The sequence below is a fragment of the Alnus glutinosa genome, chromosome 4 (assembly GCF_958979055.1).
Source record: "Alnus glutinosa chromosome 4, dhAlnGlut1.1, whole genome shotgun sequence".
Lineage (NCBI taxonomy): Eukaryota > Viridiplantae > Streptophyta > Magnoliopsida > Fagales > Betulaceae > Alnus > Alnus glutinosa.
In genome coordinates this window covers 2,936,867-3,038,715 of record NC_084889.1, presented here as the reverse complement: position 1 = coordinate 3,038,715, position 101,849 = coordinate 2,936,867, and the positions used below count along the sequence as shown (strand labels likewise).

At 37.1% G+C, this 101,849-nt stretch overlaps 7 protein-coding genes, 1 long non-coding RNA gene and 1 pseudogene across 21 annotated transcripts; 4 read left to right on the top strand and 5 right to left on the bottom strand.

Moving 5' to 3' along the window:
- Positions 1 to 2,713: 2,713 nt before the first annotated feature.
- On the bottom strand, positions 2,714 to 3,169 carry LOC133865655 (uncharacterized mitochondrial protein AtMg00810-like). Its single transcript, XM_062302078.1, has one exon. It carries the CDS (start codon positions 3,167 to 3,169, stop codon positions 2,714 to 2,716), a length of 456 nt encoding a protein of 151 aa, XP_062158062.1.
- A 5,883-nt stretch (positions 3,170 to 9,052) lies between these two features.
- LOC133865653 (uncharacterized) lies at positions 9,053 to 14,184 on the bottom strand. The gene is made up of 6 exons (XM_062302075.1): positions 13,841 to 14,184; positions 13,644 to 13,745; positions 13,251 to 13,552; positions 12,817 to 12,940; positions 9,354 to 9,503; positions 9,053 to 9,169 (listed from the first exon to the last, which is right to left on the bottom strand). Exons 1-6 carry the CDS (start codon positions 14,177 to 14,179, stop codon positions 9,053 to 9,055), a joined length of 1,134 nt encoding a protein of 377 aa, XP_062158059.1. The 5' UTR covers positions 14,180 to 14,184.
- A 4,504-nt stretch (positions 14,185 to 18,688) lies between these two features.
- On the bottom strand, positions 18,689 to 26,689 carry LOC133867308 (uncharacterized). The gene is made up of 8 exons (XR_009900030.1): positions 26,305 to 26,689; positions 25,966 to 26,228; positions 25,800 to 25,874; positions 25,373 to 25,492; positions 25,149 to 25,220; positions 24,958 to 25,045; positions 24,623 to 24,885; positions 18,689 to 18,828 (listed from the first exon to the last, which is right to left on the bottom strand). It is a non-coding gene; the product is annotated as an uncharacterized LOC133867308 (long non-coding RNA).
- Positions 26,690 to 33,092: 6,403 nt separating this feature from the next.
- LOC133867489 (spermine synthase-like) lies at positions 33,093 to 41,346 on the bottom strand. 10 transcript variants are annotated; one of them, XM_062304279.1, is made up of 6 exons: positions 41,054 to 41,346; positions 40,451 to 40,547; positions 39,501 to 39,572; positions 33,953 to 34,599; positions 33,777 to 33,838; positions 33,093 to 33,614 (listed from the first exon to the last, which is right to left on the bottom strand). In XM_062304279.1, the coding sequence occupies exons 1-4, from the start codon at positions 41,102 to 41,104 to the stop codon at positions 34,355 to 34,357; spliced, it is 465 nt and encodes a 154-aa protein (XP_062160263.1). In that variant the 5' UTR covers positions 41,105 to 41,346; the 3' UTR covers positions 33,093 to 33,614; positions 33,777 to 33,838; positions 33,953 to 34,354. The 10 variants fall into 10 exon arrangements, 9 of the variants coding, with proteins under 9 accessions (XP_062160263.1, XP_062160267.1, XP_062160262.1 ...); XM_062304283.1 differs by having other exon boundaries at positions 33,093 to 33,472; XM_062304278.1 differs by having other exon boundaries at positions 33,777 to 33,823.
- A 3,439-nt stretch (positions 41,347 to 44,785) lies between these two features.
- LOC133866925 (uncharacterized) lies at positions 44,786 to 58,436 on the top strand. The gene is made up of 17 exons (XM_062303588.1): positions 44,786 to 44,831; positions 45,183 to 45,493; positions 45,905 to 46,251; positions 46,355 to 46,559; positions 46,935 to 47,114; positions 47,244 to 47,359; positions 47,445 to 47,522; positions 47,652 to 47,739; positions 48,000 to 48,223; positions 55,830 to 55,969; positions 56,116 to 56,315; positions 56,417 to 56,761; positions 56,861 to 56,962; positions 57,119 to 57,416; positions 57,586 to 57,734; positions 57,809 to 58,093; positions 58,183 to 58,436. The coding sequence occupies exons 3-17, from the start codon at positions 45,956 to 45,958 to the stop codon at positions 58,369 to 58,371; spliced, it is 2,895 nt and encodes a 964-aa protein (XP_062159572.1). The 5' UTR covers positions 44,786 to 44,831; positions 45,183 to 45,493; positions 45,905 to 45,955; the 3' UTR covers positions 58,372 to 58,436.
- A 778-nt stretch (positions 58,437 to 59,214) lies between these two features.
- Positions 59,215 to 68,265, bottom strand: LOC133866412 (uncharacterized). 4 transcript variants are annotated; one of them, XM_062302924.1, is made up of 10 exons: positions 67,373 to 68,264; positions 65,477 to 66,637; positions 64,112 to 65,266; positions 63,901 to 63,942; positions 63,231 to 63,307; positions 62,304 to 62,388; positions 62,126 to 62,209; positions 61,876 to 61,977; positions 61,694 to 61,792; positions 59,215 to 59,721 (listed from the first exon to the last, which is right to left on the bottom strand). In XM_062302924.1, exons 1-10 carry the CDS (start codon positions 68,102 to 68,104, stop codon positions 59,611 to 59,613), a joined length of 3,648 nt encoding a protein of 1,215 aa, XP_062158908.1. In that variant the 5' UTR covers positions 68,105 to 68,264; the 3' UTR covers positions 59,215 to 59,610. The 4 variants fall into 4 exon arrangements, with proteins under 4 accessions (XP_062158908.1, XP_062158910.1, XP_062158911.1 ...); XM_062302926.1 differs by having other exon boundaries at positions 65,477 to 66,594; positions 67,373 to 67,509; XM_062302927.1 differs by having other exon boundaries at positions 65,477 to 66,590; positions 67,373 to 67,489.
- Positions 68,266 to 73,295: 5,030 nt separating this feature from the next.
- On the top strand, positions 73,296 to 75,530 carry LOC133866910 (patatin-like protein 2). The gene is made up of 7 exons (XM_062303568.1): positions 73,296 to 73,451; positions 73,572 to 73,753; positions 73,897 to 74,086; positions 74,193 to 74,357; positions 74,450 to 74,752; positions 74,950 to 75,122; positions 75,217 to 75,530. Exons 2-7 carry the CDS (start codon positions 73,653 to 73,655, stop codon positions 75,353 to 75,355), a joined length of 1,071 nt encoding a protein of 356 aa, XP_062159552.1. The 5' UTR covers positions 73,296 to 73,451; positions 73,572 to 73,652; the 3' UTR covers positions 75,356 to 75,530.
- A 6,312-nt stretch (positions 75,531 to 81,842) lies between these two features.
- Positions 81,843 to 84,911, top strand: LOC133865407 (patatin-like protein 2). Of its 2 annotated transcripts, none has more exons than XM_062301810.1 (7): positions 81,843 to 82,091; positions 82,217 to 82,395; positions 82,539 to 82,728; positions 82,835 to 82,999; positions 83,105 to 83,407; positions 83,572 to 83,744; positions 83,839 to 84,911. In XM_062301810.1, the coding sequence occupies exons 1-7, from the start codon at positions 81,960 to 81,962 to the stop codon at positions 83,930 to 83,932; spliced, it is 1,236 nt and encodes a 411-aa protein (XP_062157794.1). In that variant the 5' UTR covers positions 81,843 to 81,959; the 3' UTR covers positions 83,933 to 84,911. The 2 variants fall into 2 exon arrangements, with proteins under 2 accessions (XP_062157794.1, XP_062157793.1); XM_062301809.1 differs by having other exon boundaries at positions 82,214 to 82,395.
- Positions 84,912 to 88,842: 3,931 nt separating this feature from the next.
- LOC133865649 (patatin-like protein 2) lies at positions 88,843 to 90,426 on the top strand (annotated as a pseudogene).
- The last annotated feature ends 11,423 nt before the right edge of the window (positions 90,427 to 101,849 follow it).

Here is a 101,849-nt window from a genome sequence, read left to right as displayed (position 1 = left end):
AATAAAAAGATAGCTAACCAGATGTGAATGCCCTAAAGTAGTGCCATGCAACTGCACTACAAGTCGTTCTTTATCAAGTAGTGCTGCACATCATTTGGAAAGAAAAGTTATAAAAGCATTCATAGTAAACTCATCAAAATAACTTTTTAGCTTAATCAATTCACTAATTATAAAATGTCGTTTCAGTTTATAAAGAAATTTCTAGTAAAAATCTGTAGCATCCTTAGCAGTTAGCATGACTCTTGATTAAAAAGAGACCTCCACATTTGCATGCGAGAGGTCTGGCCTTCTTTTTTCCAAGTTTATGATCACTATAAACTCACCACACCAAAGCAATGAAAGAAGAGTTGATTTATCTTCACTTTCCTTTTTCTTTCTTTTGGAGTACATACAACTGGAGAAAGAGGGAGGAACTTATAATACGGATGATGTACAAAAAAAAATTAAAAAAAAATTGAAGAATTAAAAAATTAAAAATTCTGTTGTGCAGAACGAATTGGATAACGATCGAGTCCACCATGTCCACAGCCATTATCTCGATAGGTTAGTATTCTGACATACACAGGCTGCCAGACTTGGCCGATGAATTAATGCACTTGCAACTATCAAAATTTGTCTTCTGCAGCTTCTATATTTATGTTTAACCACCAGAGTCAATGCCAGCTCCAGAAGTTCCTATTGAGTACTTAAACAAATTTGATGTACAGAACTCAGAGCAAAATCATCTCTTCATTTATATCGGGCTCTCATCTTCTGCAAAAATTCTAATGTTTCTTTATATGAAGGATCAGTGCGGCTGATCGGTTTGCATGAGTTTATATGATCTGTTGACTCCAAGACCTGATTTGAAATATATATAAATATATATAAGAGAAGGGATGAAGAAGAGGGAGATTAATAAGCAGCAAGCTTTACCTAGAAGCTAGATAGCACACATTTGAATTTTGTGATTCTTTAAAACAGCAAGGGTTTGAAGCCAAGTACCTAAAACTAAATGAGACGCGGGGTATATACATTAGGAGAAAATAGAAGGCCCTAGCATCTGTCCAAATGTGATGTCATTCCCTATATGCTAGAAACTTGGAATTAACACACACAGGTTACCATCTGCTGCTAAATATATATAACAGTTTCTCCAACATTATTGATCAATACTTAATAAAACACCAGAACCAAGATATAGTCATGTTTGAGAAGAAATATGTAAAAAGATAGGATTCTAACGCTTTGGGGAATCTAATCTAAAGAACATGCAAGAATACCCTATCAAAAAAAATCTGCAATTTTCTAATGCTTTTTTTCTTCGTTAAGCAGTCATATGACGATTGAGAGCTACTGTAATCACAAAGGATATTCCTATACAGGATGCAGGCCAGAGAAAAAACGATGAGTGGTAAGTACCAACAAACATGTACAGCATGCCACGAACATAAACTTTCGAGTGTTATTAGAAGCAATAATTGGAATTGGCTTCCTGCAAGATCTGATGCGTTAGTAAAGATTCAAAGCAGCCTTCATATCGTTCAGTTTGGAGACCGAGACATTCCTTTATGGGTAACTTCTAATTCTAATGGTAACTCAAGTAGAGGGACTTGGGAGGAACCTAGACATAAGCTTCCAATTGTAGAATGGTGGAGCTTGGTATGGTTTTCTTTAGCTATTCCAAGACACTCCTTTATTCTATGGTTGGCCATAAAAATAGCCTTTCTACTGTAGATAGAGTTCGTCTATCCGGCTCACTCTCATCCCACTATCGTCCGACTTTGGTGCCCACGTGGCACTTCCTTTGAAAAAAAAAAATCAGTTCAACTTCTAAAACACACAGTCCTAACTCCCCTCCACTTTTCCCACTTTTTTTCTCCAAAATTTTCAAAATCTCTCTCTTCCAAAATCCTCCGCCCAACCCCTACCGCCAAAGCCGCCCGGAGAGCAGCCGCCCATCGCCGACCAAGAGACCTCTCTGAAAAGGATTAAAGGAACTCTGCTTGGTTGCTTACCAAAGTCAGAGATTTTGTTCTTATTTATAATCCTCAAGAGTTACACTGTTAAGCTCAATGAGCTGAATACAAACAAAAGTCTAAAACTAAGTGTCAAGAATAAATAAAATCAGACCATGATCCTATGCAGATTACATAACAGAAAACTATGTTGATTAAATGTAAGAGGCAGAGAGATCAATGCAGAAAACAAGGATCCTTGAATCTTGGAAATGCAGGTGGCAGTAGCCTCTAGTCGTAGCTGTTGTTTGCCTTGGAAAATGATTGTGATTTGGCATGTCACAAGGTTGTCTCAGAACTAGTAGTAGCAGACCACACAATGACTAGCCGTTACTCAACTTTTCTCTCTTGCTGTAATCTTCCTCCCCTGTATTGCAGTAATCTTCTTCCTCTGCATGACCTTCCTTAACACCCCCCCTCAAACTGAGGGGAGGTACAACCCTTAGTTTGTCCCGAAGGTAACAAAACCGATCAGCAGTATGTCCTTTAGTAAAAATGTCTGCAACTTGTTCAATGGTAGACAAATAGCGCAGTTGAATGTCTCGGTTAGTTACCTTTTCTCGGATGAAGTAAATATCAACCTCAATGTGTTTCGTTCGAGCATGAAATACTGGATTGGACGCCAAGGCCAATGCTCCTGAGTTGTCACACCAGATAGTAGGAGGGCATGGCAAGGCAATGTGGAGTTCTTTCATTAGCATTCGAAGCCAGAACAGTTAGGAAGCTGTGAGTGAGAGGGACCTATACTCAGCTTCTGTACTGGATCTTGAGACTATGTGTTGTTTCTTGGCAGACCATGAGATTAAATTAGGACCTAGAAAGACTCCATACCCTGTGGTTGATCTTCTATCATCTGGATTTCCTGCCCAGTCAGCATCACAATAGGCATTGAGATGAATTGGCCCTTTGCAATAGTGTAGACCAGATGTGAGAGTTCCCTTGAGGTAGCGCAGGACTCTTTTAGCTGCTGTAAAGTGGACATAAGTAGGAACATGCATATGTTGGCACAGTTGGTTAACTGAATAGGCAATATCTGGTCTAGTGAGTGTGACATACTGAAGGGCACCTACAATGGTTCTATACTCAGTTGGATCCGGAAGAACTTCACCATCATACTTTGACATTTTGGATCCAGCAGTACAAGGGGCTCGATAAGGTTTTGATTCTGCCATGTGGGTACGATTGAGGAGGTCAATAATATATTTGGTTTGCCTAAGATGTTATCCATTGGTGTCTCGAATGGCTTGAATGCCCAAGAAGTACCCAAGAGGCCCAAGATCCTTCATGGCAAAGTCTACTTTCAACTTGGCAATCAAAACATTCATAGTCTCTTCATGATTTCCAGTTAGTATAATGTCATCAACATATACTAACAGAAAAATATGGACAGAATCATCATGATACAAGAAAAGAGAGGAATCAACTTGTGATCCATTGAAGCCAAGATTGAGCAAAGCCTGTGACAACCGTGTAAACCATGCCCTTGGTACCTGCTTTAGTCCATAGATAGACTTGTGTAGCCTGCAAACATAGTGAGGAAATGAAGGATGAATGAAGCCTTGAAGTTGTTCCATGTAGACCTCCTCATCAAGCACCCCATGGAGGAATGCATTTGACACATCCAGCTGCTTAATTTGCCAATCAAATTGAACTGCAAGGGCCAGAAGTAGCCGAATAGTTGCTGTTTTGACAACAGGACTAAAAGTCTCATAAAAGTCCACACCACCCAATTGATCATATCCCTTTGCAACTAATCTAGCCTTGTACCTGTCCACACTCCCATCCGGTTTTTGCTTGATCTTGTATACCCATTTGTTCCTTACTACATTATGGTGAGAGGGTCGTGGACAAAGTGTCCAAGTTTGGTTGGAGATGAGAGCTTTATATTCATGATGCATTGCTTCAATCCATTCCGGTTTTGAAGAAGCTTGTTTAAAGGTAGATGGTTCTTGGGGTAATGTCTTGATGTGGAGGGCTGAAAGAGGATACTTGATGGTATGAAAAAGTTTGAAACCAGGAAATTCCTTTGGTTTCAAGTTGCCGGTTTGAGATCTGGTGATGATTCTGTTGTTAGGTGAAGGTGCTTGTTGAGTAGATGACACTTGGGGGCTTGATTGGGTAGGAGTGATGCTTGTGTCTATTGGATCAGTGGAGTCATAAGATTCAGTGGATGTAGCAATTTGCTGAGATGGTAAATCAAATGGGTGAATTTCTGGATTCTGTTGTGGTGAGTGATTATTTTCAACATTTTCAGGACCAGAAGTGGAGAGGGAGTGCTGTGTTGTAGAGTCAGTGATGGTTGGTCTTGGGATAGGAGCAAAGTTGCTGGGTTGAGGGTTAGGCAAGAGGACCAAAGGATCATTGGTAGCTGTTGTCACCTTGCAGGAACCTTGTGAGATGGACTTGTTTTTGGCTGGAAATTGTGTTTCATCAAAGATAACACTTCGAGAGAGTATAACCTTGTGAGTTGAGGGATCAAAGCATCTATATCCTTTTTGATTTCCACCATATCCAATAAAGATGCATGGCTTGCTACGAAATGAGAGTTTGTGACTGGCATAAGGTCGAAGAAGAGGATAGCATAGGCACCTAAAAGCTCTTAGGAGAGTGTAATCAGGATCTTTCTTCATCAACTTGGAAAATGGTGATTCTTGTTGTAAAACAGGTGTGGGGAGTCGATTAATAAGATATGTAGCTGTGAGAAAGGATTCTACCCAGAATTTGGAAGAGAGACCCGATTGTGCAAGGAGTGTGAGACCAACTTCTAAAATGTGCCTATGCTTCCTCTCAGCTATGCCATTTTGCTGAGAGGTATGTGGACATGTTAGCCTATGAAAGATTCCATTTTGAGATAGATATTGCTTAAATTGGATTGAGGTATACTCTCCACCATTGTTTGATTGGAATTGTTTGGTGCCAAACTGATTTTCAACAAGTAACTTAAACTTGACAAAACATTGATAAACTTCAGATTTATTTAGAATAGGATAAAGCCAGGTGAACCGGCTGTAGTCATCAACAAAGATTACATAATACTTGCATCCACTTAGAGATGGAATAGGTGAAGTCCACACATCTGAATGGACAAGTTCTAGTGGAACAAAAGTGCATCTTGTTGACTCAACAAAAGGAAGTTGCTTGGATTTACCAAGCTGACAAGACTCACACACCCTAGTCTTGTCTAAGGAACCAGACAAAAGAAGCTTTTGGTTCTTCAAAAGATGTTGGATAGTTGAGAGAGAAGGATGCCCTAGCCTTTGGTGCCAAACCAAGTCATTGGTTTTAACTCCAATATAGGCAGCAAATCCCTTCAAGTTATTTAGATGCTTTGGATGCAAGGGAATAGGATAGAGTCCATTTACACTAGGTCCCTAGAGCAGCACCTGTCCCGTTAAGTTATCCTTCACAATGAAATGAGAACCAGTTAAAGCAAACCAGCAACTGTTATCTATGCAGAATTTGTTAATGGAAAGGAGGTTAGCTGAGGCGTCAGGACAATGTAAGATATCTTTGAGAAAGAGGTGAGGATGTTTAGGAAAATGAGAGTGAACTACAGAAGATCCAAGATTTTTGATTTGCAAACCTGCTCCATTACCCACTCCTACCATGTCTGCTCCTTCAAATGGTCTAGGCTCATGTAAGTTGGCTGCATCGGCTGTTATGTGAACATTGGCTCCTGAATCGGCCAGCCACGTTTGAGCTCCAAAATCTTCATTCAAATGAGCAACCATGGCTGCTAGATCACTAGGTGGATGTCTTCCTTGGAAAGAATAATCCATTCGGTGGTAACAGTCAAGTGCTGTATGATTATTCTTTCCACATATCTGGCAGACAAGTCGTGTGTTAACCTGAGGTGGATTCACACCTTGGTTGGCTGGTGGTTGGTCAACATCTTGGTTCATTAGTGGAAATCGTTGGTTTTGGGCAGTGTGGTGTCTGGTGGGAATGATAGCATTGTTTCGATGAGGGAAAGTCTGATGAGTTAAGTTGTTTCTTGGTGCAAAAGGTGGATAGGCTGTGTTGTTTCTTGGTGGAAACCGAGAGTTGGGTCTTGGAGGATAGCGAGGTCTTCTAAAGGCAGCAGAGGTTTGATTAAGTAGATTTGACTGACCTGTTTTGTTGGCTTGAAAAGCAAAGTTTCCAGTTTCTGCAGATTGTTGTTGTTGATTTTCCATCAGCATCTCATGATTGAGTAGTTCTGACTGAAAGTCAGCAAAACTCATTTCCTGGTTTTGTGTGGCAAATGAGTGAACAGTCACAAAGGTATTGAAGGAAGGATTAAGACCTCCTATCACATAAGAGATGAGGTCATCGTCCTCTATAGCCTTTCCTGCAGCCGACAGTTGATCAGCCAACTGTTTGGCCAAGTTGAGAAATTCAGTACATGTTTTGCTACCTTGCTGCAGAGTTTGTAGCTGCCTTTTGAGGTGAGAGATCCGAGACTTAGTTTGAGAGGCATACTTGGACGCAAGAGTTGTCCATGCTTGAAAAGAATAGTTGACTCCATACATTGAGGACACAATTGATGGAGCAAGTGAGCTGATTATCCAGCTTAGAAGGAGTTGATCCTTTCTCTGCCATGTAGCATAGGCAAGATTTGGAGTTTGGTTGTTACCATCACTATTGATGTACTGTGGTGGACAGCAATCAGTGCCATCCACAAGTCCTTGGAGGTCATTTCCTCTAAGGATAGGCTGGAATTGTGACACCCAAGCTAGGTAGTTGGGGCCTTCCAGTTTGAAGAGCTGAGAGAGATTAGGCAGGATGGAGAAGGTCGGTGGATTTTCAACTGGTGGTGTGGTAGTGTTGGTGGTACGGGTTGAGGAGTTGGAATTGGAAGTGCTGGAGGTTGCCATGGAATGAGCGTTTGCTTAGGATGGCTCTGATACCATGAAAAGGATTAAAGGAACTTTGCTTGGTTGCTTACCAAAGTCAGAGATTTTGTTTTTATTTATAATCCTCAAGAGTTACACTGTTAAGCTCAATGAGTTGAATACAAACAAAAGTCTAAAACTAAGTGTCAAGAATAAATAAAATCAGACCATGATCCTATGCAGATTACATAACAGAAAACTATGTTGATTAAATGTAAGAGGCAGAGAGATCAATGCAGAAAACAAGGATCCTTGAATCCTGGAAATGCAGGTGGCAGTAGCCTCTAGTCGTAGCTGTTGTTTGCCTTGGAAAATGATTGTGATTTGGCATGTCACAAGGTTGTCTCAGAACTAGTAGTAGCAGACCACACAATGACTAGCCGTTACTCAACTTTTCTCTCTTGCTGTAATCTTCCTCCCCTGTATTGCAGTAATCTTCTTCCTCTGCATGACCTTCCTTAACACACTCTCTCTCTCTCTCTCTCTCTCTCTCTCTCTCTCTCTCTCGCCGGGTCTCTCTCTTCATGGCCGGATCTCTCTCTCTCTCCATCGCCAGATCTCTCTCTCCATAGCCAGATCTCTCTCTCCATCGCCTGATCTCTCTCTCCATAGCCGAACTACTGTTTGGCACTTCAAACCCAGACGCAAACGGGTGACGCAAAACCCAGGTGGGCTTTTTCCCGCCTTCAGCTTGTGGGTTTGTTTTTTCATGGTAAATGATTTGGGTATTAAGTTTTTAGCTGAACCCATAACACATTTGATCTGGTTTTGTTCTTGATCGGGTTCATTGAAAATGTATATGGTGCTCGCAGTGTGCATGAACACACAGGGTACAAACGCACTGGTTTCATGCTAGCTTGCACTGGATTCTAATTGGTTCCACAAAGCATGGGTCATTTTCTGTTATTTAGCAGCTGCTACCTGTGAAATTCTTGGCTACTCGTAAGAGCCTAGTTTATGAATTTTAGCATTCTTTGCTGCATTACAAGGAAACAAAAGGCGAATAGATTCTACTTGCACTTTTTGGTGGGTCTGAACATGATGGTTAGCTTTGGTATCGATTAATGTTTCCCTTTTTCAGTGCTTTGTTCGGCTTTGCTTAGGAAATGGTTGAGATATCATTTTAGATCTTAAGCATTTAAGCATCTAAACTTATCACTAACGTTTCTTGTTAATGGAATGAACACCTTTAGAATCTTGATTGCTAACTCTCTTTTTGCTTCCAGAGTCACCCTTTTATTGTGTTAGTTATCTTACATTATATACTATGTTTTTGTGTTCTTTTATGACAATAAGCACTCATAAGTACTGTGGTTTTGATTTTTTTGGTGCGTAGGAATACGGTGATAATGTTGAAATAGTATGGTTCATGTCACGTGTCAAAATTTTAGCATTGGGGCTTCAGCTTATATATATATAGACATAGAAAAATATTAAGAGTACCAAATCTTTTATTAAAATGATGTATTTCTCATATATATATATGTATAGTCTTATACGTATACAAACTACATATAGTCTTAATTCTGGTGGGTGGATACCATATCCACTATCCTACAACGGAATATGAGTAGGCCACCTCCACTTACCCATATATATAAAATTAGTTTTGTCTTTTAAAAAGTTGCTTTAGAATTTAATCCCAAAACGACCCTATTTGATGGTTTGAAATGTTACTAAAATACTAAATTGACATTGTGTGTCCGCTATCCAGCTATGAACATTATTTCAACGCAATTGAAATCAATCTATTTGGATTTTTTTTTTCTAGAGGATATAATTCAATTCAAGTCAATTGTATTTTGGTAGTTTTTTTTTTAATTTATTTTTTTTTTCAATTTACTTTTATTTCCCAATGTTAAAAATTCAATTTGTATTTTCATATTATAATTTACAAGTGCATTTAATTAGTTTCAATTTTACAAGCGTATTTAGTTCAAAAATTGGAAGCCCATCCAAAAAGCTTATAAAAAATAAAAAAAGGCTAAAAAAAAAAAGGAACCCAAAATGCAAAGAGGATGTCACGTGCAGTTAGTACAAAAAAACAATATGCATGCCCGTGTGTAGCTATGAAAGAATATTGCAACTAAAATTGCCCTCCGCAAATTGGGGATAGGGAATAAGGGTATTATCTGTCCATATAATGCATTTTACACCCCTTTGCTTGGAAAAAACTCTGTCCTAATATGGAGTGGCTGCCCTCCATTTGCTCGGAAACTTTCTCTCGTGGCTCAACTTGTTCTCTTCTGGTTGCTCTTTCTGATCACATTCAGGATCCAGTGTCCACTCTTCTGGGATCTACGTTTCAACATGGGGCAGCAATTACACACATGACATGGAAATTTTAGTTCAACCTTCTCAGTTCAGAAATGCTAAAACAGTTGCTTCATTTAATTTCCAACCGTTAGCAGGAAATGGTAGCAGTATTTTGCTGGTGCTGCTATCAGATTCAGGCCTATCTTTAATCTTTTTGTCCAATAACGAATTGGTCAATAATCCTGACAGTGTCTAAAGGTTCCTGATACGGCGTGGCTACCCTCCATTTGCTTGGAAACTTTCTCTCGTGGCTCAACTTGTTCTCTTCTGGTTGCTCTTCCTCACATTCAGGATCCCGTGTCCACTCATCTGGGATCTACGTGTCCACATGGGGCAGCAATTACACACATGGAAATTTTAGTTCAACAGTCTCAGTTCATAAATACTAAAACAGTTGCTTCACTTAACTCCAATGGTAAGCAGAAAACAATAGAAATGTTATTTATCTTAATTTTTGACACGATTCATAAATTTAATAGAAATTTAACATGCATGGGTTTAGGTCCATCTGGATTGGCCCAAATTAACTCGTTTAATAAATGGGTCAATCCCCACATCAACTCACTTAAACGCCGGCTTAGATATAGGTGATCCACATAACCCATATTAAACTATATAGTTTAATTTTCTTCTTGCAAGATGTGGGGGGGAGCCAGAGTACCCATGAGGAGGACGTTGCGATGTTGGGTACCGATCAGTTGGCCCCCGGTAGCCCCCAGGATATGGATTCAGATGATGATCAGCAGCCTCCACCAGCCGAAGGGGTTGGCGAGGAGGTTGCAGGCGATCCAGCGACCCAGCACATAGGGATTGAGCAGATTCGGTTGATGGGTAAGTACATATTTAGACATCCTTAAAACTCATATTATGTTACCAAAATTTTTTTTTTTTGTTTGGAAAAAAATAACTATTTGATTACAATTTGTTTATATATATATGTTTTTTAGTGTGAACCAATTAAATGTTGAATATTTTTTTCATTAGGGTACAACCCAAACGGAACCATATATTATGAGGTGATTAAAGACCCAGAGAGAAACTGGGTGCTCCCGAGGGGGAAGAAGGTTGTATTGCAGTACAATGCTGCTATACAACCTGTAGGACGAGCCTGCAATCGTTTTCGGCGGGCTGAGGGCAAGCTGATCAGGAGTGGGTCCTACATACACATGCGGGACGAATGGGCGAGGGTAAATAAGCAGATTAAGCAGGCAATGTGGGACGCGCTAATGGTATGTTTATGAATATAATTTAATTATTTATTTGAATTAAACTTGAGATTAATGTTTTTCTTGAAGTTTTTAAACCTATAATGCTTTGATTGAATGTGCAGGAGGAGTTCTATCTACCTGTATCAGTAGACGCGCGCAGGGCACAACAGGAGGCGTGGAATGATATTGGCCGAAAGCACCGCTCGTGGAAGTCGAGGTTCAAAACCAAACTATGTATTGGAGACGGTGACACGCCCGAGAGTATCCGTGCGAGAATGCCGGACAATTTTTTTGCAAAGTATGACGCAGCAGATGTAGAGTTCCTGCTGAGAGACTGGTGCACTGAGCATAAAATGGTATGTAGGCCAAAAAAATGTTGTGGTTTTTTAATAACAGTTCATTTAATTTTAGTTTTAATTTAAGTGTGTCAATGCTTACATTTTTATTTTCATGTTCAATGCGTAGGCAACCTCTGAACGGATGAAGAGGCTGCGGGAGCAGAATGACCTTCCCCATTGTACGGGATCTAAAAGTTATGCCAGATTTAATCACGAGGAGGTATGAAAAAATATATGTTTATGTTTTTAATATTTGTTGCTAATTGTTTTTCTTTTTCTTTATACTATTTTTATCGCTATCTGTTTGTTATATATGTCACCTGCATGACGACAGACATGTACATCTGGCACGCCCCCCACTCGCGCCGTGTCATTCGTGAAAACCCACACAAGGAAGGACGGCACTTACGTGAACGAACGTACAGGGTCCTATGCGTATGCTACTGATTTAATTTACTAATATTTTTAAATTATGTGTGATATGTCATTATTCAATATATGAGTTTTTCATGTTGACAACGTACAGGAGAGGATGACGCAGAGTTTATCTAGTGATCCAGCCGCCACGCAAAGCGTCTCCGCAGACACGGTGCGTTGGGCACCGAACGACACTTACGAACATGTGGTTGGGAGGCCTGAGTATGCAGGGAAGGTTTGGCAGGTTGGGCCGAACGTCACACCTGTTCGGGGGACATGTTTCTCATATAGGCCTCGGTCACAGGGGGGACCATCTCAGGGCACGTCTCGGGATTGGGCCGAACACGCTCGGAAGATGGAAGAGATCCAAGCGGAGCTACAGGCTGAGCGAGTGAGGAATGACCGGTTGGAGCAGCGCGTGCAACAGTTCGACGCCATGGAGCAGCGCATGCGACAGTTTGAGGTCTTCATGTCCTCCATGGGAGTATCAGCACCATGTCTTGATACTCAGTCTTCACCTGCACACGTAGGTAGTACGTCGTCTGTTAGTAGTGCATCTGCATGTATGATTTATATTGTGTATAGGACAAAATTAATTTCAATTTGTTTTCATTACCCCTTTAATTTTGCAAGTAATATTATATACTTTAATTGTCTATATTATTTGCAGGTAATTCGACAACGGTTGGTACGTTGTCGCCTGTTGGACGACAGCTGAGCTAGCACTCCACTGTCGCTACACCTTCGCTCGCTACACCATTCATTGCCCAGCAATCGCCGATTGGCGAGAACACGCCTGGGACGGTACCTCGTGATTCGCAGGGACGCCCTTCAGATTTGTAGATATTTTGTGTAATTATTTTTTGTTCGTAAATATTTGCTTGTTAACGAATACGTTATGTGCTATTTTTGGGTAAAATAAATATTGCGTTATTTGTGGTCGGAAATTATAAAACTTGAAAAAAAAAAAAAATTAATTAACCCAAATAAATTTTAAAAAACAATAACAAAATTAAATTTTAAAAAAAAAAAATTCAAATTGAGTTTTTTATTTAAATAAATTTTTTTTTTAATTATTTAATTGTATTTTTAATTAATTTTATTTAACTAAAAAATTCGATTTGGATTTTTAAAAAAAAAAAAATCTATTTGACACGTGTATTGATATACACGTGTCAAACCTTTTTGACATGTGTATTGGAATACACGTGTCAAATTTGACACGTGTATTCCAATACACGTGTCAAATTGTGCAATTAATGACTTGCACATTTGACACGCGTCTCACGCGTGTCAAAATGAACGTGTCAAACTGTTTGACACGTGTACGACACTGTACACGTGTCAAACTGCACGTGACAAATTACACTGATTTTTGTAGTGTTGTTTCTCATCAACCAAACAGAACCAAAAAATAGAAGAAGACACAAGCATAATATATGATGGCACCCCATCGAGAGATAGACTCCATCCCATTCTTGCAAATTAATGTTGCTCCTCGTCACAGCCATGAGCTGAAAGTGAATTTCATATCAATGCATGTACGTACCTCAGTAAATAATAATAATAATAATAATAACAACATTCAACAAGAGGAGGATCTATAAGAAAGAAGCATATATATATATATATATATATATATATATATATATATATATATTCTTACCTCTGGCACATTAAATGCAGATAAAGCCCAAATGTCCATTCTTCTACCAGAGCTCGAGTGCCATTTGAAATTGGAAAGTATCTGCTTTCTACTGATTGGCACCGCCGATACAATGAGTGATAGCCTGATTGAACAAAAAATAATCTAGGTTGATTTTTCTGGATTAAAATATTTGAAAATGCTACCGTACGTTCCAACTACAACGGTTGATTATCAACACGTACATGTAATAATAAATTAAAATGAGAGTGAATTGTGGAAGTCATAATTTAAAATATCATGCTAAATTACAATTTATTTCAAAAGTTTAGATTGGTAAAAATAAATAAATTTATTCATTTAATTTTTATTCTAATGTCAGCTTCCCAACCATACGAAACAAGAAAATATTCTTAATTAGTTTGATTGTCACAGATGGGATAGAATAGGAAAACCCACCTGAAGTTGCCAATAATTCATCGCGGACAAAAGCCTCGACACCAAGTTCCAACACCAGCATAAGAATGAGAGCTGCGGTCAGGTGCGCAAAAACATGGAGAATTCCGACCACTATCCGTGTCCTCCATGAAACTTTGGAGGGAACAAATGCAATAGCCATAGTAAGCAGTAGCAGAGCACCTCCCAGAGACACATAAGAGTGCTCCAGCATGTATATAAAAGCATTCCACACTGTCCCACAGAAACTCCTCCAGAAATTCGAACTTGAATCCACTTGGAAGATGTGGCCGAGCTCACACTAGCGAAAATTATGGGAAAGATAATCAACTGATCAATAGGCCCGGCCATTTAAGTTGTTTCAATTCAAGAGAGAAAGAGGAGCAATTCACCTGTGGGAACATAGAAACTTCCAATATGAAGTATATAATGCCACCAACATTATCAAACTGCCAATTCTCCTTTCGGAAGTTCCAAATATTTCTTAACGCAAGCTGCATGCACTAAATCATAAAACAAAATGTTATAACCAAATTAAAAGGCAAAAGAAAATATAGCCGGGAGAGTGGAAAAGGGGAAGGAAAATTACCCTGCTTGAAGTTTGAATAGAAGGGTATTCGGCTTTGCATTCATATGAAACTCCATGAGATTGACTAAAATGACGAAAGACATGGGTGGGATGGACATACGCTCCGCCACAACCATTGACAAGTAGATGTTGTGCATAAACCGGCTTTCTGTCAGGCTGATCAGAAGAAACAGAACCATCCGATTGATCAGCAATTGAGTGGCGCATGTAGTGATGAATGTCCCCGGCAATTTGAAGCTTGCACCTTTCTTTCAAAATGTAACATATCAGGTCTGACACATTATTTTTAGAATCACCATTTTCATACCAATTAAGAAGCCAATCCGGTTGGTGCGTCATAACGATCACACCAGTCTTTCTTTCCAATTAACCTGCTCAAATCAACTAGCTAGTTAAAATCATTCAACAAAAAGAACTATGAATTAAATGGCCACAAAAAAAATGTATTGCACCCGGTGTAATACCTTTGGCCGGGTTCAAATCTATGTTTGTTTAATGGGTTTTGGGGAGTGTTTGTCCACATTTAAAAAAAACAGGAAAGAAGTTTTCTACATAGTACAACTGCTTATTTTGACAAACCCAAACAAATGTAGAGCCTTACTAGTAAAAGAAATTAAAAAAATAAATTGGAAAAAGAGAGTGGCCATGTGACCACACCCTCAGGAGATCGAGGGGTGGTAGCTAGAGTGGCTAACCCGACCAACACCAAGGTGCATGGTTCTGCAGATACCCTAATAATTTTTTAAAATTTTAAACAATAAGTTAGCTCTTACCTATCTCTATAAAAGTTAAGCGCATCTCTCTCTCTCTCTCTTTTTTTTTTTTTTAAAAAAAATAATCACTCAATAAGAAAAGAATACAGATTTAAAAATGTTTCGTATTTTGAGTTTTTTGTTAATATATTTGTTTTGAGAATAGAAAACATAAAAACAAAGACAAAGACATTGGCAAAATGAAATTTATAGTTTTAATTAGTGATATGATTTTCTTAAATAAAACAAATATATATGGTATAGAAAAAAAAATTAATTTTATCAACTAATTTTTTAAATTAAATATGGTAACATGTTTAAATATATATTATTTTCTTGTTGAATTTGTAATCTAAAAACAGAAATAAGAAAAAAAAAAAAAAAAAAAAAAAAAAAGAAGCAAAACGGGCCCAAAAGTACTGCCCAAGACTGATTGGGCCTAATCATATGATCAACTTCAATAATTAATTTTTTTTTTTTTTTTTTTTTGCGCTATCATCAACTCATGCATAGACAAATGCATATCCACAACCAATATTGTGACGTCCCACATCGCCTGGGAATGAGGATGTGCTTATATGTATAAATGCACAATTTATGACACAACGTGTTTTAAAGCCGTGATGACCATGAACCTATCAGAACTCCGCAGTTAAGCGTGTTTCTGCAAGAGCAATCCCAGAATGGGTGACCTTCTGGGAAGTCTGGTTTGGAGAGCCAAAAGCAGACAATATTGTGTCATTGGGGGTGGGTCGTTACAAATGGTATCAAAGCCATTGCCAAGCTTGAGATGGTGGGAGCGTGCACAAGCCCAATGAGAGACGCCAGCGGGGACGCTGGGTCCAAAGAGGGGGTGATTGTGACGTTCCACATTGCCTGGGAATAAGGATGTGCTTATATGTATAAATGCATCATTTATTACACAACGCGTTTTAAAGCCGTGATGGTCATGAACCTATCAGAACTTCGCAGTTAAGCGTGCTTCTGCAAGAGTAATCCCAGGATGAGTGACCTCCTGGGAAGTTTGGTTTGGGGAGCCAAAAACAGACAATATTGTGTTATTGGGGTTGGGTCGTTACAAATATCATCCACTCATATATAACATATTCTCACCAAGGCATATCGAAACAATGAAAAAGAAAAGTAAGAAAAATACCCTTTTTCTTGCTAGTTTTGAGAAGAATTCAAATTGGTAGACATCGATATCACAAAGGAGAGCAAGATCAAGACCAAATACCCACCATCGTTTAGGCAGTTTCAAAGCGAAATAACTCTTTTTCTGAGGCAAAAACCATGAGTAATTCTACCCGGCGCTCCAGCGTCCCTCAAGTGTCCCTCAACCTCTGACGTGGCATAGTCCACGTCAAGCCTTTTTAAAAAAAAAAAAAAAAAAATTAAACCCCGCGCGTATACGAAACTTCATTTCAATTTCTCTCAAAATATTTTTGCCCCCAAAAAGCTTTCCTTCTTTTCCTCCTTCCTCCCTCCCTCCACCCCACCGACAGCCACCCACCTACTGAGCACCGTCGACCACCAGTTACCACCGCCACCGAACCCCAGTTCGTCCATTTCCGGCCTCCATCCACCGTCAAGCTCCGACGACCCAACGTATAGCCCCAACGACCCATCGACCATTCTGCCACGACGAGCCCAGCCGAGCCACCACCACCGCCGACGAGCCAAGCCGAATCACCACCACTGCAGAGGACTCCGACGACCCATCCACCGTAAGGTCTTCTCTGTTTTGTTTCGATTTTCCTTTCGATTTTCTCTTCTTCATACAGATCTGGTTTTTGAGTTTTTGGATTTGGTTTTTTGAGTTGCTTGATCCGCCACCCACAAGCACCGTCGACCACCGCCAGTAGCGATGTCCATCTCTATCTCCAGCTACTAGCACCGTTTTCCACTGTAAGGTTTTCTCCATCTCCTTCCATTATTTCCCCCGTTTGGCTTTTGGATTTGTGGTTGTTTTACATGTTTGTTTGTGTAGCTGATGTGTTTGATGATTTGCTTGTATTTTTTGCTTTTGGGTTTTTGGTTTTCTTCTATTGATGGTGGTTTCGAGTTGTTGGTTTTGTTTATTTTGGAGTACATATTTGTTGTTGGGAGATGTTATGGGAGTACATACTTGTTGTTGTTGTTGCCAAACAGTTTTCCTGTTAATCCCTCTCCTCTTCTTTGCTGATGTTGATTTTTCATGGGATCTAACTTGTTTGAATCTATGTTACTCGATCTGTCTCTAAATATATTTTTCTGATTATAAGGGGGCAACATTTGGAAGAGTTGTAGTTTTTGTAATATTTATTCCCTGAACTTCTTGAATGGGAATTTATGTTTCATTTCTCTCCTTTAAACTAAACTAATCTTTATATTACAGTTTTTGTTCAGCCTACTTGCTACTTATTGCTATATGATGATCAGCCTACGTGGATATTTCTCTTGTGGGATCTATTTCTCTTTATTTGTTGATAAGTCAACTAGACTAAAGTAAGGATGAGGTGTTGTTGATTCTCCTGCTCTTTGCATTTGAATTTATGGTGTGTACTAGTGTGTTTCTAAATGCAGTTATTTGGGAGATGGTTTTGCGTTTGATTTGTTATATATGCTGAGGTGCAGTTGACACATTTTTTATTTGTTTGTTTCTTTCTTTCTTTAATGTAATCAAAAGGCTTGAGTGTAAAACTACTAGTTTTTTTCAGAATAACCTTTTTGAATTGGCTTGTATTGGAATTTTGAAGCTTTTTTCTGTGTACCAAGTAGTCTTGGGTTTCATCATAGTTTCAATAGACTTTGAAAATTTTAAGCCTTGGTATGGTAGGTGACGCTATTGTTTAGGAATTTGTTGTAATTTGAGTATATGTAAGATTTATATACATAATTTGTTGTGGGTACTGTTGGATGTGCTTTTAAATGCATGCATGAAATAAATAAGACTGATTTTGTATAAAACAAATAAATAACAGCACACACTATGACACTTTTATTTAAGGAATTCCCACATGCAAAGAGAAAATATACACAGGTAAGGTGCTCCTGATTTGGTGGCTAACAATATGTCTTGGATTAAGTTAAATACATATTTGGATGGAATGAAACTGCTAGCAGTGTTTAAAGTTTAACAAAAAGAATGTGAAAGAGTTTCATTTTTGTGGGGTCTTCATGTTTTTTTGGGATTTGATGTCTATGTTTGCCACATTTTTTCAGCAACCAAGAGAGCTTAAGGTTGTGATGTTATGACAATTTTAAGTATAAGGAGAAGACCGGAGGAAATTGAAGTTATGGCATTGTAACATATTGTCATTTGTGGAATTCTATAGATTTAGAATTGTATCATTACAAGTTGAAAATGGATATAAACGAATGTATGTTTAATTCAGATTTTACTGTTTTGTGGAATTTTTTTTGATGTAATTTTGCTCCTAAAGTGGTCTGTATTGAGGTTCTGCAGAATGGTTTGTAAATTTTCACGTAACATCTCTTTGAAAGTTTTATTTGAGGCTATTCAAATATTCAATTGCAAGGACTTTTATTTTTTTCTACATGTTCAGGAGTTTTTGTTATTTCATTGACTTGTATTAGAGGTTTTTGGGAATGAGTTATATTAGAGGTTTTTTCTTTGATTTTGTGATGAGAGAGGTTGTTTTCAAGGTTATCCAAAACAATATATGTCACATGGTACCAGGTGGAACTCATTCTTCTATACATTCGACACGTTATGATTAAGTAATACATCTTTCCCTTTAATAAAAGTTAGGTCTTAAGTTTAACCCACAATGACAGAGAATATACATCTCTTAAGGACCAAAATAAAAGTAGTCAAAACCAAAACAACTTGTTTCTCCATTTTCAACCAAAACCAACCTGATTGGTTTCCTTTTTTTTCGTGACCAAAATGAAGGTATTATGTTTTCAATTTTTATTTTTTTTCAGCAGCTCATAACTTCAATCCAATATAGAGATGTAGGTTGTGTTTAACTACCAATCATAAAAGGTAAATAATAAAAAAAAAAAAAGACTAAGTCAAATCCTGTACAAAAAATATAAAAATTACAATGATCATTTTTATACATTAGACAATTTTAGATAATCAAATCCTGTACAAAAAAGCTTAACAAAAAAGTCTGGATGAAATTTCGTAAAAGCACAATGAAGTTTCGTCATTGGCAATACTTTCTCCTAAGTACGTGTTGTAGGATGGATCACTCATCTTCATTTAGTAGCAGCAAATAGGATAATCTGTACCAAAATAAATAAATAAATAACAGGTGAGTATCTCAACCAACGATGATGTTTCTATTAACGGGTAAAGTAAATGCTCCAAAAACTTTTAGCTTACCTGAAAGCATAAATAACCCAATTAGTGATTACTAATAGCCAAATCTGCCTCTCCCAAACCAAGTATTGGAACAACCAAAACAAGCAAAAATTGATATTTTATTAATAGAATGTCTACTTTTTTTCATATATGCGAGAATCAATTGCACAATTTTCATAAATTTCAAGCAAGTCTTCCTTTTCACATTGCTTCTAGTAAAATTATCATATAAACTTATAAACTTCCTCACCATATAAACTTATAATCAAATCAAGCAGACACAAATGGCATAACCAAAGAGTATTTAAAAATTGATGAGACACAGAACTTCACCTCATGACTAAGATCGAGAGAAAAGCATAACTTAAATGTATGCCCTACAATAGTCAAGTACTATATACAAAATTTTGTATTTCTGTACATGTGGCAAATAAATCAAACAGCCAAATAAGCTAAAAGCCTAAAACCAGCAAACTACGCTCGAAAATTCACAATTCGAAAGCCATACAGATTCTCTTAAACTCACTCACCAAAAACAAATCTTTGATTATGTTAAAAGAAAAAAAAAAATTGTACGTTACCAGAAGTGGCTGCTAACAATCAGCAAAGAATCATGGATTAAGAATCCTCGTAAGAAGAAAAAAAAAAAACAGTAAGTTAAAGACTTGCGGGGCTTCAAGTGAAATCATCGAAACAAAAAAAAAAAAAAAAAAAAAAAAAAAAAAAAAAAAAATTGAATGAAGTTCCCAAACAAGAGAACAACCCATCAACAACAACAAATACATTCCCAAATCAAGAAAAAACAACTCAACAAATACAATAGAAGCACAAATCCTACAACGAGGAAACCAACTCAAACAACCCACCGAAAGATCAAACAACTACATCCTCCAAAGCTTTGAAAGCTTAAACGAGATGGGAGAACATTTGGAGATGGAGAAAACCTTACAGTGGAAAACGGTGCTTGTAGCCGGAGATGGAGATGGACGTCGCTAGTGGCGGTGGTAGACGGTGCTTGTGGGTGGCGGATCAAGCAACTCAAAAAACCAAATCCAAAAACTCAAAAACCAGATCTATATGAAGAAAAGAAAATCGAAAGGAAAATTGAAACAAAACAGAGAAGACCTTACGGTGGATGGGTTGTCGAAGCCCTCTGCGGTGGTGGTGATTCGGCTTGGCTCGTCGGCGATGGTGGTGGCTCGACTGGGCTCGTCATGGCGGAATGGTCGATGGGTCATTAGAGCTATACGTTGGGTCATCGGAGCTTGACGGTGGATGGAAGCCAGAAATGGACGAACCGGGGTTCGATGGCGGTGGTAGCTGGTGGTCGACGGTGCTTAGCAGGTGGGTGGGTGGCTGTCGGTGGGGTGGAGGGAGGGAGGGAGAAGGGAAAGAAGGAAAGCTTTTTGGGGGCAAAAATATTTTGAAAGAAACTGAAAATGTAGTTTTGTATAAACGCAGGGTCTAATTTTATTTTATTTTATTTTTTTAAAAAAAGGGCCTGACGTGGACTATGCCACGTCAGATGGAGAGGGACGCTAGAGCGCGGGGTGAATTACTCATAAACCACCCACCCAACCAGCTCCTATAACATATATTCCTCATAAAGGTATGAAGTGGAGTAGGTTGTACAATGTTGTTGAAGTGGAAATTTTACCTAGATATTGTTCTGATCATAGCCCTTTAATAATTACTTTTGATCCTGCTAGTTGTGAGCCATGGAAGAAGAGCAAGAGATTTCATTTTGAAGCTGGTTGGATGAAACATGTGGAGCATAAAAAGATGGTGAGGAAAGCTTGGAGGATTAAAAATCCCACGGTTGATAAATGGGCTGTTCTCAAAGCAAAATTGGACAGTTGCCGAAACCTTTTCAAAAGATGGGCTAGAATTTCTGACAACAAGGAAAAGCTGAATATAAAGAAGGTGGAGGAAGATTTACATAAGGTGCAAAAGGAAGGGGATCCGGAGAATACTGAAAAGGAGAAGGCTTTGAAGGAAAATCTGGATTTGCTGCTGGAGGTAGAAGATTTAAAATGGAGACAGAGAACTAGAGAAAATTGGTTGAAGTATGGTGACAGAAACACTAAGTATTTTCATGCATGTGCCTCTCAAAGGAAATGCAGAAGTTCACTTAAAGATATAGTGGATATGGAAGGAAGGAAGTGGTCTTCCCAAAAGGGGATTGAAAGGGCTTTTGAAAGATTTTTTCAGTGGTTATATAGGGCTGAAAGTAATGTGGAGATTGACCCTTGTATTAATTCCATTTCTCCAAAAGTCTCTGCTGAAATGAATCAACAGTTGTGGCCCCTGTTACTTTGGAAGAAATTCAACTAGCCGTTAACCAAATGGATCCCCTTAAAGCCCCTGGACCGGATGGATTCCCTGCTTGCTTTTTTCAGCAAAACTGTGAGATTTTACACCAAGAGGTATGCGATGCTATTAAGTATTTTTTTGAATCTTGTAGACTGGATGCTTCAATAAATGCTACAGTTATTGCTCTTATTCCTAAAACCAAGAATCCTATATCGGTTACTGATTTTAGACCCATTAGCCTTTGTAATGTGGTGTATAAGATTCTATCTAAAGTTCTTGCTAATAGGCTAAAGGTTATTTTGCCATGTATTATTTCTGAATCTCAAAGTGCATTCATATCTGGTCGGCTTATTACTGACAACATTATTGTTGCCTATGAGACTATGCATACTATGCAAACGAGGCTGTGGGGTAAAACTGGGTATATGGGTATAAAGCTTGATATGAGCAAAGCTTATGATAGGATTGAGTGGCCGTTTTTAGAGGCTGTTATGTCTAAGTTGGGTTTTGCCCCTTTGTGGATTAAAATGATCATGGCTTGTGTAAAATATGTTTCTTACTCTATTGCTGTGAATGGTAATGTGGTGGGAAATATTTTCCCTTCAAGGGGACTTAGACAGGGAGATCCAATCTCCCCTTATTTGTTTATTTTATGTGCTGAAGTGTTTAGCTCCCTTCTATACAATGCTCAGATGAGAGGTTTAATTTCTGGTGTACCAACCTCTAAGAAGGGTCCTTCAATCTCTCACTTATTTTTTGCTGATGATAGTCTAGTTTTTTGTAAGGCGAATAGGGTGGAATGGAGAAGGATTCTGAATATTATTGAGACTTATGAGAGAGGCTCGGGCCAGAAAATTAATGTGAATAAGACAGCTGTCTTCTTTAGTCGTAATACTTGTTTTGCAAGAAGGAAGGAGATTATAGATCTCTCTGGTCATGTGGAGGCTAATAGATATGATTCATATTTGGGACTTCCAACTTTAGTGGGTAATAACAGGATCCATGCGTTTAAAAATATTAAAGAGAAGGTTCTTCGAAAACTAAACAATTGGAAGTCTAGGTTATTATCTTTGGCTGGTAAAGAAGTCCTTTTAAAGGTTGTTGTGCAAGCCATACCAACCTATTCTATGAGTGTCTTCCTCCTCCCTGTCAGCTTGTGTAGAGATTTAAATCAACTAATGCAATCCTTTTGGTGGGGACACTTGAGTAAAGACTCAAAGATCCATTGGATGAGTTGGTCTAAAATGGGTAGGGCCAAATTTGCTGGAGGGCTGGGTTTTAGGGATTTATTAATGTTTAATAAAGCCCTCTTGGCAAAGCAGTGTTGGAGATTGATTCAGCACCCTCAATCCCTGATTTCTCAGATTCTCAAAGCTAAATATTTCTCAAATTCTTCTTTTTTAGATTCTGAGATTGGGAAAAGGCCCTCTTTTATTTGGCGAAGCTTCATGGCAGCAAAAGACCTTCTGTCCCATGGTATTATTTGGAGAATAGGTGATGGGACTTCTATTAAAGTTTGGGGAGACAATTGATTGCCTAACATTGGATCCTTGAGTTTCCATTCTGATTTGAGTCTGCCTTGTGATGCAAAGGTGTCTGATTTTATTGATGTTTCTGTAAAGGGCTGGAACTGTGCTTTAATTGATAAGTCTTTTTCTGCATATGTTGCAAGTATTATTAAAAACATTCATTTATGCCCTGCATTGCCTCCGGATAAAATCATCTGGAATGGTACTCTAAATGGTGTTTTTCTATTAAAAGAGCATATCATTTGGGCTTGGATTTACTGAGACGGAAGAATGGGGAGTGCTCATCCAGTTCTAGCAGTCGTGATTTCTGGAAAAAAATTTGGGCTGTTAAAGCTCCTAATGCTTCAAAATTTTTTCTTTGGAGAGCTTGTCATAATGTGTTACCTACTAAACAGAACCTGTTTAGGAAGGGAGTAGTCGATAATGAACGCTGTCCTTGTTGTCAAATAGATGTGGAGTCTGTGATACATGCTTTATGGAACTGTCCGGGTGCTCAAGATGTGTGGGGATGTGTTCCTATCCTTTTTCAAAAAAGCCCTTCTACTTTTTCGGACTTGACAAAACTTGTTTCTTATTTATTTACTAGACTGAATGATGATTTGATGAGTCTAACTGTGATTGTTTTTCATAGAATCTAGCTGCAAAGGAACAAGGCGATTTTTGAGGAGCAGTTTTCTTCTCCCATGAAAGTGTTTGTTGAAGCTTCTCAATTTTTTCAAGACTTTAAAATGTATAATTTGAGGGAGCCTTTGTTAAAGGTTCCCAATGGTGAAGGGTCTAATATATGTAAGTTCTGGAAACCTCCACATGTTGGCTTTATGAAAGTTAATTGGGATGCATCTTTGAATTTAAATTCTGGCATGGTTGGAATGGGTTGTGTGATTAGAAATGAGGAAGGGGTTGTTATTGGTGCAAAATGCAGTGCTTGTAAGGCTTTTGTGGATCCTTTATGTGCTGAAGCTATGGCAGCCCTGTGTGCTATGGAATTTTGTTGTGATATGGGTTTTGTAAACATTGAAAGTGAGGGTGATTCTCTACAAGTCATCAAAGGCTTATGTAGACCAAATTTCTCCCTTGACAGAATTAGGCATTTTGTAGATGCTATTAAACAGAAAATTTCTTGTTTTTCTGTCTGTAAGTGGAGTCATTGTTGTAGAGAAGCAAATGAAGTGGTCCATCTCTTAGCTAGAAAGGCTTCCTCACATTGTTTATCTCATGTTTGGGTTGAGGATTTGTCTTTATTTATTTCTTTTTCTTCTTTTAGAGACCCTTTGGCCTCTAGACTGTAATGGTCATCTTGTTTTAATGAGAAGCTGTTTCTTCGTTCAACAAAAAAAAAATATATATCCATTAATTAAACAAACAAACAAAAGATGTTAAAAAATATATAAAATAATTACTAATGCTATATAGAATATTGAAGAAGCAAGATTTTATTGCATATTTTTGAAAGACATCATAAAATCTTTTAGGAAAAAATACACGTATCAGACTAACACTCAATTTACAATGTACGTCACCCTCAAATTACTATCAATTGCAATAATGTACCCATTTTGTCTTGTTAAAAGGCAACCATTCTTTTTTTTTCTTTCTTTCTTTCTTTTTTTCATTCATTTGGAGCACATTGAGAAATTTTGGTAGTTTAGAGGGGACATTGAGGTAATTCATAGTTCGGTGGAATATTGTAAATTAGGTGTTAGTTTGAGAGATGTATGTTTTGTTTTTCCAATTAATCTTTTATTAGAATTGTCAATTTAGACGATATCCCATCCAACGAGGAATATTAAATCTCCAAGTAATTGGAAGCAGTTAAATGTAGGATTTTCATAAAAAAAAAAAAAAAAAAAAAACATAAGGATTGTCAACTTACGCAATATCGCCTCCAATGAGTAGTAAGTTTCCACGCGGTAAGTCAAGCTCTGAATTACTAGTACTAGTGCAACGAATGGAAGGCTGAGCAAGTAGGCGTGCGACAGTATAGGTTGAGTTCCCACCATCACCAGTATCAGCCATGAAATCAAACCATAGTTCTTCCTCTTTACTAAAAGCATCATATACAGAATCTCCTTGTTGAACTCCATCTTGAGCCTTCTTTTTATCTGTTGGCACACCTTGAACCTGATTCATTGCTGCCTGAAGATGGACACAATAACCTAATGGTATCATGAATATGTATAATAGGCGCAAGTATATATATATATATACCTGCAATATACGCATGTCAAAGCGACCTAGGAAGACATTTACTGATACCAGGAGGTCAAAAACAGTCTTGTATAGGTCAGCTGATGTTCTGCAACACATAGCCATCAACAGAGAGCATATATAAACCCTAAAAATCTTCTCCCAAAAAAGAAAGAAAGAAAGAAAAAATGGAAACATATATCTGTACGTACCCTGATTACCAGGGAACCATATCTAAAAAGTCAGGCTTCATTTGCTTATTCTTCGTAGATTCTTCCCCTGACCTGGCCAAAAGAGCATAAGAGAACTCTCAGTCCAGCTCGATCATAATATTCCAAGCAAGAGATCTTTAAATCCTAACAATTTATGTTTCAAAAATAAAAGTATAAAAATCATGCACATCATAAAGTCAAGCTACAAAATATATAATACTCACGTTGATAACCTCGATCTTCGCTACATAATTGACCATGTAAATGCCTATAACAACAGACCATAACAAGAAGGCATGAAAGATTTCATCCGGTGAACCCGCAGGAAGCCAACTGATTGTTAACTGAGAAAAAAAAAAAAAAAAGGAATTATACGTATATATGATAAGAATATGGGTAAAAATAGCCGCCATTGTATCCAAACTATTCATATAGGAAGAAACATGCCCCCTGGCCTGTCGAAATTATATTTCCTAATTAAGGGCTAGACCACAATTAATACAAAATCATTCAGAACTTCATAGAGTCACATCGGCAGAGAATATTCGGGAAATGTAAGAATTACGGCCTTGTGGCAGCTAAATTTGCATATATACCACATACGTACGTCATTTTGTTATTTTTATACGTGTTCAAAGGTTGTTGACATACCTGCTTAAAGCTTCTTTTTGCAAGTGGCCTCTCTCTACAATGACGCAGAAAAACGCAGCTGGCTACACTTACAACCTTCAAAGTATGAAAAGGTACTATTCAAAGTTTACATATTAAAAAGGGAATAGATATACAACATGATATATATATATATATATTGAGATACCAATTGCCTCTCCAGGACTTGCGGCAGAAAGTTTAAGAATGATCCATATACGCTTGAGAATGGTCCATTTGTCTGGCCACTTTTGAATCTCACTTGAAAAAATGTAGCGAAGGCCTTCAAAAATTGAGTGGAAGACAAGAAGAAACAGAACAGAAGCGGCAAAGGTTGTCAACAAAAAAGACGGATTCATTCTCATCGAAACTCCCACTGACCGAGAACTAGGAAGATGATATGCAGTTGCTGCTGAAAGCCACGATGCATACCTGAAAAAGAACTCCCAAAAATTACTCATACCCATTGTTTTCAACTAGCTATCGTAAGATTGAAAGTAAGATTTACCACTCATTGAAGTGTATATAGCTGGTCTTCCCTATCAATGGCTGGGAAAAGAATCGGACCCAAGGCTGTAAAAAGACATAGAAGAATCCCAACAAACAGGCATGCATAGACCACCATATGATGCTGTTGTCGTCGTTAAGAGTACGCCGAATGTCGAACAAGGTAATAAAGACGACACACAGGAGTGGAACGAGTGCGGCATGGCGTGATTTGGTCAGAATCCTGAACCACACACGAATTGTTCTAATCCTCTCGGTCGTGGCGGTTCTCAATGCATCTAGGAAACCACCAGTCCTAATTACCGCCTCCTCCATTTTGAGGGCTTCAAGTATATTCTTGTTAGAGCTGGGTCGCCTTACTTATCGTGATCTTCCAAATTCTGTGAAAAGAGTACTGCTAATTAATTAAGTAAATTTCTATGAAAGTACTCCAAAATATTGATAAAATTCTGTAAGTTTCACTTCTAGGGGATGGGGTAATTAATTTTGAGGGAGGAAACAATAATTGTTGGGGATAAATTCCATTCAACCCGATCCAAGGAGGAGATAGACATTTAGCAACTACTTCAGGGAAACCAGGTATCAGTTATCTCAGTAAATTGGGATAGGACTCTAATTAGCCCAAGTATAGTTTGATCAGTAGTCCTATCTCTGATAGAATTGGGGTAGGACTTATGGTCCAATCAGATAAGAAGAATTATCAGATCAAAAGTCTAAGAAGATATCAGATTAGAAGTCTAATAAAATATCAGAGTCCAATTAGAACTCTGACATCAATTCTAGATCTCGATTAGAACTCTGACAGCAGTTCTAGATCGATAAGGAGCAGGAATTCTAATCCAGCTTTGACTCCACCTCTTTGCCTATAAATAGGCCCATATTCCAGGTATAAACGAAGACTCAATTTCATGCATAGAACATTATTTTCTCACAGAAGCTAATTTAGGCATCGGAGCGTGCAGATTCACACCATACCGGGAACTGTACCAACAATAATCATAGTTAATAATGTACAAGACGACATCAATTTAATGATATGGAATACATAAGTATGTGGTGCATGTACCCAGAATAATCCTCGTAATATACCCCAGTTCCCTCTTCCCCAGCTTGTATTACTCAGAAAAGAAAAAAAAAATGACTTTATGCGATAAACGTTACTGTTTATAACAGCAAGTTTAGTCAAAATAATACGCAAATTAATAATTAAAATAATAAATAAACAAATAAATATTTCAAGTGGAGAAGAAGAATTAGTTGAAAATTTGTTATAAATTCTGGTTGAAAATAGAAATTAAATGATTAAACGTGGATGATTATGTGCATAGTATTCCAAGGAAACACGGACAAGAAATTAACTGCTTTATACGTGTTCTACAATTAAAAAGGCCTAGACAAATGGAAGCAGACGGAAGAACGACACGCAGAAGCAGAAACTCATGCAGGAAACGGCAAATCAAAAAACAATCAACCGGACACCAATTATAATTAAGGAACACGCGCGTACAATCTCAAAAATTAAGAAAGAAGTCGTGAGATAGAAGGAAGGAGAGGCACCTGCGAGTTCCGTACGTAGCTAGCTTTGCAAAGAAAGAATTGAAGAGCAATGGTTCGGAGAAGCTAGCTAGATATATAAAGAAGCTAGACAGCAATATCTACCATCTCTCTAGATCTCTACCATCGATCGATCCTTGTAACCTTTGACTTTGGTGGAGTTCTGGAGCCAACACCAACCACCATGCAACGAGGAAGGTTGGTAACAATGGCATAATATTTCTAATAGAACGACCCGGCCAGCTCGAGTCTTGGGGATTCCTCAGTTAAAGGAGAGAGAGAGAGAGAGATAGAGTTTGTGTCTGAGACTAGACTTAGTCGTAGATCGAAGATAAGAATGCCATGGACGAAGATTGGTCCAAGTATGAGTAATGATTCACTACCACCTTTTAATACAACTTTTCACCACTTTGCTTATGTGGCAATGTGGTCCCCCACCTTATTTTATTTTTAAAACCTAAAAAGTAGTAGGGGACCACCTTGCCACATAAGCAAGGTGGTGAAAAGTTGTGTTAAAAGGTGGTAGTGAATCATTACTCGTCTAAGTATATATACAGAATTGATCTAGCTAGTTAATGTCTAACGACACTCAACGCGGCTCTGCTGTTCTTGTCAACGACCACTACTTTAGTTTAAAATTTCATTTCAAGTGCGAGAAATAAAAATAAGATTTGAATGGGTCCGCCATGAAATACAAAAGAGAAAAATGTAAAAACATTTTCAAATTATACGTATTTTCCTACGATTGATTTTATATATATATATATGAGTAATTAATGTTATATAGCACAGTAATTCATGTATGTTCCTATATATATAAAACTAATTAATATAAGAGTTGGTTCAAACTCTCGTATTAACATTGTGAGATAATTATAAAATGAAAATATAGAATATAACATTAATTACTCTAACATTACTCCTATATATAAGACCTTGACGACTTGTGTCTAGGTTAACTACTTATTTTGCCATTCGACCACTGATCGTTCGGCTACAAAATGTTTTTGATGCATTAATTTAGATAAGAATGTAGTTACTATAATTCTATTTAACAAGATTGGCGTGACACTTTCAACTAACTATGAAATTAATCATTATTAAACAATAGTAATAAAAATCAAATGGTTAATTAATAGTGTCATTGGAGCAAGAATATAAATATGTAATGTGGTGGGGGTGGCTTTTGGTAGTTTGTTAAAATTTTGTGAAGTGTTTTGAATTTTGAGTTTCGAAATATAGTTTTAAAAAATAAGATAAAATGCCGGTGATCCAGCAGCCCTAAAGGTGGCCATCACCATCGGCAGTGAGAGCACAACCTTTTTTTTTTTTTTTTTTAAAAAAAAAAAAAAAAAAAAAAAAAAAAGTTTAATTTTTTTTAATTGTACTTTGTATTTTATTTTTTTAGACGTATTTTCGATTTTGAGAAGAGTTTTGAATTTTGTTTTGAAAAGTATGCTAATAGTAGGAGCCATATTTAAAAATTAGTTAGAATAACTAATATTTGAGTAGAATTTTCAAGGTTTGAAAAGTACAAAAAGGTTGCTTAGGAAATATTGCAACTTTTTTAAGAAAAATGGTAGAGTGGGCTCTACCCTCATGTGAGGGGGGAGTGCACTTGTTGTGTACTGATAGTGTAACAATCGCTCCCTTTAAATTGAAGGGGCTTGTTATTTGCACTTCAAGTACACAACAGAGGTACAACACCTCTTCACATAGGAGTGGGTCCCAGTGTGTGGGGTCCACCCCATGTGAAGAGGTATTGTACCCCTGTTGTGGACCTGAAGTGGAAACAACATTTTCCTAAATTGAAAAGACATTACAAATTTATGTTTAAGCGTAAAACATTTTATAAATTTTATTTTCTATATTAAACCGCGTAGTGTCGTTGTCCGTTAGAACCAAACACTACTCTTTTGTTTTTAATTTTTTTTTATCTTACTCTCTCTTGTGTTGATGACGTACCGATTTGATAGTTTTGTATCATCCTATTATAGGCAGGAAGATGTTCTCATCGTCAGCAGTATGACGTGAAGCTCCCAAATTAATAAATAATTCCTAATGAGGTTAATAGATATTGGGGAATGGGTCATTGAAAACAATTCTGTGCGACGTAAACTAGAATCCTGGCCTACAAAGTTTTTCTAAGCGGGTTAGCTCATGGGGCCACCGGCCACGTCATAAAAACAACTAAGTTAGAGTCGGTTAGGAGAATAATTACAAGGCTGGGAACATCAACTTGGTCTGACATCGATCTTCATGTGGCTAGAATTTTAAGGATATGTTTGGTTCAAACGGACGACACATGAGTCACATGACACTACGTACTGGAAGCCGTATAGTGCCAAGTATTAACAGGATAAATCAGACATGCAAAAGATCCTCAAATCAAGGCACAAAATCTTCCATCATATCAGCTCTCTCTCTCTCACGGCAGCTTCTCACATTTTTTTTTTTTTTTAAAAGTACATCAGAAACTATTACAATTAAAACATAAAACAACAAAAACAAGAGGACTTGGACAACCCAAATTAAAATATAAGAATGAAAGTACGCGGGGACAATGCTTCCGAAGATGCGGGCTCATTGGCTTGAGGCACTGATGCCACAAAGCCGGGGTCACCAGTAAAGGTGATATCACAAGTGTATTGAATCACAAGGACCCAAACACAATTACAGAGGTAAACCGGAGGGGAGGGATACAACAAATAAGCCCAAAACAACAAAAAAATAAAAACACAAACAGTAACAGCAGAAGTCCGGTAGGAGGAGGAGCAGTGGGAGCCAGCAGCCGTGACGGCGCGTGAGGTACACGCGCCGTCGAGGGGAGACCTCTCAGCAACAGGAAACGCCGGTTTCGTCCGGAACCACCGATGGCCGAAGTGGTGGGAGGCTGTGGGAGCAAACAGGGTGGTCACGCGCCGGCCAGAGCGAAAAACGCTCTGGAGCGTGCAAGCCACGCGCTGGGGAGGAGGCGGCGGTGGAAGAACTGGAGACCATCAGTGGAAGCCGGGGACGCCGGAGAACCCGTTGGTGAGGAGCGTGTCGTGTAAAAATCGAAGGAGGAGAGTAGATCTAGATTCATAAATTTCGATCCTAAAACCGTTCCAAAATTTACAAAGAACACGGTGAGGGGCGGAGGGAAAAACCAGAGACAGATGCTGGGTGGTGACAAACCAGAAAGCATAGAAAAACCTGAAAGGATAGAGGAGTAGATGAAGATTTCGCCTTATCTCCAATGGCTTAAAACATCGAAAAGGATAGAAGGATAGATGGAGTTTATGCCTTATCTCCAGTGGCTTAAAACACCTTAAAAAAGGAAGACGGATGACGGAAGGTGAGAAGGGTGGATGGGTGAGCGGGAGAGAAGCACAAAGCTTCCCTCCCATGGAGACTTTCACAGAGGACACCAGAGGATTCTAGAGAGAAGGCAGAGCGTACTCCATTTATTTCTGCAGAATCTTAACTTGTTTTACTCTTCAATATCTCCTGATTTTTAGCATATTTCATTCCATGTTTTATGGGATATTGTTCCCTTTACATCTCTATATTATAGCTCTTGTAACTGAAGAATGTATTGAGAATCAATAAAGATGTAGCTCTTGAGTTTATCTGCGTTCTTCTCTATTTTCTGTCTTTCCTTTGTTTTCTAACACCTAGGTCGGTCTGAATGCACGTACACATGAGTCACATGACACAACTAATCCAGATACAAGTCATCGAGTTTTGGTAAGAAATTAATAACAAGATACATGCGAAATGATTTTTGTTTTTTTCATATTAAAATTAGTTTCTTTCACGCCCCACTCCTCTCGCACAGTCAATGATCAGATGCCCAAAAAGACAGAATATTCGTTCATGCAGTTTGATAGTGCTTTTTAAAGGGTATAATGTGTTTTGTTCGAAAAAAAAAGTTTTGATAAAATATAAAAGTAAAAATAATTTTGAGTGTTTTGTGTTTTGAAATATTTGTAAATAATTTTGTTTTTTTTTTTTTGAAAAAAGAAAAAGAGAAAAAATATTTTATCAAATGAAGTCTATTATATTATTCTAACTCCTCCGGACAAAGAAATAAAAGAATATGGAAAAGCCAAAAATAGACAAAAGAAAAAAGAAGATAACTGCTAGAAGCCATATAGTGTCGAGCTAGGTCTGAAATTATGAATGCACGCGAAACTCCTCTCCTAAAGCCTTTAATATGAATTATAGTCCATATCACCTTTGTGTATTTCTTTTATATTTTTAAAATTGATATGGTTCTTAAAATTACTATTAAATTTATGATAAACCACTGTTAAATTTTAATCCAATGGTGATTTTAAGAGCCACATTAATTTTAAGAGGCAAAAGAAAGACACAAGGGTAATGTGTAACATTACTCCTTTAATACTACTTGATTTTGAGTAACTAAGAGCATTCTTAATAGTTTAGGCATATTTTTATGTAAAATGGTTAATCAAAACCCATTTTTTTCTAGTTTAACTAAGCATTTTTCAAGACCTCATTTCATTCACTTATCTATACTTTTTTCTATTTTATTAAAATAATCTATTTGAAACGTGAGAAAAAGAGGCAATGTGAAACATTAATTAGAAATCATGGTGAAAGGCAAGTGAGAAATAGACAAAACCATTGAGAAAAAGAAAAAAAAAAAAAAAAAAAAAAAAAAAAAAAAAAAAAAAAAAGGCGATGTGAAACGTGGGAAATCACGGTGAAAGACAAAGTGAGAAAGAGACAAAAACCCATTGAGAGAAATATTAAAAAAAAACAAAAGAAGCGAAAAAAATAAAAATAAAATAGATATCTATTCGGCTACAGCTCAAATCACATTTGACATTACACTGTAGATGAATGCTTTTTGCATTTAAATTTGAGAAACGATAAAATTACAACCATTGCACGACTATTTTACAATTTCAAGACCTATTGGATGGAATCTACATGTAAAACTCACATGCATAAATGATAAATCCCACCCATATATCTTAGTTGTAGAATAATTGTACAATATAAGTTATGCATCATTAACTTTCTTTTATATTTAGATAATCCAATGGTGTCGTAAAAGTGGTGATCGAGTGGTCGCAGCACTATAGACTTGATGGGATAAGCCAACACCAAACTCTGACGCTTTCTTCTTTTAATACTAGTTGGATGGCACGTGCAATGCACGTGCTTGGTTCTTGTTGTTATGTATCACTATAATTGTTAACATATATATGTAATATTGTAGAATTTTAAACAAATAAAGTAAAACTATAAAATTTAGAAAATATGATATACTAAAAGAAAACAAGAGTTAATTTAGATAGCACGCATATGTTGTTTCTTCAAATCAAAGGTATTGAAAATCTCTGGCAGAGGGGTGCAATGATCGATAACTGACATTGGGGTGCAAGGAGTTTCACATGGCAACAACTCTTACCATACATTTAATAGACACTCAAGAATTAAAAAATTACTCACAGCCCTTACTTGATAGCACCTTTAATTTCATCATAAGTAGCTGCCTTCTCCAGCCTCAGAGTAAGGTCAACCACAGACATCGACAGTAGGAACACGGAAAGCCATTCCAGTCAATTTCCCATTCAGAGCGGCATCACTTCACCAACAGCCTTCACATAAAAAATTTGGAATTAGTGCTTTAGTTATCACAACCCGGATGACAAATCTTCGAAGCTGCAGAAATAAAAATTGAATGTTGTTCGGCAGTCAAAGGTACAAATTTGGAATCTTCAATTAACTCACCAGGGACTCCTGTTAGATGAAGATAATTATGGAGAAACAAAGCAGTTATAGAAGCATCAATAAGATAAGATTGAAACTTTTAAGTAAATAAATCACAACCATTCTTTAAGTAAATAGAAATTCTTTAGAGCTAGGAATTCTTATTTTTTGATGGAAATTCTTTAATGCTACCTTGTTAGAGAAATTCTTTAATGCCATGCTCACCCTTATTACAGAACCTGCATAGCAAAAAGCTTCATGCCAATATAAAACCCAAGGAAGAAAATATAAATCTCAACTTGAATCAACTACCCTACACTCTTATGGCTATAGCAGGAGATAAATTAAGGAGTTTTAGTGAGAAGCACCTTGGCATTTAGAAATTATTATGAAGCTTTGTCACTAACAAAAGTGCTGGGCAGTAATAAGATAATTTCATCAGAAGATTGAGAAATTGAGAATGCAGAGTTCTTATTAACCTCCATCATCGCAGCAGAGAATTGGAGAAATCAGAGAGATTATCTCCAGCTGATTTTGTAGGAGAAGGCAAAAAGCTAGCAGGAAGGACCTGCACTACACTGCTCTCATGGCCGGGAAACAAATAAAGGAACATAATATCAGATAATGAGAAGAATCCAAATTATATACAACTCAAATAAAGTCGTGTTATGATTGCTATCGTGACTAGCCTCTCTTTATATGACTATCAAGTTCCACAAATTTTCTGCCACTATGTCAAATGTCTCTAAAATATCAAATCAAAGCTGATTCTAAGGAACTAATAAAGGGTCAACACATACGCAGATGCCAAGCATTAGTTCACTCCAAAACAAAAACATTCTACCATAAAAAAATTTAGAACCCTTGAATGTTTCACGGCAAACAGAGATCATATCTTGAATAAGATGTATATGGAGCCACATGCTTTCTGCCATGTTACAAAGAACACCACCAGGCCTTAATGCTCTAGCTGCTGTCTCAAAAAAAGGCTTCTCCACAAGCTCCTGTGCAGGACCTATATCAAAAAAAGGAACCCCATGGTGAGGTTTTGGTTAATAATATCAAACCTGATAAGCAACAGATTTTCAAAAATTAAAAAAGAACTACAGAAAACAAAAGGAAATCAAAGCTTTCAGTATTTCCTAAACAATCTGACTGCATATTTCAGATTTCAGGCAAACCATGTCTTTTTTTAAAGAAATTTCATGGAACAAATAAATAAATGCTTATACATCCACCTTAGAAACTAATCGGCAGTAGCACTCCATTCTGAATGTGGAATGAATCATAACTGTAATAGAATGCAAGTGGTTGAATTTGTTTTTGTTGCCTTACTTAATCAAGCTGAGGCTAGTGGTATTTATAATGGAATTGCATAACAGAATATACATCATAATCTATTTGAATATGCTTCATATCTGAACTGAATGATCGAGTTGTTGTTACTGAATGATGTTGTTACTGAATAAATTTGAATTTGAATCCTGAGACTTATCCCTAATACGCCCCCTCAAGCTCAAATGGGGTGAAACAACTCTGAGCTTGTCTCTTAGGATTGAAAATAGTGAGGAAGATAATGGTTTGGTGAAGACGTCTACAACTTGGTCTTTGGTGGAGAGGAAATGAATGTTAAGAGACTTGGAGGCAACCATTTCTCGTACAAAATGAAAGTCAATGGCAATATGCTTTGTGCGAGCATGGAAAACTGGATTGGAAGAGAGGTAAATGGCACCAATTGTCACACCACAGAACTGGAGGCACACGGACAAGAACGTGTAATTCAATTAATAATGATTGTAGCCAAGTGAGTTCGGCAGCAATGTTTGCCAATGCTTTGTACTCAGCTTCGGTGCTAGATCTCGCAACTGTTGCTTGTTTCTTGCAGCTCCATGAAATAAGATTTTTGCCCAAGAAGACACAATAACCTCCAGTAGAACGCCGGTCATCTCTTGAACCTACCCAATCTGCATCTGAGAAAGCTTGCGGTAAACATGAAGATGAGTTCTGAATATGAAGCCCAAAATTTATTGTATGTTTAATAATATCTCAAAAGACATTTAGCAGCCTGCCAGTGTGATAACAGAGGTTTTTGCAAAAACTGAGATAGGCGATTGACAGTGAATGCAATGTCCGGTCGTGTGAGCTGTAAATATTGAAAGGCACCAATGGTACTTCGGTAAAGTGTAGGATCATCAAAAATCTCACCATCATCGGCTGAGAGATGGACAGAAGTCCCCATGGGAGTGCTAACTGGCTTTGCATCTGTCATTTTGGTGCGTTTAAGTATGTCAAGAATATACCTATGCTGAGAAAGTATGATGCCATCTGATTGTTTCGACACTTCCATACCCAAGAAAAAATTCAAATCACCTAATTGCTTAACTGCAAATTCAGATTCCATCCGGTTGAGTAATTCTGTAATAGCTGCAGGCTTGGAGCATGTGATTATAATATCATTCACATATATGAGAACATAAGTTGTGACAACTGCAGAATGATAAATGAATAAACTGGAATCTGATTGAGAGGCTGTGAACCCAAAATCTAATAACTGTGAACTCAACCGAGAGAACCATGCACGTGGGGTTTGTTTCAAGCCATATAGAGCCTTCTGTAGGCGGCAGACATGGTTTGGAAATTGTGGATGAGTGTAACCGGTGGGTTGAGACATATAGACCTCTTCAGATAAATTTCCATATAAAAAAGCATTTTGAATGTCTATTTGTTTAATAGACCAGCCAGATGAGATTGCAATGGAAAGAACCAAATGTACCGTGGTGAGTTTTATGACCGGGCTATAGATCTCTGAGTAATCAATGCCTGCTTGTTGGTGAAACCCTTTTGCAACCAAACATGCTTTGTAACGATCGATTGAACCATCAGCCTTCCTCTTGATACGGTAGACCCATTTGCAACCAACCAAATTTTTGGCTTTAGATGCTGGAACAAAACTCCATGTATTGTTCTTGAGTAGTGCATCAAACTCGGAGTTCATGGCTTGTCTCCAATTCGGGTCAGTATTAGCCTGTGAAAAACATGTGGGTTCTGTGACAGTGAGATCATCTGTGGTAATCAAAGCATGAGGATGAGTATGGGAACCATCATTGAACACTTTGGGCTTGAAGATGTTATTTTTAGCTCTTGTAACCATAGGATGAGAGTTAAGAGAGGGGTTAGGAGCGGAAGTTGTAGATGAGGACAACACAGGAACTGATGAAGAAGAAGATTCTGGTGGGGATGAAATATGTGGTGGAGACACAAGTGACGTGTTTGTGTTTGGTGAGGTGGGAGGAAGAGTTAAATGGACTGGAGATATGTTGAAGGGTGATAGATTGGGTGGAGTTGTAATATGGGCTGGTATAGGTGTGGGAAAAGAGTAGATGGGCTGAGTATGATTTGGGCCATTGGAAGAGATATGAGAATTTGGATGAGAAGGAGATTTAAATGGAAAGTTGTTTTCATCAAAAACAACGTCCCTGGAGATATAGAGACGTCCAATTTGAATATTAAAGCCTTTGTGTCGAAGACTATAACCAAGAAACACACATTGGACGGAACGGGGTTGGAGTTTATGAGAATTATATGGACGTAAATTTGGCCAACAGGCGCAACCAAAAATACGTAGAAGAGAATAATCTGGAGATGATTTGAAAAGAATTTCATAGGGAGAAGAATTGTTTAAAATAAGAGTTGGAAGACTATTTATGAGAGAGAGCGAAATTCGCCGCCCCAATCAGATTGAAGAATTTTGATTTCAATAGAGAAAAGTCGCTCAACATGTTTTTGAAATTGAAGAAATATTTGACACACATCACTTTTACAGGACATAGGAAATAACCATGTACACCTGCTATAAGCATCTAAAAAATAAAGATAATATTTATTTCCAGTTGAAGAGGTTACAGGAGAAGGTCCCCAAACATCAGTGTATATCAACTCTAACGGATGATTAACACGTGTTGAAGACAAGGAAAAAGGAAGTTGCTTGCTTTTGGACATGTGGCAAGCCGAGCAACTTACATTATTTTTAAGAGGAAAAACTGGTAAACCAAACTTGGAAATAACTTGAGAATAGACACGCAAAGCTGGATGTCCAAGCCATGAGTGCCATTGATGGAGAGAGGTACGTTCCCCAATCAAGGCAGCACGAGAGAGGAAGAAGACGGCACTGGAAGGCATGATAGATGACGGGGAGGACAGGAGGAGCGATGGCAACCAGAGGAGGACGGACGGAGGAAGCTTGTACAACCCGTTTTCATTCAGCCCATGAAGAAGAACCTTCCCCGAGCCTTGTTCCTTAACAAGAAAAAACCATGGATGAAATTCAAGGTAAGTGTTAGTTTCAAGAGTAAATTGGTGATCGGAGAGCAAATTTTTGGTGATCGAGGGCACATGTAAAACGTTTTTCAAAAGAAAGGAAGCAGTAGGGGATGAAAGTCGGGTGGACCCAATGTGTTCAATTTGTAATCCCTTACCATTACCCATGCGAATTTGATCAAATCCAGAGTAAGCATCTGCACTGATGGTCAGATTTTCAAGATCCGGTGTCAAGTGGTGGGTAGCACCAGAGTCCGGATAACAAGCAGTATCGGGCGAAGCATGCTGGGAGGCATAGTATGCCTGAGGTGGTCCGGTACTTGGAGAATCACGCCGGTAGGCGTTGTCAAAGCGATGATAGCAGTCGAGGGCGTCGTGGCCAGGCTTTTGGCAGACTTGACAAATCGATTTTGGAACGTGAGAGGCGTTGGAGAAGCCTCGTGCACGCCCCCTGCCACAAAAATATCTTCCATATGAGGTGTTTGATGAATTTCCTCTTCCAGATGAAGAGTAGGAGAAACGACCACCACATCCTCCACGGGTAGAGCCACGCTTAGCAAAATTGGCGCTCCCATTAGTGAGATCAACAGTAGGTTGATTCTGCTCCAGTCACTGCTCATGGGTAAGTAGGTGAGCATATAGTTCCTCAATGGATAGAGGGTCCACACGTGTAGTCACGGAGGTGACAAAAGACTCATAGTCACTGCCAAGGCCGCTGAGTAGGAAAGAGGAGGCTTCGACTGGAGACAAGGGCTAGTCAATGGCGGCAAGCGTGTCCACAAGAGTAGTAAACTTGTGAAAATAGTCAGCAATGGAAAAGTTACCTTTCTTCAAGGTAACAAGCTGAATATGAAGTTGCACAACTCGAGCTCAGGCTTGCGAGAGGAACATGAGCTCAAGAGTGGCCCAGACTTCACGAGAGGTTAGGCAGTGCATCACGTGAGTGATTATGTGTTCATCAATTGAGGAAATAAGGGCTCCAAGGATGAGTTGATCCTGTAGATGCCAATGGAGATAGGCTGGATTGGAAACAATAATGGAGTTCACGGTGATTGTCTGTGGTGGGGGAGGAATGGAACCATCGACATAGCCAAAAACACTGACTCCCTTCAAATGAGGAAGGATTTCAGCACGCCAGACACGATAGTTGTCTTGTTTTAATTTGTGTTGAAAGGTATTTTGAAGGCTGTGAAGAGTAGGTGTTTGTGAAGGTGGTATGGTGGGTGGGTTGGATGAAGAGATAGGGGGAACGGTTGAGGAGATAGGTAGGCTGGATGAAGAGGATGAAGAAGCTATAGACGTTAGTCACAATGGCTCTAATACCATGTAATAGAATGCAAGTGGTTGAATTTGTTTTTGTTGCCTTACTTAATCAAGCTGAGGCTAGTTGTATTTATAATGGAATTGCAAAATAGAATATACATCATAACAGAATACATTTGAATTTCAACTCTTAAACTTATCCTAGATAAGTATCTATTTGAATATGCTTCATATCTGAACTGAATCATCTAGTTGTTGTTACTGAATGAATTTGAATTTGAATTTGAATCCTGAGACTTATCCCTAATAATAACAAATAAAAAAACTACAACATACCCACAGGATCTGATGAATCGACAATGATAGCGTCATACTTCCCTTTGGGTGCATGTCCAAGAAAATCGGCAGCTGTCAAAAATAAAACGTATGATTAACCACAGGCACACAGCCTTACACCCAGGCCGATTCAACAGAAACCAAAAAAGGGAAAAAAGCAATCACACTATTTTGAACATACCATCACCAATATTAAGGTGAATGCGAGGACCCTCAAAGCCAACAGCTAACTCAGGAAAAAACTTTTTAGAGACCTAAAATAAAAGAAACCAAGCCAATCAGTTCTTTAAAAAAAAAAAAATATATATATATATATATATATATATATATATATATATATATATATATATATATATATATATATATATATGGGCATCACGTAATACTCTCAAACTTGTTTGACCATTATTTTCAAACTTACAAATACATACGTATTTTATAGACCCATTTCATCAATAAATAAAACAAAGAATATGCACAAAAAATAAAAAAAGCCACAAGTGAGCTGAAATCTACAGAAAACTTAATCTAATTAAGAGCAGTGACTTCAAAACCATGATTTTCAAATGAAATTACAGTTTTGGGGGACAGAATTGAACAAAGAGGAAGATGAGCAATCATCTACTGGTAGGCGAATTCATCTTTCACCGTCAGTTGAACAATGCCATCCAGTACAAGCACTTTCCCTTATAGGTGGTTACAATGATTGGTTAGTGAAGATGTTTGGCTTGCATAGGTTCTTCTCGGAGTATAGAAGGAACAATTCTACTCATATTTGAAAACCCATTTGAAGTGGATTCAAAAATTTCAATCCAACAAAAAAATCATCAAAAATAAATGTAATCAAGCATTCCAACACTCAATAGACAATTATTACGATAATCCTCATAACAACAACAATAGCCACGTCAACCATTCAGAAAAACTAACACAAATCACAGCCAAAATACCTCTGGATCCAACTATCAAGGACGCGTTGTTGTTCCAAACCGGAGCACCGGAGTTGGTAGTCCAGAAGGGTGAATTGTAAGCACTTGAGGGACGGTACTGCACTCATAAAAAAACCACACAAACATCATATTCAGCAATAGCTCTTAGCTACCAAAAACATTACTATCCAACAAAATCACTACCCGAAACGATAAAACGAACTAATTTTTTTTTTTTTTCAGAAAAAAACGACCAAAATTCAAGCTCAGAAGAATTACAAAATTTGGAATTCAAAGCTATCAAACGACGATGGAATAGGATTCGAAATCGAACCCAAGATGGAGTACCTTGTAGGGATCCATGGCGCTAGGCGAAAGAGAAATACAGAGAGAGAGATAGAGAGGACGTTCGGTTTGACAGAAATTGCCGTGGAAATCAGAGCGACATGTTTAGAAATTTCTGAGCAAAAGCAAAAACCAAGATGAGTGTAGAAATTTCTGTAAAATATTAAAAAACTACCAAATCATACGAAACTCCAAATACACGAACAAAAAAATCAACCGAAAAAAAAAAACCTACAACCAAAGAAAACAAGAAGAAACCAGACAAAAATAAAGTCTTACAGGGAGGATTAAGCTGGAGCCCCTGTGAGCGCAAAGAAACCAAGAAACCATGTAAGATGTTCTTGGCGTCTATGAGCGTAAAGAACGTTTCTTGGAGAAATGGGTCGAATACGAAGGAAGGCAAAAATCCAGCTCTCTGGCTCTACATACGATTGGATATGAAAGGCCTGAGCAAAGATTTTCATCTCCATCCCTTGGCCGGCGCGATTCGTGGATTAATTTGGTAGACAAATCGTCCTTCGGTAAAAAATTAAGAGAAATTTAAAAAAATTTCGGCCCGTATGAAAACACTTTCTCCCCCCACCCCCCTCCCTTTACTTTTACTTTTTTTTTTTTTTTTGTTTTTTTTACCAAAAGAGTAAACTTTTATATCACATTAACATTTTTTTATTACTTTTTAAATAAAAAACTCATTACAATATATATATATATTTTTTTATTTTTTCATATAAATTATTTCAACTTTATATCACATCAATTTTATTTTTTAATCATTAAAAAAAAATACCATAAGGGAAGGGGATGGAAAATTGATATTCAAACGAAGCCTTCAACATCTGTCGACGAAGAAGAAAGAAGAAGTCGCTGGAAGTAGAAGAAAGAAGGGTGGAATGTCTTCAAAACCAAGAAAATATTTGATTTGTATGAAAACTAATAAAGGCAAAATGGTAAACACGCTCGAAGTGAAAATACCAAAATATTCCTTAAAAACACTCAACTCTTTGAAAACTCAAATAGCAAATCGATAATTTTAATTGAAAGACCAAAATATCCAACCAATTTTTAGCCAATTTTTAGGGTAGACAAGGGCAAAATAGTAATGTGGAAATCAAAGGAAATACGAAAAGACAAAATTATCCCTATCTGAAATAGTAATTTTTAAAATCCAACAAAATGTTGAAAGACAAAATACCAGAAAGTTGAAGGACAAAAGAGTAATTTCAAAGGGTGTAAGAAAAATTTACTGTTCACACGTTCAAATAAATTGGTAATGTGCAGAGGCCTTCACCGCTTATTAAAAGGTTGCTACACTTACACCCAACTTCCCACACTTTTAACGTGGCATGTCATGTTATAATTATTTTTTATTTTTCCGTTTTCCACCCCTGTTTTCCGTGAACCCGGCACGAACACGACTCGAAAATACAGGGTTTGGGTTTTGGGTAATCGGGTTTGGGTCATAATCGGGTTGACCCGATTATAACCCTTAAATTATTATTAAAACAAAAAAAAAACCTAGCCCAATAGCCACACGACCTGCACCCACATCCCTTTTCTTTTCAACCTTCCATTTCTTTCACCGTTTCATTTCACGCAGCCATGCCTCCTGACTTCGAAGTCACCTCTATACACGAGTCATGGTCTTCGACCGTCAATCTTCCAGACCCATCCTCTAGGTTGATCGTCTTCTGACTCTTCTCTACTGTCGGACCTTCCAACTAGGTCGAACCTATGCAAAGGAGTGGACTTGCTGATGATTTGAGCTCTGCCAATACTAGATCGACTGCGCGATTTGTCTCAGGCTCTCAGCGAGTTCGAGGAGAAAGAGGCGGTGACTCGGCGACAGTGTTTGCGCAGAATCAACGTGAGCAGATGTAGAGGAAGGCCATGAGGAAAAGCGCAACGAGGACGATGAGCAGTGCTGTAATCACTGAGCGCTGGGCTGGTAGTGGGCTCAGCCACGGGGCCACGCTTCTTGCCTCCTTCAGTTCTTATTCTTCACGGGTTACCCGGGTCGTGTTCGAGTTTAATAACTCAACCCGATTAATAATCGGGTCGGGTTTGTGTTGAACTCGATTGTGTAGTCGGGTCAGTCGGGTTGACATGAACCCAACCCGTGAACCCGAATTGCCAAGCCTAAGTGCCAAATCCCGACCAATCGACCAGGATCCGGTTGTTCTGGCCGGGGAAGGGCCAGATCCAGGCCAGAACGGCTGGATCCCGGCTGGTTACGTTCCTGGGCAGCCGGCCAGGGAAGGTTCAGATCCCGGGCAACTGGCATGGATCTAGCCGTTATGGCCGGGGAACGAATAGTTCCTAGCCAGTCTGCCAAGATTCGACCGTTCTGGCCGAGGAAATGACGATCGGCTCTCCAAATCTCGAGATGCAGTCGTCGGCTGTTCAGATCCCTTCGTCCGGAGCTTCATTCGTCGGCCGGAAAGAGAGAAGAATAAGAACCAGAGAGAGAGAGAGAGCGTTGGTTGAAAAAAAAAAAAAATCTGAGGTGGAAATGCCAGGTCAGGGTGTAAAAAGTGGGTGCGGGACTTTTGGTGTAAGTATAGCATTTTCATATTATACATCTCTAAAGTAAATATACCAACAAGCTGATGGGCAAAAGAGTAATTTCACGGGTGTGTAAGAAAAATGTACTCTTCACACGTTCAAATAAATTGGTACTGCATGGAGGCCTTCATCGCTTATTATATATCTCTATAAAGTAAAGATAAATATATTAGAGAGCTGAAGGGTTAAAAAAGAGTAATTTCTCGAGGTGTAAGAAAAGCTTACTGTTCACACGTTCAAATAAATTGGTACTGTGCGGAGGCTTTCACCGCTTATTATATATCTCTAAAGTAAATATACCCGAAAGTTGAAGGGCAAAAGAGTAATTTCAGTGGGGCTAGCACCACTATTTTTTTTTTTTTTTTAAAGAAATTTTTTTAATTTTTTTAAAAAGCATTTTGTATTTTATTTTTTTAGACATATTTTTGGTTTTGAGAAGAGTTTTGAATTTTGTTTTGAAAAATGTCTTAAGGTGTAAGCCATATTTAAAAATTCGTTAGAATAACTAATATTTGAGTAGAATTTTCAAGGTTTGAAAAGTCAAAAAAAGGTTGCTTAGGGAATATTGTAACTTTTTAAAATTGAAAGGACATTACAAATTTATGTTTCAGCGAAAAACATTTTATAAATTTTATTTTCTATATTAAACCGCGTAGTGTAGTTGTCCATTTGAACCAAACACTCTTCTTTTCCCTTCAAAAAAAAAAAAAAAAAAAAAAAAAAACACTTTTCTTTTGTTTTTTAATTTTTTTATCTTACTCTCGCTTGTGCTGATGACGTACAATTTGTTAGTTTTGTATCATCCTATTAGCCAGGAAGACGTGAACCTCCCAAATTAATAAATAATTCCTAATGAGGTCATTGAAAACAATTCTGTGCGCGTAAGGGCCCGTTTACTAATTCTCCCTCCTTCCCTTCCTTCTCCTTACTTTTACCTTCCTCGAAAAACATTAAATTCAAAATATATATTTTTTTTACTTTTTATATCATATCAATAATTTTTTATTATTATTTAAATAAAAAAATTTATTACAATACAAATTTTTTCTACTTTTTCATATAAATTCTTTCTATTTTATATTACATCAATCACTTTTTATTTTCACACAACAAAAAAATTCTCACAAAAAAAAATAGGAAGGTAGGTAAAAGAGATTACTAAACGGCGCCAAAACAAATAATAATAAAAGAAACGAAAAACCCATTGACAAAAACCCGTTCGGCTACAGCTCAAATAACATGTGACATTACACCGTAGCTGAATGCTTTTCGCATTTAGATTTAGATAATCCGATGGTGTCGTAAAAGTGGTGATCGGGTGGTCGCAGCACTACTGGCTTGACGAGACAAGTCAACACTAAAGTCCGACGCTTTCTTCTTTTAATATATATATATATATATATATATATATATATATATATCCAGGCAATTGCCTTTCAATTTTTTCCTTGCCGACTAAGCTAGGTACGTACGGATCGAGCTCGCAGCCTCGCAGGTGCCTTTCTTTCCTATCCTTCATCTCACGAATTTCTTTCTTCATTTTTTGAGATTGTGCTCCTTATAATTGGTGTCCGGTTGATTGTTTTTTGATTTGCCAATGCTTTCAAATTTGTACCGTTTCCTGCATGATATTTCTGCTACTGTTCTTCCGTTTGATTCCATTTGTCTGGGCCTTTTCAATTGTGGAACATGTATAAAGTTTCTTTTCCGTGTTCCTTGGAATATGCAAATAATCATCCTTGTTTAATCTGTTGACATGGGGCATTGCGCGCGTCAAGTTGTCCGCGTTTGGACCTCCTCTTTTTTTTTTTTTACAACTTACTGGATGGGTTCCGATTGCATACAGAGCGCTCTAAGCTTGTGAGCTTTGCTGAAGGATATTATCTGATGTGGTCGAGTACATCAAAAGGAAAGTAGGACCTCAAGGCTCGATTCTCGCTGGCTGTGATCCAGTGTTTCGGAGGTGCAGGTGGAATCGCGGGCTGGGATCCGGTGTGACGCACAGAAGCGTGGTTACGACGGTCCGGTAGACCGGCAGTGTCCGATCCTGAATCCGGGGTTTCCTTCTTCAGACGGCTGGTGAAGCCGGCGAGTGTTTGCTGGCGGAGGCGCGTGAAAGACACCTGCAGTCAGTAGAGGCGGCGCGTGTAGGCACAAGTCGGTTAAGTTCTTTAGTTGCATATTTACTTTCATCTGTATAATTGCTTAAGTTCTCTCTCTCTCTCTCTCGCTCTCTCATGAACTTGTTTTTGGGTCTTTGAGAGTTGAGACCGTTGATTTCATTTATATATGCGAGCCTTTTTACATTTTTTTTTTTTTTTTTTTTTCTGGGGCATGTGATCCATTTTACATTAATATTAGGAGTTTAGGACATGTATGCATGTTCCTTTCTTGTTGAATAATTTCTCACCAACTTTAATTAGTACTTGGAAAATTCTTCCTTTTTAAAATTTTTATTTTTATGTATTTAAATATTTTTGGTTTCGTCTAAAGTTATGTTTGGGAGTACTTGTTTTATAGCAATACTTTTCACATAATTCGGAAGCTTGCCTGTATGCTGAATTTCAGGTGATCAAGTAACACGAACTATCTAGTGCAAGACTAGGAGCAAGCAATTTAATGGAGGCCCTCAAGAAGATGAAGAGGGTTGGAGCTGGTTTGCTAAGAGCATTGAAAAGCGACACATATCCTTACCAACCTGAGCTTTCACGTCATGCCGTAGTCGTTGCACTGCTTAGTTGCGTCTTTTTTATCTGCTTCGACATCAGGCATACTCTTACCGATGACAACAGCATTGTAATGTGGTCTGTGCACATTTGTTTGTTTGGATCCTTCTTCATCTTTTTACAGCCTTGGGTTCAATTCTTTTCCCAGCCATTGATAGGGAAACCGAGCTATTCAAATTTCAATAAGTGGTAAATTTTACTCGATCTCAATCTTATGATGATTGTGTTTAATTTACTGCATATATATGTATGTGTGTGAATCATTGTAATTTTTAGAAATTGAGTTTTGTAGGTACGTATCCTGGCTTTTAGTAGCAGCTGTCGATCAGTCGATGGGAGTGTATATGAGAATGAATTTGTCTCTATTTTTGACAACTTTTGCCTCTTCAATTCTCTGTCTTCTTCTCTTCCACACTATTTTTGATGGCCTTCGCTACTTTTTTTCACGTGAGGCTCGAAAGTGGCCAGATTTGTGGACCATTCTCCAACTCTCTGTTGTAAGTCCTGAAGACGCTTTTGGTATCATATCATATATAGTAATCTAAGAACCACCTTATTATCCTACAACTATTTTACAACTATTTTACCTGCATGTAGTAATCTCAAACAATTCTTAAATTTTTAATGAGAACTGATTCAAAAATTGGCTGGCTGGGATTGCCATGAGATAGTTTTGGAATAAAAATATAGTTTTTAGCATTACTCTTTTATCGGCCACTGTTAAAAACAAAAAAAAAAAAAAAATGAAAAATTGGTTGTATTAACACATCAACAAAGTGAGATAAAAATTTGGTGTATAGCATTACTCATTTCGTATTGTTGCAAGGTTTTTCCTTTATAATGTAAACTCCGATAATGTTCATGCTTTGAAGGTTGTCGGTATAGCCTGTTGTGTATTTCTGAGTCAGTGTAGAGAGACACCGCTTGAGCCAAGAAATTTGAAAGACCAAGTCTGCTCATCTTGGCTTGGTCCGGTTGAGCCTGCGAGTACCTATTATTATCCACTTTTTTACATGTGGGATAATTACGGGCGAACATTGGTTATATATGAGGTTCGTACAGCTAATAACTATTATTAATTTTAAGTAATGCTATTTCGTAAATTTTTTATACGTACAGAATGTGGGTCTGGCCCTCCACAAGCTGATTAGTTTTTTTTCTTTTCCCTCTTCTATGATCAGTTATTTAGCAGTGGGTCGGCTACGGGTTCATCGGAAGGAATCTATCTCGTTTACTCGTCATGGACGACACTTGTAGGACTTTACATTGCCAATTATATAGCGGAGAGGTCATTTGAGTAAGTAGTACGTTTTGTAGCCTAATTTCATATGAATTATGACCTCAAGCTGATCAGTGTTCTCTAAGCTCTTTAATTTGCTCAGGTCAGGCGGCGAAGAATACGAGAAGAAGGAAAAGCATAAGAAGCCTGATTTCTTAGATATGGTTCCCTGGTATTCAGGGTATAGTACATCTCCTCCATCTCATCTTTTCTTATTATTTCTTTGCTCCTCACCAAAAAAGTTCTTTCTCTTTTTGGAGGGTGGCCGGATTTGTTATATATAATTAGATTTTCAAGTTGATATATGCAGAACATCAGTTGATCTGTATAAGACTGTTTTCGACCTCCAGGTATCAGTAAATATCTTCCTAGGTCGCTTTGACATGCGTATATTGCAGGTATCACAAACTAATTCAGTTGTATTTTAATTTCCAATTAAGTATATATATATATATATGTTTATTTTCTTTTATGATCTAGGCCAGGTGATACAATAACTCTCTTCAATTCTTATATCCTGTAATGCCAATTAATGAGCTAGCTAGCTCCTTCCTTCTAGTTTTTGTAGGGAAAAGAAAAACTAACTGGTTTTGCGCGCATCATAATATTGTTTTGATATCTTTTTATATATCTTTCCCTTTCTCCCATCTTCGATCAGGCAGCAATGAATCAGTTTCAAGATGGAGCCCAACAAGGAGATTTTTTATACGAACAATTTAGTAAAGAGGAAGAACTATGGTTTGATTTCATTGCTGATACTGGTGATGGTGGGAACTCAACCTATACTGTCGCACGCCTACTTGCTCAGCCTTCCATTCGTTGCACTAATTCAGAGCTTCGCTTACCACGTGGAAAGTTACTGCTCATTGGAGGGGATCTTGCGTAAGTTGAATATTCTTATTCATATTTTGACACTTTGAAATTTTAACTAATTCATATTTTGACTTTGTTCAAAAGGACACATGTTAATTAATTGATTTTTATGAAATTTATGTTCATTCTAAGCTTACCTTGAGACTTGCTGGGGATATGCGTAAATTGGTAGTGCTTGCTATTAGAGCATTAATACCCATATTCTGAAAGACTAATTAGTTTACTAACTAGTCACATTTCTATCTCTTTTTCACTCTTTTTCTCTTTTATTACTAAAAAACAAAATATGACTTAGGGAAGTGTAACGACCCACCCCCAATGACACAATATTGTCCGCTTTTGGCTCCCACAAACCAAACTTTTCAGGAGGTCACTCATCCTAATACTACTCTCGCAGAAGCACGTTTAACTGCAGAGTTTTGATAGGTTCATGGCCATTATGGCTTTAAAAACGCGTTGTGTCAAGAATGATACGTTTATACATATAAACACATCCCATTCGTAGGAAATGTGGGACGTCACAGGAAGAGTGGATGAATTCTTCTTCATTTTCTTATATATCAAAACGCCTTACAAAGCCCATATGTATAGGCATACAAAAAAAAAAACAAACAAACGTCCAAAGCCTTTTCTTCTCCCTCTTTATTACAATAAACACCAATAACTCCTCTAAGTTATGATAAAGTCCATTGATTCTTACTCTTCCACAAAAAGTACCTTAAGGGAAGATGTTTGCTCAAGGCTTATAAAGACCACAACCCAAGCATACTTTGACAATGTGGGACTCTTAACACGCCTTCTCACGTGTGGCACTATTGTCTAAACACGTGTACAACAGGAGGGAAGACCCAATATTGTCCAAGGCCTTGAAGCTCTGATACCATGGTAAAGTCCACTGAGCTTTACTCTTTCACAAAAGACATCTTAAGGGAAGAGGTTTGCTCAAGGCTTATAAAGCCCACAACCCAAGCATACATTGGCAATTTGGGACTATTAAAATTTAAGAGACCAAAAGACATCAATTTAAGAAACCAAATGCCATCATTTATTAAAAGAATTTTTAACTTCTCTATTAAATAACATTCTTACGTTTTGGATTTGTTGAACTTCCAACACGCCCCCTCAAATCAAAACTGTCCTCATGCCAAGGCTAAGTGTCAATGTGTTTTCTTCATATAAACAGTATGCTCATATGGACATTTGGTGAAGCCATTTTGATGAAGGTAACTATCGATGCGTGCATTCCAAGCTCTTGGTGCCTGCTTTAAGCCATATAACGTCTTTTTAAGGCAGTACACCTTGCTTTCTTTTCCTTCCATTATGAAGCCTTCCGGTTGTTGTACGTATACTTCTTCTTCAAGGATGCCATCGAGAAAAGCTGACTTGACATCAAGTTGGTATATCTTCCAATTTTGATGAGTGGCAAGTGCGATCCATAGTCTCACTGTGTCAAGTCTCGCAATTTGTGCAAAGACCTCTTCATAGTCGATGTTGTACTTTTGTTTGTAGCTTTTAGCTACTAGACTTGTCTTGTATTGAGAAATTTCACCTTCTACAGTGCGTTTGATTTTGTATACCTACTTGACACCAATAACATTTTGGTTTGGTGGGATTGTTGTCAACTCCTAAGTGACATTCTTTTGAATAGCATGTATCTCATCTTCCATTGCCGATCGCCAACAATCTTCTTCTACGGCTTCTTGGAATGTGAGAGGCCCATGATCAGCATATAGGCAGAAAATATTAGTCTCTTCATCTTCTGTCTACTCATAGATTTTTTCGAGACTTCTCATCTTAATTGCACTTTGATTTGTGGAGGATCTGCTGCTGCTATCTTCCATAGAAGGTGTTGTAACGACCCACCCCTAATGATACAATATTGTTCGCTTTTGACTCCCCAAACTAGACTTTCAAGGAGGTCACCCATCTTGGTACTACTATAGCAGAAGCACGCTTAACTGTGGAGTTCTAATAGGTTCATGGCCATTACGACTTTAAAACGTGTTGTGTTAAGAAGGATGCATTTATACATATAAGCACATCTCATTCCCAGGCGATGTAGGACGTCACAATCACCCCCTCTTGGGACTCAGCGTCCCTACTGGCGACCCTCATGGGATCACCAAATTCTTGGCGTCCCAGCAAGTGCTGCTGGGGACCCTCATAGGCTTGTGCATGCTCCCCCCATCTCAGACTGGGCATTGGTTCTGATACCATTTGTAACGACCCACCCTTAATGACATAATATTGTCCGCTTTTGATCCCCCAAATCAAACTTCCCAGGAGGTCAACCATTCTGGTACTACTATTGTAGAAGCACTCTTAATTGCGGAGTTCTGATAGGTTCATGACCAATTACGGCTTTAAAATGGGTTGTGTTAAGAATAATGCATTTATACATATACGCACATCCCATTCCCAGGCGATGTGAGACGTCACAGGTGTAGAGTCCCTATGTGCTGGGGATGGTGTAGTAGGCTGAGAAGATGGTGGGGTACTTTGTGGAGCTTTTGTTGAGAGCACATCGGGCTCCTTTAACACTTGTTCTTTGGCCTTGTCTTCACTGCTCCAGCTCCACACGCTTTCTTCATCAAATATAACGTCTCTACTAACCACTAATTTGTTTGTTAGCGGGTTGTAGAGCTTGTATGCATTCGACTCTTCGCTATATCCGAGGAAAATACATTTTTCACCACGATCATCAAACTTCTTCCTCTTGGATTTGGGAACTTGAGAATATGCAACACACCCAATAATTCTTAGGTGTGTTGCACGGGTTCACGTGATGGGTTCGGGTCAACCTGTTAAAGGTCAACCTTGATACCACCCATTTAACTAAAAGGGTCAGACCCGTCGACCATAATACGACCCACTTAAATAACGGGCTGTGTCGGGTTGACACAACTCGACCCGACCTGTTTGAACTATTATATAATAAAGTCTATAAAAATAAAATAAAAATAAAAACACAAATTTAACAAAAAAAAAAAAATCATATTGTTTGAATAATCATATTATTTCACTGCTGAAATATGAAATATTGAATTGTTTTATTGTTAACTTGTTTTGGTTCAACTTCAAGTTTGAAAACTTGAAAGAAAAAAAAAAACTCCGCTAATTTTTTTTTCAATCTTTGCCTTTTTTTGTTCAAGTTTTAACTCAACAAAAGAAAATACTTGTTTTGTCTTTTGTGAGATTTTTTTTTTTTAAAAAAAAAAAAATTTAGTCTTTACTTTTTAGACAGTGAGAGAAAGAGAGAGATAACATGATTGTTTAAGTTTATTTTTTAATGTTGAAAAAAATGATTAAGTTTACGGGTCAAACGGGTTGGCCCACAGGTCAAACGAGTTGACCCGATAATGACCCGTTTATTAAACGGGTCTAACGAGTCAACCCTATTATGGTCCGAACCTTTTTAAGCATAATTCTAACACTTTAACTTAGTGTCAGGTTCATGTCGGGTTCACGGGTCGTGTCAAAAATTGACAGCCCTACTTGTAACCGCTCCACGCCTCTTGAGGTGTCATATTCTTAACACTTTTGGTAGGACATCGATTAAGTAGATAAGTTGAGCATGCCACAACTTCTAGCCAAAAAAAGTTTAGCAGTCCTTTCTCCTTGAGCATAGTTCTGGTCATATTAAGAATGATACGATTCTATCTTTTGGCAATCCCGTTTTGTTGTGGTGTGTAAGTAGCAGTAAACTGATGCTTTATTCCTTGTTCCCTGCAATACTTATCGAATTCTTTTAAGGTATATTCACCACCTCGGTCAAAGCGGAGAGTTACAAGCTTGTGACCACTCTGATTTTCAACAAGAGCTTTAAAGTTCTTGAATACAATAAAGGCAGCTGGCTTTTCTTTAAGAAAATAAACTCAAATTTTTTTGCTAAAGTCATCAATAAAGGTAATAAAGTATCTATTATCTCCCAAGTACATGGGCTCTATTGGTCCACATATGTCAGTATGAATCAACTGTAATAGTGACGGTGCTCTCCAAGATTTGCCGCTGGGAAAAGGAAGTCGTGTCTGCTTGCCAATTATACATCCTTCATAAACATTGCTCAATGGCTTAATTATTGGTAACCCATGTACCATGCCTGATGAAGATAGTAGATTTAGGCCGCTGAAATGTACGTAGATGGCCAAAACGAAAATGCCACTTCCATGACTCACTTTCCTTGAATTCATAGAAGCACTTCTCGGTCTTTATATTAAGATATAACGGGAACATGCGATTATTGGTCATTGGAACATTAGCCACAATCCTTCCACACGCATCTCTCAGAGTGAGAGAGTAGTCCTTCATATGTATGTTATTCCCCTTCTCGAGTAGCTGCTCAATGCTGAGAATGTTGCTTTTCATGTTAGGCACATAATAAACATCCAGAATATACTCGTTCTCACCATTCTTTTGATAGATTTTTATCTTCCCTTTGCCTTCAACTGGGAAATTGGAGGAGTCTCCCAAGTTCACATTTCTGTGAACTTTCTCTATGAGTTCTACGTACAGATCTCTCCTCCCACATATATGATTGCTTGCGCCAAAATCGAGGTACCAAGCCTCATATTGTGAATTTGAATCATCATGAGCAAGAAGTAGGGTAGACTCACCACAAAAATCATTTGTTGCTTCTACAACATTGGCTTGTTCATCGTCTTTGTGCCAACAATCCGAGACATAATGTCCAAAAACTTCTTGCAGTTGTAGCATTGGATATTCTTGGTGTTTCCATGTCCATGTGTGGATCTTTCTCGTCCTCGTTTGCCTCCTCGTCCCCGACCTCTGAAGCTTTGAATCTCCTGTTGACTTTGGCTAGGTCTTTGGTAAGTACCACATCTCTGGCCTCTACCACGACCACGATTGGAGCTGAATCTTCTTTGGTCATTTAGAGTTAGTTTTGACTCTAGTGCGTGTTCCATTACAGTAGAATTAACATTCTTCTACATCCTTTGCTCATGTACTTGTAGTGAACTCAACAACTCCTCAATTGCAAGCTTCTCAAAGTCCTTAGACTCTTCGATAGCTACAACTACATACTCAAATTTAGAGGAAATGGATCAAAGTACATTTTCAACGACTCAGGTGTCATCGAGCTTGTCATTGTTTCTTTTCAAACCATTCACGATTACCAACAATTGTGAAAAATAATCAGACATCAATTCTCCATCCTTCATGTGAAGAGCCTCAAACTTGCCTCGTAATGTTTGGAGACGGACATGTCTCACCTGTTCGTCTCCTTTGAAGATGGAAGCTAGAATCTCCCATGCTTGTTTCCTTGTTGTTGCTTTAGCAACTTTCTCGAAGGTAGACTCGTCCAACCCTTGATAGAGTAAAAACAAGGCATTTTTATAATTATTCATCTGTTCCTTAAAAGCATTCTTCTCATCTAATGTGTATTCAGCTTCTTCCTCCTCAGTGGGTTTCGTAAATCCGTCGGTTATGAGTTCCCACAGATCTTGAAATCCAAACAGGGCTCTCATTTGGATAGACCACGACCCATAGTTATCTTTTGATAATCTAGGGATTTGTTGCTGGACATTGTTGGATCCCACAAAAAAAAAATGGAACTTGGCTCTGATACCAATTTGAAAGACAAACTAGTTTACTAACTAGTCACATTTCTATCTCTTTTTCACTCTTTTTCTCTTTTATTACTAAAAGACAAAATAGGATTTAGGGAAGAGTGGAGGTATTCTTCTTCACTTTCTTATATATCAAAACACCTTACAAAGCCCATATTTATAGGCATATAAAAACACAAGCGTCCAAAGCCTTTTCTTCTCCCTCTTTATTACAATAAACACCAATAACTCTTCTAAGTTAAGATTTCAGTTTAAGAAACCAAAAGACATCGGTTAAGAAACCAAAGGCCATTATGTATTAAGAGAACTTTTAATTTCTCTATTAAATAACCTTCTTATGTTTTAGATTTGTTGAGCTTCCAACATATTCCACTGTCTAAATCTCTCACACATAATGAAATTCAGTCTGCTATTTCCTGTGAGCGAAATCACAATGGAAACAAATATATTTATACTGTATGAGCCATCTTAGCCACAAAATACAGAATATAGATTCTTTGATGTACTTTGTCTAATTAATTATTTGTGAGTTTTGAATATATGCTACTAGAAATTGTTCCTCTTCAAACAGTTTCGTAAGACTTCTAGTTTGAGCTAAATTTCACATACTCATGTCCAATATCTCATAATAAGGACAATCATTCCTTAGGAGACAATTATCATTACAAGATAACCGAATTGTCAGCAACATTCACTTACTTAAGATGATACATTTCAAGGATTGTTGATAGTGTTCAAAGAACCCATTGTTATAATAAGATGTTAACAATACGACTATCTATTTTGTGTATTTTTAAAGATTTTTGTTTTAAGTTGCATTAAAATGTATGAGCTGCAATATAAATTAAGTTAAACTTTTAAAATTTTTGTTTGCTAGCTATAAATTTCTCATTGTGTGTAGCGTTACTACATACTAATTAATATCAATATATATGGTCAGATGCTATTTTTGTACGTAAAATATGTTTACTTTGTAAAATTTTGCTTCTATTAATCATATATATATATATATAAAAGTCAAGTTCCAACTTTGAGTTAGGTTAGAATTATGATACGTGGAGTGAACCCATATTTTTAAAACATTGAACAGGTCATTTAAGTAGAAAACCGGTCATTTACGAAAAACTGAACCGATGAATTTTAAAAGTTGAACCGGTTTTGTCATTATTTTAATAAATTTATTGTATTTTAACAAAAAGATAATGAGTGTAAATCTTCATATGAGACCAAAATAAAGACTTTTTCGCATTACAATATTAAGTGTCATAATATCATTAAGTGGTGAGAATTTTTAAAAAAAATTAAAAATTAAAAACTTTTCCATATCTCATATATATATATATATTAGAGCCGAGTTCTAATTTAGAGTTGGCCTACAATTGTGATACGTGGCATGAACCCATCATTATTTATTTATTTATTTTTTCGTTCATTTGTTTTTTTAAATGTTCATAATTATATAGGATTGAAATATAATAAGTATCAGACTGACAATATAAAAATTCCCACTAATTTTCTATTTTATGCTTTGATAATCAAAATCATGGTTTTCTTCTTATTATTTTTATTCATACTTATTTTCATTCTAAATTAGACCTATGGGAACAAAGATTTTAACATGTTTTAATTTAGAGAAATGTTTCTTGCACACACTTTGTACACAAAGTCCTACATCTTACACACTGAAAAAAATAAAATTAAAGAACGTAATAGGTATCACACTAACAATATCAGAGATTCCTACTATTAATGCTTTGATAATCAGAATCCAACCTTTTCTCTTGCTACTTTTTTCTCTTTACACTTCTTTTCATTTTAAACTACACATTTGAGAATATTTTGAATGTTTTAATTTATATGGATTAAAACTAAAATTATGGTTCTTTTGATAGTAAAATTTTATGTGATTTATATATTCATGTAATGCTCTATGTACAATGAAGATGTTTTTTTAAGTTTTAAAATTAAATTATAATCAATAATTCTGTGCATTGTGCGGATTATGAGCTAGTTATATATAACTTTTATAGGTATCCTAATCCGTCGGAGTTCACATATGAGAGGCGCCTCTTTCGTCCTTTCGAGGATGCCCTTCAGCCACCCATTGACAAGGATGCGGCGGCCGTGCCTGGTGATGGACCTCAGTGTTTTATTATTCCCGGAAACCATGGTACGTACGTAATTGGTCTTAGTTTTTGCTTGACCCTCTTCTGAAGTTGGTTCTTAATTTTCACCCACAACAAGAGATCGAGGGGTTCTTGGGAACTGACTAATTATTTATATAATTGATATATTTAATTTCTTTTGGCGTGACAGATTGGATTGATGGGCTTCGTACCTTTATGGGGAATATATGCCATAAGAGGTGGCTGGGGGGGTGGTTTATGCCTCAGAAGAAGAGTTATTTTGCTTTGCAGCTTCCTAAAGGATGGTGGGTATTTGGTCTTGATCTTGCACTGGATGCCGATATCGACAGGGATCAATTCCATTTCTTTTCAAAACTAGCCAGGGACACGGTATTTAAATTTAATTTAATTGAATTTTATCTTCTAGCCTTTTTGGAACTTTAATTCCGGGTCGTTGATGATGACTTTAATTGGGTAATTAATTAATAAAGGTTGGAGGGAAAGAGAGTGTGATCATCATGACACACCAACCGGATTGGCTTGTTGAGTGGTACGAAAATGGTGGTTCGAGGAATAATAATTTGGTGTCAGAGCTGATATGTGGTATTTTGAAAGGAAGGTGTAGGCTTCGAATTGCTGGGGACATACATCACTATATGCGCCACAGCTCGGACCAGCTTCCAGATTCCCAGTCGGTTTATGCGCAACATCTAATTGTAAATGGTTGTGGTGGAGCATTTGCGCATCCCACCCATGTCTTTCGTGATTTTACTCAATTTCATGGAGTCTCCTACAAGCGTGAATCCGCTTATCCTTCTTTCGAGATATCAAGAAAGGTACGCGCGTACGTATATACGCATACGTACGTACTTCTGCAAGCTGACGTACATTTTCTCTTTTTCCGCTTGGTGATCATATTGATTTCGATCGTGCAGCTTGCCCTACGAAATATTTCCAATTTCCGAAGGGAGAATTGGCAATTTGATATTATTGGTGGCATCATATATTTTATATTAGTCTTTTCTATGTTCCCACAGGTAAATTTAAATATATATATATATATATATATATATATATATATATATATATATATATATATATATATATATATATATATATATATATATTTTTATATTATGAACTTAAACAGGCGTGTAAAGTTTAATTTTGTTTGTTTGTTTGTCCATCTTTAGTGTAAGCTTGATGACATCTTTCAAGTCGATTCACTTTCGGGTTTCTTGTGGAGTTTCTGTGGCACACTCTGGAATGCTGTCATATACATGCTGGAGCGCTCTTATGTGTCTCTAGGAGGTGCTATACTACTGCAGATTATAGCAATTGCATTTGTTCCCTCCAAAGTATCATGGAGGACACGTGTAATCACCGGAATTCTCCATTTTTGTGCGCACCTGGCCGTAGCTCTAGTTCTTATGCTGGCTTTGGAACTGGGTGTTGAGGCGTTTGTCCGGCATAGACTACTAGCAACTTCAGGCAAGTTTTTCTTTTCTCTCATATATTCGTTACATTCAAACAACGTTTTCAGTTTTCATCACACTTTAATTATATAAGGTAAAATCGATCGATTTATATAAGGATCTCTTACTTGAGTGACAGGAGAGAGAAAAAAAATCTCAAACATATAATATGTTTTCTTGATCAGGCTATCACTCTTTATATTGGTGGTACCAATCGGTATTTCCTCAGCACTTTCCAGTTCCATCTCGCATTCTATCTCCTATAAAAAAATGGACATTTGGCCTTTATCCGGCAGGTATCAAGTATCTCATGTCTGCATTTGATGTGCCAGAGGTAAGAAACGCGAAACGCTCTCCTTGTTCCAGAAAATATTTATTGATGCTTATACTTATGAAATTTACTGTCAGCTCATGGCTGTGGCGCGAAGCAATATTTGCGCGAATGGGATGGAATCCATGTCTCGATGGGGTGCCATACTTTATTACGCTTCTGTCTTCCTTTATTTCTGGGTCTTGTCAACCCCCGCAGTTTCCTTTGTGTTTGGGAGCTACTTGTACGTCTGCATCAACTGGTTTAACTTGCACTACGATGAGGCCTTCTCCTCTCTTAGGATTGCCGATTACAAGGCATTAACGCGATTCCATATCAAACCCAATGGTGATCTTCAAGTTTTCACCCTAGCCGTTGATAAGGTAAGAAATATAGCGTGTAGTTTAGATCGGTTGGTTCAAATGGGCTGTTCCAACGTAGTCTTGAATGAAACTGTACGTTTGACATGCAGGTCCCGAAGCAATGGAAGGTGGATACCAAATGGCAAAAGGAGCAAAAAGATAAACCTGAGGTATTGAGTCACCGTAGAGAGGCCCCCAGCAAATGGACTGCAGCTGCTGCACAGCAGGACCCACTCCATACTGTTAGGATTATTGACCAATTTGTTGTAAAACGTAATAGGAAAATGAAATCTGATTAACCTGTATGTATTAACAAACAGAAATATGATTTTCGAACAAGTATTAGCTCATTCATTCGCTGATCTATGCTGCTCAAATTTTAACATTACTGTTCTTCTCACCATTGAGAAAGAAGGGAAAAAGAAAACCCATCTTCTGCTTTTGGAGTTTCTATTAATTTGCTAGCTATCTGCAGCCTTAAGAAAGACGATCAAGTGCGCTATTATTATTATTATTATAATAGTAGTAGTAGTATATTCTATAATCCAACACGTCAGATTATCTATTCTCTCTATACCATTTAAATATACTCTCTTTACTCTTAATGCTGTGCTCATAAAAAACGAGTGTTCACAGCCACCGCTTGAACTACCGCATAAACCCAAGAAACACGTGCTCGTTGTCGTCCGGCCGTGCTTCCCCACCACCTTAGGATATTTCTCTAGCCTAGATCGTCCAGGTAAGGATGCATAAATCGGAGTGGTTAATTTCGGAGGGGTTGCATTCAGAATTTTAGATAGAATAAAAAGATAGCTAGCCAGATGTGAATGCCCTAAAGTAGTGCTATGCATTGTCAACCGTACTGCGAGTCATTCTTTATCAAGTAGTGCTGCACATCATTTGGAAAGAAAAGTTATAAAAGCATTCCTGGTAGCTTCATCAAAATAGTATTTTAGCTTAATCATTTCACTAATTATAGAATGTCATATCAGTTTATAAGGAAATTTCTAGTAAAAAACTGTAGCATTCTTAGCAGTTAGCATGACTCTTGATTAAAAAGAGACTTCCACATTTGCATGCGAGAGAGGTCTGGCCTTCTTTTTTCCAAGTTTATGATCACTATAAACTCACCACACCAAAGCAATGAAAGAAGAGTTGATTTATCTTCACTTTCCTTTTTCTTTCTTTTGGAGTACATACAACTGGAGAAAGAGGGAGGAACTTATAATACGGATGATGTACAAAAAAAAAATTTTAAAAAAATTGAAGAATTAAAAAATTAAAATTTCTGTTGTGCAGAACGAATTGGATAACGATCGAGTCCACCATGTCCACAGCCATTATCTCGATAGGTTATTATTCTGACATACACAGGCTGCCAGACTTGGCCGATGAATTAATGCACTTGCAACTATCAAAATTTGTCTTCTGCAGCTTCTATATTTATGTTTAACCACCAGAGTCAATGCCAGCTCCAGAAGTTCCTATTGAGTACTTACACAAATTTGATGTACAGAACTCAGAGCAAAATCATCTCTTCATTTATATCGGGCTCTCATCTTCTGCAAAAATTCTAATGTTTCTTTATATGAAGGATCAGTGCGGCTGATCGGTTTGCATGAGTTTATATGATCTGTTGACTCCAAAACCTGATTTGAAATATATATAAATATATATAAGAGAAGGGATGAAGAAGAGGGAGAATATTTGAAGCCAAGTACCTAAAACTAAATGAGACGCGGGGTATATCCATTACGAGAAAATAGAAGGCCCTAGCATCTGTCCAAATGTGATTTCATTCCCTATATGCTAGAAACTTGGAATTAACACACAGGTCACCATCTGCTGCTAAATATAACAGTTTCTCCAACATTATTGATCAATACTTAATAAACACCAGAACCAAGATATAGTCATGTTTGAGAAGAAATATGTAAGAAGATAGGATTCTAAAGCTTTGGGGAATCTAATCTAAAGAACATGCAAGAATATCCTATTAAAAAAAAATCTGCAATTTTCTAATGCTTTTTTTCTTCGTTAAGCGGTCATATTACGATGGATAGCTACTGTAAGCACAAAGGATATATCCTAGACAGGATGCAGGCCAGAGAAAAAACAATGAGTGGTAAGTACTGACAAACATGTACAGCATGCCACGAACATAAACTTTCGAGTGTTATTAGAAGCAATAATTGGAATTGGCTTCCTGCAAGATCTGATGCCTTAGTAAAGATTCAAAGCAGCCTTCATATGGTTCAGTTGGGAGACCGAGACATTCCTTTATGGGTAACTTCTAATTCTAATAGTTACTCAAGTAAAGGGACTTGGGAGGAACTTAGAGATAAGCTTCCAATTGTAGAATGGTGGAGCTTGGTATGGTTTTCTTTAGCTATTCCAAAACACTCCTTTATTCTATGGTTGGCCATAGAAAATAGCCTTTCTACTGGAGATATATTACAGAAATGGGGAGCAAAAGGGGAAGTTAAATGTATGTTTTGTAGAGGTTGCATTGAATACCGTGACCATCTATTTTTTGGTTGTGGATTTAGCAAGAAAAAAGAATATGGAATGCAACCAGGATACCATTTCTACTAAGTGGGAAGAAATCATTGAAAAGGGAGTGAATGAGTGGAAGGAAAAGAGTATTAAAGCAGTGATTTGTAGACTAGCATGGGGCTCGGCAGTATACCACTTGTGGATGCAAAGAAATTATGTAAATTTTGGGAACCATTTAATCTCTGAGGAGAAAATAATTCAAATGGTTTGTTGGGAGGTAGAACTAGAATTATGCAGAAGGATAATTTCATGAGCAGTGGTGAGAATCTGGTTCTATGTGCTAATTGGGATATCCCCACTCATGTCCTAATTTAATACTGGTTGGCTGCTAGTTGCTGGTTAGGCTGCTAGAAATAGTCCTGTGTCTCTGGTTGGCTGCAATCATTGGCTTTTGCTTGCTGGTTTCTGGTTTATGCTGCATATGTTGGTTGCTGCTTACCCGGCATTCTGATCCTGGCTCTATTTTCTGAGTTGAAATGGTTTTGTTGCTGATCTGGGCTGCTGGAAACAGAGGTTTCTGGATTTTGTTGTAGAGGGGTGGCTGCTGTTGGTTTTCCTGGTACAGGGGACTGATGCTGATAGAAGAGGGAGTTCCCTCGGTACAGAGAAGTTTCTCTGTATTGTGGTTCTTTGTTTGTATAGTTTCTGGCTTAGTTTGTTGTATAGATTTATTGGTTGGAGTAGCTTTCTGTATAGTGGCTACTGGTTGTGCTGTGGTAGTTTGTGAGTTGTAATTGTTTCGGTTGTTGTAAGGATCAGCTGGTCTTGGTGTTCTAGCAGGATTTCTGCTAGAGTGTTTTGTACTTACTGTTTGGTGTTAATAGAAATTCATTCATTAAAAAAAAAAAAGAAGCATGCCACAAACACTAATGGAGGACTTGTATCCAAAAAACACTCCCACGAGAAACATGAAGCGTATGGGGATGTTAAACAGCCAACACTAAACATGTGCAAAGAAACTGAAAACTCATGTCCACCGACTTTTGAAAACTTACAATAATTTGAGTGAAAGACCCCCCATTTTCTTTGTTTTAAGTGAGATATATTTATCAAAGTCATACTTACAACAAGTTCACCAAACCCAGGATACGCTGATTCAATTGGTACTACTTCCATTCGGAAAGCCCATCCTCCATAACCTTCAACAATTGGAGTTACCTTGGTCTGCAAAACAGTAGCTAACTCTTAAACTCAGAGAGAGAGAGACTGAGGAAGAGATACGCTATTTTAACTGAACTGTGGACTACCTCACAGAAACTGAGAACATCAAGCACCCCTTTCTTATGAAGGTGTCGAAGAAAGTCATTAAGCTCTACTAGTACTGGAGACCCACTTCTTAGCTCCCCTATCTAAGAAACAACATGAACCAAATGCTATTAACATCAATTCTTGCATTAAAAAAATAAAAAAAAAATAAAAAAACTAAGATATAAAAGTAGAAAACACCCATCAAGTGTTAAAAAAAAACAGCTTTGTTTATAAAGACCATATACTAACAGTTGGGGCAGGGCGAAACACGAGGCCCATTCGCCAAGGCATATCTGCTAGTTTGCTGCCAAAATGTGGGCAGCTATAGAACACCTGAAACCATGGGAAAACACAAGCATCATAAAGAAATAATCATTGAAGGGTGATAGAAGCATCAGCAATGTGAAAATTATTGATTGACGCATACAACTCCAATGGTGTTGTTCACAAGGTTATCAATATTTTCTGCTTTAGCTTTATAAAGCATCTGCTTGACAACCAAGCCTCCCATGCTGCAGACAAGAGAAAGTCAATCTATTAAAAATAGATAATATGCACACAAACACACACACCAAATATAGACTCATGCTGTGAACAAACAGAAGCAAAATTTAAATTCATATTCACTCTAGAAGGCATATAACTTTTACCAATCACAGGATTAGTTCATTTTTTTAATTCTTCACCAATTAACTGACAAACTTATTTTTTCAAAACAAAAACAATAAGGCGGTCCAAAATGACAAACACTTGGGATGATTTACATTTATTAACTAAACCAGACCCACTAACATAAAGTTCCTATTGTTCGGGACAGAAATCATTAATAAACTTGAGGATGAAGGTTGAATGACAGGTTGAATGACTATGCCTATGTGAAGGCAAGATCATTTTTTGAAAAACTTCCCAAAAATATGTCATGTTACTTACTACATCAAAAAAAAAGAAAGAAAGAAAAGAAAAAGAAAGAGAGACTTTCTGAGAAGCCCCTCTTTTGTGCCCCTGTGCGAGTAACTTCTAAAATGAGTATATAAATGTAGGAAGGTTGGCAATGTTAGTTCCTGCAGTACCATTTTCTTTTGTTGGAAAGGGGGACGGTACCAAAAACTTTATGCCAGACACACGTTACATACATCCTCACATCACTTAAAGGCTTGTTAATAAGTTGACGGTGCAACAGCTCAAGGGAAAAGAAAAGTCCGATGCATCCAAATGATCATATCAAATACCAATGACTTGTTTAAAAAAAAAAAAAAAAAAAACCCAAGACCATACAATAAGACCAAGCAAAAACATGAATGCACGCATGTTGGCATGAACACACACAATCTCTTTTCTAATACAACTATAAAACCTGTGAGTCACAAACACCACAGGTCGATTCCCAATGCCTGCAGCAACAAGCTTCTCCAATAGCATGGAGCTCACTTCCTGCAATTCCAGCGGAAGCAGGTTAAAACAATCATCAGTGGAAAGTAAATGATATATAAGCCAACCAAAAATGAGCAAAGAAACTGTGAGAACTGCAGATTCCATTGTTGTTCATATGAAGGGAAATCTGAATATCATTTTCACTGAATAGTAGTATCACCTAGGATTGGTCTAGATGGACTAAGATGAGATTCTTTAAATATATAAGTAATTTAATTATGAAAGCATTAACCTCCATAATGACCCCAATGACTAGCTCAATCGGTTGGGGACCACGCTTCATGAAGTGGAGATCACTAGTTCTAATTTCTCCTTCCCCCTCCCCTTGGGGTGAAAAAAACTAACTTATCATCAGTTAATAACAAGTTAACAACGTAAGAAAACTGCCAATGTTAGGTCAAGTCGGCCTTCAAAATGCAAAATAGTATGATGAGCTAAAACTCTCAATGTGAAGTTTCCATGCCCCAAAACTCTTAAGTATAAATAAAATTCGCAATTTATTGATGATATGGATTCCTAGTAACAAACATAACAGGCTTAACCATTCAAATGAGATAAAGATGCTTCTTGAGTGTCAACCAAAATGTACAAACCTGAAGAGGCAGGCTAGCTCCAGACCATTGTGTAAGATTCGTCTGCATAAATATGCAATAGTGGGTTAGATGCTGAAGAAAAAAACCTGGAGATCACCTTCATAAACCTACTATACTCACCAAGGGATTAAGGGGACAAATTTTGAAGAGGTGACTGGTAACGAAATCCAGTAAAATAATCTCTTAAATTATTGTCAGACTCAAAACAAACCTTGTACTTGAGAGTGAACATGCGAGCTTGAGGGAAGTCAGATGAAAGCCATTCACCTGGCCAAAATGTTCCTTGCTTCCCTGCTTCCTGATCAATCTTCTCTACCAGGCCAGACTTAGTTGAGGATTTGTCCTCAGCCATACGCCAAGACTTATAAGGCCCGCCACGGAGGCCATGGAGAAAAACAACATCTAGCAGAGGCGATTCTGGTTGTGAGCCAATGTAAGACACATCAACAGAACTAGAAAAGTTACCATCATTTGCGGTTGTGTTTACAGGTGTAACCTCACAGGCAACAGTATTAGCCTCAGCCAAGGAAGATTTATCAATTCGAGAAGTGTTCTCATCTACTTTTTCAGGACACTTCCAGTGAGGCAGTTCAGGATTGATTAAAAATACCAAGTCATCATATCGGGGACAAATGTTATTTCTGTTTGCAATTCTAGTGTCAGGAGGAGTTCCAATCAAAGAGTCTCTATCAATTTGGTGATTGCAAAATATATGTAAAAGTGTTGCTCTAGCATAACTTTTTATCTTAGGATCACTGCAACCAGGAATCTTTCCATTTGCACAATCCTCAAGCCATTTACACCAAGTTTCATCTGCCACAATAACCTTCTGGACTTTCGGAAGAAGCGAAAGGATACTTAATAGGCGAGCAGCATGCCTGCGAATGTGAGCTGTTGGTGGAACACGAACACTAGATGAATCATTTGTATCAGAAGTAGCTGATTCCCCAGTACCACTTGCAACCTGCTCCTGTGCCTCGAATGTTCTAGATGCATCATAGGCTTCACTTGCAGCAAGTTTCTCATAATCATCACACAACAGAAAACGTCTCAGCAAGCATAGAACCCCAAAACCAGTTATTTTGTCCTGAGATATAGAATCTTCCACACAAATTTCAGTCAGTGCTTTGATCCCTTTAAGGGTTGCCAATGCAGAATCAGCTGCATCGAACTTAACAAGGCTATCTTTTTTAAGATTTTTAAGTGGTCCTGTAAAATTTTCCAGAGAAAGTAGATCTGCCAGAGGGAATGTATCTACAGAACCAGTGGCTGATCCCAGCTGCTTTCCTGCTAGATTAACAACGGCACCAGCTAATTGATTAGCGATTTGTCCAGCAGAAAGAATATTCGACTGATCAATTTGGGTCTGCAAAAGTTAGTAAACTTCATAAATAGTAACAGAGAAAGCGCTGAGAAAAATTAACCCATAAAAAAGAAAAAGAAAAGAAAAAGAAAAAGAAAAAAATCTAATGAAGGGTACAAAAAATTAGAACCAAGGCAGTATAACCCAACAAATTTTCTCCATTCAACATCAGTTTGATGTTAAATAGCAATGAGACAAAGGAAATCTCCAAACCTTCACTTTGTCACTTTTTGGCTGAGCGCTTCCTTTAACTAATGATGTCTTGGTGGAACCCAGGATTTCAGTAATCATAATAGCTAACCAACCTTGAGAAATTGGTACAGTAGATGGTCCATAATCTTCAAGAATGCAAGAGAGGATCTTTATGGCAGATGATTTTACAGTGTCAGAAGAATTTTTTCCGAAAACCCAAGGAAGCAATATACCAGACCACTTTTGACTCTCTTCAAGAGATAAATGCGTGTCCCCAGTACAAAGCAATTCTAGTGTCTTTGCCAATGCGTCTTGCACATGCTTATGCTTTGTCATTCGTTTAGCGGTGTCCCTCATTAGATGAAGACCCTTCTCCATCACTATCTTTTTGGCCTCACGGCTTCTCTCTACAGAAACCAAAAAAGCAGATAAAGCCACCTGGGCTAAAGGAATGTCCTCATGTTTACTTGCCTGAGAAACAGTAGAAAGAAGACTATAACTCCAATTAGAAACAGAATCATTTAAGGGCAGATTACGATCCTCTAACAGCAACCGAGCCACCAAACTGCCATGCCATTTCACAGATCTCTCTGGTGCCACTAAAGCAGTCATAACAGCATGGCCATCTTGATCCAGTTCTTGAATATGAGACCTATTCACCTCTGATGCCATTGCCCAATTTGCTAATGCCCATGCAGCAAAAGGTACAGCAACATGTTCACAATGCAAATCATCCCAGAGACCAGGAACGACAGCAGAAGACAAATTGGCTTGCACTAGCAAACTATCATGCTTATTTTGTAAGACAAGAGCTTTAGGAGTGAGCCTAGCTGATTCTACATGACTAGCATCACAATTCCCCAACTTCATAAGCCCACTAGTCCCAGAAAGCCCCAAAACAGTAGTACCTCCAAGAATTTTAATTCCAATTCCTTTCATTCCTCTCCCACCATCTTCATCATCTTCATTTCTATTTGGCTCATCCAAATGCATTCCACCTTCTTCAACAACTTGAATGGCCGCGGCAATATCTCCAGTTTCAGCATTCCCTGGTAGGGAGGGCTTCAAGGGTACCTTGTCTAAACTATCACAACTGGAGGTGACAATATCCATAATGGCAGCCACGAGCATGCTCCTACCTTTCAAAGAATCAGAAACATCGAATGAACTACGTCTTGATTGCTGCTCCCAAAAAAATTCAACATATCAATTGGAAGAGAAGAACTAAAAGCATTAAGATAACTATCATAGTAATAATCACTAGTGCACAATCAAACCAAACGAATCAATGATTAGAACGGTGATTAAGTAATGCCATATACAGGCAGTAGTTAACATCAATGTAATATATATTATGGATATAATCCATCATAAAGGGGGATTCTCACATTTCTTCTATGGGCTCTCCATGCAATCCAACTACAAAGCCCCCTTTTTATCATCTAATTAAATAGACAAACCCCAGGTCTTACTTTTACATCTAAGCCAATGTAAGATATTTGAAACTAAAATTTTTGGTGGCCGCAAGTTACCAGCAAATCTGTATTGCATGGCTTTTTTCTAACATGGAAGCATTCTCTAGGCAGTCTCACAAAATTAGGACAATAAGACAATGCTTATCAGTATCAGCATCACTCTTTACTTCTGGGTTTCTGCTACCAGATTGTCACATTTCTATCAAGAGATTGTAATGCTTACTCTTCAAGACAGCGAAGAGAAGCATGACAATGCACATCGATTTCAGATACAATTCCAAGAATGCAATTACAACTCACTTCAAACTTCACTCCTGACTCCCGTGATGGATTCAACTAACACACACCAAGAAGAAAGGCATTGGATTCTCCAATTGTCCAACACTAGCCCAACTCTACTTTGCAAGAATTACATACGTTAAATATACTTTGCAAAACTCACCTTCTTCGAGCGCTGAGGGTGACACGAGAAAATGAACCTAAGCAGATTCGGAACAGCGCGAGGCCTCCCGAGCACGGCCGCGGATACGTTAGGATCGGCGATCAAGTACGCCAGCGCCCTCGCCGATTCCGCCTGGGTCCCGCACCCGTCCCGGGGGACCGCCACCGACTCCAGCAGCCAGTCCACAACGGCGCCTCCGCCGGCACCGACAATGGCCGCCCTTCGGCTTGCATTCGCTGCGGAAATGTCGGCAAGCAGCGCCGCGACCCTGAGCTCGAATCCCGAGCGCACCTCGTGGTTGGCTGACGACAGCACCGACGTCAGCGACTGCCAGAGCACCGAGGCGGCCACGCCGGTCTGCTTGGCATGGTGGAAAATCTTCCTCAGCGAGTCGCCGGATTTCTGGACCGCGTGCTCAATGCCACTGTACAACGGATTGGAGGACCTGTGATCGGATCGATGGTCGTGATCGTCGGAGGCGAGGAGGGCGTAGGAGGCGATAAGAGCAGAGACTAGCGTCACCGAGAGGGCAGCGACGGAGCCACGAGAGAACGAAGCGGTGGGGCGCAGAGACGGAGGGTTCGCGTGGCGGTGGTGGAGAATCGGTGGCGGTGAGACTTGTTGGAGAATTTCAAGGTTTTTTGGGGCTTCGGTGGGGTTTTGGGTCGAGGCAAAGCGTCGAGGAAGAGCGCAGCGGAGAGGGCGTCTGGTTTTGAAGCAGAACCGAAGCATAGCTTCGTTTTCTCTCTTAGATTTCTCGGTGCCTCTTGCCTCTTGCCTCTTGGTGTTGTGAAATGTCTTATGTCTGGGTATGGCGGGAGGAAAATTCGCGATTCGTACGGGAAATTAAGGACGACGATAGATGGTAAGTAAGGTCTGCATAAGGTGATAGATGGTCAGTAAGGTCTACATAATAGAATTTTCTCCGAGAAGATGCGGACCTTTTTTTTTTTTTTTTTTGAAGTACATGTTATATATTATTTTTTGCCTCATCTTCCAACCATTTCTTTTGCAAATTCGTAGGTGAAAGATAGGTTTAAAATGATTTCTATAATTTTTTTTTAAAAAAAATTACGGATTGCTTGATGCTGTTTTGATCTACCTATAAAATAAGAGATTATTATATTTAGTGGCATTGAATAATGATAATTTGTTTGAAATGAATAATTCCGTTATTAACTTGAGTTAATAAAAGTTGAAATTGCAACATTATATATAAGAATGAGATGTAGTACATGCATATCTATTGTATATTTTTTGTACATCACCTTTTTAAATTAATCATTAGATCTGTAGGACCCACATGTAGATCATTGTAGGTCTTATAAATTTAATGATTAATTTAAAAAAGTGATATATAAAAAATATATAGAAAATGTGCAAAAATTATTTCTCTGTACGATTATCGTTTAACTTGTGCTACGTGGGGAGTTTTTTTGTCTTAAATTCTTCATAAAAAAATTTAAGTTACCAATGCCGCATCCTTGGAAAACATATAAAATTATATTTTAAAATACATTACAAATAAAAAAAAAAAATCTAAAAACAATTATACAATCAAATTATAAAATATAAAATTAGATTTAACCAAGAAAAATATGTTCCTACCTCTATGAGTTGATTTGCAGTCTCCAATTTTTTTCATCTCATATCTGTGTACAAAAACTATACATTAAAAATACAATCGCGTATAATTTAAAAAAAAAAAAAAAAAAAAAAAAAAGAAGAAGAAAAAAAGAGAAAGACAATTTTGACTTGAAGAGCCTTTGCCGAGATCTCGTCCCAAGGGATTTTTGCCCAATCTCTCGGCTGCTCATTTTTGACAAATCTTAAGGTGTAAATAACTTAAAAGATTTTTCTCACGGCAAAATCATAAACTCCAGAAACTAAAATGCAAAAAGAAAATCAAAATATACGATGTTGCAACAAAAGAAAATTGAACTTTAGCACCTACCTATTGGAAGCGCGATGAAGATACAATCCTCTATTTGTCAAGACGTTTGAGCATTTCGTTTTATTTAACAAGACATTTTCTTTGACAACGTGAGTTTTCTTCTTCTTTTTTTTCTTTTTCTTTTTTGGGTTAAATAAAAATTGATGGGTTTTGGCCTTTCGGGTGGCTAGTTTGGGGGTGGCTCAAGGGCTAAAACCTATCAAAAAAAATTTGAGGGTTTGCCTATGGGGTGGCCGAACCAACCACCCCCGTGAGCCATTGGGTGGTTCAGTCACCCCCAAGGGCCAAAACCCATAAAAAAAAAATAAAAAATTGAGAGTTTGCCTATTCGGCCAAGGGGGAGCCCCTTGGCCAAAATGGGGGTGGCCGGCCACCCCTATGGTGGCCCCACCCCTCTTCTTCTTCTTTTTCAATTTGTTTTTAAAATTTTATAAATTTTTAAAGATTTATAATTTTTATACAGTGTCACGTGTCAACCACTGACAGGCGGTTAAAATATGGACGAAAAATGTAATAGAGGTACCATACAAGTTTTTACTCCTAACTCAAGTACCACTTATGAAACAAATGAAAACTCATGTACTAAATTTTAAAAAGCTTAAAACTCATATACCAATAATGTATTTAACCTTCTTTTTCTTTTTCATTTTTTTTCTCTTTTTTTTTGGCTCTCTCTTTAGGTACGACACATCACGATTTTAAATACTTTATTGGAATACTGTTTTACGCAAACTTTTGATCTTCATATGATAAGGTTTTCTCATATGATCCTAATTTCTATCATATATAATTTAATCAAAGTTCAGTATTACTTTATAAATAGTATAAAACTTATTATCTCGTCAGTTTAGATCAAGTGTTAAAACTCATCAAAGTGAGTTGATTTCCAATCGATACATTTAATATATCCAATCAACTCACACCAGAGCGTTCCATGACCAATCAAATGACAGCAAAAAAATTAACATCAATCTGGTGCTTACAGATATATGCATTGGAACTTCAGCTGCCCCATCATATTCCCCAGACCATTATTTTGATACCAAAGACTCCGCTTGAAGAGTGAGAAAATTCAATCTTATTGATGGTGGTGTAGCTGCATGCTAATAATCCGGTAAACGGGTTTGAATTGAGCCTTTGACCATTTCAGTTTTCATCTTTTTAGATTGAGCCTTTGACCATCTCATATGAAAATTAATTAGTGTTCAATAAAAAAAGTTAAAGTCTTATATAGCATTTGAAATTGCACACCGCGTGCAAGGCATGTTCTAGAAACCGTCCACGTAATCAGTAGATCGAGCGACATTGTTGCACCTCAACAAAACCATTTAAAGTTTTTTGGTTAATAACTATCCTTAGTTGTTTTGATGTAGTTTGAGTTGAGTGTGGTTGTTCCAGCTTGGTCTTAGCCTGCCATTAAAAATTGTAAACAGATGTTGCTAAATGTTCCTATCAAGAAAATCCTTAAGTGTTAAACACTCAACACGAACTAATGTTCATGCATGCTGCAGCTCTGGCGTTATTCTCTACTTGGTTCCTATATATATTCAATCAAAACTATTAAGAATGAGAGCCATATATGCATAATGCATTTGCAAATGCTACAGATCCACTGTATCGATAATTTAACATGATCTAAAGACCAAATCCATATATAAGACCATGCAATAGAATGATTATTAGTTTTTTTAAACATTTTCTTGATGCAGCATATTGAAATTTCTATCATGTTGAAATTTATGCAGGTGATCGAAATTGAATGTTACACCAATTTGTTGAATTCTTGATTTCTAACGAGTACTCGTTACTTTGAACATAGAAATTAAATGATAGAATTAATCTCCTTTGCAAGTTATCCTTCCTCAATTGACTTTTCAATGTTATCTCCGTACGTCTTTCAGCTACATGAGGTGCTGTATTTTTCGAATCACAATTAACGAGTTAATTTAATTGTTGAATGAAAATTTAATTCACTTGGGGTTGTTCTTGAATGTGGCATACATTTCAGCCTGCAGAGGAAATAAAAACGTTGAGAATAACATTAAATGAAACATTAGGCACACCTAATTAGATAGGTAGGGATTAATTAGCAGCAGGGGTTAGGCCTAATTCCTCATTTTGGCCTCCATGGTTTTAACTACTGGCGTTCTTTAATTGTCTTTTTCATTGAACCTAAAGAAACAATCTTAAAAGGCGCGACCTGCGTTTCTTTTATTTTCTTTCTTTTGTGATTTTTCCCTTCTCTAACGTCTTAAAATATTTAGACAGTTTTCTTCTCTTTGCTTTTTTAAGTTATTGTTTCATGGGATTCTAAGTCCATGGATTATGAGCGAAAACACTAAAACAAGTCATCAAAAGACATCCAAAATGCTAAACGAGGCTCCATACAATCTAAAATACGTCCTAAAAAACTGTGCAAAACACTAAAAATGGCTCAAAAAACTCATCACTTAATAAGCGGTTAGCGGTTACAACATGTCATTCAATAATAACATAACCGTCATTTAGCGATTAATTGTTGCAGTAATTTAAAATTAATAACCGACCAAGACCACAATTGCGGTTAAAAAGAAATACCCGCAATCGTAATTGCTTACATACTCCAACCAACAAAAACGTCAATCAACTAGAAAAAACCAACCGCGCAACTAGACCGGCGGACAAAAAAAAATACAACATCAAAACCTGATGTAGCACATGAAGGTCCCTAGAAGTTTCTAGAAGATCCCTAATAAATAGTTTTTATTTATTTGATTTCCTTTTAAAATAAGGTTTACTTTTACTACTAGGATAAGGTTTACTATTGTTATTAGAATAAGGTTTACTATTACTATTAGGATTAGGATTACTTTCTCTACAAGTATTTCTCTCCTATAAATAGGCTTGCTTGTTATGTAAAAACTCAATCAATTGAATTGTTATAAAATCAGAGAATTCTCTCTCAAATACTCTGCGGAGTTTTATCTTTCTTTTAGCCTGCGGGCTTGTTTTATCTTTTGGGGTAGAAGACGAAGACGCTTCTCCTTGCAGAATCGAAGACGCTGTTATTTGATTAGTTACCTTAGTCTTCCGCTACATCAAAACCCTCCTAGGACCACAAAAATGAGAAAATTCTTAAATTGAATTTTCTCAGATAAAGGCAAAGTCGTTATATTATATTCTTCCTGGAATTTTCCATAAAAAAACAAATTAAATGTGTACTGTAGCACGTGAGATTCTTATGTGTTAGGTAAATGAATTTGAGAAACAAAATATGATTTTGATTCTATTTTTTTTTTAAGATAAATTATATTTTATTCAAATTTTTTAAAAACAAATCATATTTTATTCAACTTTTTATAAACAAATTATATTTTATTCAACTTTTTTAAAAATGTTAAACCTTAAAATTTTCAAACAAAATAAAAATTCAATTCTTATTTCAAAAATTTAACACCCAACCACTAAAAAAAATTGAATAAAATATAATTTATTTAGAAAAATTTGAATAAAAATGATTTGCTTTTAAAAAATTTAAATAAAATATAATTTATTTTTTTAAAAAATAGAATCAAAATCATATATTTTGTTTCCAAAATCCATTTGCCAAACACACAGGGTTGTCTTTTATCAAATTAAGACGATAAATGCAAAGCCAACATTTCACGTGGGCCACGTGGCAGATTGATTTGCAGAGACATACCTATCGACGTACGTACGTACGTACGTGAATAACTTCTACATTGACTTTGCCTAGTTGCCTAGCTATGGGACAATAATTAATAGAGGCCTAGTGAAAAATTCAAGAAAACACAAAAATTGGGTCAAAATTGAATTATTGACTTTCTTTAATTTCCAGGTTTGATCCAACATTCCAACATGCATGCTTACAGCTTATATATACTTCTCTCAACGGGAACATCAGATCACAAACTAATTCATTTTTAAGTTTCTCTCTAAGGCTCGTAAAACCTATCCCCTCCTACTCAATACTCATCTGCGTCCGATTCCTTAATGGAAGCAACAAACGTCCCCCTCCAGCCCCCAACTTATGGAAACTTCATCACCGTTCTGAGCATTGACGGCGGTGGAATAAGAGGGCTTATCCCAGGAACTATCCTACGCTTCTTAGAATCTGAGCTTCAGGTATATCACGTTTGATATGCATGTGCACGTAAGCACGTTTTGTAAAAAGAAATTCAACATCTTTCAAGTACTTAATTAATTACTCTAGATTGATTGTACGTTTATGCATGCATGGTACAGAAGCTGGATGGTGAAGATGCAAGAATCGCAGATTATTTTGATGTTATTGCATGAACAAGCACAGGAGGTCTTATAACTGCTATGCTAACTGCCCCAAATGAAAAGAATCGACCCCTTTTTACCGCTAAGGATATCAAGGACTTCTACCTAAACCATAGTCCTAATATCTTCCCGCAAAAAAGGTAAACTAAAAGTTCCGGCCACTAGATCAGAACTTCATTAATATGACTGAAACTTTCTTATTTGATCATTAGGTACGTACCATATTATGTTTTTTTTACAGTTATTAGGATGTTAATTAATTAACAATTTTGCCAAATTGCAGTTTTCCATTATTTTCTCACTTTACAAAGATTGTCAAAGCTCTTTCCGGACCAAAGTATGATGGGAAGTATCTACATAACATTATTAGGGAAAAACTAGGAAGTTTAAGATTGCACCAGGCGTTGACTAATGTTGTAATCCCAACATTTGACATCAAGCGACTCCAGCCAACCATCTTTTCTAGCTATGAGGTTGAATATTTGATTTTCTATCCCACTTTAATTATGAAGGGATTGCAAATGATGGAGCTGAATTGTAGTGAGAATCACTCTGATTTACTTAATTTTCATGCACCAGGTAAAGAAAAACCCGAGCATAGATGCCTTACTTTCAGACATATGCATCGCAACCTCAGCTGCTCCAACTTATCTTCCAACTTATTACTTCAAAACCAAAGACACCGAAGGGAAAGTACTTAGAGAATTTCACCTTATAGATGGCGGGGTTGCTGCTAATAATCCGGTACATATATATAGATGTACCTTATAATAACAATGACAAATTCGTTAAAACTTCTTCTTTTTATCTTACTACAAATGTGTGCGCCTTTCCAGGCCTTACTTGCCATGGGTGAAGTGTCGAAGGAAATTATTAGTGGAAATCCTGACTTCTTTCCAATAAAACCAACGGATTATGGACGGTTGTTGGTAATATCCCTAGGAGCTGGGTCATCCAAAATTGAAGAAAAATACGATGCACATAATGCAGCTAAGTGGGGCATACTGGGATGGTTAACTAAGAATGGTTCCACCCCAATATTTGATGTATTTTCTGAAGCAAGTGGAGATATGGTCGATGTCCACCTCTCTGTTGTTTTTCAAGCCCTTCATAGTGAGAAATACTATCTGCGGATTCAGGTATTTGCATGTCACACTGCACACATATATTCACAACGAATAGGAATAATTAATACAAAGGAAAGTCAAAGTTTTTGTTTATCATATATATATATATATATATATATATATATATATATATATATATATATATATATACATGTTTTTTGGCCGTCTGATCTTTAATATTGACATGTTTGAATCAAAATAATGCACAGGACGATTCATTAAGCGGGGTATTATCTTCTATGGATGTAGCCACAACAAAGAATTTGGATAATCTTGTAAAAATTGGCGAAACACTGCTAAAGAAACTAGTCTCTAGGATAAATTTGGAGACAGGCATATTTGAGGTTGCTAACAATGAAACTAATGAAGAGGCTCTCAAAAGGTATCAAACTATTAAATTCTAAAATTCTTTTTCACAAAGTTTCATTTTGATTATCAAATTAATATATATAATGAAAATAATTATGTTCTTTCAGGTTTGCAAAACTACTTTCCCAAGAGAGGCATCTTCGCCATGCTAACTTCCCCGGTGGACATGCTAGGGGCGGAGGCATGCACATGCACCTTGAGGGTGGGGGTCCATTCCCCCCCCCCAAAAAAAAAATAAATAAATAATAATTCAAAACCCTTCACAAGCACAAATACAAATGAAGATAACGTTACGTTTTATTTTTTTATTTTTTTTATTTTTTTTATCTTTTACGTGAACTACTGTTGTGTGGTCGAGGTGGGACGCAGAAAAGTCTACCTCCTGACTCATTCATTATTCTTTTCAATTTGTTTGAATAAATTCCGGATAAGATATATATATATATATATATAGAACAATTACACGGATGTAATTAAACCTTTTCTTTTTCATGTTGTGTAATTCAACATTAATGGGAGCTACAATTGTACGTACTTGACGAGCTGGGCTATGAAGTTTTTGACTACATTAATGGTTTTTTTTCGACATTAATTATCAAATGGAAATGTCATGTGACTGAGAAAAATTCCTTGACTATATTAGTGTCTGTCGTTTGACACGTCACTAAATATTTTATTAACATGTCACTTTTAAAAATGTCACTAATTAGTGACGAAATAAAAGGTTGATTACCGTGGATACGTCACTAATTGTTAATTTTTTTTTTTTAGTCAATATGAAAAAACAATGAAAATACTAGGGAGAGCAAATATTCAAGCGTTTGGATGTTATTGATTTAAAGTTATCATTATCGAGCAAAGTTTCATATCTATATATGTATAAGTTTTAATTTTATTATTATTATTTTTTTTTAAAAAAAAAAAAAAAAAAAGAGGTTTCATATCTATGTGCTTTAATTTTGGCAACTTTAAGTTAGACAAAACGATTTAATTTTGAATTTTCTTGGCCATGCATGTACATCGAACTTTCACAACTTTTCTAATTTTCTTTTTAATTTCTTGATTTTATAATTTTTTTCTCGTGACGTTTCCTAATTAATCAAATAAACGCAATACTTACGGGATTATGTAGGTTACGGATTTCGCCAACTATTTCTCATGACTATATTTTTATATTTTTAATTAAGAAAATAACTTCTATACAGACTTTCTTTATGCCCTCTAATAAAATAAGCGTAAAACATAAAAACTGAAAAAGATGAAAACCTCATATCATTTCTCTTCTACAACAATTATCTTCTAAAGTACTCTAAAATCCTCCGATCCATTCCCCAATTCTAAATCCGTACCACATAAATCAAGGCAACCATAATACGTGGATAATTAAAAGCTTTCGCAATTGTTGATATAGTTTCTAATTTGGTGTCGTATCACCTTTTAATTCGTTCTCTCCAACACTTACAAGACAATAAAATTAACATACACTAGAGGTTGTCAAGTGTGCCGACGGAGTCTCACTCCGATGCCTAAGTCAAATTTAATAGACAAATATTTGAGAATATGAAAGCGCGTTAATATCAGAGAGATCAAAGAGTTTTAATGCCTGGAGTAGTGGCCTATTTATAGGCATGTAGTTCTGATACCTTTAGGAATATTCTACTCATAATTCAATTAGGATTCTAATCCCAGATCCAGTGCATCAATAGAATGATTATTAGTTTTTTTAAACATTTTTTTAAACATTTAATTCTCTTGTTCTTGAATGTTGCATTCATTGTGTGTAGCCAGAAGAGGAAATAAAAATGTTGAGAATAACATTAAATGAAACATTAGGCACACATAATTAGATAGCTAGGGATCGATTAATTAGCAGCAGGGGTTAGGCCTAATTTCTCATTTTGGCTCCATGGTTTTAACTACTCGCGTTCTTTAATTGTCTTTTTCATTGAACCCAAAGAAACAATCTAAAAAGGCGCCACCTACGTTTCTTCTATTTTCTTTCTTTTTGTGATTTTTCTCTTCTCTAACGTCTTAAAATATTTAGACAGATGTCTTATCTTTGCCTTTTAAGTTAATGTTTCATGGGATTCTAAGTCCATGGAATATTATGAGCGAAAACACTAAAACAAGTCATCAAAAGACATCCAAATGCCAAACGAGGCCCAAAACAATTTAAAATACGTCTTAAAAAACTGTGCAAAACACTAAAAATTCTCAAAAAAACACATCACTTAATAAACGATCAGCAGTTACAACATGTCATTCAATAATAACAAAACCAACATTTAACGGTTAACGGTTGCAGTAATTTAAAATTAATAATTGACCAAGACTACAGTTGCGGTTAAAAAAAAAATACCTGCAATCGTAATCGCTTACATACTCCAACCAGCAAAAACATCGATCAACTAGAAAAAACCAACCGCGCAACTAGACCGGCAGACAAAAAAAATTCAACATCAAAACCCTCCTAGGACCATAAAAATGAGAAAAATTCTTAAATTGAATTTTCTCAGATAAAGGCAAAGTCGTTATATTATATTCTTCCTGGAATTTCCCATAGAAGTTGGATGGTGAAGATGCAAGAATCGCATATTATTTTGACGTTATTGCAGGAACAATCACAGGAGGTCTTGTAACTGCTATGCTAACTGCCCCCAAATGAGAAGAATCGACCCCTTTTTGCCGCTAAGGATATCAAAGACTTCTACCTAAACCACAGTCCTAGAATCTTCCCGCAAAAAAAGTAAACTAAAAGTTCCAGCCACTAGATTAGAACTTCATTAATATGATTGAAGCTTTCTTATTTGATCATTACGTACGTACCAATGTACCATATTATGTTTTTTTTACGGTTATTAGGATGTTAATTAATTAACAATTTTGCCAAATTGCAGTTTTCCATTATTTTCTCATGTTACAAAGATTGTCAGAGCTCTTTCCGGACCAAAGTATAAAGAAACGATATATATATATAAAAGTTCAGACCCACAAATACAAATGAAGATAAGGTTACGTTTTTTTTTTTATCTTGTACGTGGACTACTGTTGTGTGGTCGAGGTGGGATTCAGAAAAGTCTACCCTCCTGACCCATTCATTATTCGTTTCAATTTGCTTGAATAAATTCCGGATAAGATATATATAAGTATATAGAACAAACTAAATACAACAGAAACCATTACAAACTAAATATAAAATACACAAATACAGAAGGGCTTGGGCAACCTAAAATATAATCTAGGAATGTAAGTTCGCGGGAGCATTAATGCTTCCGAAGATGCGGGCCCATTAGCTCGAGGCACGGATGCCAAGAAGCCGGGGTCACCAATGAAAGTGATTTCACAAGTGTATTGAGTCACAAGGACCCAAACACCAAAACAAGAGTAAACAGGGGGAGAGAGATACAACAAATAAGCCTAATAAAACAAACAAACAAACACAGAAACAGCCGCAACAGAAGTGGCGGAGTTGGCGGTGTGGGAGCTATCCCAGGAGGCGCGTGAGAACCACGCGCCGCCTAGGGAAGACCTCTCAGCAATAGGAAGCAGCGGAAACTTCCGGAACCACCAGGGGTTGGAGCGGAAAGTGGAGGAGGGTGCTTGCGGAAGCTCCACGCCCCAGTTGAAACCACGAGCTTGCTGGCGCCTAGTGTTCGAGGTCCCTTCTTTTTAATTGAAGAAAAATATGATAGGCCAAACCTATCAATTTTAATTTTTTTTTCCTGCCAACCACCCCATGGTGGTGAAGAGGGGTGGCCACCCCTCTTTTTTTTTCTTTTTTTTTTTTTTTTTTCTTTTTTTTTTTTTAATTTTTTAATTTTTTAATTTTTTAATTTTATTATTTTTAATGATTTTTATTTTTTTTATATAGTGCCACACAACTGCTGCAAGCCGTTAAAATTTAGACGAAAAATGTAACAGAGGTACCAAACGGGTTTTTACCCATAACTCAAGTATCATTTATGAAACAAATAAAAATTCATGTACTAAATTTTAAAAAAACCTAAAACTCAGGTACCAATAAGGTATTTAACCTTTTTTTTTTTTTTTTTTTTTTTTTTTTCGCCCTTTAGGTACGACACTTCACGATTTTAAACGCTTTATTGGAATACTGTTTTACACAAACTTTTGCTCTTCATATGATAGGGTTTTCTCATATAATCCTAATTTCTATCATATATAATTTAATCAAAGTTCAGTATTACTTTATAAATAGTATAAAACTTATTATCTTGTCAGTTTAGATCAAGTGTTAAAACTCATCAAAGTGAGTTGATTTCCGATCGATACATTTAATATATCCAATCAACTCACACCAGAGCGTTCCATGACCAATCAAATGGCAGCAAAAATATTAACATCAATCTGGCAGCAAAAATACTTTCAGATATATGCATCGGAACTTCAGCTGCTCCATCATATTTTCCAGACCATTATTTTGATACACCAAAGAACCCACTGGAAGAGTGAGATAATTCAATCTTATTGATGGGGTGTAGCTGCATGCTAATAATCCGGTAAACGGGTTTGATATAAATCAACATAGCCTTCAAAACTTTTTGGATTGAGCCTTTCACCATTTCATATGAAAATCAATTGGTAATCAATGAGAAAAGCTAAAACCTTATATGACATTCGTGTTAAGAGTCTCACTCCAGAGCCTTGGACAATGTTAGGCATTCTTTCCCATTGTACACGTGTTTGGACAATAATGCCATAAGTGAGGGGGCGTGTTAAGAGTCCCACATTGCCAAGGCATGCATGGGTTATGGGCTTTATAAGCCTTGAGTAAATTTCTTCCCTTAAGGTGCATTTTGTGGAAGAGTAAGGTTCAATGAACTTTATCGATTCGAAATCGCACTCCGTGCGCAAGGCATGTTCTAAAAACCGTCCACGTAATCAACAGATTGAGCGGCATTGTTGCACCCAAACAAAACCATTTAAAGTTTTCTGGTTGGGGATTTACTGGAAATTCATTATGTAGGTTGGCAGCAGCTATATACCATTTATGGAGGTTGATGAATGACCTTTATTATGGTAATACTCCTTTGACTGAAGAAGCTCTTGTTGCTCGAATTAAAGGGGATGTTAGAACTCGGGTCTTGTCTAGTAGGAAGCAGAAGAATCTCTCGGGTAGCCTATCACAGCAGTGGCATTTGTAAAAATATTGTTGTTTTGTTTCTGATTTTAGTGTTATGTGGATATTAGCTATGCAATAATTTGTTTTGGTTGTTAGTATGTTGTATAGAGGGTTTGTTCTCTTGTTTGTAAGGTGTATTCAGTGTTTACTGGAGTGATGTTTTCAGTTGAGTTTGGTTTATAAAGGCATTGATTCATTAAAAAAAAAAAAAAAAAAGGAAAAAAGAAAGAAAGAAAGAAAATCCTCAAGTGTTAAACACTCAACACGAACTACTGTTCATGCTGCAGCTCTGTCGTTATTCTCTACTTTGTTCCTATATATATTCAATCAAAACTATTAAGAATGAGAACCATATATGCATATTGCATTTGCAAATGTTACAGATCCACTGAATCGATAGTTTAACATGATCTAAAGACCAAATCTATAAGACATCCAAATTAAAATATGGACAGTTTTCTTCTCTTTGCTTTTTAAGTTATTGTTTAATGGGATTCTAAGTCCACGGATTATGAGCGAAAACATTAAAACAAGTCATAAAAAGACATCCAAATTAAATACTAAATGAGGCCCAAAACAATCTAAAATATGTTGTAAAAAACTGTGCAAAACACTAAAAACGGCTCAAAAAACTCATTACTTAACAGGCGATTAGCGGTTACAACATGTCATTCAATAATAACACAACCACCATTTAGCAGTTAACGGTTGAGTAATTTAAAATTAATAACCGACCAAGTCTACAGTTGCGGTTAAAAATAAATACCCGCATTATATACTCCTACCAGTAAAAACGTCAATCAACTAGAAAAAAACAGCTGCGCAACTAGGGCGGCTAGACAAAAAAAAAAAAATACAACATCAAAACCCTCCTAGGACCACAAAAATGAGAAAATTCTTAAAAGATAAAGGCAAAGTCGTTATATTATATTCTTCCTGGAATTTCCCATAAAAAAAAAAAAACAAAAAAAATTAAATGCGTATTGTAGCCCGTGGGATTCTTATGTGTTTGGCAAATGAATTTTGGAAACAAAATATGATTTTGATTCTATTTTTTTCAAGATAAATTATATTTTATTCACATTTTAAAAAACAAATCATATTTTATTTAATTTTTTTAAAAAAATAAAATCTCGAAATTCGCAAATAAAATAAAAATTCAACATCCAAACACACACAAAAAAAAAAGTTGAATAAAATATAATTTATTTCAAAAAAATTAAATAAAAATGATTTGCTTTTAAAAAAGTTAAATAAAATATAATTTATTTTTAAAAAAAATAAAATCAAAATCATTTTGTTTCTAAAATTCATTTACCAAACACATAGTTGTCTTTTATCAAATTAAGACGATAAATGCAAAGCCAACATTTCACGTGGCAGATTGATTTGCACAGACATACCTATCGACGTACGTACACATCAACCTCTGCATCGACTTTGCCTAGTTGCCTAGCTATGGGACCATAATTAATAGAGGCCTAGTGAAAAATGCAAGAAAACACATTTATCTATTGACTTTCTTTAATTTCCAGGTTTGATCCAATATTCCAACATTCCAACATGCTTACGGCGTATATATACTTCTCTCAACGGGAACATCAGATCACAAACTAATTCATTTTTAAGGCTCTTAAAAAGTTTCTCTCTAAGGCACGTAAAACCTATCCCCTCCCGGCCACTCAATACTCATCTGCATCCGATTCCTTAATGGAAGCAACAAAAGTCCCCCTCCAGCCTCCAACTTATGGAAACTTCATCACCGTTCTCAGCATTGACGGCGGTGGAATAAGAGGGCTTATCCCAGGAACTATCCTAAGCTTCTTAGAATCTGAGCTTCAGGTATATCACGTTTCATATATATGCATGCAGGTAAGCACGTTTTGTAAAAAGAAATTCAACATCTTTCAAGTACTTAATTAATTACTCTAGATTGTTTGTACGTTTATGGATGCATGGTACAGAAGCTGGATGGTGAAGATGCAAGAATCGCAGATTATTTTGACGTTATTGCAGGAACAAGCACAGGAGGTCTTATAACTGCTATGCTAACTGCCCCAAATGAGAAGAATCGACCCCTTTTTGCAGCTAAGGATATCAAGGACTTCTACCTAAACCACAGTCCTAGAATCTTCCCGCAAAAAAGGTAAACTAAAAGTTCCGGCCACTAGATCAGACTTCATTAATATGACTGAAGCTTTCTTATTTAATCATTAGGTACGTACCATATTATGTTCTTTTACAGTTATTAGGGGGTGTTAATTAATTAACAATTTTGCCAAATTGCAGTTTTCCATTATTTTCTCACGTTACAAAGATTGTCAAAGCTCTTTCCGGACCAAAGTATGATGGGAAGTATCTACATAACATTATTAGGGAAAAACTAGGCAGTTTAAGATTGCACCAGACATTGACTAATGTTGTCATCCCAACATTTGACATCAAGCGACTCCATCCAACCATCTTTTCTAGCTATGAGGTTGAATATTTGATTTTCTATCCCACTTTAATTATGAAGGGATTGCAAATGATGGAGCTGAATTATACTGAGAATCACTCAGATTTGCTTAATTTTCATGCACCAGGTAAAGAAAAACCCGAGCATAGATGCCTTACTCTCAGACATATGCATCGCAACCTCAGCTGCTCCAACTTATCTTCCAACTTATTGCTTCAAAACCAAAGATGCCGAAGGGAAAGTACTTAGAGAATTTCACCTTATAGATGGTGGGGTTGCTGCTAATAATCCGGTATATATATATATATATTGCAAACTTTAGATGTACCTTACAATAACAATGACAAATTAGTTAAAACTTCTTTTTATCTTACTACAAACGTGCGCACCTTTCCAGGCCTTACTTGCCATGGGTGAAGTGTCAAAGGAGATTATTAGTGGAAGTCTTGACTTCTTTCCTATAAAACCAATGGACTATGGACGGTTTCTGGTAATATCACTAGGAACTGGGTCACCCAAAATTGAAGAAAAATACAAGGCGCCTGATGCAGCTAAGTGGGGCATACTGGGGTGGTTAACTAACGGTGGTTCCACCCCAATAATTGATGTATTTTCTCAAGCAAGTCTCCATATGGTCGATGTCCACCTCTCTGTTGTTTTTCAAGCCCTTCATAGTGAGAAATGCTATCTGCGGATTCAGGTATTTGTCACACTGCACCCATATATTCACGACGAGTAGGAATAATTAATACAAAAAAAAAAAAAAAAAGGCAGAGTTTTTGTTTATCATATATATATACACACACATGTTTTTTGGTCGTCTGATCTTTAATATAGACATGTTTGAATCAAAATAATGCACAGGACGATACATTAAGTGGGGTATTATCTTCTGTGGACGTAGCTACAACAAAGAATTTGGATGATCTTGTAAAAGCTAGCGAAACACTGCTAAAGAAACCAATCTCTAGGATGAATTTGGAGACAGGCATATTTGAGGTTGTTAACAAGGAAACTAATGAAGAGGCTCTCAAAAGGTATCAAACTACTAAATTCTAAAATTCTTTTTCGCAAATTTTCATTTTGATTATCAAATTAATATAATGGAAATAATTATATATGTTCTTTCAGGTTTGCAAAACTACTTTCCCAAGAGAGGCATCTTCGCCATGCTAACTCCCCCGGTGGACATGCTCAGGGGCGGAGGCATGCACATGCACCTTGAGGGTGGGGGTCCATGCCCCCCCCACCCCCCCCCCCCCCCCCCAAAAAAAAAAAAAAAAAAAAATTCAAAACCCTTCAAAAAAATTATTTTTTAAGGGTTAATTATATGATGGCCTCAGCAAGAATAAAATTCAACCCCCCAAAAAATGTACTCTACTAGTAAAAACTAGATGGCGTAGTAATTAAAATGGAAGATGAGTTTCCAATAGATAATTTGCTAGTTTATATTGAAAAAGATTGAAATTGCTAAGGATTTAACTGGAGAAATGGTATTAATTAGATGAATTTTATTAATTCCATGAAAGATCGTTGTTGAGCACAATTCAAATGAGATACAAAGTTGTTTTTTATTATTATTATTTTTTTTTACATGTCTGTAAGCTATAGCAAACTATAACAATTTTATATTTGGAAGAAAATTTATTTTTAAAGATAATTTTATAGGCATGTAAATTTTGTATATAGTACTTATGACTTGGTATGAAGTTAATTTTAAGACTTGTCTACTTTTATTTTACATTCGCGCGCATATAGAGAAACTATATATATATATAGAGAGAGAAATGCTTGGTTGTACACTCTTATCCCCCTCCTATCTCACCTTCGTCTACTTGGACCAATAATATTGTTAAAAAAATTGGGTCCCACTACACTCTCTCCACTATCTCTCACATTATTGGTCCATGTAGACAAGGGTGGGATAAGAGTGGGATGAGAGTGTACAACCAAGCATTTCTCATATATATATATATATATATATATATATATATAAAAGTTCAGACCCACTAAATTTTTGTTGGCTCCACCCTTGGACATGCTACCCATCACAAGCACAAATACAAAATGAAGATAACGTTACGTTTATTTTGATCTTGTACGTGAACTACTGTTGTGTGGTCTAGGTGGGACGCAGAAAAGTCCACCCTCCTGACTCATTCATTATTCGTTTCAATTTGCTTGAATAAATTCCGGATAAGATATATATAGGGAAATGTTAGATTTATTATAACACTCCCTCTCGCATGAGAGTGGGGCCATGTAATGCACCAATCAAATCCTTAAGATATAAGTATATAGAACAATTACACGGATGTAATTAGGATCCTACTTCTTTTGGTACCGCATAGATGCTGTGAAAAGAATCTGCGGTTGAGATGCAAATATATGAATTTACAGTCAAAGCCCAAAACTCAAACCGTACTCTCTCATCGTCCTCACCGCCTTCACTTTCTTCGCCATAATGTCAAATAGCGGCAAGAGGTCCTTCGTCTTCAATGGAAACTGCTCTGTTAACCAAACCGACCGCCGTAAGCTCCGTATGTATTCGTTTTTGCAATTAGATGTGATGAGATTTAACCACTTCTGCTTAGATTTGAATTTAAGCATTTCAAAAAAAGAAAAAAGATAATTTAACCATGCATGCATTAATTCACGCTCAGAAATATATATACCTTAATCATTACACAAAACATAATCAGATCATGGTGCTTGAAAACGCATTCGGGACCAAACATTATCATCAACAAAAAATTAACGAATAACAATAAACATATAACATTAATTCAAACTTCTTAGCACGAATTTTCAGGGGCATTGAATAGCTGAGGCTCAAGCTTGGCCCTGCACACCGGACATGTACACCGAATGCTTAGAAAGCCAGGTGTCCGCACACTCTACATGGAACCCCGTGGTGGCAACTGGGAATCAGTCGAGCCGGTTGCCGACTCGATCTCAATCTCGTCAAGACAAATAGCGCATTCCGTCCCCAACACCAGCTCTTTCCCGGTCACCTTGGGCAGCTTGTGTAGCTCGGACGCCGACAGCCCATTCTCGGCCACCGGCTTGACCGATAACGGTGGCTTACGCTGGCAGTTCGTCAACAGCCCTTAAGCTCCATCGGTTTGGTTATTATAGACACGTCACTAATTGCTAATTTTTTTTTAGTCAATATGAAAAAACAATGAAAATACTAGAAAGAGCAAATATTCAAGCGTTTGGATGTTATTGTTTTAAAGTTATCATTATCAAGCAAAGTTTCACGTCTATATTTGTATAAGTTTTAATTTTATTATTATTATTTAAAAAATAAAAAAGGTTCCATATCTATGTGCTTTAATTTTGGCAACTTTAAGTTAGACAAAACGATTTAATTTTGAATTTTCTTGGCCATGCATGAACATCGAACTTTCACAACTTTTCTAATTTTCTTTTTTCTTGATTTTATAATTTTTTTCTCATAACGTTTCCTAATTAATCAAATAAACGCAATACTTACGGGATTATGTAAGTTACGGATTTCGCCAACTATTTCTCATGACTAAATTTTTGTATTTTTAATTAAGAGGATAACTTCTATACATACTTCCTTTAATTATGCCCTCTAATAAAATAATAGCACATATGCGTAAAACTACAAAAATTGAAAAAGATGAAAACCTCATCATTTCTCTTCTACAACAATTATCTCCTAAACTCTAAAATCCTCCGATCCATTCCCCAATTCTAAAACCGTACCAAATAAATCAAGGCAACCATAATACGTGGAAATTTAAAAGCTTTTGCAGTTGTTGCATGATATAGTTTCTGATTTGGTGACATATCGCCTTTTGATTCGTTCTCTCCAATACTTACAAGACAATAAATCAACATACACTAGAGCTTGTCAGGTATGTCGACGGAGTCTCACTCTGATATCTAAGTCAAATTTAATTAATAGATAAATATTTGGAAATATGAAAGCGCGTCAATATCAGAGAGATCAAAGAGTTTTAATGCCTGGAGTAGTGATCTATTTATAGGCATGCAGTTCTGATACCTTTAGAAATATTTTGCTCATAATTCAAATAGGATTCTAATCCCATATCCAGTGCATCAAAAGAATGATTATTAGTTTTTTTAAACATTTTTTTAAACATTTAATTCTCTTGTTCTTGAATGTTGCATTCATTGTGCGTAGCCAGAAGAGGAAATAAAAATGTTGAGAATAACATTAAATGAAACATTAGGCACACCTAATTAGATAGCTAGGGATTAATTAGCAGCAGGGGTTAGGCCTAATTCCTCATTTTGGCTCCATGGTTTTAACTACTCGCGTTCTTTAATTGTCTTTTTCATTGAACCTAAAGAAACAATCTAAAAAGGCGCCACCTACGTTTCTTCTATTTTCTTTCTTTTGTGATTTTTCTCTCTATAAGGTCTTAAAATATTAAGATAATTACACCATTGGTCTCTGTGATATGTCATAATTATTTTTCACTCTTTATGGTTTAAAAAGTTTATGGAAGGTCATCGTGGTATGCAATAATTATAAATCGATTTCTGGCGACAAATTCTGTTAAAATTTTTAAACAATTCCGTCAAATGCTACATCAGCGACACATGTCGCCAATAAGATGACGACACGTGTCCATCTTAATAAAAAAAATAAATTTATTAAAAATTAAATAAAAATACTTATTTTTAAAAAAAATTAAAATTCAAAAAAAAAGAAAAAGAAAAAAGAAAGAAAGCAGAAAGGGTGGCTGGACCACCCCTTTGGGGGTGGCTCTCGGCCACCCCCAGTGGCTGGGGGCTGGGGGTGGCCCAGGCACCCTTGCTGATTTTTTTTTTTTTTTTTTTTTTTTTTTAAATAAGTATTTTTATTTATTTTTTAATAAATTTTTATTTTTTTTTATTCAGATGGACACGTGTCGCCATCTTATTGGCGACACGTGTCGCTAATGTGGCATTTGACGAAATCTGTTAAAAATTTTAAAAGAATTTGACGTCAGGGATCGATTTATAATTATTACATAACACAAGGATCTTTCATGAACTTTTTAAATCAGAGGGAGTGAAAAATAATTATGGCATACTATAGGGACCAATAGTACAATTATCCCTAAAATACTTAGACAGTTTTCTTCTTTTTGCCTTTTAAGTTAATGTTTCATGGGATTCTAAGTCCATGGATTATGAGCGAAAACGCTAAAACAAGTCATCAAAAGACATCCAAATACCAAACGAAGCCCAAAACAATCTAAAATTCGTCATTCAATACTCACAATCATAAGCCTAGGCTCCATTTTTACAAGCCTAGGTCCGTCACCGGTTACAATATGCCATTCAATAATAACACAACCGCCATTTAGTGGTTAATGGTTGCAGTAATTTAAAATTAATAATCGACCGAGACCACAGTTGCGGTTAAAAAAAAAAAATACTCGCAATCATAATACCTTATATACTCCAACCAGCAAAAACGTCAATCAACTATTAAAAGAGTAATGTTTCTTACACAACTTTCTCACAACTTTTGCACAACTCTAACTACTTTTTGTTATGATCAACCGTTGGATTTGTTTTCCAACATGTGGGTCCTAAATATTTAATGGCTGATTTTAAAAGAAAGTTGTTAGAGTTGTGTAAAAATTGTACAAAAATTATGTAACAAACATTACTCCTATTAAAAAATCAGCCGAGCAACTAGGGCGGCCAGACAAAAAAAATTACAACATCAAAAATGTTGAATTTTCTCATATAAAAATGTTGAATTTGTTTTCCCATAAAAACAAATTAATTGCGTACTGTAGTACGTGGGATTCTTAGTTGTCTTTTATCAAAGACGATAAATGCAAAGCCAACGTTTCACGTGGCAGATTGATTTGCACAGACATACCTATCGACGTACGTAGGTCAAAAAGTTCGGCATTGACTTTTCCTAGTTGCCTAGCTATGGGACCACAATTAATAGAGAGGCCTAGTGAAAAATGCAAGAAAACACAAAAGTTGGGTCAAAATTGAAACACATTCATCGGTCTATTGACTTTCTTTAATTTCCAGGTTTGATCCAACATTCCAACATTCCAACATGCATACAGCTTATATATACTTCTCTCAACGGGAATATCAGATCACAACTAATTCATTTTTAAGGCTCTTAAAAAGTTTCTCTCCGAGGAACCTAAAACCTATCCCCTCCTACTCAGCACTCATCTGCATCCGATTCCTTAATGGAAGCAACAAAAATTCCCCTCCAGCCTCCAACTTATGGAAACTTCATCACCGTTCTCAGCATTGACGGCGGTGGAATAAGAGGGCTTATCCTAGGAACTATCCTAAGCTTCTTAGAATCTGAGCTTCAGGTATATCACGTTTCATATGCATATGCACGTAAGCACGTTTTGTAAAATGAAATTCAACATCTATCTTTCAAGTACTTAATTAATTACTCTAGATTGTTTGTACCTTTATGCATGCATGCATGGCACAGAAGCTGGATGGTGAAGATGCAAGAATCGCAGATTATTTTGAAGTTATTGCAGGAACAAGCACAGGAGGTCTTGTAACTGCTATGCTGACTGCCCCAAATGAGAAGAATCGACCCCTTTTTGCAGCTAAGGATATCAAGGACTTCTACCTAAACCACAGTCCTAGAATCTTCCCGCAAAAAAGGTAAACTAAAAGTTCCGGCCACTAGATCAGAACTTTATTAATATGACTGAAGCTTTCTAATTTGATCATTAGGTACGTACCATATTATGTTTTTTACGGTTATTAGGATGTTAATTAATTAACAATTTTGCCAAATTGCAGTTTTCCATTATTTCCTCATGTTACAAAGATTGTCAGAGCTCTTTCCGGACCAAAGTATGATGGGAAGTATCTACATAACATTATTAGGGAAAAACTAGGAAGTTTAAGATTGCACCAGGCGTTGACTAATGTTGTCATCCCAACATTTGACATCAAGCAACTCCAGCCAACCATCTTTTCTAGCTATGAGGTTGAATATTTGATTTTCTATCCCACTTTAATTATGAAGGGATTGCAAATGATGGAGCTGAATTGTAGTGAGAATCACTCTGATTTGCTTAATTTTCATGCACCAGGTAAAGAAAAACCCGAGCATGGATGCCTTACTCTCAGACATATGCATCGCAACCTCAGCTGCTCCAACTTATCTTCCAACTTATTGCTTCAAAACCAAAGACGCCGAAGGAAAAGTACTTAGAGAATTTCACCTTACAGATGGTGGGGTTGCTGCTAATAATCCGGTATATATATATATATATATATATATTTCAAACTTCAGATGTACCTTATAATAACAATGACAAATTAGTTAAAACTTTTTCTTTTTATCTTACTACAAATGTGCGCACCTTTCCAGGCCTTACTTGCTGTGGGTGAAGTGTCGAAGGAGATTATTAGTGGAAGTCCTGACTTCTTTCCTATAAAACCAATGGACTATATGGACGGCTTCTGGTAATATCACTAGGAACTGGGTCACCCAAAATTGAAGAAAAATACAAAGCGCATGATGCAGCTAAGTGGGGCATACTGGGGTGGTTAATTAAGGGTGGTTCCACCCCAATAATTGATGTATTTTCTTAAGCAAGTATCCATATGGTCGATGTCCACCTCTCTGTTGTTTTTCAAGCCCTTCATAGTGAGAAATGCTATCTGCGGATTCAGGTATTTGTCACACTGCACACATATATTTACGACGAGTAGGAATAATTAATACAAAGGAAAGTCAAAGTTTTTGTTTATCATACATATATATGTTGGCGTGAGTTGTAAAGTAAAAGACAAGCGTGAGTTGTAAATAGTCAAAAGTAAAAGACAGGAAAATCTAGGAGAGAGACATGCCGTGATTACAGGCGTAATACTAGGCATAAATTGCGTATAGATTAGAATCAAGAAAAATGTAACTCTATTTAAAGTGTATTCGATCAAATGAAAAAAAGGGGAAAAACATTTTATCCCTAATTGTTGACATGGTATCAGAGCGGTTGTGATTTTGAGAGAATGATAAAACTCTGTTTTTTCAACTGAAAAACAGAGCCTTTCTTTTTTTTTTTTTCTCTTTTCTCTGGCTGGCAGAGCTGGAGATTGAGATGAGGGAGGGGGAGACGACAACGGCTGCAGATCCTTCCTTGAACTGATCGACGCAGCGTTGCTTCAACCGGTCGGAATAGAGCAAACAGGTCTTCCAGCCTCACCCTCCGACGACCCACCTGCCAGAAGGATCGGGTTCCTCTTCCAGCCTCACCCTCCGACGACCCACCGTTGACCGGACCCCGGAAGGATCGGGTTCCTCTGTTCGGTCTTCCAGCCACACCCGTCACCACCTCCTCCACAAAGTACTTGGTCGGATTGAAATGCCCCGTCTCCCTCAGATTCACGTTGGCTTCTGGTCATCTTTCGCCGAAGCCCCACTGTCCAGTATGGCCTCCAGGTACCCATTAATCCACTCATTGCCTACCATCTTTTCTCTCACTTACTTTCCAGCAAAAGATAATAATGGCCTCCAGGTACCCATTAATCCACTCATTGCCTACCATCTTTTCTCTCACTTACTTTCCAGCAAAAGATAATAATCTTTCCAGCAAAAGATAAAGCCTCACAGATTCACTCTCGGGAAATCAGGAGAAACCGGACCTACCAGGTTTTTTTTAGTAGAAGAAAAAAAAAAAAAAAAAAAAAAAAAAAAAAAAAAAATTTAGCTGCTCTTACCTAATCTTTCTGCTATGGCCGACTCTGTCACCGATGATAACCCACCACCAACATCCTCTATCCTTACCAATTTCACCAACCAAATGACCGAAGCCCTATCTAAGGTGCAGACCCTGACCTATTCCACCGAAAACGTTGCTGCCCCGATTGGTATCAAGTTGGACAGTTCCAACTACGGCCTTTGGTCCCAAATTGTCGAGATCTATATCTCCGGCAAAGACAAATTGGGATTTATCAACGGTGACTATCCACCACCGCCGATGACAGACCCATCCTTTCGAAAATGGCAAACCGATAACGCCATTGTCAAAGGATGGCTGATCAACTCTATGGACCCGACGCTCATCGGAAATTTCATCCAATTTCCCACTGCTAAAGCAGTTTGGGACGCGATTGCTACAACATTTTTTGATGGAAGTGATACCTCTCAGGTCTACGAACTCCGGCGACGGGTTACTCGTCTGAAACAAGCCGGCGGCTCCCTTGAGAAGTTCTACACCGATCTGCAAGGTCTCTGGCGCGAGATCGACTTCCGGCGGCCGAATCCGATGGAGTGCCCCGCCGATATCCACCACTACAACTCCATGCTCCAGGAGGACCGAGTCTACACCTTCCTCGACGGGATCGACGATCGACTTGACCACATCCGGAGTGATGTGCTCCAAATGCGGCCCTTCCCCTCCATCGAGCAAGCCTACGCCCTGGTCCGTCGAGAGTCTCTCCGGCAAGCTGTTATGAGCACAGACGAACCCCACACCACCTCTGGTGCGGTTTTGGCCACCAAGGGGCTGCGATTGCAGCCGACCCATTGTGTGGGTTCCGGTCGTGGTGCGACTTCCAGCCCAAACCCGAGCAAGCCTCTCGTGACTTCTAGGTCACGCAATTCCGCAAATGTCCCGGATGGGACTAAATGCTCCCACTGTGGAAAGCCGAATCACACGATTGCTACTTGTTTTAAAAGGAATGGGTATCCTGACTGGTGGCATGATTTGCAGGCAAAGAAGAAAAAGATTTTTGGGGGTGCAGAAACAAATACCGGGACTGTGGCTGCCATGTCAGCTGAGCCTCATCTGTCTCTAGTACCTCAAGTCAACCCCCTGAATGTGGACCCAGTCTCAAATATAGGTAAAATTGGCTCTGGTTTTGCCACCTCCTCCAGTAATGGTAACCGCGATACTTGGCTTCTTGACTCAGCAGCCACCGATCATATGACGTTTGATGCAACAGATTTTACTACGAGATCTACCCCGCGACGCACTTGTGTCGAAAATGCTAATGGGGTGGTCTCCCCAGTTACAGGGGCTGGCACCGTGTCCTTGTCCCCATCTCTCCAACTATCTCATACACTACTTATTCCATCACTATCACATAAGTTACTGTCTATTGGCCAAGTTACTGAAGAACTAAATTGTGTGGTTCTAATCTACTCTCATTTTTGTCTTCTTCAGGATATTCTCACCAAGGAGATAATTGGGCGTAGTACTAAAAGGGGGGGCCTATATTATGTGGATGACGTAAGCACGGGTCATGTTTGTCATGTACGCAGTGATGGACGGGAACGGCAAATCCGGTTATGGCATCAACGACTGGGGCATCCAAATTTTGGCTATCTGAAACATGTATTTCCTGAACTTTTCAATAATGTAGTGGTATCTGAATTAAAATGCTCTACGTGCATTATAGCCAAAAGTCATCGTACCTCTTATTTGCCAAGTTTGAATAAAAGTACTGCCCCGTTTACACTTGTTCACTCTGATGTATGAGGTCCTTCCCCGGTTTCTATTGTCTCGGGAATTCGTTGGTTCGTCATCTTTGTCGATGATTGTACCCGCATGACATGGCTTTACTTGATGAAAAATAAAGATGAGGTGTTCTCCGTTTTTCAATCATTCCATGCAATGATCCAAACTCAATTCTCTGCCAAACTCCGAGTCATTCGCTTTGACAATGGCGGTGAATTTGTTAATCAGCGCTTCCGCGCCTATTTTGACCACCATGGACTTATTCATGAGACGTCGTGTCCTCAGACACCACAACAAAATGGTGTAGCTGAGCGAAAGAACAGTTACATTCTTGAGACTGCCCGAGCCCTACTCCATGGAAATCATGTGCCAACTCGATATTGGCCCGATGCAGTATCCACCGCTGTTTACCTACTTAACAGACTTCCCTCCAAAGTCCTACAATTTCATACCCCACTCCAGGTCTTGGCGTCCCATGTCTCCCTACCCACGATCCTTATGCTACCTCCCCGAGTATTTGGATGTGTGGCTTATGTACACCTTCACAAGAACTAACGAACTAAGTTGGACCCCTGTGCTCTCAGGTGTCTCTTCTTAGGTTACGCTACGCATCAGAAGGGGTATCGATGCTCTAACCCCTCAACCAGTCGGCTCTATGTGACTATGGATGTCACCTTCTTGGAATCTGAACCGTTCTTCTCTGGCCCCAATCCTGCTCTTCAGGGGGAGATACATGATCAAGAACAGAATTGGACGCATTTTGACTGGCCGAATAGCAATATAGTGATGAGAGAAGAACCACATGGTGAAGAAGAAGAAGCACACTCAAGGTCAGAACAGGACACTGCAAGCCCCTCCTCTTCCACAGTACCCACAAGCTCTTCTCCTGAGAATATTCCTGAGGTAAGCACACTTGACACACATTTAGATAACAGTAACCTGAATCCCTCTGCTGGATATGTTCTACCTTTCAGGACAAACCGTGGCCAGCCACCGAAAAGATACTCCCCTGATGATGAAGAGCGAAGATCAAGGTATCCAATTGCCAACTATATGTCAACCAAGAGATTACCTGAACCTCTCAGAGGATTTGTGCACGTACTTTCCTCAATCCAAGTTCCAGTTGGAATTCAGGAAACCTTGTCTGATCCAAAATGGACACAGGCAATAAAGGAAGAAATGGAGGCACTCCTTAAAAATGACACATGGACTCTCGTTCCACTACCTGAAGGGAAGAAAACAGTAGGATGCAAATGGGTATTTTCCATCAAACACAAGGCAGATGGATCAGTAGAGAGATATAAAGCAAGATTGGTGGCAAAAGGCTATACACAAACGTATGGGGTTGATTATCAAGAGACTTTCTCACCAGTAGCGAAGCTCAGCACTGTAAGGATTCTATTATCTCTTGCAGCTAACCTTGATTGGCCACTACATCAATTTGATGTAAAAAATGCATTCTTACACGGCAAACTTGAAGAAGAAGTCTACATGGACCTTCCCCCGGGATACACAGCCTCCACAGATGTCAAAGTTGTGTGTAAACTACAACGGGCCCTATATGGCCTAAAACAATCACCACGAGCGTGGTTTGGGCGATTCAGCTTGGCAATGCGGGAATATGGGTTCAAGCAAAGCAACTCAGATCATACATTGTTCATAAAGCATAATGGAAAGAAGGTAACGGTATTAATAGTCTATGTGGATGACATGATTATTACAGGTGACGATGAAGAAGAGATATTAAGACTACAGGAGGAACTGGCCACTGATTTTGAAATGAAAAATTTGGGAGGGCTTAAGTATTTTCTGGGAATCGAAGTCGCAAGGTCTAAGGAAGGAATATTCCTTTCCCAAAGGAAATATGTACTGGATGTATTATCAGAAGTAGGGATGTTGGAGTGCAAGCCAGCAGATACTCCAATTGTTCAAAATCATCGACTTGGAGAGTATCCAGACCAAACTCCAACGGACAAAGGAAGATACCAAAGGTTAGTTGGGAAACTAATATACCTCTCACATACTCGTCCTGACATTGCTTATGCCGTGAGTGTAGTCAGTCAATTTATGCATAATCCTAGTGAAGATCACATGGATGCAGTAATCCGGATACTAAGATACTTGAAGGGGTCACCAGGAAAGGGACTAATGTTCTCGAGGAATAGCCATTTGAAAATTAAGGGCTATACAGATGCAGATTGGGCTGGAAGTATCTCAGACAGAAAATCTACCTCAGGTTATTTTATGTTTGTAGGCGGAAACCTAGTCACTTGGAGAAGCAAGAAACAAAAAGTAGTAGCACTTTCTAGTGCTGAGGCCGAATTTCGTGGAATGGCGAAGGGATTGTGTGAACTACTGTGGATCAGGAGGCTCCTTACTGAACTTGGATTTACTCCTACTTCAGAAATGGAGCTTTTCTGTGACAATAAATCTGCCATTGCAATATCTCACGATCCAGTCCAACATGACCGTACAAAGCATATTGAAGTGGATCGACACTTCATCAAAGAAAACTTGGAAGAGAAGATAATCTGCTTCCCTTTTGTGAAGTCTGAAGATCAATTAGCAGATATCCTCACTAAGGCGGTATCAAGTAAAGAGTTTTACAACTCACTTAACAAGTTGTGCATGAAAGATCTATATGCTCCAACTTGAGGGGGAGTGTTGGCGTGAGTTGTAAAGTAAAAGACAAGCGTGAGTTGTAAATAGTCAAAAGTAAAAGACAGGAAAATCTAGGAGAGAGACATGCCGTGATTACAGGCGTAATACTAGGCATAAATTGCGTATAGATTAGAATCAAGAAAAATGTAACTCTATTTAAAGTGTATTCGATCAAATGAAAAAAAGGGGAAAAACATTTTATCCCTAATTGTTGACAATATATACATGTTTTTTGGCCGTCTGATCTTTAATATTGACATGTTTGAATCAAAATAATGCACAGGACGATTCATTAAGCGGGGTATTATCTTCTGTGGACGTAGCCACAACAAAGAATTTGGATGATCTTGTAAAAACTGGCGAAACACTGCTAAAGAAACCAGTCTCTAGGATAAATTTGGAGACATGCATATTTGAGGTTGCTAACAATGAAACTAATGAGGAGGCTCTCAAAAGGTATCAAACTATTAAATTCTAAAATTCTTTTTCACAAAGTTTCATTTTGATTATCAAATTAATATAATCGAAATAATTATGTTCTTTCAGGTTTGCAAAACTACTTTCCCAAGAGAGGCATCTTCGCCATGCTAACTCCCCCAGTGGACATGCTCAGAGGCGGAGGCATGCAACTTGAGGGTGGGGGTCCATTCCCCAAACCCCCTAAAAAAAAAAAAATAATAATAATAATAATAATTCAAAACCCTTCACAAGCACAAATACAAATGAAGATAACGTTACGTTTTTTTTTTTTTATCTTGTACGTGAACTACTGTTGTGTGGTCGAGGTGGGACGCAGAAAAGTCCACCCTCCTGACTCATTCATTATTCGTTTCAATTTGCTTGAACAATTACACGGATGTAATTAAGCCTTTTCTTTTTCATGTTGTGTAATTCAAGGAGCTACGTACAACTGTACTGGACGAGCTGGCTATGAAGTTGTTGAGTACATTAATGAGTTTTTTTTCGACATTATCAAATGGAAAGGTCATGTGACCGCGAAAAATTACTCATGAATTGGATATGGAAATACAATGAAAATACAACAAAGAGCAAATATTCAAGCGTTTGGATGTTATTGTTGGGAAAATTATTATCCTTTAGGCAAATGGGCCTATACCTGAATCAAAGCCCAGTTGATCTTGCTGGCTCAACTTAACCCGTTTAGTCATTAAGGCTTAACAGAGTCCTATAACACCTTAAAGGCTATATTTGAAACACATGAGATAAATACATTATCCCATGAGGAGTAATTGTCACACTCTCCCACTCAACCTCTATCTCATCTCACTATGGGCCACACTCAGCCATGACATGAAGGTGGAATACTGCGGTTGAGAACTATGTGTTTATAAATAGGCTGCTACCCTAGATGCAAAAGACACTCTGAATATAGACTGGAAATATAATACACTCACGACTTTTAATGCTCTTCAAAATGACTCACTAACTTAGGCATCAGAAAGGAGACGTCGGGACACCCCCCTTCTAACGCATTATTTGTTCTTTCTTACAAATTACGAAAAACATGGCAAATCAAATATCTACACGACACCAGACAAAAAACTGTTCTAACAGTTATTGATTTAAAGTTTATCATTATCGATCAAGCACATTTCACATCTATGTATAAAGTTAAAAAAATAAAAATAAAATTGTGAACGATTTAGTTTTGAACTTTTTGGCCATGCATGCTCATCAAAGTTTCACAATTTTTTAATTTTCTTGATTTTATAAAAATAAAATAAATAAAAAATCATAAAGTTTCCTAATTAATCAAACAAACGCAATACTCACGGGATTATATAAGCTACGGATTTTGCCAAATATTTCTAGTGACTAATATTTTTGTATTTTTAATTAAGAGAATAATTTCTATATAGACCGCCTTTGTGCCCTCTAATAAAATAATAACACATCGGCGTAAAATACAAAAACTGAAAAAGATGAAAACATCATATCATTTTTCTTCTACAACAATTATCTTCTAAAGTACTCTAAAATCCTCCATTTCCAATTCTAAAACCGTACCACATAAATCAAGGCAACCATAATACATGGAAAAAAAGTTTTCGCAGTTGTTGATACAGTTTCTGATTAGGTGACGTATAGCCTTTTGATTCATTCTCTCCAACACTTACAAGACAATAAAATCAACATACACTAGAGCTTGGCAAGTGTGCCTATGGGGTCTAACTCCGATGCTTAAGTCAAATTTAATAGACAAATATTTGAGAATATAAAAGCACGTCAATATCAGAGAGTTCAAAGAGTTTTGATGCCTAGAGTAGTGACCTATTTATAGGCATGCAGTTCTAATACCTTTAGCAGTGGCGGATTTGTTAAGGGCGGCCCCTGCTGGAAAAAAGAAAAAAAAATTAGTAATTTTTTTCTTCAGATTTTTCTAATGTCTTCCGGGCCCCATCACTTAAGTCATGAAATCAATCAGACAACTCAACTTACGTTAAAACTTGAAAAAAAAAAAATTCTCCAAACCGTATTCCTATATGCTTAGCCCCTCAGCCTACTACTGTAACTAGTTACTAGTGTCATTGTATCAACTTATCAAGTGTCAGGAACTCAGGAACTTCACATCATGATTCATGACATCTTTACATGAGAAATGAAGAAAAAAAAAATCAGACTTCTTAAAGACTCAATCGTCAATCGTGTGGTGGAAGGAAGTGAAAATGTGGAAGACAAGAAGATTGAGAACTGCTCTGTGCTTGGGAAAATGAAACGAACTAACGAAGAAGAGTCTGAAGAGATAGTCTTAAATTTTTGACTCTTTCACTCTTTGTTACTTTATATAACCAACTCAATCAAGAGAAGACTGAAGAAGTGCCATGGAGACTAGAGAGAGGCACTGAGGTAGGGAAAAGTAAGTTTTTTGTTTTGTTTTTTTTGTTTTTTTAAAAAATATATATTATTGTTCATAAGTGCTTAATTTTGACTTTTAAAGTTGTAGAATTGTAGTAAATTTTTTCTTGTTTGGTTGTTTAAGTTTTATTCCTATGAAAATCAATAAAATTGTGTAAATAAATATATCTAATTATAGACAGTAGAATTATGGAAATAAGTTTTTTATGTGGAAAATGTTAAATTCTAAAAGATAATATTATGTATTTTGTATAGTACACATCAAGTAAATTTCTTCAAACAAAATGATAAATTGCTAGTGCAAATGATCAATTGATCATTATATTATTTATATTAGATTGCCTAAGTTGAGCAATGCATAGTTGGAAATGTCAAATGTGATTAATGTGTTGAAAACAAAATTTAGCTTTTGTCATTTCAAGTTAGATAAATAGAGCATATTATTAAATCAAAATTTTGTTTGTTGTGATGAACTCACTCTATACAGGTTGCATTGTAATTCATCTTCTTCTTAAGATTTGGACAGAGCTTCACACCGAGACCATATTAGGCAGCATTTACATTGGTATTTTTTCTCCACTTTATCTTAATTTTTGCTATTCCTATAATCCTATTTCTCTTCCATGATAAACAAAAAAAGACAGTAATTCTATGATTGTTTACATTGTTGTTTATTAACTTTGATTGTCTCTTATAGGGTTGTAATTTAATTTGGAAAATTTAGGTTCATTAAACACTTTATATTTTTGTCTTTTTGTTCTAGTGACAACATGTTTTTGTTGCTAATATATTAATTTTAGCATATATTTATAAACTTTTATAATATATTTTTGCGATACACATTGTGTGACAAATTACTCAATTTTTATTTTAAATTATATTTATCGGCCCCTCCAATCACAATTGTCTGGGCCTGCCACTGACCTTTTAGGAATACTCTACTTATAATTCAATTAAGATTCTAATCCTAGATCCAGTGCATGGATAGAATGATTATTAGTTTTTTAAAACATTTTTTAAAACATTTAATTCTCTTGTTCTTGAATGTTACGTTGCATTCATTGTACGTAGCCAGAAAAGGAAATAAAAATGTTGAGAATAACATTAAATGAAACATTAGGCACACCTAATTAGATAGGGATTAATTAGCAGCAGGGGTTAGGCCTAATGCCTCATTTTGGTCTCCATGGTTTTAACTACTCGCGTTCTTTGTCTTTTTCATTGAAATTTGAACCTAAAGATCGAAACAATCTGCAAAGGCGCGACCTACGTACGTACGTTTCTTCTATTTCCTTTCTTTTGTGATTTTTCTCATCTCTAAGAGCATTTTCATTAGACTTTTCAAAATTTCACTAAATTTTAGTAAAAAAATCTACTTTTTTTAATTTAACTATCACTTTTAAAAAGTTTTATATATCAAACTCTCTAAAAATTTCTCCATTTTAGCTAAATATTATTTTTTAATAGTTTTAAAAGCAATTACTTTAACTACCACTCAGCATTGTTTAAAGTTTTGCAAGCCTCCTGCCATGGCCCCCAATTTCATTAAAAAAATAAAAATTGTTGTCATGGATACAGCAAATTCTTCAATTCGTGGGTCTTTTATTGATCTTCCCAATGAGCTATTACCAGAAACGGATTGATAAGGATCCTCTCGCTCTCTGGGACCTTTGGGTTATAGCCTTTGATGGACCTATCATAAGTGGGTGTTTATTAAACCCCTTTCTAATTGGTTTGCTTGGGTCATTTGGTGCTTTGGATTTTGCCTTTTTGCCATTGAAATTGCTCTTCGCTTTCTTCTTCTTCTTGTCTGGACCTTTGGGGGGTGTTGGCTCTGGCTTAGGGAACATCAAGATTGATGAAGGTTGAAGTAGCAAAATGTAATTTACGTTATTCCTCTCATTGAATTGTTGATAGGTTTGCAAAATATCAACATTTTTTTGTTGAGTTTCTAGAGAAGGTAGTAGAGGTGAACATCTTCACCGACGGAAAAGGAGAGACAGAGGGAGAGAGAGAAACAGGTGGGAAGTGAAAGGAAAACAATATTTTAATGAATAGCATGAGAAAAATTTGGGTTAAATTTGGTGAGAGTTTCTGACAATAATTAATTTAGAGAAACTTTAAAGAGCTTGATGCATGAGTGTTTTTTAGAACTTTCACCAAAATTTGGTGAAATTTTTGAACCGAAGAGCCCAATGAGGATCCTCTAACGTCTTAAAATATTTAGACAGGTTTCTTCTCTTTGCTTTTTAAGTTATTGTTTCATGGGATTCTAAGTCCATTAATATAATGGGCAAAAACACTAAAATAAGTCATAAAAGGACATCCAAAATACTAAGGGTGCGTTTGGGATTGCGATTTCGTAAATAATAAATGCAATTTTAAACCAAATCGCATAACGTAAATCGTTTAAGAACTGCGTTATTAAAAATTGCAATTTGAAAACGCAGAAAATCTGTTTTTTTCAAATCGCAGGTAAAATGATACTTTTTTGAAAACGCGAAATTTTAAATGTGAATTTGCGACTTTAAAGGCTAAACTGAGATTTTGCCAAAAGTTTAACTGCGTTTTTAAAAAACACTTTTTCAAATGGCATATTTTAAAATCGTTATTTAAAATTGTACTTTTTAAAATCGCAAATCCAAATGGACACTAAAAGAGGTCCGAAACAATATAATCTAAAATACGACAAAAAAAAATGTTTAAAACACTAAAAGCGGCTCAAAAAACCTATTACTTGAAAGGCAATTAACGGTTACAACATGTCATTCAATAACCACATAACTGCCAATTAGCAGTTAACGATTTCAATCATTTAAAATTGATAACCACCTAAGGCCACAGTTGCATGCGGTTAAAAAAAAATACTCACGTCTGTGATAGATGCTTCTGACCGAACTGCTCTTTGTTTCACGAAATATGTTGTTCCGTAAGTTCACTTTTTTCAGGAACTGCGCGATTGTGTTAGTGTGGAGGGATAAAGGAGAAAAGGCGCTAAGAAAACAAAGCGAACGTATCGTAATTGTGTAACGACCCGCTTTTTACAAAAAAACATAAGTAATTATATCTAAATAATTACGTGTCATTACTACTTATCAGAGATGATAAATCTCGCAGCGGAAAAATACGAATATCTTT

What these genes read in the sequence shown, in the direction of transcription:
- LOC133865655 (XM_062302078.1), bottom strand. Translation starts at nt 3,169, where the DNA reads ATGGCAGAATCAAAACCTTATCGAGCCCCTTGTACTGCTGGATCCAAA.
- LOC133865653 (XM_062302075.1), bottom strand. Translation starts at nt 14,179, where the DNA reads ATGACGCACCAACCGGATTGGCTTCTTAATTGGTATGAAAATGGTGAT. An exon ending in TTATTGGCAACTTCAGGTGG is followed by an intron (nt 12,941 to 13,250) that starts GTTTTCCTATTC and finishes TTGTTCAATCAG; the next exon opens with GCTATCACTCATTGTATCGG. An exon ending in TCAGGATTATTGACCAATTC is followed by an intron (nt 9,170 to 9,353) that starts GTTATTGGACAA and finishes GTTGAAACGTAG; the next exon opens with ATCCCAGAAGAGTGGACACT.
- LOC133866910 (XM_062303568.1), top strand. Translation starts at nt 73,653, where the DNA reads ATGCTAACTGCCCCAAATGAAAAGAATCGACCCCTTTTTACCGCTAAG. An exon ending in AATATCTTCCCGCAAAAAAG is followed by an intron (nt 73,754 to 73,896) that starts GTAAACTAAAAG and finishes GCCAAATTGCAG; the next exon opens with TTTTCCATTATTTTCTCACT. An exon ending in AATGAAGAGGCTCTCAAAAG is followed by an intron (nt 75,123 to 75,216) that starts GTATCAAACTAT and finishes ATGTTCTTTCAG; the next exon opens with GTTTGCAAAACTACTTTCCC.
- LOC133866412 (XM_062302924.1), bottom strand. Translation starts at nt 68,104, where the DNA reads ATGCTTCGGTTCTGCTTCAAAACCAGACGCCCTCTCCGCTGCGCTCTT. An exon ending in GAGCTAGCCTGCCTCTTCAG is followed by an intron (nt 63,308 to 63,900) that starts GTTTGTACATTT and finishes CTGGAATTGCAG; the next exon opens with GAAGTGAGCTCCATGCTATT. An exon ending in TGAACAACACCATTGGAGTT is followed by an intron (nt 62,210 to 62,303) that starts GTATGCGTCAAT and finishes CCATGGTTTCAG; the next exon opens with GTGTTCTATAGCTGCCCACA.
- LOC133865407 (XM_062301809.1), top strand. Translation starts at nt 81,960, where the DNA reads ATGGAAGCAACAAAAGTCCCCCTCCAGCCTCCAACTTATGGAAACTTC. An exon ending in CCATCTTTTCTAGCTATGAG is followed by an intron (nt 82,729 to 82,834) that starts GTTGAATATTTG and finishes TTCATGCACCAG; the next exon opens with GTAAAGAAAAACCCGAGCAT. An exon ending in AATGAAGAGGCTCTCAAAAG is followed by an intron (nt 83,745 to 83,838) that starts GTATCAAACTAC and finishes ATGTTCTTTCAG; the next exon opens with GTTTGCAAAACTACTTTCCC.
- LOC133866925 (XM_062303588.1), top strand. Translation starts at nt 45,956, where the DNA reads ATGGAGGCCCTCAAGAAGATGAAGAGGGTTGGAGCTGGTTTGCTAAGA. An exon ending in ATAGCGGAGAGGTCATTTGA is followed by an intron (nt 47,360 to 47,444) that starts GTAAGTAGTACG and finishes TAATTTGCTCAG; the next exon opens with GTCAGGCGGCGAAGAATACG. An exon ending in TCTTTTCTATGTTCCCACAG is followed by an intron (nt 56,963 to 57,118) that starts GTAAATTTAAAT and finishes GTCCATCTTTAG; the next exon opens with TGTAAGCTTGATGACATCTT.
- LOC133867489 (XM_062304277.1), bottom strand. Translation starts at nt 41,104, where the DNA reads ATGGTTTCTTGGTTTCTTTGCGCTCACAGGGGCTCCAGCTTAATCCTC. An exon ending in CTTGATAGTTGGATCCAGAG is followed by an intron (nt 39,573 to 40,450) that starts GTATTTTGGCTG and finishes TATTTTTGACAG; the next exon opens with CTGCCGATTTTCTTGGACAT. An exon ending in CGATTCATCAGATCCTGTGG is followed by an intron (nt 34,600 to 39,500) that starts GTATGTTGTAGT and finishes TTTTTGATATAG; the next exon opens with GTCCTGCACAGGAGCTTGTG.